Source organism: Amblyomma americanum, chromosome 6 (assembly GCF_052857255.1).
Source record: "Amblyomma americanum isolate KBUSLIRL-KWMA chromosome 6, ASM5285725v1, whole genome shotgun sequence".
Classification (NCBI taxonomy): domain Eukaryota; kingdom Metazoa; phylum Arthropoda; class Arachnida; order Ixodida; family Ixodidae; genus Amblyomma; species Amblyomma americanum.
In genome coordinates, this window is record NC_135502.1 from 186835454 (window position 1) to 186958033 (window position 122580).

The following is a 122580-nucleotide window of genomic DNA, read 5'->3' on the forward strand; positions in this document are numbered from 1 at the left end:
TGCGCAGGCCAGGGCCCCAGGCACAGCATTTAAAATCAGCACGTCAGCGGTCCGCCTGCACTCGCACGCAGCAGCAGAAGAGGACACTGGAGGACACCCTTAAACTGCGTCTACTATCCCTCGCAGGCTGCACCTAGAAGTTCCGAGGTGTTTCCAAGCCAGAAAACATGAGCGCCGGCCTGATCATCTCCCAGGGATTCTGTGCATCGAGTGGTCGCGGCAGGCCAGGCCCCTAGGCGCAGCAATTAAAAGATGCACGTCAGCGATCCTCCGGCACTCGCACGCAGCAGCAGTAGACGACACTAGAGAACACGCCTAAACTGTGTCTACTATCCTTCTCAGGCTGCACCTAGAAGTTCCGAAGTATGTCCAAGCCGAAAAACAAGTGCGACGGCCTGATCATCTCCAAGGGATTCTGCGCATCGAGTGGTCGCGGCAGGCCAGGCTCCCAGCCGCAGCAATTAAAAGCAGCACGTCAGCGATCCTCCGGCACTCGCACGCAGCAGCAGTTGACGACACCGGAGAACACGCTTACACTGCGTCTACTATCCTTCTCAGGCTGCACCTAGAAGTTCCGAAGTATTTCCAAGCCAAAAACAAGTGCGCCGGCCTGATCATCTCTAAGGAATTCTGCGCATCGAATGGTCTGCGCAGGCCAGGCCCCCAGGCGCAGCATTTAAAGGCAGCACGTAGCTATCCGCCGGGACTCGCACGCAGCAGCAGTGGCCGACTCTGGAGAACACGCTTAAATTGTGTCTACTACCCTTTGCAGGCTGCACCTAGAAGTTCCGAAGTATTTCGAAGCCGAAAAACAAGTGCGCCGGGATGATCATCTCCCAAGGATTCTGTGCATAGAGTGGTCGCGGCAGGCCAGGCCCCCAGGCGCAGCATTTAAAATCAGCACGTCAGCGATCCGCCGGCACTTGCACGCAGCAGCAGTGGACGACACTGGAGAACACCCTTAAACTGCGTCTACTATCCTTCGCAGGCTGCACCTAGAAGTTCCGAAGTATTTTTAAGCCAAAAACAAGTGCTCAGGCCTGATCATCTCCAGGTATTCTGCGCATAGATTGGTCTGCACAGGCCAAGCCCCCAGGCGCAGCATTTAAAAGCACCACTTCAGCGATCCGTCGGCACTCGCACGCAGCAGTGGACGACACTGGAGAACACGCTTAAAACGCATCTACTATCCTTCGCAGGCTGCACCTAGAAGTTCCGAAGTATTACCAAGTCGAAAAACAAGTACGACAGCTTTATCATCTCCCAGGAATTGTGCGCATCGAGTGGTCTGCGCAGGCCATGCCCCCAGGCGCAGCATTTAAAATCAGCACGTCAGCGATCCGCCGGCGCTCGCAAGCAGCAGCAGCAGTGGTCGACACTGGAGAACGCGCTCAAACTGCGTCTACTATCCTTCGCAGGCTGCACCTAGAAGTTCCGAAGTGTTTCCAAGCCGGAAAACATGTGCGCCGGCCTGATCATCTCCAAAAGATTCTGCGCATCGAGTGGTCTGCGCAGGCCAGGCCCCCAGGCGCAGCATTTAAAAGCAGCACGTTAGCGATCCGCCGGCACTCGCACGCAGCAGCAGTGGACGACACTAGAGAACACGGTTAAACTGCGTCTACTATCCTTCGCAGGCTGCACCTAGAACTTCCGAAGTATTTCCAAACCGTAAAACAAGTGCGCCGGCCTGATCATCTAACAAGGATACTGTGCATCGAGTGGTCGCGGCAGGCCAGGCCCCCAGGCGCAGCAATTAAAAGCAGCACGTCAGCGATCCGCCGGCACTCTCACGCAGCAGCAGTGAACGACACTAGAGAACACGGTTAAACTGCGTCTACAATACTTCGTATGCTGCACCTAGAAGTTCCCAATTATTTCCAAACCGAAAAACAAGTGCGCCGGCCTGATCATCACCAAAGGGATTCTGCGCATCCAGTGGTCTGCGCAGGCCAGGCCCCCAGGCGCAGCATTTAAAATCAGCACGTATGCGGTCGGCCGGCACTCGCACGCAGCAGCAGTGGACGACACTGGAGGACACGCTTAAACTGCGTCTACTATCCCTCACAGGCTGCACCTAGAAGTTCCGAGGTGTTTCCAATCCGGAAAACATGTGCGCCGGCCTGATCATCTCCAAGGGATTCTGTGCATCGAGTGGTCGCGGCAGGCCAGGCCCCAAGGCGCAGCAATTAAAAGCAGCACCTCAGCGATCCGCCGGCACTCGCACGCAGCAGCAGTGGACGACTCTGTTGAACACGCTTAAACTGCGTCTACTATCCTTCGCATGCTGCACCTAGAAGTTCCGAATTATTTCCAAACCGAAAAACAAGTGCGCCGGCCTGATCATCTCCAAAGGATTCTGCGCATCGAGTGGTCCGCCGAGGCCAGGCCCCCAGGCGGAGCATTTAAAAGTAACACGTCAGCGATCCGCCGGCACTCGCACTCAGCAGCAGTGGACGACTCTTGAGAACACGCTTTAACTGCGTCTACTATCCTTCGCAGGCTGCGCCTAGAAGTTCCGAAGTATTTCCAAGCCGAAAAACAAGAGCGACGGCCTGATCATCTCCCAGGGATTCTGCGCATCGAGTGGTGGTCTGCGCAGGCCAGGCCCCCAGGCGCAGCATTTAAAATCAGCACGTCAGCGATCCGCTGGCTCTCGCAAGTAGCAGCAGTGGACGACACAGGAGAACACGCTTAAACTGCGCCTACTATCCTTCGCAGGCTGCCCCTAGAAGTTCCGAAGTATTTCCAAATCGAAAAACATGTGCGACGGCCTGATCATCTCCCAGGGATTCTCCGCATTGAGTGGACTGCGCAGGCCAGGGCCCCAGGCACAGCATTTAAAATCAGCACGTCTGCGGTCCGCCGGCACTCGCACGCAGCAGCAGAAGAGGACACTGGAGGACACCCTTAAACTGCGTCTACTATCCCTCGCAGGCCGCACCTAGAAGTTCCGAGGTGTTTCCAAGCCAGAAAACATGTGCGCGGGCCTGTTCATCTCCCAGGGATTCTGTGCATCGAGTGGTCGCGGCAGGCCAGGCCCCTAGGCACAGCAATTAAAAGCAGCACGTCAGCAATCCTCCGGCACTCGCACGCAGCAGCAGTAGACGACACTGGAGAACACGCCTAAACTGTGCCTACTATCCTTCTCAGGCTGCACCTAGAAGTTCCGAAGTATGTCCAAGCCGAAAAACAAGTGCGACGGCCTGATCATCTCCAAGGGATTCTGCGCATCGAGTGGTCGCGGCAGGCCAGGCCCCCAGGCGCAGCAATTAAAAGCAGCACGTCAGCGATCCTACGGCACTCGCACGCAGCAGCAGTAGACGACACCGGAGAACACGCTTACACTGCGTCTACTATCCTTCTCAGGCTGCACATAGAAGTTCCGAAGTATTTCCAAGCCAAAAACAAGTGCCCGGCCTGATCATCTCCAAGGAATTCTGCGCATCGAGGAGTGGTCTGCGCAGGCCAGGCCCCAGGCGCAGCATTTAATAGCAGCACGTCAACGATCTGCGGCACTCGCACGCAGCAGCAGTGGACGACACTAGAGAACATGGTTAAACTGCGTCTACTATCCTTCGCAGGCTGCACCTAGAAGTTCCGAAGTATTTCCAAGCCGAAAAACAAGTGCGCCGGCCTGATCATCTCCCAGGGATTCTGTGCATCGAGTGGTCGCGGCAGGCCAGGCTCCCAGGCGCAGCAATTAAAAGCAGCACCTCAGCGATCCGCCGGCAATCGCACGCAGCAGCAGTGGACGACTCTGTAGAACGCGCTTAAACTGCGTCTACTATCCATCACATGCTGCACCTAGAAGTTCCGAATAATTTCCAAACCGAAAAACAAGTGCGCCGGTCTGATCATCTCTAAGTAATTCTGCGCATCGAATGGTCTGCGCAGGCCAGGCCCCCAGGCGCAGCATTTAAAGGCAGCACGTAGCTATCCGCCGGGACTCGCACGCAGCAGCAGTGGACGACACTAGAGAACACGGTTAAACTGCGTCTACTATCCTTCGCAGGCTGCACCTAGAACTTCCGAAGTATTTCCAAACCGTAAAACAAGTGCGCCGGCCTGATCATCTAACAAGGATACTGTGCATCGAGTGGTCGCGGCAGGCCAGGCCCCCAGGCGCAGCAATTAAAAGCAGCACGTCAGCGATCCGCCGGCACTCTCACGCAGCAGCAGTGAACGACACTAGAGAACACGGTTAAACTGCGTCTACAATACTTCGTATGCTGCACCTAGAAGTTCCCAATTATTTCCAAACCGAAAAACAAGTGCGCCGGCCTGATCATCACCAAAGGGATTCTGCGCATCCAGTGGTCTGCGCAGGCCAGGCCCCCAGGCGCAGCATTTAAAATCAGCACGTATGCGGTCGGCCGGCACTCGCACGCAGCAGCAGTGGACGACACTGGAGGACACGCTTAAACTGCGTCTACTATCCCTCACAGGCTGCACCTAGAAGTTCCGAGGTGTTTCCAATCCGGAAAACATGTGCGCCGGCCTGATCATCTCCAAGGGATTCTGTGCATCGAGTGGTCGCGGCAGGCCAGGCCCCAAGGCGCAGCAATTAAAAGCAGCACCTCAGCGATCCGCCGGCACTCGCACGCAGCAGCAGTGGACGACTCTGTTGAACACGCTTAAACTGCGTCTACTATCCTTCGCATGCTGCACCTAGAAGTTCCGAATTATTTCCAAACCGAAAAACAAGTGCGCCGGCCTGATCATCTCCAAAGGATTCTGCGCATCGAGTGGTCCGCCGAGGCCAGGCCCCTAGGCGGAGCATTTAAAAGTAACACGTCAGCGATCCGCCGGCACTCGCACTCAGCAGCAGTGGACGACTCTTGAGAACACGCTTTAACTGCGTCTACTATCCTTCGCAGGCTGCGCCTAGAAGTTCCGAAGTATTTCCAAGCCGAAAAACAAGAGCGACGGCCTGATCATCTCCCAGGGATTCTGCGCATCGAGTGGTGGTCTGCGCAGGCCAGGCCCCCAGGCGCAGCATTTAAAATCAGCACGTCAGCGATCCGCTGGCTCTCGCAAGTAGCAGCAGTGGACGACACAGGAGAACACGCTTAAACTGCGCCTACTATCCTTCGCAGGCTGCCCCTAGAAGTTCCGAAGTATTTCCAAATCGAAAAACATGTGCGACGGCCTGATCATCTCCCAGGGATTCTCCGCATTGAGTGGACTGCGCAGGCCAGGGCCCCAGGCACAGCATTTAAAATCAGCACGTCTGCGGTCCGCCGGCACTCGCACGCAGCAGCAGAAGAGGACACTGGAGGACACCCTTAAACTGCGTCTACTATCCCTCGCAGGCCGCACCTAGAAGTTCCGAGGTGTTTCCAAGCCAGAAAACATGTGCGCGGGCCTGTTCATCTCCCAGGGATTCTGTGCATCGAGTGGTCGCGGCAGGCCAGGCCCCTAGGCACAGCAATTAAAAGCAGCACGTCAGCAATCCTCCGGCACTCGCACGCAGCAGCAGTAGACGACACTGGAGAACACGCCTAAACTGTGCCTACTATCCTTCTCAGGCTGCACCTAGAAGTTCCGAAGTATGTCCAAGCCGAAAAACAAGTGCGACGGCCTGATCATCTCCAAGGGATTCTGCGCATCGAGTGGTCGCGGCAGGCCAGGCCCCCAGGCGCAGCAATTAAAAGCAGCACGTCAGCGATCCTACGGCACTCGCACGCAGCAGCAGTAGACGACACCGGAGAACACGCTTACACTGCGTCTACTATCCTTCTCAGGCTGCACATAGAAGTTCCGAAGTATTTCCAAGCCAAAAACAAGTGCCCGGCCTGATCATCTCCAAGGAATTCTGCGCATCGAGGAGTGGTCTGCGCAGGCCAGGCCCCAGGCGCAGCATTTAATAGCAGCACGTCAACGATCTGCGGCACTCGCACGCAGCAGCAGTGGACGACACTAGAGAACATGGTTAAACTGCGTCTACTATCCTTCGCAGGCTGCACCTAGAAGTTCCGAAGTATTTCCAAGCCGAAAAACAAGTGCGCCGGCCTGATCATCTCCCAGGGATTCTGTGCATCGAGTGGTCGCGGCAGGCCAGGCTCCCAGGCGCAGCAATTAAAAGCAGCACCTCAGCGATCCGCCGGCAATCGCACGCAGCAGCATGGACGACTCTGTAGAACACGCTTAAACTGCGTCTACTATCCATCACATGCTGCACCTAGAAGTTCCGAATAATTTCCAAACCGAAAAACAAGTGCGCCGGTCTGATCATCTCTAAGGAATTCTGCGCATCGAATGGTCTGCGCAGGCCAGGCCCCCAGGCGCAGCATTTAAAGGCAGCACGTAGCTATCCGCCGGGACTCGCACGCAGCAGCAGTGGCCGACTCTGGAGAACACGCTTAAATTGCGTCTACTACCCTCCGCAGGCTGCACCTAGAAGTTCCGAAGTATTTCCAAGCCGAAAAACAAGTGCGCCGGGATGATCATCTCCCAAGGATTCTGTGCATAAAGTGGTCGCGGCAGGCCAGGCCCCCAGGCGCAGCATTTAAAATCAGAACGTCAGCGATCCGCCGGCACTTGCACGCAGCAGCAGTGGACGACACTGGAGAACACGCTTAAACTGCGTCTACTATCCTTCGCAGGCTGCACCTAGAAGTTGCGAAGTATTTCCAAGCCAAAAACAAGTGCTCAGGCCTGATCATCTCCAGGTATTCTGCGCATAGATTGGTCTGCGCAGGCCAGGCCCCCAGGCGCAGCATTTAAAATCAGAACGTCAGCGATCCGCCGGCACTTGCACGCAGCAGCAGTGGACGACACTGGAGAACACGCTTAAACTGCGTCTACTATCCTTCGCAGGCTGCACCTAGAAGTTCCGAAGTATTTCCAAGCCAAAAACAAGTGCTCAGGCCTGATCATCTCCAGGTATTCTGCGCATAGATTGGTCTGCGCAGGCCAGGCCCCCAGGCGCAGCATTTAAAAGCACCACTTCAGCAATCCGCCGGCACTCGCACGCAGCAGTGGACGACACTGGAGAACACGCTTAAAACGCATCTACTATCCTTCGCAGGCTGCACCTAGAATTTCCGAAGTATTACCAAGTCGAAAAACAAGTACGACGGCTTTATCATCTCCCAGGAATTGTGCGCATCGAGTGGTCTGCGCAGGACATGCCCCCAGGCGCAGCATTTAAAATCAGCACGTCAGCGATCCGCCGGCGCTCGCAAGCAGCAGCAGCAGTGGTCGACACTGGAGAACACGCTCAAACTGCGCCTACTATCCTTCGCAGGCTGCACCTAGAAGTTCCGAAGTGTTTCCAAGCCGGCAAACAAGTACGCCGGCCTGATCATCTAACAAGGATTCTGTGCATCGAGTGGTCGCGGCAGGCCAGGCCCCCAGGCGCAGCAATTAAAAGCAGCACGTCAGCGATCCGCCGGCACTCTCACGCAGCAGCAGTGGACGACACTAGAGAACACGGTTAAACTGCGTCTACTATCCTTCGTATGCTGCACCTAGAAGTTCCGAATTATTTCCAAACCGAAAAACAAGTGCGCCGGCCTGATCATCACCAAAGGGATTCTGCGCATCCAGTGGTCTGCGCAGGCCAGGCCCCCAGGCGCAGCATTTAAAATCAGCACGTATGCGGTCGGCCGGCACTCGCACGCAGCAGCAGTGGACGACACTGGAGGACACGCTTAAACTGCGTGTACTATCCCTCACAAGCTGCACCTAGAAGTTCCGAGGTGTTTCCAATCCGGAAAACATGTGCGCCGGCCTGATCATCTCCCAGGGATTCTGTGCATCGAGTGGTCGCGGCAGGCCAGGCCCCCAGGCGCAGCAATTAAAAGCAGCACCTCAGCGATCCGCCGGCACTCGCACGCAGCTGCAGTGGACGACTCTGTTGAACACGCTTAAACTGCGTCTACTATCCTTCGCAGGCTGAACCTAGAAGTTCCGAAGTATTTCGAAGCCGAAAAACAAGTGCGCAGGGATGATCATCTCCCAAGGATTCTGTTCATCCAGTGGTCTGCGCAGGCCAGGCCCCCAGGCGCAGCATTAAAAAGTAGCACGTTAGCGATCCGCGGGCACTCGCACGCAGCAGCAGTGGACGACGCTGGAGAACACTCTTAAACTGCGTCTACTATCCTTCGCAGGTTGCACCTAGAGGTTCTGAAGTATTTCCACACCGAAAAACAAGTGCGCCGGCGTGCAACCACTGTTGTAGATAGATAAAAGGACAAGATTTCTAAAAACTGCCAACCGAGACACCGCATCTATCGATAGAAGCATTTTCATTATTGTCCTGTGTTATGTACATCTTCACAGCTTCCATGAGGGAAAGGCTGTTGTACAAGCGTCGAGGGTTTGCATAGGCTCCAGGGTGGCACATGCGTTAGCCGACATCTTTTTAAGCAGGGTTGATAGGGAAATTGAAAAGGAATTGGATGGGGTAGTTGCGAGAATTTTTCGGTATGTCAACGATTACTTGGTGTTCACCCGAACAGGCAGTTTGTCTAGATGTCTGGTCGACGTACTGAAGACTTTTAAGGAATGCGGTTGTGGGCTGGAGTTCAGAACTGAGGTTCCCAGCAACAAAGAACTGCAGTGTTTGGATTTGGCACTGTGTGGGGGGAAAAACACTTGTGTTGTTGGTATCACGCGAGGACTGCCAAACCATTGCTAAACTTCCGGTCTGACCATTTTAAGCTCATAAAGGAGGGCATTGCCGTATATTGCCTGCAATCAGCTCTCAGGAAATCTTGCCATGAAAGGACGCGAGAGAGCATTTTAGCGCAAACAGGCAGGTTACGTGTGAACGGGTACCCAGATCAACTCATTTCCAGGGCAGCGGATTGGATTGTATTGGAGCATACTTTATTTGTGCCTGCAGTGGAGAAACTCCTTAGGCAGCTCAAGAATGGGGCTCTACCGAAAGAAGCCAAAAAGAAGAAAAAGTCGGCTGTGGTCCCGTATGCACACGGCTCGTCACATGGGCTGAAAAAAGTTGCGGGCAGATACGACGTTGATGTCTTTTCTGCACCTAGAAAACTTAGCGCAATGTCCAAACAGGTCAATCAGAGGCACTACTGCAAGAGCAAGAGGGATGCTTGTTAGGTGCGTCATGTTTCGCCATCTCTACCTTGCGAGGTAGGGGTGGTATACCAGGTCCACTTCTGCGGTGCCATGTACATAGGCCAGACTGGCAGGTACGTTTACAAACGCTTGATGGAGCATAAAAACACCAGGAAAAATGACCCCCTGTCTCACACAGGCGCCCACAGCAGGCAATGCCAATGCAGGCATGAAACAGATCACGCAGAAAGGAGAACTAAAGGGGACCCTCTTGCCCAGGCGTCTTTCCAGTGCAAAAAGTGCCAATGTGTTCCCGATTGCAAGAAAACGTGCACCCTGTTCCGACATAATAATAAATTAACACGCGAGGTAATGGAAGCTTTTTATATTCACCACAACGGCACAAAATGTATCAGCAGCCCTTCAGTAACGTTATCTGAGAAGAAATTGAGCTATATGACCTCCCACGTGCCTTCCAGATAACATTTGTTGATTGATAAGTAGTTCACTCTTTGTATTTATACGCTTTTCGTTCTTCAATAAAAAAAACCAGTTGATAGTCAGCGCCTGTTTGTGCTAGTCCTTCATCTTGTGTCCCGTTCCTGTTACGCTGAGAGCGAAAATGAACACTTACCAACTCGCCCAAATTTCCGCCTTGTTTAACTGGCAAATCCCATACCTTTTGATCTCCCATTCCGAGTTAGTTGATATTATGGATAAATCTTCCTCTCTCTGCTTTTCGTAAGCAGGCGAAATGTAACCTGCCGGAAAATGTACTGTAATTTTTTTTCTGCTTACACCTTTCTATTGATCGCACATTTGTTTTATTTTCTATGTACACAGTTAGTTTTTATACATATGTCCGATGTGTGTCTGCTCTTGCACTGCTCTGTTCTGTGCTTTTTTATTTTGTTTTTTCTAGGTATACAATTAGTTTGTATAGATATGTTTGGTCTGTCTTTTCTATCGTTGTCCTTTTCTGTGATTTTTTTTACTTGTTTTTTAATCAATAAGAATAGAATGAATGTTTAATAAGGAAGTTTCGTTTTACAAACATTTACATTGGAATTATTATATTGTTTATGTATGTGTATATAAGTGCTCCTTGCTGTTGCGTTCGAGTGGTGTTTAGGACTCAGTCAGGCTGATTGATTTTCGCCTTTTGCCCTCTGCACCAAGACACTGTGTTGTCTGAGCTTCTTGAATAATGAAAAACAAAAATACAAAGCTCGCGTTTTTGTCATTATGCAGCACCGAGGAGAACACGAGGCTCCTCGAGCCGTACATGCGAGACCTCCTCGTGAACCGGAAAGAGTGTCTTGTGCTCTGATTCCGCTGCTGCAATGGATGTGGTTCACCCCTCTTGCGTACAACCCGAAATATTCACGGGCGAGTGCGCGTGAATAAAGAAAGCCGTAGAAGCTCATAGCGTGTTTCTGCCCGTATTAAAAGTGCTTACTGAAGGGCACTTGAGACGGAGGCCACGGTTCCATCTATGGTCCCCGCTCAGTACCTGTCCCTATTTTCAAACAGGTCCGATCACCCCCTGCCGCGAAAAGGAAATTGTGTTTCGTGATGGTAGCGTTCAAGCCTTAACTAGATCGTTAGCTCGGGAGCTTGCTGCGAAGTAGGAGTTGCGGAGGCGACGTTGTCAAGCAGCGAGAAAGGGTCGGAGGCGCAGCATGCCGATTTTCGAAACAGGTCCGCACTGGGTAGAAGTGAGCCTAAAACGCTGAATGCACCAGAAACGGTAGAGAAAATTCCCGACACGGGAAAATAGGAGGAGCTATCTGCAGATTTGCTCATCGCGCCTACGTCACATGGACTTAATACCCAAGCAGCCCAGGTTATTGACCCAATAATGAAATTTGATAGTTTTGCACTGGTCCTGTATAGAACCAGGCTTTTGCGAATACATTTCCGAAATTGGGCCAATTACTTGTGCGGCTTGGGTAGGTTGCTAAAAGCCAGTAGTTCTGATTTGATAGCCAGTCAAAAAAAGGATCGCAGCCTAAAAATTCCGCTTTAATGTAAGAGAAGGGATCGCACTGAAACATATCCGTTTTGTAGAAAGAAGTGGGGCCCTTTACCGGAAATATTAAAACCGTAAGGGAGCGGGGTTCCATCTTTTGCGCATGTCACATGGAGGTTAGTGGTCCGGATACCTAGGAGTTAAAAAGATTAATGACCGTCTGTTGCAAGAGTGGTGTTTAAAAGGGTATATTCACGACGCAGAACAATTTTCAAGGACATGTTATACCTGTCAGCTTGTGGGCAAACCTGGGGACAAATCGAGAGTGCCGTTCAAGTTGGTGCTGTTACGGCTGGCCGTGCTAGCAGCGTGTTTCACCAGGCATTGGGACAGGAACCCCGCCGCTGTGCCGATAGATAAAGGAACATGGGCAGGAGGCGGGAATAGGAGAAGCAAGAGAAAACTATATTCACATATTTACAACATGGGTTACGAACAAATACAAACAAATTAAAATTTTAGAAGATGTCACAAGGAATCGCTGTCCGATGAATGTGTGGAGCGTTTTAAATAGCCTCTCCCGTTATCTTCCCGCCTTTTTCTTGTCCAATCCCAGGGACTTCTTGTGCGCCGCGTTCTGGGTGGAGTCAATGAACGCCCCATGTTTTAAACACATATCAACATGCAACGGGATATACAAAAGCTGAGCTGCAGAAATATTTTGTTCAAATGCCATTCTAAGTCTCCACTTGTTGATTGTTGAACGTTTTCTTCAGTGATAGTGTATTTTTCTTTCAACATATGTATGACCATTTCAGTGTTTTCAGTTTTAAACATTATTAGAGTCATTGTATATATGTGTCGAGTGTTTTCTTTATTTAATCTACTAGTGTACGTTTGACTGGTTTTGCAAAATATCCTGTACCACTCATGTGCAACTGCATTTAGGGGTTTCCTGGACCCAGTCAAGCTACCCACGCAGCTTTTAGCCAGGAAACCCTCCAGTTCAACCTATAAAGTAAACTTATTGACTTATTACAGCTCAATGAATGGCTTTCACACAGTCACATGCTCATTAACGGCGCCTCTCTCTCCATCTTCTTCCTCGGACGACTAACAGGGATAAATCTCCCGAAAGTATCCTTTCTGCAGGTCACCTCCTCACCGACAAATGGGCGCGCCGATAACCAAACGCATCTGGCCTTTAGTTAATAAAGAGCACATAGCACAGCTGTACAGGAAGCCGGCCAGGGGGCTCCCGTGCCTTGGTCCAAGGGCCGCCTGAAGGTGAACACTTGCAACCGCGGCACCCGCGCCGTCAAAAAAAGAGCGAAGCACGGATGATTGACGGCCTCTTGTCTCCGAGCGCAGCGCCACCTGTTGAGCTGTGCCTCCCTTAAGGTGGTGCACGGTCGCACGGTCGTTAGTGCTGCTCTAGGCGCTCGCTGCATAAAGGAAACCACGTAAGTCGGGAACACATTTGGTGGGAGTCACGCCGCAGTGAAGGCGCGAGGGAGAAAGGACTCGACTAGACTCAGTGTCTGCGCTCGTCTTGTCGGACGCCGCTTTTCTTTACAGGTGGTCGCACGGGATGTGTATTCGGAAAAGCGCCACTGCAGCAGGACCGCGCACTGCCCTTGGGTCGGGTTTAATTGAAGACTGCCGCGGCGGAAACACACAAGGAGGGGGCGTGGCGTAGAGTAACTACAGTGCCTATAATTGCGGAGCCCTTAGGGCGGCGTATTAGCGACACAGTGGGACCACTGCCGATAACAGCCTCAGGGTACGCTCATCTTAGACAGTTTTTTTTTATTCGAGAAGTGTGCCATGAGGCATAAGTTGAAAAAGGAAGGGGGAGGGGAGGAATGCATGGGATTGAAAGTTAAAAGAAGGAGTGAAGAACCGTTGCGCTGAGGTAGTCGCACAGGTTGCTAATGAAACGGTTGTCCATTGTCCACTTCACGTAATCACTTTCGCGGTTCCACCGCAGGTCCACCTCCCTGAGGAACCGTTTTCTAATAGCAGCCGTCGCTGGGCACGTCCATAACAAATGCCGCGCATCACAAATGTCCGGTGCAGCGCTACAGTGAGGGCCCCTGCAGCAGTGACTCCGACAGCCAGGACAGCTTCCCACACCTTCAGAATACCCATGGCCTCCATTAATATATCTCCTCCTACTTCGCACCACCTTGAAACCCCCACCCTAAATCAAGACAGCTTCTACTACATTGTCAGGTGCTGGCAGATCTTTGGAGCGCCACCGATGGCAGGCAGATGGCGTCAGAGCCGCCCCTGCCCGAATCCGGCGCACGGATACCTCCTCCTGCCGAGTAAGACTACGGGGGAGAGGGTGCGAACACGGAGGAATTAGAGCGCGTGTTCGCTGGCGCAGAGCTTCGGAATCAGAAACATGGGACAGGAACGGATCTGGGGGAAGAGGGGAAGGTGGTAGATCATCTAATGTATGAAGATGAGTCATAGCATCCGCTTGAATGTTATGTGGATCCTGGGCATGGCCGCCAATCCAGTGTATGCGCACAGGACATGGATACTTTTCGCATGAGCACATGAATTGTTTGTGAAATCTGGAACGTTCGTCGAACAGCCTAAAGCTGTTTAATGGCGGCGCGGGAGTCGGTGTAAATATGAACTGTATTGAATGTTGGAACGAGCGGAAGGAAAGCAATGGCATTATAAATGACTTGAAGTTCCAATGCCAGGGGAGTGCACGTATCCGCAGTATACGTCGCGCGAGAGTTGAGATGCGGATGAGATGGACTGTACACAGCAGTAACTCCCCTCTCTGTAGAATGTGATGCATCCGTGTATAATATGCACCCTTCAGGCAGATACGCTGCTGATACCGACGGGGAAACAGTGGGGCGATTGTCAGTACGCTGGCAATAGGACCACGGTGGAATGAAGTGAAGTTTAAACAATGAAGTTGTAGAGACTGTTTTCGAGCTCTATTTGCCAAATGTTGGTCGATGATTTCACTGAGTGTATTATGTTGTGCGAACTCCTGTAGCACAGGTATGGGTGTTAAACGAGGCAGATATGTTATGATGCGCATAGCCTCACGATTGATAGCTTCAATGGAGTCCCACTGTCTGCGGGTTAGACGTTGAAATTGTGCCTGATATACTATCCGTGGCTGAAGGATAGACCGCACGAGCTGGCGGGCCGTATGAGCACGTGCGCCACCAGAGCGCATAGCTATGCGACGAATAAGACCTAAAGTAGCGTGAGCCGATTTACGGGTGGCTGTCAGCCACGGGGTGCCAGTCCCAGATGTATGGAGGAGAAGACCAAGAATACGAACAGTTTCTACCTGAGGAATCTGACAATTATGTACCGTAAAATTTAAAGGGGGAGCTTTCCGTAAGCCGGCTTTATTTTCAATTCGAATGAAACATGATTTAGTAGGAGAGAGTGTTAGACCCAGAGGTGGGAGGCGAGATGTCAATACATCCAGCGCGTGTGGAAGGACCGACTGATGAAGAGACGCATCTGGATGACAGCACCACAAGGTTATATCATCGACATACGCAAGCACGCGGATAGAAGGAATGGATTCTAGGCCTCGAACAAGAGGAATTAAAGCCACAATAAATAATGTGGGGGCGAGAACGGAGCCCAGCGGCACTCCTCTGTTGGAAGTGAAGTTACCAAAGGGCTTTCCGTGAACACGCACGCTGAAGGTTCGATTTGCTAAAAAGGCGTGAATAGAGAGGATGAACCGGTGAGGGAGACCAAGAGTTTGACGGGAGGCAAGAATGGCAGAGTGAAGGATGTTATCATATGCCTTTGTGATGTCTGTAGCGATTAAGGTTCGTACAAGGTGACTCTGCGGAGAGTGTTCAAGCACGTCAGCAGCCAAAGTAGCAAGGCCATCCTCCGTTCCAATTTGTGGGCGGAAACCAATTTGGGAATCTGGGTAACAATCAAGGGATTCCAGCCACCACGACAAGCGTGCGGCTAGAATGTTTTCATAAAGCTTGCAGATGGTAGGCGTAAGGAAAATTGGACGAAGGGCCGAGAGAAATACTGGAGGCTGACCTGACTTGGGTATTGGAACCACAACAGAATGCTTCCAGTCTCTCGGCATGACGCCAGAAAGCCACACGTCGTTAAAAGTATCAAGTAGTGTTTTCAACGCCCTCTCTTCCAACTTCCGGAATAAGGAGTTAGTTATGCCGTCGTGCCCGGGAGTAGTAGTAGTTTTTAAACGTTCAATGGAGGCAAGCAGCTCTGCCATGGTGAGGCCAGAAGTAATCCCATCGGAGGGCTCTGTAACCGATAAATCAGGTGGAGACGTAGCGTTGCAGTCATGGTTTGCAAAAAATTGACGGGCCGCTTATTGTGCAAATATGTCCACATTTAGCGCGAGGCCAATGCTCTCTGTGTAAACTGCAACCTCTGAAGGGCGCTCCATGGCGTGAAACACTCCAAAGATGTCGACTGCCCTGCGTAGAGGACAGGCGGGCACACCAAGCAGCCCAGTGTTGCCTGCCTAGCCGCTTTGCATAGCGCCGCGCCCGTGCGGTTGCGCGGTGAAGAGTAGGAAGAGCAGAAGGGTCATCGGGGTGACGAGTAGCGTAAAGATCCGCCTGGCGACGAAGAGCCCACAGATTTAAGAGATGTATGTCCGGGTTTGGGTCGTCTTCATTTACAGTAGTGGTAATAGTGTGAGTAGCGAGAACAGCAGGGAGAGTAGACAGTGCTGAAGAAGGGTTGAATGTAAATAAATGATTGTCTGCGCGTACAGAGTCCCATGACGTTATTCGTACAGTGCGGCGTATTTTCCGTAGACGCGTAGGCATGAGGGAGATAAAAATAGGGATGTGATCTCTACCTCAAGCATCAGAATCAACAGCCCAACGAGGGTTACCGGGTCGTAACCACCAAGTCAAATCAGGTGAATACGGGCCACCTCGTGGGCGGGTAGAAGTATTCGGGTGGTTTAAAAGTTGAAAGGAATGATCCTAAAAGCTCCCTTGGATGTGTGCACCCCTTGAGGAATACGATGGATAACCCCACGCAGTTTGTGCGCCGTTGAAGTCAACACCAACTAGAATAGGGATACACGAGTTGGTAGAAAGTAGAAAACGAGCCCATTCCAGATTGGAAGATGCGGTGCGAGGACGGCTATAAAAGGAAACTAGGACAAGGGGTGTGCGTGCAGGTTTTACGAGAAGGGCGACAACATCTTTACGTGTGTTGCACCACCGTGAAAGGTCGAGCGGTGTGTGCGGAACTGAACTACGAATATAAATTGCAGATTTACATGGGCTGAGGGAGGAGACGGTGCAACGGCGATCAGGGATAGAGGGTTAATGGTATGCGCAGAAACCTGAAAGGCGTGGCAGTGCATTATGCTCTTGCAGTAGGAACGCCCATGCCATCGGCTTTCCGTCGCGAAGGAGGATGTTCACTTCAGAGGCCTTAATAGCGAATCCTCGACAGTTCCACTGCACCACCACCGATGATGATGCGCTATCCATGACGAGGCAGAAGAGCTTCCACGATGAGGGATGTCACCTGCTTCATCAGCGCTAATATCTTATCCACTGTCGGGGTAGTCACGGCTAACAGGTGGTCGGCACCTTATTGTGGCCCATTGCTTACTCGTGGTGATACCTCTGATGATTGCTCCCGAGTTATTAGGATTATTCGAGAGGATTGAGAACGACGCTGTTCCCGGCGCTGGGTGAGTCCGTCTAGACGGCGGCGAGCCTCCGCGATTGCCTTGTCTAAAGCTTTGTCTTCATCTGTGGTATCCACATGTGATGGATGCACTAGACGTTTTGGCGTACCATTTGATCCGGAAAGTTGAGCCGCTTGTGCATACGTACGCTGGTGAGGAGACATATGATGAGCAGCGGGCTGAGATAAAGGAAGTTCAGGGAAGTCGTTGTCGTCACATGCGAGTGCTGCAAAGCGATTACTTGTAGGAACATCCATTTTTGCAGGCGACTTGTAAAACTTCTTCGCTTGCTTCTTCTTTGGACAAGCGGGGGAGCGAATGTCATTGTCCGGCGATTTGCACAGGGCACAAGGAACTGTTAATTCATTCATGTCGGCCACAGCTGCTGGATTAGGGCAGGTATTTTGCATATGTCCTTCTTTGTGGCAGTGATAACAAAAATACGACGAGGTCGGAAGGGCTGTGGTTTGACGATCGCACCGTAGAAGGTAGGGTACTCATCTTAGACAGGTAATATACTACTGTCTATATTTCCAAGGGTTGGATTTCTCGCGGAAATCCAGTCAGGTCAGGGCACATTGTTTACTAGCGCATTGACCCAGGCCTATCCGAAGAGGTGTGGGACAAAACTTTTACATACCTCCGTTTACCATATACAGTCAAACTTCATTGATGGAGCGTGTGTTGAGAGCATTCAGAAGAGCGTGTTGTCGGGCAAGTTGGCTTTACATGATATAGAAAAAGTTAGCGCAAAACTTAGACGAAGACAGAGAAGAAACACACGAGACGACAGACGAGCACTACTACCAACTGTTTATTGGGTCTTAACACCCGGAATATATATCCGAAAAAACAAGCATGCGCAGACAATTGGAGGCGCACACGTCATACACCAGCACCGTGACGAGGCGAAAGGGAATCCAGAAAATCACATTCAGAAGTATAAATCTGTATGGAAGGATCACTCGCGCAGCGATCAGATAGCCTTTTAATGTGGAAGGCCTCCAGCACAAGCCCCGCTGTGACATTGGCGCTCCTGCCCAGAAGCTTTGTTTTCTCAAATAGTGCCCTACACGTGCTGTCACAGGAAGAAATATGCCGCACAATATTAGCGGTTCTGTCGTTGTTTTTTAAATTTCTATCATGCTCCCGTAGCCGGTCATTAATGCAACGGCCAGTTTGACCTACATAAGAAGACCCACAAGAAAATGGTATGCTGTACACCACCCCTGTAGCGCATTTGACATAAGAAATGCCATGTTTCTTTTTGCAGCCACTCTCACAAGGGCCAGAAATGCGTCGGCAAAGCTTTGAAAGCTTGTTGGGGGCTGAGAAGACTAAGGGCACGTGGTGCCTGCCGGCCACCTTCTTGAGGTTGTGTGACACTCGGTGCACATATGGAACAACCACCGGCTTTGATGTCGAGAAATCCGGTCTTCTTTTTTGAGCGCCTTTTTGTTTTTGCAGGTGGGTTTCAGCAATAGCAGAAATAACCGGACCAGGGAAGCCTACCGCCAAGAGGCGGGAAACCTGATTATTGACACTCTCCTGAATGCTATGAGGGCACGATTTAAGAAGGGCAGACTCCAGGCAGAGTGACGCAATAGCTCTTTTCACAACTTTTGAGTGGGAAGAGTCGTATCTCAACAACTCTTTGTTGGCACGGGGGGAGTACATCCAGCACACGTGGCCATTACAGAACCTAAGCTTTAAGTCCAGGAACCGTAACTGTTGATTATCAGGCAATTCATGCGTAAAAACCAACCCTCGTCCTAATTGATTAAAAAGAGCTAAAATCTGAGAAACAACCGGGTCAAGGGATGTAAAGGTCCCAGCCCTTGGCCGAAAAAAGTCAGCTGATGCCGATTTTTTTAATAACAGCGATCAGGTATGCTCTGCCTTTTCTATCGACATTGAAGATTTGTTTTATTCGATACCACATGCTGAGTTGTTGGCCTCTGTTAGACAGTGTATCGAAAGCTCGGGGGCGGTGGCGTTCCAGAACAATGCCGGCATTTCAACTGATAATTTTCTAAAGCTTTTAGAGTATTACTTGAATGTTACCTTTATCTTACATGACAATCAGTTTTATCTGCAGCGCAAAGGTATTTGCATTGGTTCTTGTGTAGCGCCAATTTTATGTGATATTTTTTAGCTTTTATCGACCGCTCTTTGGAAATTGCCTTACGTGATGGTTCGGTTTTAAAAGTTTTTAGATATGTAGATGATTTTTTAATCATTTTAAGGGCTGGGACCTTTACATCCCTTGACCCGGTTGTTTCTCAGATCTTAGCTGTTTTTAATCAATTAGGACGAGGGTTGGTTTTTACGCATGAATTGCCTGATAATCAACAGTTACGGTTCCTGGACTTAAAGCTTAGGTTCTGTAATGGCCACGTGTGCTGGATGTACTCCCCCCGTGCCAACAAAGAGTTGTTGAGATACGACTCTTCCCACTCAAAAGTTGTGAAAAGAGCTATTGCGTCACTCTGCCTGGAGTCTGCCCTTCTTAAATCGTGCCCTCATAGCATTCAGGAGAGTGTCAATAATCAGGTTTCCCGCCTCTTGGCGGTAGGCTTCCCTGGTCCGGTTATTTCTGCTATTGCTAAAACCCTCCTGCAAAAACAAAAAGGCGATCAAAAAAGAAGACCGGATTTCTCGACATCAAAGCCGGTGGTTGTTCCATTTGTGCACCGAGTGTCACACAACCTCAAGAAGGTGGCCGGCAGGCACCACGTGCCCTTAGTCTTCTCAGCCCCCATCAAGCTTTCAAAGCTTTGCCGACGCATTTCTGGCCCTTGTGAGAGTGGCTGCAAAAAGAAACATGGCATTTCTTATGTCAAATGCGCTACAGGGGTGGTGTACAGCATACCATTTTCTTGTGGGTCTTCTTATGTAGGTCAAACTGGCCGTTGCATTAATGACCGGCTACGGGAGCATGATAGAAATTTAAAAAACAACGACAGAACCGCTAATATTGTGCGGCATATTTCTTCCTGTGACAGCACGTGTAGGGCACTATTTGAGAAAACAAAGCTTCTGGGCAGGAGCGCCAATGTCACAGCGAGGCTTGTGCTGGAGGCCTTCCACATTAAAAGGCTATCTGATCGCTGCGCGAGTGATCCTTCCTTACAGATTTATACTTCTGAATGTGATTTTCTGGATTCCCTTTCGCCTCGTAACGGCGCTGGTGTATAACATGTGTGCCTCCAACTGTCTGCGCATGCTTGTTTTTTCAGATATATATTCCGGGTGTTAAGACCCAATAAACAGTTGGTAGTAGCGCTCGTCTGTCGTCTCGTGTGTTTCTTCTCTGTCTTCGTCTATGTTTTGCGCTAACATTTTCCATATCATTGAGAGCATTGCTTATTCTGAGCGGAAAACAAACTGGGTGCTATGTCTGCTTACAGAAATATTGGTATTAAGAACCGTGCCCCATGAGGCTACGGGGTGTTCGCCAGCTGAGCTAGTGTACAGTCGCACGCAGCGGTCTCCGCTTCGCATGCTTCGAGAATCGTGGGAAAGGCGGGGCTACAACCTAGTCGTCGTAGAGTACGTGCTAAGGATACTCAAACGTTTGAAATGGGCACAAGAGTTGTCGTGTGAAGGAGTAATTAAAGCCCAGTAGAGGGCAAGTTTATTATGATCGGACAGCCAAGGCCGATCGCTTTGAGGTGGGCGATGAGGTCATGATTTTATGGTATTCGCTGGAAACCACGCCGGATGTGCAGTGGGAGGGTCCGGCACAGATTGTGCAAAAACGATAGGGCGTCAACTATGTTGTGAATCTACCAGTAAAACGGGAAGTACAGCACCTTTACCACTGTAACCTTCTCAAGCCCTACAGACAACGAGAACCAGTGGAATCTATGATATGGTAAACGCCACCGAAGAGCTTTCGGTCGAGCTTCCGGAACTGGGTTCAGTCACGAAGAAGGAAAGCAGCTGTGTGAATTTCGGAATACCGTATCCTTCCCTGGCAGGCGAGGTGCGCTGTGGACAGGCAGGTAAGCGGACACTTTCCTCCATACCCACGGGCGACCAACCAGAAGGTCAGCTCGAGAGCGCTGCACTGGCCCTCCTTCCTCAAATCGGTCGCAAGCGCACACCGCCAATCGCCGCCGAAGCGGTCGCTGATTGGCCTAAAGTGGCAATAGGTAAGTGCGCAGAGATCGGCGGATACCGGCCATGGCCGAGGGAGACGACAGCGAGCCGCGAAAACGAGAGGACGCCAGGTAAGTTCCTCCCATCTTCCCTCTTTGTTGTCGCCATCTTTCCCCGTCAGCCGCACGACCAAGCCAAGGGTTGCACATGCAGCATGCAGCAGCCAGCTATTTGGAGAGAACCCAATAAACATTTGGCCTCGGGCAAGGCGTCCTGTTCCATGTTGTGTTCTTGGCACGCGGATTAGCTGTGCCTTGGTGTCTAGCTTCCAGTCTACGAGGTCCGCGCACGGTTCGCGGACCGAATCACGCGAGAAATGCGAGAACATTTTTTTTTTCTGGCGGCAGACCACATACTTTTTAGCCTACTCGCACACACAAATCTCTGATCTACACTACATCGATTTTTTCCGGGAATATTATCACCACTGCTATCATTTTGGGCCCTAAGGCGACATCAACGGAAGTAGTCTGTGTTTACGGTCAACATGTCAACGTGGTCGGGCGACACTATTTTTTACTTTTTAGCTTTAGCGCAGCAGTTCCCGACGTTGTGGTACAGAAGCCGGGTTGATTACCAGCGACACTCCAGGAAAGATTTATTGTGGCAAAATATTTGCAAGCGAATGTCGCGGTAGCATCCGGAGCATGCGACATACAACGTGGGTACGTGTACAATTTGTTTGTAGCTCTTTGTACATATCTAGGCTGGTTATAACACGCTTATTGTCCACTTTATTCAAGGAATGGGAACATATTGTCACCGAAAAAGGTAGCAGGACGCGGGAAGCACAGCCGTTTACTGGGGCGAGGCTTGCCGAACAGCCGCGCTCATTCGAGACAAAAGACGATGTTCGGCCACGCTCTGGGAGACAGATTCGGCCACCAGGTGGCGCCGTCAGAATATCAGCAGCGTGGCAATATTTAATCTTGAACTTTTGTCATTCAAGATGAGCGTTTTTGAAGAGTTAAGTTTACCACCGATGTTGCATCCTTCACGTGGAGGATCTTCTCATAAACCGAGTTTGGCCGTTTGCAAAATTGGAAGTCATCTATGCACTGATAAAATGCCTTCACAATGGCGGCCAAACCAGTTTGTGTGCAGAAATTGGGTGCAGCGCTGGAGGTGTCTATAATGAGAATAATTCCGTGAACACTTCCTGCGCGCCTACGCCTGGTGTTGCTGTAGCGATTTTAAGGGATTAAGACGAGCTCTGCCAAGCCACTGCTAGGGAAGTACCTTTCAATCTCCCCACGTTTTAATCGCGAAGGAATCCTAACTGCCGGATGCGTAGATAAGAGACTCGAAACCGAAGTTCTGAGCTCTACACTGAACTTCCACCCGATGAATAGCTGCGCAGGCCATGGTAGTGTTTTTTGCTATGCAGAAAAGTTGAATTTCAGAGTTTTGCAACGGGTCCACGGAAATGCACGTGGCATGTACTATATGTATTTTGTTGGGTTCTAAGGCAACTAAGGCCATCGTGCGCCAAACGCAAGGTTGGCATGTGCCAGAGTCTTTTACTTTGATCACAGAAATGCTGAAAACAACTTTCGCCAACAAACGGCGGACGTACCGCAAAGAAAAAAAAGAAGTCAGAGGATCGCAAAATTGTACAAGCTCAGGAAGACGGGTACAACGCAAAGTGGAAATTCTTTCGGTGTATGCAATTCCTTGACGCAGTGCAGCGCCCGACGCAGCGATACGCCACGGAAGCATAAGTGGAATACGATGGCACGGGAAGTTTGATTTATTAATCTATTTACTTGCGAGGGTATTACATAATTGGAGAGATGACAAAAAGACAATTGAAAAGCACAACATGAGCTTTTGAAATACAAGCAATAATGCATTACCAATCAAGCATAATGCATAACTAAATCAGAACTGAACCCATGCCAGCCCCACTTTTGTTCTACTGAATTAGGGGTGATAAACTTTGGTATGCTATTCATCACGTAACCTTAATAAAAAGGAGAGTTCAGCTAGTTGGTACATACTGTTGTCCTGTTGTCTTCTTTATTTGTCCCTCGTCGCAGCGATGTTATTCCAAGCAATTTGAAACACGTTTTGCAATTGGTAAAGGCTGGATTGAAGCTGAAGGACAAATGCATTTTCAGTGTACAAGAAATTGACTTCATTATGCACAGGATATCTCACAAGGAAATACGACGTTCACAAAGCACCATATACGCCATCAAAGCTGTACCAGCATCAACAGGTGTCGGACCTCTGCGCTCATTCTTGGGCATGGTAAGCTACTACGCCAAGTTTGTACCTGACTGTGCGGTGGCTGTCGAGCCCCTTGTTGAGTTGCTACGTCAGAATGCCACATTCACTTGAAAACCTGCAAGACAGGCTTGTTTCGAGCAACTGAAAAGTTTCCTGGCCATAAGATGTTTACAGCTATTTGATCCAGCGGTGACAATATTCTCACCACCGATGCCTCATCCATTGGCTTTGAAGCAGTGTTGCAACAGACAAGGAATGATGAAATAGTGACGATTCCTTTAGCTTTTTGCAGGCTTACCCCACAGGGACAGAAGTACTCAACTTGGGTACTGGAAGCCCTTGCTTCAACCGGTGCGAGTCAAGTTGCCAGGTCATGTGCCTAAGGGTGCTTTGAGCGATCCAAGTCCGGTCAACATTGTTGACCAATCTGGTCAAGGCACCTACAAACTTAATGATGGCCACACATGAAATTAGAATCGGCTGTATCCTTCCCTCTACCAGTTATACCACCTGCAGTTGCGATAAGTTGTTCGCCTGAAGCAGTAACACCACATGGCGAACCACAGCAGGAAAACCACGACCCACCTCAGCAGCCATCTGTTTGAACACCAGTTGGAAGGGACGTTCCAGAACTGAGGCGTTCGACAAGGCAAAGAACACCATTGTGGTTTAAAAATTATCAAAGTCATTGAGTGTTTGTAGTGTTTTCCAGTTGTTAGTTACTGAGTGACTCGTTTTGAGGGGGGGGGGGGGGGATGATGTGGAATTCAGCAGTTCTGTTTATCTAACCGAGATGGCGCTGTGCACGCGCGATCATGCCAGCTGACATATGCATTTGTCTATGGACCTCCTTCACCCCGCGACGTCACGAAGATGCGGTGGCGCTGATGTTAGCAGCGACTTTCGCATGGTAGGCAAAACAGGTTCCGCTTGCCCGTGCCTACCGCAGCATATATTGACCAGCTGCGTCACTGCTGGATCCGCGTAGTAGCATAAAAAATATTAAATTAGCCTCGATAGGTTTCTCGCGCATAAATGCCGCATTCGGAAACTGGCTAACAGGCATTTGGGCCACGGTAGTAAAGCGCGAAGTCTGGGAGTCGATAGGCACTGCCACTCAATGCACTTAATGCATGCAAGCTACTGCGTTCATTCACCTGAACTTCAGGATAGTAGGCTGATAATTGCTCAAGGAAAAAAAAGACATATGTAGCTGCACACGTACTTATCACCTTGAGCCGGAGTGCACGGGGCGCCGACAGGTTCACTCGTCCCCAAGGAATGCGTTTTTTTGTTAATAGCACACCATGTTTAAATGGCGCGTGTTGTGACATTTAATATTTACTTGAAACTGTTTCTTGATATGACGACGTAATTATTTCATTCGAGTAGAAAGAAGTCTGGTAAGTTGTGTCAATCTTGCGCGGTCGCGTTGGTGTGCTTAGAATAGCGTACCTTAAGTGTGCTAAACGCCATATGCTTTTTCATTGCATCATGCATGTGTCATGTTTCATGAGGTAATACATGATCGCGAAGCTTGTTTGGAAAGAAGCAGCCGCAGGCGTGCTACTAACAGACACGTGGCGAGATTGAGAGGGGACGCGGCATGAAAAGTGTTTTCGTTGTAACTAAACTTGGTGCAAATATGAAATTCCTACGCTAGTTTCAGTCATTCCTTTTATTTATAGCTATACCTGGCGCAGTTCTGGGTAATTATAATTAACACCGTCGTCAAGTCCCCCCAAGCTAGGTCTCTAATTGAGTAGATAGTGCGCAGTTTTTTTTTTATGCCAGCATGTGCATAAAGCCCTGTTCTGTATGATGACGTACGCGGTTAGTTGTTTTTCTATATGATCAGTACTTATGCATGCATAGTTACATGAAAACGTTTCTTACAAAAAATAACTAACACAATATTGCACGTGTAGGGAAAAAAATCGAGAGATTTATTACGCTCCTCAATGTCTCAGGAATAGTGTGCGATAAATGGAATCATTTGATTTTCATGCGAATTACGAAGGTGAGTGATCCAGTCGCAGAAAATGTGAGAGGTCACAGAACGAACCTTAAAGTTTATTCCCTCGTTTATGGCATCTTCGCTTTCGCTTTGGTCAAAGAAATGCGGCACTGAAATCAAACAAATTACCTCACAATTTTTGACGACCACACTTCTAAAAAGCGTAATTTATAAACTTGTACTCAATATTTTGCTATAATTTTTCGTCACGAAACTAGACTTCAGGGCTAGGAAAGGAAATAATTCTAGAAATCAAAAATTTTCACCAAATCGACCAGCTTAACAAGAGGACAAGTCGGCCTGGCTGGTGCGTGGTCATGCGGCTAAAAACAGCGCTAAGCGAGACAGGAGATCGGGGACACGACTCTGTCCCCACTTTTCGCGCAGCGCGACACGTACGTATGTCAGCAGACGATGATCGCATGTCTGCTCCGGCGAAACAACGCCAGCACTTCCCCTCACTAGTGTCCCGAAGTAAAATCATTCCGGCTAGTGCAGAGTGTCAAAAATTGTTTTATTCAATGTCTAGCGCATAAATAAACGGCAGGAACGCTTTCTACATGTTTACTACTAACCATATATACAATACACAGTGGCAAACTATTTCTCTTTATAGGCCGCACGTGGACAACGCGAGCTCGTGTACTTCGACAAATTACTAAGTTGGAAGCATCGACCATTGCTGTGATTCGCAGAAACTGGAAACGCGCCTACAAGCCTTGAAAACCCGCGCACAACACATATCCGCGACGCCACTCCCCGACCTTTTGCCTACCACGAGCTCGCTAGCGACTGCAGCGCCACCTCGTTTGTTTACAAACATGCAGGAGGTCCATATACCCATTACGAACTGGGAATAAAAAGGAGAGTTTATCGAAGAACGTGGCGGGAGCTTCACTTCGCTGCTCTCCAGCTGCTCCGGCGTAGTCGGGCAGAACATATCGGAGAATGCAACAAAATTAAGCCATTTTATTTATCCCAAACGGACGCCGAACAAATCTTTATATACGCCAATAATAAATTCAAGTACTGGACGCATCTGAAAAAGCAGTTACGAGTCAGAAAAGTCGGTCCTGCGCGGCGTGTGGCTATTAAGCGTTCCCAGACTGGCGCTCGCATTTTTCAGCGATTATTCCAAAGTTACCACACTGCGCACACAAGCAAACGGACAACCGGCGCAAAAGTTTACAGCATGTTTAACAGAAGTAGAACGCAGATTGTAATTCATGCCGAAAGCGCAATTCATGACTGTATACAGATGCAGATATGTGTAATCAAATGTAGCGCCGAGGTGCAGTAGTCGTCATGGCCGCTTTTCTAGGGGAGTTCCGTGCCCATGCGGTAAATATTTATTTCTGTCCAATGATCTGGAAGCATTCATTTATCGAATGCATGGACTAATTGCTAAACAAGCAGCAGATATCGTCATCAGCAGCCACGGGACAACGAGCAGCATCGCAGCGCGGCTGCGTGGGCGGAGCGAAGTGAAGCCCCCTGTGTTTGCTTTACCGCGAGGCACCGTGCAGCGGCAGTCTCACCTCGAGAATGAGCGCATTCCCTTGTCAGTTACATTAACTGGCAAGAGAGGGCGCCAGCATCGCTGCGCGGGATACTGCCAAAGCCCACGCGAGGGAGAGTGGGCATGGTCTTCGGCTGGGATCGTCGGCGCGAGCGGACGTGTCGCTCGCGGCTCCGCTCTTCCCCGGCGGGTCGAGGAGGCGGCGGGGAGACTGGCTCCCGTACTCGTCCAGCCCAGGGGCGCGGAGGATCCCTTGCCCTAGCGCGGGCGAACTTTCGCTCGGAACCTTGCTGGTGAGTCGGGCGACCTCGATTCATTAGCATACCTTGTCGCTAGCTGGCGTTATTGTTTCTGTAGCAATAAATGCCTGTTTGTGTCATCCAGTGTGTCGTTCCTTTGTTCCCTCAGAGCAAGGCCCGCCGTGGTCGGCGAGCGCTCGGTAAGCGTACGCGATCACGGGGTGGAGTCCGGGCGCCTTTGAACCGTGTCAGCCGCGATTGAGTGGGGAGAACGGATATATCTCCCCAAGTCAAACCCCACAAGAGAGAGACAGGTATTGCTCGGTAGGGAAAAGTGAGGTATCGTGTCGCTGTAATCTGAGCAGGGTTAGCTACGGGCCACCGACACAGCCGTCCGCCGAGCATCGGCTTCGCCGTGGCAAGACGAAATAGAACGCAGAAACCTTGTTTAAATACGCGGTATGCCGACGGAACTCGGCTGAAGCGAGCGCTTGGTATCATAACTAGGTGTCCATCGCTCGCTTGGCTTTTCTCAGCATATCGCAGTATCTGCCGAGTTTTCCGGCACAGTATTTCGGAAGGAGCTACTATGCACAGTAGGTGTACAAGAGCTGACGATGCAGCCATCCATGCGTCACAACTTTTGGAGCCCATGTGACCAGGATTGCCGCTCTTCCCCAAAAGTGACGTCGCAGCACACCCCGGCGCTCAAAAATCGAAACCGGAATCGCTCAGTAGAAAGAATGCAATAACAAATTATTTACCGCACATATATGAATTGAGCAGCATGTATCCCGCGTCCTGTGGCAATTCGCAATGCTTGAAAAAAAGAGCACGAAAACCAAAAGTTTGGTCTCTCCACCCTTTTAAAAACAAAACGCAAAGTGCCAGGCCACTGCTCTTGCGTTTTGAAGCGAATTTCCAAAATTTCGGCGTACTAGACACACTGCCATGCGTTGCAGGAAGACGAGATCGACTGCCGCCATGGTAGAATTTTTCTGAAATCTGTGATTTCACTCTTACACATTTCAGCAAAAACAAACTCCACAACAGCTTATAATACCAGAATATTTTGCACTCGAGGAAAAATATGGCACTTGCACACCTTTTTATACAGATGGCTCAAAAACAGATGCTTACGTTGGAAGTGCAGTGGTACAAGAGAAATGCAATGTAATAGTAAGGCTCCCACAGTGCGCATCAATCTTCATTCCTGAACCTTACGCCGTCTGTATAGCATTGAGCAAATAGTAAAAGAAAACCTCGAAACCAGTATTATTTACACCGACTCGATAAGTTTACTTACAGCTCTCCACTATAGTAAAAATGCAGTAACTCCTTTACTTGGTTATATCATACACAACATAGTAATAGCCACAGCTAAAGGACAAAACCTAAAACTCTGCTGGGTACCAAGTCATTACGGAATTAATGGCAACGAGAGAGCACACTTATGCCCTTCTCAAGCATGTGACAAGCATATGAACAAAGAAAATAATTTGTTAAAATATTGTATTATCTTAACACATTATAACAAAGGACAGAAATGGCAGTACGCGTGGAACAACGAAGTAAAAAACAAACTGCACAATGCAAAACCAGCTATAAATGAATAGAAGGCCTGCACTTACCAGGAATGTGTTATGGAAGTGATTATCTGCCGTCTTCGTACAGGACACACGCACCTCACACGCAATATCCTACTGAGAAAATGAGCTGAACCTGATTGCGAATAATGCGGAGATGAAGTTACGGTTAACCACTTTTTATTCTATAGTGCGAAACTGGAAAAATACCCGCCTACGAGACCACAATCCTTCTTTGAAATGGGCTCCGTCCTCAAATCTTGCTTTACATTACAGGAACTGTCCCAGTAATGGCCAACCTGATTCTTCTGAAAAATCATGTACACCCATTTTTAACAGAACTAGAATCCTGTACAAACACAAAGTTAAACTAACAAGGAAAATCAGTGAAGAGTTTTATATTCATTAAAACATTGACTCATGCGTGAACGCCACCTCTGTAACAGTTCATGACTGTGAACTAATATATCTGGATTCAAGTGCTTGATTTATCACTGTGGCTTTTGGTGTTGCGCACGCGCCCGTGGTTGTCAAAGGAGTATATTTTGCATGTTTTTCTACTAAACGTTCAGTTGTTAGTCAGCGCCGGTCCTGTTGTCTTCTTCTTTCTTTGTCCCTCGTCTCAGCGCTGTTATTCCCAGCAGTATGTACCAACTCGCTCAACTCACCGTTTTATAGAAATAGTAAGGAATAAGTACTTTAATCAATTTTATAACGAATACAATCCTTTTCATCCTGCACTGCTTTTAGGAGATGATCAAGTTATTGATATATCATGTGCTATCTTTCTTAAGCAAACCGGAGTTCTCAAGAGACTAAATTTTTTTACCAAATGGTCTGTTTGAGTTTTAGTACACCTCAACCACTTTCTTATTCCTGAGAAAAGGTCTGAGGTTTAATATTTGATTGGTTAGTGGCCTCCAGGCCTTGCCCATCCAAAGACGTCTGATGAGGCTACCCGACCTCTTTTGAAACTTTTAATGTTAGCCACTCATAAATCTTGTTTTTTGCTCTGAATACTATGTAGAAGAAAATAACTGTTTAAGCTTCCTACACTGCAGTATTTTTTTATCTTTGTAAAAATCTGCAAACACAATTTCTTATCCATTGAGCTTGGCACACGATAGCCTTAAACGCTTATGCACCATTAAACCCAACACAACACAACAAGATTGGTTTATAAGCTGCATGTCCCGCCTTCCAGTATCTGCAAGGTTCAAGCCTTTCTTCCTAAAATACAGAGCACGTTAAGGACATCAAAATTGCTTCTAAAAAATGGCATTCCTGGAATGGACACTTGAATTGATTGGGCCGCTAAGTTTACTCGCCACGCCCCTTACTTCCAGGGTATTACTCAAACTCTCTCACGAAGTAATAAGAGAAACACGAAAATACATCAAAAACACTCTCACCTGTCGCCGGCTTTCTGAGTTCCTGCGACCCTGGCTTCTTCCAGCATTATGGCAATTATCGATCTCACACGAGCCGCTACCACCGCGAGTAACAAACTACTCTTCTTGGTGACAATTGTTGACAGGCGTCCCCAAAAATCTGGAAAGTGGCGCCGACCTGTCGTTGCTGCCTCGGAACGTTCTTCAGCATCCCTTTGTACATCTACATTTCGTTAAGCTGGCCCTCTTCTAGAGAGCCGCTGGCATGCACCGTCCTCGGGCGTCTGGTAGGCGCATCCGCGCTGACCGTACGCTGCGCTTCATTGTTCTCGGTCAAGCGCGAGCGTCCACACCGGTTTCGCCCAGCGGTGATGACCCCTGAAACCTAGACGGACCAGGGGGGTGGTGGGCGCATGGCGGCTTCCACAGAGTCACTGCTCGTGTCTCCCCACTCAGCCGCATTGTCGCCGCAAAACGGGGACGTCGGCGGGTGTTCTGAGAAAAGCGTCCCTCCTTCCCTCTAGCACTGTCGCGGCCTCGGGTGGCGAACGTCCGTAACCTGCCTGCGTGTTTAAGTTTGCTAGCCACTGCAGACAAGCCCAATGTTGCCCATGCCCGTTCCTGACAAGTGCAATGTTGTCAGAACAGACGCTACAGCCAAGTTCAGTGTTGCCCACGCCCGTTCCCGACAAATGCAATGTTTTCCAGCTGTTACCTGCTGTTGGAAACATGCGCTGCAGACGCCCCGCGTTTCGCAGGCCCAATTTGTAGTGTAGTAACGCTAGCCTGGCCTGCATTTGTGCGAATAGGTGAGAGTCACCGGCAGTGTAAAAAATTCCTGGCCTTTCACAATAAGCAAGCCAACATTCCTACTGGAACTTTTGTTTCATTGTCGGTGATTTTTCTGCGGCACTGTCTCTTTGTTGAGTCTTCTCTTAGCGGGGCTGCTGTAAAGTCCTTGCCGGAGTGGTTTTTGTATGCTGTATGTTTTCAGCGTATATTTTCGTGGTTTATTGCACAATTGTTGCGACAGTCCGTACTCAATTTTCCCATTCTTTGTCTTGGTTTGTGGCACATTTTTTTTTTCAAATTGCTGAATCGTCAAACGTTAATATCTATCTCACACCTCTCATGAAAGCTGCGGTTACGGGTGACGTTATCGCATGATTGATTAGGCGAAACTGATATAAAGGAGCTGAAGTGACAGTTGTGTCAGGTAATCTAGAACAGTGCATTGGGTTGTAAGATCATTTCTTTTAGACACTGTTGCGAACAGTTTCATGATGGCATATACTTGCTCTCTTATCTTAACATTGGATACAGGAATAGAAAAATCCCATTAAGCACAACTTCCCCTATCTAAACTGTTCAGAGTGCAAACAGTAGTCATTATTAATATTGCATCCACTGCTCTGTGTCTAATCTGAGATCGATGTAGCATCCACATATCTTCTGCAATATGTGATCTAGTAGGTCCTAAGCATAGGTGATAGTGCTTCTGAAAGTGAAAGCTTCTCTCACTTAGAGACCTGCATTTCATGCTTCGCTTATGTGCTTGCTCCTTTTCTCCAATGCATAACGTCTCTTTTGATGTTGTGTAGTGAGCCCCCTTTGATGGCTTGGAGCTTATCTAGTGTCCTGAGAATAAAAAGAAAGGTGGCTACTTCTCTGAACATCAATTTTTATTTTTTATTTAACAGTTGTTTGCACCACCTCATAGTTCATTACTGCAAAGAGTCAAAAATGTAAAAAAGGAAACAGACTACTCATTGAAATCATGGAAGAAAACACCATTGGATAATGTATGAACAGTACATGACACTAAGTTGTTCCACTCTAGGATAGGTAAAAAAAAGAATGGAAAACATCACCCTTTAAGGAACGCTCTTTTACCTTGAAATGATTCAGTATGTAATTAAGTGGTTGGCTGAGTATATTTCCCACAGTTCACAGCAGTTCTAGCAAGTAAATATTGTAGAAAGATTTTAATCCAAGATTTTTCCGTTGGTCGTTCTGCTGTTTCTATTTCAGTTTGCGGTTGCTCTGGCATTCTGAGTTACTGTCTTTAATTTCCCTGTAGAAATCAAGCAGCGCTGTTGTGAATTTTTTCAATTTACTTATAAGTGGCCATGTATGCAAGCGCCAAGAAACACATCCATATTCAAGTATTGATCAGATATGACTATCAGCTGTATTCTGAAATCATTAGCAAATGACGAAATCTCTACTGTAATAAACGCTGAACCGATGGCGGCCTTGTTACAAATGTAATTCACATGCTTATTCTAAGGCCTGCGATAAAAAGCACTCCCAAACTAAATGTCTTGCTTGTTCCTAAAGTAATATGGTTAACTCTGTACCTATCGAAATGATTACACAATTTGTGAATTACACTGGAGGAATATCATCAGGACCAAATACCTTGGCCTGATTAACATCTTCGAATAATATACCAATCGCGTTAACTCAAAATCTGACCTCCAGAATGCGGTCTAGCTTAGCAGGCGGTGTGAATCTAAGAGGATGTGAGCAAGACGGCATGCAGATGACGAATAACCACTGCAAAATTTTGTTTGACATACACTATTGTTCAAAAACTAGTGCAGGAATGCGGTAAATGAATTAGTAGAGGAGGAGCACCAAGTAGAAACTGTCGGGGGGACCTCCTGTTATTAATTGTATATATGACGCATAGTAGCAACTACATGTCGGAAAAGAGGTGCAGCACGAATTAACAGTCACAAAGAATTTGATTAAGCATGCTCAATTTTACAAACTCATGAAGGAACACAGCAAAAAGAGAACAAAATACTTTAGAAAAGCACTCAAGCAATTAAAGTCATACACAATATATACCGGGTTCACTGGCATGGCAAAAGGAGGTAATTAAAAAGTACACACTTTTTCATCTTTTTATGGAATGATGCTTCTGTACTAGATGATGCGATGGTTGTTAGTAGAGAGTTGCAGACAGTGATTGCGGAGAATAATGACTAAAGACGAAACTCAAGAATATCATCACTTTTCATGCCAGGTATAGAGCTGTTGTCCGCAAAAAAAGAGAAAGATTTTGAGGCGTAGTGTACAGTATACTGTGCAGAGACTGTAAAAATCATGTGTATGTGGGTGAAAGTGGAAACTGTTGAAAGGTTGAAACAACACCAGTTCGATGTTGCAAACAAGAAACCTTCTTCAAATGCAGTCGCCAAACATTTTGAAAGCAAGCAGCATGATATAGATTGAAACAATGCGCTCATTTTAATAACAGAAAAGAACATCTGGAGCTGTCTATTTCTAGACTCCTTAATCATTAAGACAACCGAACACTCCTAATCGCACTGACGGGGCACTTTCTAGTGCATACGCCTGCTGCCTAGGGCACATTTTCAAGATTGAATAGCTAGTCTTACACATCTGCACCTGTTTGTGAACAAGCCTCCCGTGTGGGGCTGAAACGTCATTTAGAAGTTCATTTTATTTTGCCCTGTGTTCTGCCTTCTCCATGTACAGCCCCGACGAGACAGGTTTCCGTCCAACCCTCGAATTCATGCAGCAAGCATATACTTTCTAGAAAGCTCCCTACAGGGAACCTAAACTGAAACGTCAGCATGTGTTCATGCTCTAGGTCATCCTGCTAGGATTGCAGCCACTGCAAAAAAGTGTGAAGTTGCTTCCATGCATGTTGCATAAAGCATTATCTAACATTTTCTCTAACCATAAGTATCAGTGTACTCCAAAAATGCAGAAAAATTACCCTGAGAAACTGCCAGAAAGCACATGTTAGGTGCAACAGGTTTGCAGCATAAGAATGCAGTTATCTAAAAGCTTGCTACATTTTATTCCATTGCAAGGAAAGTAACTTTAAACACTCTGTGCGCTGCAGCTACTAGCTTGCTAGATATACCTATTAACTGAAACAGGTGCAATCAGACTCCACAGCCTTGGCAAAAGAATAGAACATTGGAAAGGGATAAGTAGTGCAGGCAGCACTGAAGCAAAAACCCTCTTATAATCAAAGAGTAAACATGAACTTTCATAGTGAGAGGCACTCAATGGGAACTGTATAGTGAGAGTGCGATTGATTTGTGTCCTAAGTCTGTGTCCGCAATGCTGTATCAAAAGTATCGTTACAATAGCATGCATATATTCTTAAAGACTGAATAGAAAATTCGTGTTGACAGTGGCAGCATGGAGCCTCTTATTTTGTTTTGAGTTTCAGATTGCTAACTGTTCTGGGGCAAGGGTAATATTGGGGAATAGAAGATGATCTTAGAATGCACATTCACAATATAGTCCAAAGTGTTTAAAGGAAACACTACAGGCGAAGTGCATTTCAATTAGGCAGTAATTACTCATGAGTTTCTACTTTATCGCAGTTATACGGTTGCAGAGCAAAGCTAGACAGCTTTCTCAGAAGCTTTGCAGCTGAAGGAAAATTCTTCTTAGTCTGGGGATAGAACCAGGGACCACTGCCTGCCAGGGCAGTCACTCAATATTCAAGCTAAGCAGAATGCCTAGCATATGCAATGGTGAGGTCGAATTGATCAACAACCTGAAGCAAGAACGGTGTTAGTCTCGCTCTGAGCTGTTGATCAATTAGCTTTCTTTACATAAATGCTTTGAAGCTTCTGACACTATGAGACACTACGCTGGAAATAGTTCGGGATAGCCCTTGGCCTTTTGCTTCTGACAGCTTATGCAAAGTTCTCGAAGCAGCATGGTCACATCACATAAAATGTAATCTTCAGTCTTCTTTACGTGCTTTAAATTAATCCGGAGCAATCCTCTAAGGCGGCCCTTGTAGCCGGCGGGTTGTTTTTGGAAGTTAAACCCTACAATTTACAAATTTTTCATGAGCAGTACGCTGGCACCATAGATGGGGCTGAGAGAAAGTCAAGAAAAGAGGCAATCCAGTGGTCTTTACGCTGCTCAGAAGGCATGTCGCAGGTGTTGAGCGAAGGCGCAGCGGATTCGAGTGCAGTGAGGCTGGCCAGCTCGGCCAATAGCGGGGAGCAGAACAAGGCATCAGCATCATGGTGCTTGCGGCCCGACCTATATAAGACATGTGTGTTATATTCTTGTAGATGTAGAGCTCATCGAGCCAGGCGACCGAATGGATCTTTTAACAAATAAAGCCAACATCGAGCATGGTGGTTGACGACCACGTCAAAAGGACGGCTATTATGATGAAGTCAAGAGTTGCCAAGGGCCCAGACAATGGCCAAGGTAGGCCAACATAGTCAAGCACTCTTCAGTATACTTCATACATATCTGGCGACTGACTAGCGAGGTGGAGTTGCAAGAAACGCTTTTCCAAGAACTCTCGTCCCGCTAACTTTTGTCCCCGATAGTATATATGTGAATAGTGGCGTGTCACGTCCGCGAAATCTGCGGTGCGGCACTGCTGTATTCTTGTAAACGCGGCTTATCTCAGCCTGCAATCTTTGCCCGTCCTTGTGAAATGAGATATGACGCCTCGATAAAAGGGGTCGAGACTGCGCAATTCATTTCTTCGCCATATCTTCCATGTCCCTCCATGAATGCCAGCACCTCAGTTCAGCCGCTGCTGTGGTTATTGTGCTCGGTTTCTCACCCGAAAGAAGCCGGTTCGATCGCGCGGCGGCTGTCGGTTTTCGATGGAGGCGTTAATGCTACAGGCCCGTGTACTGTCTGATGGTAGTGCACGCTATGGAACCGAAACCAATCTTGTTCGGTTAGGAGAGAGCATATGATTCGAGAAAGAATAGCTAGACCTACAGTGTACATAAGAAGCTTGTAAATTTCTGCTTGAAATATTTCTCATGCCTGGCAGATCCGCCGCTGCCGTGACGCAGGTGCTGTCGCGACTCGGACCGGAAAAAAGTGGTGCCGGTTTCAGGAATAACATTTTCATGCTTCAAATTTCAGACTCAAGTTGGTGCAGTTGTAGGTCAACGCAGTTCGATGACAAAAAAAATGGTAAAGTCGTCTGCCGGGTGCTTTCTTTGCAGAGTTTCGGTTTTGATTTTATGGTTGGCAGTTTTGTATAAAATCTGTACTATCGATATTTTTGCTGTCAGCTTTCGTTGTTTTTATGGTGCTTCTGTGATGTCCTTTCTTAATGATTCTCAGCAATGCTTCCAGCGCATTTCGTATCAGTTGCAGAAAAAGTTCATTTCGTAGGCAGCATTGTAGCGCCATCTGCTTCGGAAGGCCTGCCCATCGACATCAGCTTCATCATTCTGCGTGCCACGCATTGTTTTTATTTGTGGCTGGATTGGTGCTGTCCTTGTGTTTGTTGTAACAATAAGTGCATTTTTAAGCGCAAGCAAAAAGTTATGCTGCAGTGTTCAAGTATGACATGTTGGAGCCAGTTCAAGTGGGCTCTCCGTACTGCGCTGCTATCTACACGGCCTTCGTTAGCACTGTACTAACCTTTGGGAAAACAGCAGTTGAGGTACCTTATGGCCACTTTTCTTTTCGCAGGCTTTCACTGCTGCGTAATCCGTTCGGACAGAGTGGAGTTCATACTGCGTAAATGTATGTACCACCAGCACCAAAATAATGGGGTGCGTGTTCTCGGGGAAGAAAAGTTTTCGTGGGGCTTCCTCGCGAACTAGTGTTTTAAAAATGCTAACAGGGTGTGACGAATGCAAGTCCCCTCGTTCAGACACTTCGATCGATTGGCTCACGTGGCGCTTGGCAACTGTGCCGGAGTTCCCGGGTTCGAACCCGACCGCGGCCGCGTTATCGATGGAGGCGAAACGCGAAGGCGCCCGTGTGCTGTGCGATGTGAGTGCAGGCTAAACATTCCCAGGTGGTCTAAATTATTCTGAAGACCCCACTACGGCACATATTTCTGCCTTTCTTCTTTCAGTCCCTCCGATATCCCTTCTCTTACGGCATGGTTCAGTTGTCCGCCAAGATGCGAGACAGATACCGCACCATTGTTCTTGTTGTCCTCATACTATGGCACCTGCCCACATAGGGGGATTGGCCGAGAATTGGAGGGCACAGAGATTTTTTGAGGCAAATAATTCCTGGTTGAAATTAAAATGAATGGTAAGGACCGAAGAAGCGAACAAAAAGAACAACGAAATGAAACGGGAAATGCGGAACGCACGCAGGAGATCTAGACTGATGTTTATAGCCGATTAGTTAAATGATAACTATAATTGTAAGAATAAAAATATTATTAAAAAATTAAAAAATAACAAGGTAGCCGTCTTGATTCTATTAAAGAAATTTGCACGGCAGTAAAAACAGACTTGTGGCTGTACCCAAGTATGGTGCTTCCAAAGAGATCCAGTTGTCATTCTTAACAAACTTTGTCTCCGGCAACAAAACAACAAAAAATGGTCTATTGTTTCGTGCTCACCACAAAATACGCAGACGGGAATAAGCGCCAACCCAGACCTGTGCAAATAAAAATTTAAGGGTGGGATTTGGCAGCGGAGCCTTGACAGAGATACCTCAGCCTGCCGTGAACGGCATGATTGCCTGCTCCACGAATACCTCAGGTGCAGGTAATCATCAATTTTAAAAGAGATCCAGTTGTCATTCTTAACAAATTTTGTTTCCGGAACCTCGCTGCTGTAATGTATGCTGTAGCCGGAACGGTAGGTAGCACGGGGCCATTGAGGGAGGCCTTTGCCAGGCAGTCCGCAACTTCATTGGCTGTCACACCGCTATGACCTGGCATCCATATTGACACGTGTCATTTATCTTTATCGGGCGACCACGTTTCACCGCCTAACAAGTGTTATCGCAAGACGCGGGACGCGCCTGCATCTATCCGAAGTTTCTTTCAAGTCATCGATGCTTCTGTTCGCTGTCTGTTGTAGACGAACCATATGTTATCTGATTTCATCGCCTGACGCGAATGGTGTAGAACTTCGTGGAAGGCACGCGGGTCCCAACGATTAGTCTGGAACATTCGACGAATGCTATATAGCAGCCGACGCGCTTGACCCGCGGATCAGGTTTTCGGCGATCGCCGACCGTGCTCGCCGCTACCGTTGTATTTTGCTTCTTGTTGAAATTACATTATGTACTGTTCGTGACTGCCAGTGTTCTTATGTAAATGTGGTCTGGTGTACCAATAAATTCTCTTTATACCGTTGTGCTGTAAGTGTAGCCTCTTTTGTGGGCACCGGTTCGCCCAATAAAAGTTAGTTTTGTCTTTCACAGTATTGCTACTGTGATCTTCAACGTCACCACCACGTGGCATCTGGTGGAGGTGCTTCTTTTTTGTTTTGTTCATGTACCGGACGCCCCCGACAAGCCGTGATCCAAGCCCGGACCGCAAAGAGAACACCAACGTAGACCTGGACAATCGAGCAAGCCGCCGTCTTCAACAGCTGCCCCCGGAGCACGGACTTCTGCCTAAGAAGACCAAGACGATTGTGGCCGAGGCAACCCCCATGGCAGCCCCAGCGTCCCTCATCGCGCTGCAGCAGCCCAGGGAACCACCGACGTTCCGCGGTTCCACACTTGAGGACCCGGAAAGCTGGCTGCAAACGTATAAGAGGGTCGCTACGTTTAACAGCTGGGCAAGCGACAAGCTGCGACATGTCTATTTCGCATTGGAGGACGCCGCCAGGACGTGGTTCGAGAATCGAGAAGCCACCTTGACGACGTGGGACCTGTTCCGAAGCAGCTTCCTGCAAACATTTACAAGCGTCCTGCGTAAAGAGCGAGCCCAAGTTCTACTGGAGACCAGAGCGCAGCTGCCGTATGAGAAGATCGCAATCTTCACTGAGGAAATGAGCCGTCTGTTCCGGCACGCCGACACGGAAATGTCTGAAGAGAAGAAAGTCCGCCTACTGATGCGTGGTGTAAAGGAAGCCCACCGACGACCATAGAAGAGTTCCTTCGCGAGGCCACCAGCATTGAGAAGACACTCAAACTGCGGAACCGACAATACAACCGCCGCACGAACTCGACAAACTACGCCAGAGTTCAGTCACTGGCCACCGACGACCTGCGCGAGACCATCAGGGCAGTCGTACGAGAGGAGCTTCAAAGGATCTTCCCTTCATCGCAACCTCAAGTGGCCTCAGTCGCCGAAATTGTCAAAGAAGAAGTCCAGCGATCGCTGGGAGTTCGCGAGGTGCAACCACAATCATCGCAGCCCCAGCCAGAAGCGATGACCTACGCCGCCGTCGCCCGCCGTCAAGGTCCCCCTCCACGACTGCGCCAGGACCCTGTAACGCCGCAATTCCGTCGACCACCGCCGCTGCCACCAACACGCCCACCCGTCGACCAGCGCAGCTACCCGAGGAAGACAGACGTTTGGCGCGCTCCTGACCACCGCCCGCTCTGCTACCACTGCGGGGAAGCCGGCCATGTGTACCACCGATGCCCATACCGCGACCTGGGATTGCGAGGGTTCGCCGTCGATGCACCGCGCCCTCGGGGAGGCGAACGCCCTCGTGACATCGCCGACTACCTCGCCGCTACTCAGTGGAGCCCTCGACGGCCATCCCGGTCGCCTTCACCAGGCCGCTACCTGTCGCCGCAGCGCCGTCCATACACTGGCCCAGCACGGGGCCGCTCTGCGAGCCCATATCCGGAAAACTAAAAGCAGCAACCGATGGAGGTGCGTTTGCTGTTCTTCGAACTGACGAAGATCCTCCGCCGCCGACGAAGACGGCGCAGAGACCACCTCGACGACATAATAACGACACGCCGCCGTCCCGACGAAGTCAGGAAGCCACGAATACACCGACGAAAGACGACTTCACGACGCGACGTTCCAACTTCAGTTCAACACGACGCAGCCGTGATCCGGCGCGAAGACCTAACTGCAACACCAGACAAAGAACCACCGACCTCGATGTGCTTCTCGACGGCCACGCAGTTACCGCCTTAGTGGACACAGGGGCTGATTACTCCGTAATGAGTGGACACATAGCCGCCCAGTTGAAGAAAGTTAAGACCGCATGGAAAGGCCCTAAAATTCGGACCGCTGGAAGACACCTCATCACGCCGACTGGAATCTGCACGGCAAGAATAACCTTTCATGACCGCACTTACCCTGCCACCTTCGTTATCTTCCAACAGTGTTCACAAGACGTCATTCTCGGTATGGACTTCCTGAACCCACACGGCGCAATCATCGACCTGAAGTCGAAGTCAATAACGCTGTCGGGAAGATAAAGCAATACCGCCGGAGAGCCCTCGTAGTCACCACGCCTTGAGCGTGCTCGAAGATCAAGTGAGCATCCCGCCTCGCTCCAGCATTGTTATTTCGGTCGGCACCGAAATACCCGCTGACGTAGAAGGTGTCATCGAAGGCGACCAACGTCTACTGCTAGACCGTGAAATTTGCGTCGCAAGAGGGATCGCTCGACTGCATGGAGGGAAAACTGAAGTGTTGCTGACAAACTTCAGCCAGGCGTTCAAGCACATCAACAAGGGCACGACGATCGCATACATCGAGAAAATTCTGGAAACCAGTAATGCGTTTGTCCTCTCGGATTCCGCCGCATCTACCACGACGACCATGGTTCCCGAACCAGACTACAACATTAATCCAAGTCTCCCCGTGATTAAGCAACAGCAGCTCAGAAGTCTGCTCCGACGATACAAAGGCTGCTTTTCGACGTCGTCGAGGATTCGACAAACACCAGTCGCCAACCATCGCATAATCGCCGTGGAGTGCGCTCGACCACTCCGACAGAGCCCTTACCGAAATTCGCCGCGAGAACGTGAAGCGATAAGAGAGCGAGTCAACGAAATGCTGCGCGACGACATCATCCAGCCGTCGAAAAGCCCGTAGGCATCCCCTGTTGTCCTGGTTAAGAAAAAGGACGGAACCCTCCGTTTCTGCATCGATTATCGTCGTCTGAACAAGATCACGAAGAAGGACGTATACCCCTTCCCACGGATAGAAGACGCATTGGATCGGCTCTGCAACGCAAAATACTTCTCGTCGATGGACCTCAAGTCTGGCTATTGTCAAATAGAAGTCGACGAAAAAGATCGCGAAAAGACCGCCTTCATCACCCCAGACGGCCTCTACGAGTTCGAGGTTATGCCATTTGGACTGTGCTCGGTGCCTGCAACGTTCCAGCGCGTGATGGACACGGTTTTAGCAGGATTGAAGAGGCAGACCTGTCTCGTTTACTTGGATGACGTCGTTGTCTTCGCCGCAAATTTCGACGATCACCTTAGGCGACTTGCCACAGTTCTAGAGGTCATCAAGTCATCAGGGCTCACTCTGAAGCCAGAAAAGTGCCGCTTCGCTTACGATGAGCTTCTGTTCCTAGGCCACATCATCAGCAAGTCTGGAGTCCACCCTGACCCACAGAAGACAGCTGCCATCGCACAGTTCCCGCAGCCCATCTACAAGAAGGCAGTGCGTAGATTTCTTGGCATGTGTGCCTACTACAGGCGATTTGTCAAAGACTTTTCACGCATCGCTGAGCCGCTGACACAGCTCACTAAATGTGACGTCGAGTTCAAGTGGGAAACGCCGCAGGCCGACGCATTTCAAGCACTCAAACGATGCATGCAGTCGCCGCCCGTACTTGCGCACTTCGACAAGCACGCCGATACCGAAATCCACACTGACGCCGGTAGCCTAGGCCTCGGTGCCGTCCTAGTCCAGAGAAAAGATGGGCATGAACACGTGATAGCTTACGCTAGCCGGTCGTTATCAAAAGCGGAAGGCAATTTTTGTACAACCGAAAAGGAATGCCTCGCCTTCGTTTGGGCAACAGCGAAATTTCGCCCTTACCTATATGGCAGGCCATTCAAAGTGGTCAGCGACCATCACGCATTGTGTTGGCTAGCTAACTTAAAGGACCCTTGAGGACGGCTGGCACGGTGAAGCCTCAGACTACAAGAATACGACATCACTGTAACCTACAAGTCCGGACGAAAACACTCAGATGCCGATTGCCTATCACGCGCCCCCATTGACCCGCCGCCGCAAGATGACGAGGATGACGACGCCTACCTTGGAATAATAAGTGCGGAAGACTTCGCCGAACAGCAACCAGGAGACCCGTAGCTAAAAGCCCTAGTCGATTATATGGAAGGGCACACCGATATTGTCCCTAGGGCATTTAAGCGTGGATTGTCTTCGTTCACGCTTCGAAACAACCTACTCGTGATGAAGAACTTCTCACCAGTCCGCGCCAACTATCTTCTTGTTGTTCCGTCGGCGCTGCGTCCAAAAGTACTGCACGCCCTACATGACGATCCGACCGCTGGGCACCTCGGTTTCTCCCGTACGCTATCAAGGGTACAAGAAAGATATTACTGGCCGCACCTAACCGCCTATGTCGCCCGTTACGTCAAGACATGCCGAGACTGTCAGCGACGCAAGACACTACCGACAAGGCCAGCGGGATTACTACAGCCGATCAAGCCTCCTTACCGACCTTTTCAGCCGATCGGGATGGACTTGTTGCGACCGTTTCCGACATCAACTTCCGGAAATAAGTGGATCGTCGTGGCGACGGACTATCTCACCCGCTTCGCTGAAACTAAAGCTCTGCCGAAAGGCAGCGCAGCCCAAGTGGCGAAATTTTTCGTCGAGAACATCCTTCTGCGACATTGTGCTCCAGAAGTCCTCATCACCGACAGAGGAACGGCTTTTACAGCAGAGCTCACGCAAGCCATTCTGCAATACAGCCAGACAAGTCACAGGAGGACAACTGCCTACCATCTGCAGACGAATGGTCTTTACGGAACGCCTGAACAAGACCCTCGCCGACATGCTAGCAATGTACGTCGACGTCGAGCACAAGACATGGGATGCGGTCCTGCCGTACGTAACATTCGCTTACAACACGGCGGTGCAACAAAGAACACAGATCACGCCATTTAAGTTAGTCTACGGCAGGAACCCGACGGCGACGCTCCACGCCATGCTGCCGCACGTCTCTTCTCCAGCGCGCCGAAGAAGCTCGACAGCTCGCCCGCCTACGGATCCAGAACCAGCAACGTACCGACAGCCGACACTACAACCTGCGATGACGCTTCGTCGAGTACCAGCCCGGCGACCGTGTTTGGGTATGGACCCCGATACGCCGACGAGGACTCAGTGAGAAACTATTGCGACGCTATTTCGGACCTTACAAGGTCATTCGACGTATTGGCTCACTGGACTATGAGGTCGTGCCAGAGGGCACTTCGCATTCACAGCGGCGCCGCGCACGATCTGAAGTGATACACGTGGTGCGCCTTAAACCCTTTTACGGACGCTGACGAACTTCCTTATTTTTGTTGTTTTCCTTGCTACGAGTGCTTTTCTTTATTTCGTTTGATTGCAGCATCGGGTCGATGCTTTTCAAGAGGGGGGTAATGACACGTGTCATTTATCTTTATCGGGCGGCCACGTTTCGCCGCCTAACAAGTGTTATCGCACAGCCCGGGACGCGCCTGCATCTATCCGAAGTTTCTGGCAAGTCATCGATGCTTCTGTTCGCTGTCTGTTGTAGACGATCCTTATGTTATCTGATTTCATCGCCTGACGCGAATGGTGTAGAACTTTGTGGAAGGCACGCGGGTCCCAACGATTAGTCTGGAACATTCGACGACTGCTATATAACAGCCGACGCGCTTGACCCGCGCGATCACATTTTCGACGATCGCCGACCGTGCTCGCCGCTACCGTTGTGCTGTAAGTGTAGCCTCTTTTGTGGGCACAGGTTCGCCCAATAAAAGTTAGTTTTGTCTTTCACAGTATTGCTACTGTGTTCTTCAACGTCACCACCACGTGACAATATTATGCTAGTTAGGTAGGTGTATTGATTTTAATGGCGCAAAAGCAACTGAGGCTATGATGCGCCAAACACACGGTTAGAGCTTTAGTTAAAGGTTACGCTTTTTATATCTAAAGTTTGTTTAAATCATTGGCTTCTCTGAGACACTAAAAAATACTTGTAAAATCATCCAGTGCTTGATCACCCAAAAGTAACATGGGGTGTAGTGGGAGGTATTCATTGTAGAATGTAGTGAAATATTTTTCCTCAGTTACAGTTTTGTGCATAAAATCAAAATATGGTTTACCGTGAGTTCATCGCCACACATTTCACAGAGAGGCTTGTCTTTTTTGTCACTAAGAAGTTGTGTGTAAGGTTTGTGTGTTCAATGCGTAGTCGATACAAAATAACCCTTGAAAAACGTTCCTGATGTTTACATGATCTCTATACTCCCAAAACGGGCTTTATAGAATGTAGTTTGTTGTCTGTCTGTTCGTCCTATGCAACCTTCCACTTATTTCTGAGTTTCCTGTGCAGTAATTTAGAAAAATCTCTGTGGTATGCTAACTTGTTTTATATCACCAATTCGAGCTTGTGCAGCGAAAGCACCTGCTCTCTCATTACCTAAAATTCTAACATCGCTAGGGATCCAGCAGAATATATTGTTATGTTTTTGCTTTGTGATTTTAACAATGTTATGTAAGATTTTTCCGATTATGGGCTCAGAAGCATTTGTAGAGTGCAGCGCTTTGAGCATACTCAGTGAATGGGTTAAATGATGCTATTTTTTATGTTTTGTTTTACTATTTGTTTTACGGCTACAAAGATGGCATGACACTCCGCAGTACATACCGATGCATACTGTGGCAATCGTATCATTTTTTTCGTTTTTTCCTTGAATTACTGCACTTCCGACATGACTTTCTCTTCTTGAGTCATCAGTGTAAAATTCAGTGCAGGTGGCATATTTTTCTTGTAGTGCAAAGAACTCTTGCAGTATGCGCTCGTGTGGCATTTTATCTCTGTTTACCTGTGTCAGTGTGAAGTCACACACCGAAGGGAGGCTGTACCATGGTGGCAGATATTCATGTATTTGTGCAATATTCGGTAGGGCGTCCAGCACTGATAACTCTTCACATTTATCTTCAAAGCGCATTATTAGTGGCCTAATAAAATGTGGTTTATTATTGAATAACCTTCTAGATGGGCACCTGGTAACAATCGGATAGCAGAGATGTTTAGGAAGAGAACGGGTTTTTAGGCTGTACGTGCATGTAAGCGTGACTCTTCTATCCTCTAGTGTGGGCTCATTTGCTTCAACATAAAGACTATTTACCGGGGATGCTCTATATGCGCCAGTTGATAGGCGCAGACCAAGATTATGAACGGGGTCCAGTCGTTTTAAGTAGGATGCTCTTGCTGAACCATATACTATGCACCCGTAGTCCAGATTGGAGCGCACCAAAGAGCGGTATATATGTAATAGGCATGCTCTGTCGGACCCCCACCGTTTTCGCGAGAGTACTTTTAATACATTGAGGGCTTGGGCAGCAGCGGCAGCGCCGTGTACACATCGTAATCGTACCGCTACGTATTTGCAGTTGCTGCTCAGCCGCACGGCTGCCCCCCCGCTCGGATTCCCGTTCCTGCTCGTGGCGAACGTCTGCAACTGCCGAACTACAGCCGTGTTGCTATCAAGCGCCTCCAAGATTCATCGTCCTTCTTCGCCCGACCCAGCGGTGGACTTTGACTGCGCAGGCGCCACAGCAGAACGAACAGCAGATAAACCCCGTCGCTTGTCCAGGAAGCCATTTGGCAACAGCGGCAGCGCCGTGTACACATCGTAACCGTACCGCTACGTATTTGCAGTTGCTGCTCAGCCGCACGGCTGCCCTCCCGCTCGGATTCCCGTTCCTGCTCGTGGCGAACGTCTGCAACTGCCGAACTACAGCCGTGCTGCTATCAAGCGCCTCCAAGATTCATCGTCCTTCTTCGCCCGACCCAGCGGTTGACTGTGACTGCGCAGGCGCCACAGCAGAACGAACAGCAGATAAACCCCGTCGCTTGTCCAGGAAGCCATTTGGCAGCAGCGGCAGCGCCGTGTACACATCGTAACCGTACCGCTACGTATTTGCAGGTAAATGCTCTAATTCATTTCCCTTAATTATTCTTGATTTACATGGTTTCCGCTGCTGCTGCTGCCCCAGATGCAATTGTTCATACTAGTTCCATATGTGCTTTGCGAACCTATAATGTGAAACCAGGACGCTGCTAGTGCAATGTCTGACAAATGCCCTTCGTGTGAAAAGGACATTGCCGCTAAAGAAGCGAATGTGAAATGCGCTGAATGTGAACACAGATACCACTTCGGTAAATGCGCCGGATTAACAGAAAAATCCTACAAAGGCAAAAATGATGCTGCTAGAAAAGCTTGGCGTTGTCAGGCGTGCCGCGCTGAGCAGCGTTCTGGTTCCGGTTCTGAAGAGGGTGCTTCTGACACTGATATGAGGGTTATTCTTATGTCCATCAAACAAAGTCTTGAATGCCTACCTGCCCTGAAAGAAACGGTTCAGAAAATGGAACAAGCCATCACTTTTATGTCTGATAAGTTTGATGAATTTGAAAAGAAAATAGACCAGCAAGACACCGAGATAAAGGCACTGAAATCGAGAGTCGCAGAGCTAGAACAGGTGGATGATAGTAATGGAGTCGTACAAGCGCAACTCCAGCAAGAACTGCGTGAGCTCGAGTTCAGAAGTCGACGTCAAAACCTGGAAGTGCATGGAATTGCAGCGGTACCGAATGAGGATCTAATTGCTTCATTAAATACCGTTGCAGATAAACTTGAGGTCCCACACATCACGCCATGTGATGTTTCCGTCCACCGGCTGCCTTCTAAACCAGATAGTGTTCCCGGTATAATAGCTCGATTTGCAAGGCAGACGACGAGGGACGCGTGGTTGGCAAATAAAAGTAAGCTGAAGGACAGTACACCACGTGTGTACATTCAAAAAACATGACTCGACAAGATAGGGAACTACTTCGATCGATAAAGGCTGCGGCCAAAGAAAAGGACTATCGCTATGTCTGGCATGTGAATGGCAAGATTCTGGTGCGAAAAACTGATGGTGCCGGAGCGATACATGTCAAGAGTACCGAGGACTTTGATCGGCTGAAATGACCATGCAATTTTACTTGCCACATGAGCTAAACACGGTTGTGTCACGGTTATTACCTACTTCTGTAAAATGCATACATCTGAATGCCAGGTCGGTTAAGAACAAGGTGTTTTCCTTAGAAGAGATGTTTGATGAGTTTAATTTCTAATTTTCGACAATCATGCTGACCGAAACCTGGTGCACAAATGATCAAGGTGTTTTCAGGCTGCAACATTACAACACATTTTACCTGAATAGAATTGATGCCCGAGGGGGCGGTGTTTCTATACTGGTTCAGGACAGTTTTGAATGCCAGCTTGTTGATCGTTATTGTGTGATGACTGTAGACTTTGAAGTGCTTACACTGTATACGGACAAAACATTACTTTCTGTCTGGTACCGCCCACCGAACGGCAGCTTTTCTAAGTTCTTAGAATTCTATGACTCTTTTATAGCTTTTGCCATTGAAAATAATTTTGTTCTAATTGCTGGTGGAGACTTCAATATTGATATGGGCTCTAATACCCAACATGCAAGAGATTTTAGTACAGTTATCACTTCAAATGGTTTCGTAAATGTAATCACTGAACCGACTAGAGTCACTACTGAATCAAGTTCTGTTTTGGATCTTTTTATTACAAACGCGCAAGTACACGCTGCAAAAGCTGGTGTAATATCGTATGACATCAGCGACCACCTGACTGTTTTCCTCTGTGTCAACGGTAGTCGACTAGAGAGGAAAAAAAAATGAGGAAATATACCACCAGATAATAACAGACGCTACGCTTGAGGGGTTCCGCGAGGAGGTGCAAAAATTTGACTGGACAAATGAATGCCAATTAAGTGATGCAAATGAAGCGTACAATTTATTTCTTGATCAATTTAAGAACTTGTATTCAGCTCATTTTCCGTTGAAGTCTCGTCGAAGAAGTCGTAAAATACGGAAGCCATGGATAACACAAGAATTAAAACATGAAATGAAAATTAGGGACCAACTGTATCAACGGTTTCTAAGTACACGAGCCCAAGTTGACTTGGTCACTTTTAAACAACACAGAAATAAATTGACCAAAAAACTGAGGTTCGCAAGAAAGGAATACCTCCTTTCTTATCTGAACGTTGATCGTGACAGACATGATTTACTTTGGTCTCGGCTAAACACGCTTCTACACCGTCGCAAGATTCATGCCGCACCCTCGGAACTACAAGTCAATGGTCAAGAGTTATCTGGAAACGAGTTAGCCGATGCATTTAATGCTTTCTTTTGTAGGACTGCCACGAGCAGCGGCTCGTCCGACGCTTTAGAGTACATGAGTACTCCGAACAGTGACTCTATATTTATGCAACGTGCAACTGACCAGGAAATAATATCTGTAATCCAGAACCTAAAAAATAGTACATCCCGAGATATCGATGACCTTCAGGTGCGGCCTGTGAAACACGTAGCCGACATCATTGCTCCAGGTCTTGCCAACATATTTAATACATGTTTAACAACAGCAGTCTTTCCGGCCAAAATGCAGATAGGGAAAGTAACTGTAATATATAAAAAAGGTGACCAAAATGATCTGAGCAACTATAGACCGGTGTCCATATTACCTGTGTTTTCGAAGGTCTTTGAAAAACTTTTTCACATACGCTTATCCAAATTCATTGACAAATACAATCTTCTTACTTCACATCAGTATGGCTTTACTAAAAGCAAATCAACCGAACTGGCACTTCTTCCACAAAAAGAATTTATTCTTGAACAGTTTGAACAAAACTTTCTGGCACTTGGTGTATTTGTAGATTTTTCAAAGGCCTTCGATTTGGTGGATTACAATATTCTGTTGCTAAAACTAGAGCGATAGCGCATCCGCGGAACTGCCTTACAACTAATAAGGTCGTATTTATCTCAGAGAAAGCAAGTGGTTCATCTAAATAAGGCCCGTTCTGCAATTAAATTTATCCACGCTGGTGTACCACAAGGTAGTATACTAGGACCACTGCTGTTTAATGTATACCTTAATGATATTATAAACATAAACTCTGAAGTAACATTTATTATGTACGCGGATGATGCGAGCATCTTTTTCTCCGGAAAAAATATCTCAGAAATAATATCCGCATGTAACGACACAATGATAGCGTTGGGAAAATGGGCAACAAATAATTCCATGCGTATAAATGAACAGAAAACCAAAGCAATCTTTTTTCGGCCAATAAACAAAATCATCCCGCCACATTATGCCATAGTACTAAACTTCAGTAACGTAGAAATTGTGGAGAGTTTCAAGTGTCTTGGAGTAATTTTCTCCTCCCATATGTCTTGGAATGATCACATAAACTATCTCATAACAAAGTTAGCTCAAATCACCGGCTTGGTAGGCAGTTTAAAATATCAGCTATCAACGAGAACCAAATTGCTTTTATATAACTCACTTTTTTGCTCGCACCTTAACTATTGTCAACTCGTATGGGGAACCGCAGCACCGTCTATTTTACAGCGCATACAACTTTTACAGAAAAAATACATACGTCATGTTTATAATACATCACAACGATCCCACACTGCAGACCTTTTTCACAATGCCAAGGTAATTAGAATATACAACTTATATAAATACCGACTCAGCGTGAAGATCAAAACAGAATTAAGACACAATCTGAATAGCTTACAGGGTCTTGCAAACTTGCAAACCAATTTGCCACGATACCCCACTAGATATGCAGAACGGTGGTTAGTTCCTACTCCTCGTCTGAACACCGGGAAACAGCGCCTATCCTACACGTTACCCTCTCTTTTGAACACCTACAAATTAGATGGGTTTGATTTATTTTCATGTCCTTACAGAAATCTCCGCCTTATGTATAGTTCATGATTTCGGATACTTTCATTTTCTGTGATTTCATGTTATTCTGTTGTTTGTACTGTGACTACTGTGCCAAATTGTGTACAGATTTTATGTATTGTTGTGCTTCTTCTGCCAAAAAAAAAAGAGGGGCTGTGGGCTGGTCAAGCTGCCTGCGAGCAGCTTTTTTCCCGCCGTCCTCCCATCCAAATGTACGATGGCAAAATAAAGATTATTATTATTATTCTTTTTAGGGTTGCTAATGTGCGGTAGAAATGTGAGTTTTTGTCAAAAGTGACGCCTAAAATTTATGTTCTTGTTTTACTGGCAGTGTGGATTGATTCAAGCACAGGTGGGGATCGACCTGCAGGCCTCGTCGTAATGAGAACCGAAGAGCTACTGTTTTTTGAGGAGAGAACCTGAATCAATTTTTCTCTGCCCAAGCAGCCAGTTTATTTAGTGTCATTTGTATTTTTCTCTCGCAGGACACTGTGCTGGAAGAAGTGCATGCTATCTGTAGGTCATCGACATAAACTGAATACATTACGGACTTGGGTATTACTTTGGCTAAAGAATTCATTTTTACTATGAAGAGTGTCGTACTTAAAATTCATCACTGGGGTACGCCCTTCTCTTGTGTGAATGTCATTGACAGAGTTGCTCCTAGACGGACTCTGAATGTGAAGTTAGGAAGTCGTTCGAGCAGTTCAGCATCCTGCCGCTGATCCCTAGTTCTGCAAGGTCATGGAGGATGCCGAACTTCCACGTAATATCATAGGCCTCTAAATCGAAGAAGACACTGATACAGTGCTGTTTGTGGATGAACGCCTCCCGGACTGTGTTTTCTAGGCGTACAAGGTGATCAGTGGTCGAGCATGCTTTCTTAAATCCACATTGATGTACATCTAAGAGTCGACGAGATTCAAGTGTGAAGGTCAGTCTAATGTTTATTATGCTTTCGAAAGATTTAGCAATGCAGCTGGTGAGGGCTATCGGTCTGTAATTGTTAGGACTTGTCGGTGCTGTTCCGGGTTTCAGAAAAGGTACAATTATTGCTTTCTTCCACTCCTGAGGTATATTCCAAGTTATCCATATTTTGTTAAAGAATTTCAACAATGCCTGCACGGCAGCCTCAGAGAGATGGGCAAGCATAGTGTAATGCACAATATCTGAGCCTGGTGCTGTCTTTTTACCGGAAGATAAAACCCTATTCAATTCCTGGAGTGTGATGGGTTGATTGGTAGTCCTCGTGCATACCTGCTTCAAATGGAAGTTTTTGTTTTTCTACTATTGCTTTTTACTTCTGGAACGTGTTTGTGTAATTGGACGAACTGGAAACTTCAGCAAAATGCTCACCCAGTATGTTAGCCTGTTCTTCCAATGACGTTTGTGTCCAGGCTGTAGTCAATAGAGGAAGTCTGAAAAGGGTGTGGTCACTACTGAATCTACGAACCTTTTCCCACGTTTTTTTAGGTTATTGAGCTGTTTATTGAGGACACATAATTCTGCCACGAGGATTTCTCGAGATTTCTTCGGACGAATCGCGCTCTGGGCTTGGCCCTCTTAAAGGCAATCAAGTTCTCCGCTGTGGGATACCGACAAAGAGAGCCCCAAGCTTAATTTTGTTGTTTTTTTGCCAATTTGCATTCTTTTGTCCGCCATACTTTGTTTTCTGTCCTGTTGTTTGTGGTATGGCTAGTGTAGAGGCCGATATCATGCATGTAGTAAACTTCATTATTTCGTCTATGCTGAGATCTTCACAAAATTCTTTTTCTAGTGTGGCACTTGCTGTAAAAAGTGACCAGTCGGCGAAGTGAAGTTTCCAGCGCCGTGGTCTTGTGGGTATGACTGGAGTGGACGATGAGAGACTGATGATAGTAGGTAGGTGATCACTTCCCAGAGGGTCATTTAAAACATCCCATTTAAAATCGTTAAAAAGCGATGGTGATGCGAAAGCTAAATCGAGGAAGCTCATTTTTGCCGAGCTTGGGCAACAATAAGTGGCTTTTCGCGTATTTAAAAGACACATAATATTTGATAGAATAAAAGCTTCAATTATTTGTCCCCTTGAGTCACATCGTTCGCTACCCCAAAATGGGGAGTGAGCATTAAAATCGCCATCTACCAGATATGGCTCCGGCAGTTGATCAATCAGGCCTTCTAAATATTCGATTGTTAATGTGATGTGTGGGGGATGATATAGAGAAAATACTGTTATTGTTTTGTACTAACGACGCTAACTGCAACTGCCTCAAGTTTTGTGTTAAGTGTGATTTCTTGAGCAGGAACCCCGCTTTGAACGACAATCGCGACGCCTCCCGAGAGTCGATTTGCCTGCTCGCGATCGCGTCTAAAAGTTTTGTACTGTTTCAGGATATTCATATGTTGTGGATCTAGATAAGTTTCCTGGAGACATAAGGCTACGGGCAACATTGACCCTAAAATATCTGTTATGTCACTGTAATTCCTCAACAGGCCTCTACAGTTACACTGAACTAAAAGAGCCATGTTTAAGATTTTGAGAGGAAATAAAGCGAGGTCTACTTATGTGGTGGGGCCGTTATGAGGGGCCGGTGATTTTTTCCTCTCAAGAGAGCTCTTCCGCCTCTGTAATGGAGGCGGAGTGGGTGTTGTATCCATCACCTCAACAGAGGTGCTGGAGGACAGCGGAGGGGCCGCGGTTGTGTTAGTTTCAGGCCTCTCCCGATGGGGGGAGGTCCTGCGGGACGCCGACCCATGGACCGGCTCTCCCTGCTTTGAGGGTGGCAGAGCAGCCTTCGTTGTCCCTGCATGGGGCGTAGATGGCCCTGCCATCGGCCCGGTAGAAGCCGAGAAGAATGGGGGTCCTTCGAAGCACATTTCGCGCAGGTTTTTCGGCCGCGGGAACTTTGTGAGCCGTGGCCAAACTTCTGGCAATTGAAACATTGGCGGGGATTTGGTATGCAGTGTGTGACGTTGACCTTCATATATCCAACTTCGATAGCTTCGGGCAAGGTGCTGGTGTTAAATGTAAGGACCATGTGCTTAGTATCTATTTCCTTGTTGTCCTTGCGGATTTTGATTCTGTGAACGTCAATTACATTTTGGTGAGATAGTCCTTGAAGCATTTCAGATTCTGTCAGATGGATAAAGTCAGTTTCAGAGATTACGCCTCGGAGTGTGTTGAGAGATCGGTAGGGAGTCACGGAGACAGAGATGTTCCCTATAGATGCAATGCTTGAGAGTTTGGAACATTGTGTGCTGTCACGTAATTCAAGCAGTAAGTCACCACTGGCCATTTTTGAGATCCTGTACCCGGGTCCCAAGGGGTCGGTTAAGCATTTGGACACGAGAAATGGGGATAATATACGGGCTTGCTTTTCTTCACATTTAGTGTGTATGACATGGAACTTCGTGAAAGTCGGTTTCTTTTTGGCAAAAAAAATCTGCTGCTTCGTTCCGCCCTCTCTTGAGAGAGCGATCTGGTTTCGAAAGGGGATGGGGGGGAGCCATAAAAATGTAGTTATTCGGTCATAGTGCCAGCCACCAACCATGGAGTCCAACAAGGGGACGGGACAGGAACTTTATAGCAAGTCCTGCCCACGCCAGCTGTACACCTCAACTATAACCAAATATGATGCAACTCAGCGTAGTTGGTCACACAAGGTTAACACTCGACGCCAGGAAAGAAGGAAAAACCAAGAAGTGAGTAGGAGATAGGAGAGTTTTGAGAAAGAGATAGGAAAGTGAAATATGGAGGGGAGAATAGGAAAAGGCGACTGCCGATTTCCCCCGGTCGGGTCAGGCTGGAGGTGCCGTCTACAGGAAGCTGGGGCCAAAGTGGTGTGTTGCCTCCGCCGAGCGGCCTTAAAGGTCCAAACGCACGGCATCGGCTCAACCACCAGGATCCCCTTTTCCCCGGACACGGCCATGCCACGCACGGCTAGGCACGGGTGCTCGGGTCCTTAGTGATGCACTGTTCACCATCACTCCCCTGCGGGGATCTCCCTGCGGATGCTCGGGAACCCGTGGTGTTGCCACTCACCAACGCCTGCAAGCTGCAGGCGCCCCCCCTGCGGGGTCATATCATGTGAACAAGGCTCAAATGCGCAGGGAGTAATGAATGGAAGGTGTTCTGGATTGGCGAATCTACAGTCGAAGCAAGGGACGAACACAAAGAGAGTCTATAATGACAGCCACTGAAGAGAAAGCTGGCTCTAGTTTGCGAAGAGCAAGCACCACCGCCAGAAACTCTACTTGAAAATTGGGGTGTAGTCGAGAAGCCGCACAGAAAAAGAGCAATCTAGAAGCGGGCAATATATTCCCGCCCCTGCCTTTTCATCACATTTGGAGGCGTCTGTAGCTATCGTTAAGCTAATAGGTAGGCTTTGTAAATGGTCTTCTAATAATCCATTTAAATGCGGGGTGGTAATTGCTTAGCGTTTTTCGAGAAAATGTCATCACAGACAATTTCTACAGAGTACCCACTGTTTTTTTGTCGGAAGGATGTTGTACAAAAAAAACATTTAAAGGTTCAAGCAAATTTTGTACCATAACTTCCTGCGGGGTATGAAATCTAGGCCAGTGGACTCCGAAAAAGGATGTCAGCTGGCAACAAAAAACACACAAGGAACGGTGTAAATCTGATTCTATATTCTTAGGTACGTCTGAACAGTTAGGAATTGAGATCTAGATAATAAAAGAGGAATACGGGCTTCAAGATAAATCACGTTATTGTCCACACATTTGGGGAGGCCAAGGCACAACCGATGCGCTTCCCGCTCTAAAAAAACGAGCGGGCGAATTTTGTAAGCAGCCGTACCGAAAAACAGCACAGCTCCAAATTCTAAAATTGGTCGGACATACAAAACATATATCAGCAAAAGTGCATCTCTCCGCATTCCAGACCGAGAATTACTTAATCTATGAAACATGCCCAAACACGAGCCCCTTTCGCTGCGACATGGTCAATGTGGGAGCGCCATGTCAGGCTGTCATCGTAAATGACATCAAGATATTTTAATGACTTGAGGAATATTTTGTCGCTGGTAACTGATACAGATGAACAGGATCTTTCATTTGGAAAACAAGTACAGCGCACTTGTTTATATTTAGGTTGAGACGTAAGTCAAACAACCAACTTTTAAGCACATTAAGGTACCGTTGCTGTCGCACGTAGAGAGATTAAATGTCAGCTACAGCAGTGAAAAATGCAGTGTCGTCCGCAGAGATGAACATACGAATGTTTCGATGACTGGGAATAGAGCTCCTTAGAATTTTAAAGAGCACAGGCGACAAGACTACCCGTTGTGGAACACCTCTAGATTGTTTATATCTTCCAGAATTGACACCATTTAGAATACAAAAAAACTGTCTGTTTTCAAGGAACGCAGATATTTACACAAGTAAGTAATTCGGAAACTGCAGAGTATATAATCTTTGCAATATTATGCAGTTTTCTACGCTCTCATAAGCTTTGGCTAAATCTAAGTTCACCAACGCAGCATGCATTTTCTGGTGCGGCTCAAGACGAATGCGACTCTCAAGATGAGTGTGAGCATTTCATATGGAACATTTGTGACAGAAACGAATTTGACAGGCACTAAGGATGTTATTACGGTCCACAAGCTCCGAAACATGTAAGAGTATGACCTTTTCAATTAACTTACCCACGTTTGATGTCAATGAAATGGGTCTAATATTTTCCAGAGAATAGTCACCACCATTGTTTTTTAGGTAAGGATCACTTTTGCGATTTTTCCACTCAGGAGAAATTCATGCATGCTCGATTGAAAAATTTACCAGCTGCGATAAGGATGTAGGGGACTCCTCAAAGAGGATCCTTAACGTTTTTGATGTTACTGTTACGTTCTACTTGTCGAAGGCCAGCAGCTACGCGATGAAATCTAGGCCGATTCGCAGAGCAAAAAGACGACTCTCTGTTTCCAGCTCAGAAATATATATAGAAGCGAAAAGAGAGAAAGAAGGAAAGAGGGACCATCGACGCATGCGCGGAGAGGCGCACGTTGCCCCGATTAGGTTATCTGCACCATTCCTTTCCCCTAGTAGCCGTAGCGCTCCACTGGCTTTCCGGTTCTTGTGGACCGACGTAGGTCAGGAACAGGTCCTTCGGAAAGGTCTTGAGCCTCATATTTTGGTGCCCCTAAGGTCGTCGGAGGCGATTCCTCGGGACTTGATATGTGTATGCTTCCGTGTGTGTCTAATGGACGTTTCCGGATCTGGTCGACATGGCGTCGAACGACATCGTCCTCAGTAGCCACAGTGACTAAACGGGCACCACTCATCGATTTTACTTTGCCTAGTGACCACTTTTCTCCTATGCCGTAGTTGCGCACATAGACGGCCTCTCCAGGGGCGAAGTACCAAATGGCGGAATCATCCGCTTTATTCTTGGGCTTTTCGTGGCTCCTGGGAGGAAGACACACATCTAGTCTTGTACGCAAACAGCACCCAAGAAGAAGTTCGGACGGTGAAAACCCTGAATCCTGTTGCGAATTTCTGTAGTTAAGAAGAATTCTAGTCAAAGCAGTTTCCAACTCCACATCAGGCATTCTCTAACCTTGAAGTCCCCGCAAATGCGCACTATTCCGTACTTCTTCGAAATTGGCACGATGGGAGTTGCCCATTCGGAATGAGGAACTCGATATATTATACCAGCTGAGACAAATCTGTCAAGCTTCTTAGACACTTTATCACGAAGTGCAAAAGGAATTTTTCTAGCCTTGAACTTGAGGTTTGCTCCGGCATTGATGTGCAGTCGGGCTGGCGGGCCTTTTATGAGACCAGCGCCTTCAGTGAAAAGGTCTGGGTGTTGTTGGAGCAGCGTCGGCCAGTTTTCCAAGGCTTGTTTTGGCACACCTAGGAGCCGTCAAATACACGCTCAGCACCTGAATGCGTTCATCCGTTAATTTTTTCAGCAGGTCCCGACCGCATAGACTGGGGCCATTGCAGTCTAAAACTGTCAGACTGCACTGCACTGTGGTACCTTCATAAGAAAGTAGCATTGTCAGTGCACCTAGAAGCGGCAACTTTCCGAGATAGCATGAAAGCTGTACTTCCGCCTTTTGTAGCTGCGGCCATCGGTGAGAGTGCAATTTCTAAATGCTCTTGGGAATGACACAAACAGGGGAGCCAGAATCGATGTCTATCATTTTTTTAATGCATTCCACAAAAACGATTTTCTGATGAGCGGTATGAGAGAGCGCGTGGTGGTCAAGGACCAAATTTGTGACGTGCTCCTATCACTCTCATTGGTTTCCGTAGCCTGAGCAGTTACTGCTAGCATTTTGCTTGTTTCATTTGCCGCACACATTCTCGCTAAATGCCCCGGCCGTGCACACTGTAACATTTGCGCTTGATTAGTCGACAAGCATTGGTCTTGTGACCGCGCTTACCGCAACATTTGCATTGTTACACGCCTTGCGACTTCGCGCGCGATTCGTATTGACCAGAGAGTTTTATCAATCTTGCTTGTTCTTGGTCCGTAACAATACCTTGCGAATCGCGTTCAGACCTCTCTCCGGCAACGGCTAGAGCCTCGGCTTCTTCAAGATTCAGATCTTTCTTCGCTAGCAGCTGCTTCTGCATGTTCTTTGATCTGACGCCGCACACAATACGTTCCTTTATCATTCTGTCCAGCATAGTTCCAAAATTGCAGTTGTGTGCCATCTGCCGTATTGCCACTATGAATGCACGTACAGTATCCCCTTTTTGCTGGCAGCGATGGAAGAACTTGAAACATTCTGAAATTTCATTCGGTACCAGGTCGTAGTAGTAGCTGACTAACGTCTGGACAACTTCATTATAGGTCAGGGCGTTAGGCTTTCGCGGGGCTACCTTTCCGTTCAAAATTTCTATTGTCCTTGTTCCAAGCGCAGCTACCAGCAGGGCTCTTGCTAACAAAAAAAGTTAATAGAGTTCTCCTCACTGTCCTTTTAAAATACATGACAAATGCGCACGTAGACTCATTGACTGTACAGAAAGAGGTCCCACAGCAATATGCTGTAATGGGACCTCTTAATTGCACACTTTAAGACAACACAATGCAGATGTTCTCATATGTCTGTCTTGTAGTGTAGAGCAGCACATCCGCTGCTCCAGTGGACTGCATGCCAAATGCAGAAGTGCGTAGCGCTGACTATGAATGCAATACCCACCCTCTTATTCCCGCCACAGGACAAAAAAACTTAAGTAATACACTCCTAGCAAAGTGTGCAAACGCTCCTCGAAGTGGTCACAAGATGCGACAACTTGTGTGTGTAGAATTATGGAGTACAAATGCAACTCAATGGCACACATACAAAGGCAGCACATACCCTAGGGCACTGACCGCAGCCTTGCGTTTTAAGCCACGTTTCTGCAAAGAAAGTAAAAAGATAAATGCTGAAGCAGAGAGTCTGTTTGACCATATCTTTTAATTCCTCCCCCTTTTTCCTAAGGGCAATTACCTTAGAAGAAAAAAAGGCTGGTTACTTGTAATACCAGACTGATTCGGCACAATCTGCACAGAGATGACTATTATGTTTCATTTCTCAAGAAAAGTGGGTTGCCAGAAAAAGCTTTTTGCTCGTAAACAAATACTAGACATCGAGCAGTTAGGGAGACAACATGCTGTTTCGGATCACTTTTATAACAGTGTAAATGAAACTTGTATGCTCACTACTATCCGTGTCAGCATCACAGACTGGATTGCATTAAAACTACTCTTATAGGCACATGCATAAAAAAACGACCATTTTCAAAGTAATTATGTACCCACCAAGTTTATTGAAGTGGATATCTTCAATTCTATCAAGGTGCACCTGCTGGTCAGCAGTTTTTTCTTTAATGTTTGGTTCTTCTTTCGAACACTCATTTTTTTATTGCTCATCGAGGGGCATTTTTTTTTGGCACTACATCATCGTCGCCATCAGAACTGCTTTCTTCTCTTGTGAGAAAGTCTGCCATTTTGCGCTTCTGCGCAGTTCTCCGGTTCCGTGAGGCATCTTTTTTTGAAGGGGCCTAGATTAAGGAAAAACTTCGGTAATATCACATATCATAGGATAAAGAGAATATTAAACATAGAAGAGGGTGTCACTGCACAGAATTATCAGCCTGAGAATGTACATTCACAAAGAAATGCATTTTCTGAGCGGAATACAGGGCTGGAATCAAAGACATGCGAGTGTGCGAGTGCCACTCGGGTACTGGCATGAGCAAGTGGATAAACCAAAAGAACTGTGGCAGGACTGCTTTTCAGCACTATCTGATGGCACGTGCCGGCTGTCAAGATGTCCGCAGTGAGCCCTTCCCAAAAGTATGCTAGCCTGCTCGCATGCCCATAAGCAATCGTGTTGAAATTACGCGGTTGTGCAAAAAAAAACTAAAAGCCACGCAAGTAGCTCCAGAGGCATGCCCACCAGTGGAGCCGCTCTTTGAGCTTGTTTATAATTTCAAAGGCTCCTGCTCTCAGAAAAAATATGCCCACTAACAGGCTCTGGTCGAGTACACCTTTTTTGGCTATGCAGGGAACGCTATGAGCGTGAGAAGTCGCCTTCTGCGCTGTTATTCTGCGCTCACAAGCCTAATAGACAGATCTGTTAGCTGGCGGTTCGCACTTGTAGCTTCCACTACATACAGAAAGCTGTCCTTGATTACAGCATCCTTTGAATCATCATCATCAGCCTGACTACACCCACTGCAGGGCAAAGGCCTCTCCCATGTCTCTCCAAATAACCCCGTCCTTTGCCAGCTACGCACACGTTATACCTACGAACTCCTTAATCTCATCCGCCCACCTAACCATCTGCCGCCCACCGCTATGCTTTTCTTCTCTTGAAATCTACTCCGTAACCCTTAAGGACCAGCGGTTATCTTGCCTTCGCATCACATGCCCTGCCCAAGCCCATTTCTTCCTCTTGATTTCGACTAGGATGCCATTAACCCGCGTTTGTTCCCTCACCCACTCTGCCCGCTTCCGGTCTCTTAACGCTACTCCTATCATTTTACTTTCCATGGCTCGTTCCGTTGTCCTTAAGCTGAACCCATTTAGTTCGCCTCCACATTTCTGCCCCGTAGGTGAGTACTGGCAAGATGCAGCTGTTGTACGCTTTTCTCTTGAGGGATATTCGTAAACTGCCATTCATGATCTGAGAGAACCTGCCATATATGTGCTCCACTCCATCCTTATCCGCCTAGGTATTTCTCTCTCATGATCCGGATCGCTGTTACTACCTGCCCTGAGAAGATATTTACCACTTCCATCACCTCGCTTCCAATTCTGAATTGCTGTTTCCTTGCTTGGCTGTTAAAAATTACTTTGGTTTTGTGCATGTTAATTTTTCGACCCACCATTCTGCTCTGCCTGTCTAAATCAACAATCATGCTGTGCAATTCACCTCCTGAGTGACTCAGCAAGACAATGTCATCAGCGAATCGCAGATTATTTAGGGAATCTCCATTAACTATTATCCCCAACTATTTCCAATTCAGGCCTCGGAATACCTCCTGTAAACAGGAGTGAATAGCACTGGTGAAATTGTGTCTCCTTCCCTGGCGCCTTTAAATATATACATATTGTCGCGTAGTGGTGACGGCAATCGAAGCAGCGATGAAGACGGACAAAACGGTTTTCTAAAAGAAAACTTTATTCGGCTGACTTGCACCCAAATGGACTGAATCACTCGGCGGCGGCGAAGCGACAAGCGTGCTCGGCGGTAATCGAATAGAATGCCCGCCGCTGTCGGCCGTGCTCAATTTAAAGCTGATAGCGAACTTTCTAGATAAAGAGCGCAAAGTTACTAGAACATTTCGAAACAACGTAGAATCAGCTCTGCCTGACTGCGATCAATGGAGATAAATCTAGTCGCGTCTTGCGTCGCAAACAAAGCGATAAAGGGGTGTGGCGGCAGATTTGAAAAACGAACAAGCACTGCAAATATTCGCGGCATTTCTCCCTCTCAAATAAGCTCGACCCGATGCATTAAAACAAATAATGCAACTAGTATTAGAAAAAAAACGGATTTTGCGAAAATAGAGCATGGAAATGCAGCGGCATTTAGCGCAGATAATACGGCTTCAGACGGACTACATGGACAACTTCTGGTCGTACGCGGCGTCGCCGGGATGCAGTCATTGCGTCAGGGATGACTTCATAATCCAGTTCACCTAGCCGACGAAGAACCTTGTACGGGCCGAAATAGCGACGCAAAAGCTTTTCACTCAATCCACGGCAGCGAATGGGCGTCCACACGCAGACTTGGTCTCCTGGATTGTATTCCGCGTTGCGTCTTCGTAGGTTGTAGCGTCTGGCGTCGCATCGCTGCTGATCTTTGATCCGTGATCGGGCAAGCCTTCGAGCTTCTTCTGCGTGTTGAAGGTAGGCGGCAACGTCGACGTTCTCTTCTTCAGTAACGTTGGGCAGCATGGCGTCTAGCGTGGTGGTGGGCTCCCTGCCATGGACGAGCCTAAAAGGCGTCATCTGGGTGGTCTGCTGCACTGCGGTGTTGTAGGCGAAGACGACGTAAGGCAGGATGACATCTCAGGTATTGTGTTCGGCATCGACATACATGGCAAGCATATCGGCAATGGTTTTGTTCAGGCGCTCGGTCAGTCCGTTGGTCTGCGGATGGTATGCAGTTGTCCTCCGGGGGCTGGTTTGGCTATAACGCAGGATGGCTTGCGTTAGTTCCGCCGTGAATGCTGTTCCTCTGTCCGTAATGAGCACATCGGGGGCGTCGTGTCGAAGAATGCATTCCACGAAAAATTTGGCGACTTCTGTTGCTGTTTTGTTCGGTAGGGCTTTCGCCTCGGCATAGCGGGTCAGGTAGTCGGTCGCTATGATGATCCACTAATTTCTAGATGTTGATGTTGGAAAAGGGCCAAGCAAGTCCATGCCGATCTGCTAAAATGGCCTTGAGGGAGGTTCAATGGGGTTCAGAAATCCTGCTGGTCGTGTGGAAGGGGTCTTTCGTCGCTGACAATCTCGGCAGGATTTCACATAGTGTGCGACGTCGGCAGAAAGTCGGGGCCAGTAATACTGGTCTTGAATGCGGCGGAGAGCGCGAGTAAAGCCGAGATGTCCAGCCGTCGGCTCGTCGTGTGTAGCCTGTAGAACTTCTGCACGAAGACTAGCAGGTAAACAAGGAGGTAGGCTGTTTTGCTCGCTGCAGAGTTCTTCACGAGGACCTCATCCTGCACACAGAAAGAAGACAGTCCTCGCTTGAATGAAGCGGGGGGTGAAGAAACCTTGCCTTCCAGGTACTCGATGAGGCGTTTTAGGTCGGGGTCGGAGGGTTGCTGCTCTGCAAACGAGCTGGGGCTGATGGGTCCCAGGAAGGCATCCTCATCGTCGTCCGGCGGCGGTGTATCTACAGGGGCTCGTGAGAGGCAATCGGCGTCAGAGTGCTTGCGTCCGGACTTGTAAACGACGGTGACGTCAAACTCCTGGAGACGCAGACTCCATCGAGCGAGTCGGCCAGAGGGGTCCTTCAAAGTGGCGAGCCAGCACAGCGCGTGCTGATCGCTGACCACCTTGAATGGTCGTCAGTACAAGTAGGGGCGGAATTTTGACGTGGCCCAGATGATGGCAAGGCACTCCTTCTCAGTTGTCGAATAGCTAGCCTCGGCCTTGGAAAGGGAACGGCTAGCGTATGCGATGACCTTCTCCAGCCCGTCGCTTTTTTGAACGAGAACGGCACCTTGGCCCACGCTGCTTGCGTCGGTATGAACCTCAGTATCGGCGTTTTCATCAAAATGCGCGAGGATCAGTGGGGAATGTAAACGACGCTGAACTTACTCGAAGGCTTCTGCTTGCGGCGCTTCCCGTTTAAACGGCACGTCAGTTTTCGTCAGTTGGGTCAGAGGCTCGGCAATGCGCGAAAAGTTTTTCACAAATTGTCGGTAATATGCACACAGTCCGAGATATCTGCGCACTGCATTCTTATCTTCCGGAGGTGGAAACTGTTCAATAGCAGCTGTTTTCTGCGGGTCCGTGCGTACTCCCTCCTTGCTAACGATGTGGCCTAGAAACAGTAGCTCTTCGTAGGCAAAGTGGCACTTCTCTGCCTTCAAGGTTAGACCAGACGACATGATGGAGTCTAGTACTGTTCGAAGTCTTTTGAGGTGCTCTTCAAAGTTCGAGGCGAAGACAGCGACGTCATCTAAATATACCAGACAAATTTTCCACTTCAGGCCTGCCCGCACTGTATCCATTACTCGCTGAAACGTCGCTGGTGCGGAACAGAGACAAAATGGCATCACCTTGAACTCAAACAGCCCATCTGGAGTTTGTGGAAATACGGGGGGACAAACCTTTCGCCCCGCTCGCACTCCCACTCCACGGATGCAGCGTTCCCGCTCGCGAACCGCGGAGGGGTTCGTGCTCGAGGGACAAAGGGAAGGGACGACACAGCGTAAACACTCATATGCTATTTATTACAGTTGCAATCAATACACAGAGCGGGCCAGCTAGCTACAAAACATCAACGAGGCATTCCTCGGAAATAGAAGGCTACGTAAGAAGGACTTCCGACTTACCGGCTGGGGCAGGGGCGCGACTTCGGAGGTATCGGCGGCGAACATTTGTATGCGCCGATAATGGCGGCCGGGTTTTCCCGTGCGCGCTGCATTCTTGGGGCAAAGCCATTCCCTAGCATTTGCTGGGGAAGGCGGTCAGAGCGCGCGTTTGCTGCGCTCGCTTCTCTGCCTGGAACCAGAAGTCCAGCGGCAAGGCACAACGGATCCCCGTGCGCCTGCCGCGGAAGGTGGCGGGAGCGTGCGGCTCCAACCGCTCGCGACGCTGGCCGGATCCCGAAGAGCCTCTCTCCGGTTCCGCAGAATTCCGCGTAACCTACGAGGTGGCGCTCCCGTCGCCGTTCCCTTTCCCCCAGTGAGGGAGACTTCCCTCCTCGCCCAGCCGGGGGCTGTCCGTCCCGACGGCCGACGATGAAGATGGGCCGCATCGAAACGGAGGGGGGAAACAGGTTCTCCACAAGTTATGAGTGCTGTCTTCTCGCGATCTCTTTCGTCGACTTCAATTTGCCAGTAGCCGCTCTTGAGGTCCATCGACGAGAAATATTTGGCGTTGCAGAGGCGGTCCAGTGTGTCGTCGATGCGGGGGAGGGGTAGAAGTCCTTCTTTGTTATGTTGTTCGAGCGGCGGTTATCCATGCAGAATCGCGGTGCGCCGTCTATCTTTCTCACTAGAACAACCGGTGCAGCCCATGGGCTGTTTGAAGGCTGGATGACGTCGTCGCGAAGCATTTCTTCGACTTGGTCCCGGATGGCTTGTCGTTCTTGCGGTGACTCACGGTGGGGGCTTTGACGGAGAGGTCGGACGTGTTGATTCGTTATAACGCGATGCTTGGCAATTGGCGTCTTCGCACCTTCGGCGATGTCGAAAAACACTCACTGTAGCTTTGAAGCAGATTGCGGATCTGGTCTTGTCTGTTCCGGTGCAGGTCTGGGTTGATGTCGAAAGTGGGCGAGTTCTCTTGGTTAGGCGAATCTTCTGCGGAGGGGTTGGAGAGGGCAAATGAGTCTCGTACGTCGGATATTTCGTCGAAGAAAGCAATCGTCTTTCCTCTGTTAATATGTCGGTATTCTTCGCTGATGTTAGCCAGCAGTACTTCGGCCTGGCCATTGCGCAAATGTGCGATGCCTCTTGCGATGCTGATTCCTCAGTCTAGGAGCAACTGCATGTTGCCCTCGGTGATGGCTTCAGCGTTAATGGCTTTAGTGGCGTCTACGGTCATGATAACGCTTGATCGCTTCTTCCTCCAGGACCCTCAGGGCAACGTGATTTTCCCGAGTTTCCATCGAAGCGATGGCTTCGTCCGTCGAAAGCGTGATCAGCTTGGATCGTAGGTCGATGATCGCCTGATGCTCATTAAGGAAATCCATACCCAAGATCACTTCGTGGGAGCATTGCGGTAGCACAACAAAGGTCACAGGATAGGTATGTCCTTTGACAGTCACTCGCGCTTGCCATCGTCCTGATGGAGTAATGAGGTGGCCCCCTGCGGTGCGAATTTGTGGGCCGTCCCAAGTCGTTGTTACTTTTCTCAGCTGCGAAGCGAATGCTCCATTCATCACCGAGTAATCGGCTCCTGTTTCGACTAGAGCGGTAACTTTCCGGCCGTCGATAGTCACTTCTAAGTCATGGGTCCTGGTTCTTGCATTGCATGTCGCTCTCGGCGTCGGGTCACGGCTTCGTCGCGTATGCGAATCGCGGGTGGGGCGTGTGGTCGAAGCTCTTCTTGGTGGCGGCGTCGTTTTCAAGGCAGCCTGCGTCATGGTCGGGGTTCTCATTGTGTGCGGCGTCGGTGCACCGAGTGCCGGTTCATCATGCGGCATCGCGGGTGCAGCGTCTTCATGGGGCGTGGTCTGTGGAGGATCTTCGGCGTTTCGCTCTTGAGCAACCGCACCTCCAGAGGCTGCTGCCTTTAGTTTCCCCTACGGGGGCTGGGAGACCTTCCTCGTACCGCGGCTGCGTAGCTGCGGCGTGGCGACGCAAAGCGCGAGGTTGACGGCGATGGTGAGCGCGAAAAGCGGTTCGGCGTATACTCTTCTCGACGCAGGTACTCGTCGATTTCCTGCGGAGGTTGTACGAAGCGTGGTCGTGGGGCGTTAACGGCAAATCCTCGAAGGCCGATACGTCGGTACGGGCAGTGACGAAGAATGTGGCCGGCCTCATCGCAATGGAAGCACAACGGCCGGTTGTCGGATGTCTTCCACGCGTCGCATTTCCTAGGGCTTGAGCGTCGGTCGTAGGCTGGGCGGGCGGGGGCTGGGAGGCGGCGTTGTGGAACAAGTGGCTCATCTCGGGGAGGACGTGGTAGTTGTCGTTGGGGCTGCGCAGTCCTTACTGCAGCGGCGTAGGTCATTGCCTGGGGTTCTGCGGCCGTCGGGGTGCCAAGTGCCTGTTGCACTTCCTCCCGTACCACATCCATCAGAGTCGCTGCTTGTGGGTGTGAGGAGGATGGCAGTAATCGGCGTAGCTCCTCTCGGACGATTTCTCGGATAACTTCCAGCAAGCTGTCACTGGTGGTGGCCGGCGTGTCTGAACGGATTGCACAGGCAGAGGAAGGGCGATTGTACTGCCGATGTCGCCTACTATGTGAAATCCTGCCGAGATCTGCGAGAGGTACTTGGGATCGATACCCCGAACCTCCACCAGATGTCACGTAGTGGTGACGGCAGTCGAAGCAGCGATGAAGACGGACAAAAGGGTCTTCTAAAAGAAAACTGTTTATTGGGCTGACTTGCACCTAAAATGGACTGAATCACTCGGCGGCGGCGAAGCGACAAGCGTGCTCGGCGGTCGTCGAACAGGATATCCTACCGCTGTCGGCCGTACTCAATTTAAAGCTGATAGCTAACTTTTGAGACAAAGAGCGCAAAGTTACTATAACATTCCGGAACAACTTAGAATCAGCTCTGCCTGGCTGCGATCAATCGAGATAAATCTAGTCGCATCTTGCGTCGCGAACAAAGCGATAAAGTGGTGTGGCGGCAGATTTGAAAAACGAACACTGCAAACACTGCAAACTCCAACTATTTCCAATTCAGGCCTCGGAATACCTCCAGTAAACAGGCGGTGAATAGCACTGGTGAAATTGTGTTTGCTTTCCTGGCGCCTTTAAATATATACATATAACCTCCTTGCGGTGGCAACAAGGCATCCCAAAAAGTGCCGCAATTTATCAACTCGACCTGCAAAGCCGCGTACCAGCTCAAGCTTAAGGTGGGCATTGCCGAGATGAGGGTGAATGTTGGTGCCACCTGTTGTGGTGCGCCGTCCCTCCTGAGGAATCGCATTATACTTCCGCAGACACACACCGTCATAGGATGAGGCTTTGTGAACACGTCTCGAAATAATAAAGCCGGCCGTGGTTTAAAGAGAAAAATCACTATGGACTGTTCTTCGCTTCCTAGGGGGCAGACTGCCTGGCCGAGATTTACAGCTCACGAATCGTTTTATTATTCAACCACCACAAGCCACTTCCGCAGCACAATTCTTTGCATCAGTTCTGCAACGCACAGCTTCTACATGATGGCGGTAAATCCTATGTCGTGATGCTGCTGAGTGAAAGCTTCCCGAGCTATGTCTCCTGTGAAACTTGCCAACTTTCCCGTTCAACAAAAGATGAAGGAATGTTGGCACAATTCATAAGACAATACACAGCACGAAATTTTTGCCACACTGCCTGATCATGGATTACTTGCACAGAGCCGGCAGAGCTTATGCGCAAAATTCTGCCATACAAGTGGCATACGACAAAGAAATTATAAAATGAATCACACACGTTATCTCACTATGTGCGATAACCTGCCACCACGGAAGTGACAGAGCTTTTCTGTCAAAAAAAGACACGTCCAATTGAACTGTGTTTGCAAGCAGGCCAGCAGTTTAGGGCCACGTCTCGACAATGGGCATGCACCACCAGATAGCGCTGACAAACAGTTCTGCCACCATTCCAGTAGTCTCTCCACCTGTGCTCTTGTCTAATCATCGGTTTCCATGTGACATACATAATGGAGTCAAGCAAAGAGCTATGATGATGTAAAGGACAGCAGCAGTCTTCAAGATGACGACCACGCAGGTGATAGCAAGGTGGTGAACTGTGACTGCAATAATGCACTGCACTCAGTACATTTGGGAATGCCAATATAGTTGGCTTGCACATGACGTAAGGGGTGCCATGATGGCAATCCTAAGCTTCGGCGGTGTAGAACAAAGCAGGTGGCCATAAAAAGATTATAAAATATGCATGCCATCGCTGCACTCCTGTTTTTCTAACATGGCAGCTGCTGTGACATCAGTGCAAGCCACCTATAAATCTTTTTGTGATCCTTCCTAAAATCATTTCTTGCAAAGGGCATGGTCAACACTCCGGGACAAACGTACACTCATCTTTTGGCCATCTCCTCCAAGTGCATGTTCTTCAAAAATGAACCGTGGTACAGGGATCTTGTGCTTCGCTAGCATCTGGATCAGGTCCACCTTTGCAACTGTGCCATGGTGCAAACAAAAATGTGAATTAGTGCATGTACGATGTACAGCCTGTGTCAAAAACACACAGCCAAAGTGCAAAGTGCACCATGCAGTTCGTATCCTTCTGCATCACCAGGATTCAAAATCTCTAAAAGGAAAGGTACTTTTGTCCTCACACCTCCAACGTCAGCTGCTGAGCTAGGACGTCTTGCTATTCAGAATAGAAGCAAACCCATTGGGTTGCATACATTTAGCAAAAGCTGTACGCTAGAAAAGCACTGCTTGGAAAGTTTTAAGAACACTTTCCAAATCCCGTAAGTTAACTTCTCTTAAAAGCAAAATCCTGTATCACAGAGGCGCGTCCTGTCCGCCAGTAAGACAGTGCAGCGGTCGAGAGCCCTGAAGGCAGAATAATACAACGCGCCCATCCTGTACCTTTCTTCCGTGAGTTCAATGTGGCAATGTGGGGAGTCGCATGACTGGAAAGCAACAGCTGTGCTGGTGCATGCAGGAACACGCTCAGGGAAGCCTTGCTTGCAGTAAATTTACAGTACTGCACTTAACTTATATCGCGCTGCTATGGTTGAGGGGCTTTTACTGTACACAGAAGGAAGCAGATTTCGCTAGTTGTGCAAAGGACTGCTTGTTTGCACTCACTGCTAAGCACAATTTCCAGCACAGGCAGCGATGACGGTACTGAGTGCCGTTCTCTTCGTTATCAGAAGGCAGCATGCAAATGATAAGGCGTTAATAGCCTTGCAAGTTCAAGGAACAAGTATCAGGGCACTAACACGCCGCTTATATTTGACAACACTGCGTCGCTCATTACTGGGGTAGATTTTCGTCACCTAGCTGCTCCAAATGGTCAGTACACGCACACCGGTAAGCAGCAGTGCTTTTTACTATAGAGTCCCTCATGGAGTCCAAACAAAGGTTAGATTAGGCTAAAGAAAAAACAATTGCCCTGCCCGCACTAGAAGGAAGCGACCGCTGCTACGCGCTATATAGGCAGTTGAATCATTGTGAAGGCCATGTTACCACTCACCGCCAAGCTCCACAACGTACGCTTCATAGAAGCCTTCATCATTGGTCCCCTTCTCTGTGCTGCTGCACCAGTAAACGCTTCTGGCTTTAGCAAGGTCGTTGACTGACGACCGGGCGTAGTTCTTAATGAGATGTGTACAACTGCCTTGAACCCGTCCTTATACTTCACGTACGCGAGTGCAGGTGATGACGCGAAGTAATTGCTTGTCAAGTACAGTACTTTCTTGCTCGCGACGCTCGCAACACACGCTGCTAGTCTGCTACGAGGGCTAAAGCTGACATGCGGCCAATGCGGCTGACTCAAAACAAAACAAGCCTCACTTCCCTTGGCTTGTCCCAGGCCGCACCTAAAACGCAGCTCGCTGTAGGATTGCGCAGCGCGTTCTGCGATAGCACACGACGTAGGTAGACCAGTAGACGGGACAACGCGGTGTGACTGGTGTGGCTTTATGTCAGGCGCTGGCTTTCACGAAAGTATCTTCTTGGGATTCAGTAATCTTAGCCGCGTCGCAGGGCTCATTCTAAGCACACTGCGCGAATAGAGAGAAGAATCAGATGAAAGCGTAAGCAAAATTGAAAAAAAAAACTAAGAAATTGCCATCGTTCTTGAGGTAACAACAACAACATGCCAGGTCTCCGCAATATCGCTCTACTACTCTGCTGAACACGAAAAAAAATTCACCACATGTTGTCTATGAATTTCCATATTCCAATTAAGTCGGCCAACATGCTGGTATTGGTGTGTATAGCTGCCCATAAAAAATGGTACGTGATCTGCAAAGTGTATATAAGCACGCACAATATAGGCAGAAACTAAAGAGCACAAGGATTATTTTATGGGCTGTAATAATTGTGCTATGCTTGTTTGTGGAAGCCCCAATGCGCTATATCTGATATGCGTTTTTTTTGTGCGCTGATGTTGCGGCGTTCGAAGCTAACAGTGCGGAAGATGGAAGAGATATGCGACTATAGACACGGTTCGGTATACGTTTGCCCCGCTATATATTCCACGTACAAGCTTCATCTTTTGAGCTATCTAGACAGTCTTCCATGCTAGCTACATTCACACCGAGATAGGCTGCCGCAGTGCTTAATAATAATTGTTTTTTTGGTGAAAGGAAATGCAGCAGTATCTGTCTCATATATCTTTGGACACCTGAACCGCGCCGTAAGGGAAGGGATAAAGGAGGGAGTGAAAGAATGGAAGAGTAGGTGCCGTACTGGAGGGCTCCGGAATACTTTCGACCGCCTGGGGATCTTTAACGTGCACTGACATCGCACAGCACACGGGCGCCTTACCGTTTTTCCTCCATAAAGACGCAGCCGCCGCGGTCGGGATCGAACCCGGGAACTCCGGATCAGTAGTCAAGCGCCCTAACCACTGAGCCACCGCGGCGGGGCCCGCAGTGCTTGAGAAACGCGAAATATACGCGTAGCGTGAAGCAATTATATTAACTCTTGCCATGCACAGGTGTTAGGTGCGAAAAATCTTATCATGATCGAGTTGTACGGACGCCTTCCGCAAATGAAAAGGCACACGCTAATTTCAGCTGTATGTGCGCGGATTCCTGCTGGAGCGCAGGCGTTTGAGCGGAAATTTCTAGATGGCTCCAACTGCGGAGTAAAATTTTCCAGTGCAGTAAACACTTCCAACATGGGCGCGATTTCGGGTTGGCTGGAAACTGACGTAAATTTACGTGGATGGTTTCGAGCTTGAAAAGAGTGACCTGTTAATTTAATCCAGAGCTAGAAATGGGTTTTTATCATTGAGCCAGCGCCCCCACTATAATTCGCTCTTCAGTTTTTTATTTCAATCCTTTTTAATGCATGCTTTCTGTGCATTAACATCTTCTCTTCTCGGTTATGTTTGTCGTACGCATGCGTTAACCCATTACAACGTCCATGTGGAATCTAATGCAGCGCAAGAAAACCAAATGTATGTATAGGGCAAATTATCTATCGACGCACGCGTCGTCAACCAAAATGGAACAGTCCAACCAATTTTTGCCACTTCGATTCGAATTGGTTCCATCGTTTCTAATTGGACATTTTACTCCAAATTTGTACAAGGTCAAACTATTTTTAGAACTATTATAAGTTCAGAACTGATATCCAGCTCAATTGGTTCCCAACTTCGTCCATTCGGAATCAAGTTGGAACAATTCTTCGGTGATCCAATTTGTTATTTATGAGTTCCACTGTAACGTGGTAACAGCACGAAAACGACTTCACGACAGAGAACAGGGCACACACAGCGCTGTTGTCTGTAAATGTTGACCATTTTTTTGAATAAACTCATGAGTTGATAGTCATAAAGAAAAGATAGGAGGCAGCTCTTTGCGTTCCCCTGTAGTAATTCGTTTCCGCGCTGTGACCACGTTACCTTGAATAACCGACTCGCCTGTACTTCCTCCCTCGTTAGGGTTTCCACCTGTTCCGTTTGATTTAAAGCAGCCCCAACAGGATTATTCAGCCTGTTGATAACTCTGTCGTTCCAGTTGCAGTTTAATTCGGCACTTTACTCGCGTTTTATAGTGCACTGATGTCCAAAAAGACTTTAAATAGGGCCGATTAGCTGGTTATGAGAATAGCTCCCGAGGCACCTGTGCACACGCAAAGAACAATAACGCTCCTAGAGATAAGTATCTTGCACATTCACTGGTGCCCCGCTTTTCACTTATCCTTCTAATCGATGGGTCCCCCTATTTTAAAACTCCTTGCTATTTATTATTCAATCAAGACTAAAGAAAGCTTCAGATAAGCGAATCAGTAGACGTTTTTCGAGCTCCTCGATCGTCCTCGCTTTTGAGTAAAATGTCATTGCTATCATTCTTTTTTTTGTCCATATTGTTTACGCTGCAATATCGCCCTCGTCACATGGCCTATGAGGGACGCCGTAGTGGAGAGCTCCGAAATAATTTCGACCACCTGGTTCTTTCAACGCACACTGATATTACAAAGGAAACAGGCGCATTGCCTCTCGCCTCCACCAACACGCTGGCGGGATCGAACCCCTGTCCTCGGGCTCAACAATCAAGCGCCTTGATCATAGCGGCAGAGCAATCACTCTCAGTTCAGGTCATGGTTCAAGTTTAAGCGAGGTGGACCTCATGTCTCGCACCTCTCAAAGCAATACGTACGCGACCAAAACACGAGACCAGAGGAAGCCTTTTCCTGTAAACAGACACAGGGCCGAACGGTCAATTATTAACAAATACGTGCCATATCCTAGCGCAAAAGCAACAATTACTTCTTTCAGAAGAGAGAGAGAAAACCTTCATTTCCACCAGAAATGGTGGGGAGTCACACCTCGCGGAACGCACGCAAGCGACCGGAGGGTGTCCCCCACCGCACTCTAAGGACTAGAGGACAAATTTTGCCACAGCCTTGGTCGCCACATGGATTATGGAGAGCTTAATTTAGATCCGGGCATCGCCACGTGGTTTCCCACTCCGTTTTATTTCTGAATTTGCCGTACCCTCAGTATTGCGTGCACTCCCATATTATATGGTCTTACGTGGCTACGGCACCGCAGAATTGGCATTTAGCGTCCCGCTCGTCTCTCGTCTGAGTCATGCTTCTCCATAAGCGAGACATGGCGTTCCCTGCCTGCAAGCGCCGACAAGCGCCGCCAAGCGCGGGCCTCCGAAGGGCCGAGTGCACTGTCGGGGGGAGCGTATACCCTCCTTCCCAGCTTGAAATGTTCGGTTATTTCGTGGAATCAATACACGGTGCCTTTTGAATCGCTAACGTCTGGCGGCGACGGAAGAGAGCGTTGGTATATGGGGATTTAAGGACACCTAACTTTCAGGTGCTTGTTTTCTTCTTTGTAATGATCCGTAAGGCATTATCATACACGTATGACTGCCTGGTATTCTCCTATGACAGCTGAATAATTTATAATCGGATTTCTTTCTCGTGCTGTATCAGTTTTGGTTTCAACAGCCGCATGAGGACTCACGTCAACGTCTGCTTACAGGTCACGTGAGACATAAAAAAAGCTGCTTTATAATCGCTGCTTCAACAATCGTTGTCATTCAGGCTCTTGAGGAAGGCTGGATTCAGCACTGCAGTAAATTAAAACGATGAAGCAGCGATTGTATGGACGTTTTTCATGCCCACGTGACACAGAAAAAAAAACACTGACGTCACAGCCATCGTTCGGCTGTTAAAACCGAAACCAAAACAGCATGTCAGAAACAAATTGATTAAAAATTATTTAACAACCTTAGGCGAATATCAACGGTGATTCACGCGTAGCACTGTCTCCCGCATCATTGCAGAGAAGAAAACATGCTACCAAAAATTTTCTGCGGTTTTAACTACTGCTGAAACTGGTTAGGGAGCGAAATCTGGAGTGTATCGGGCAAGTAGACGCAGCTTGACGTCTGTAACGTTGAATGCGTTCCGCACACTGAACAGGTACCCGCCGCGGTAGCCCAGTGGTTAAGAGGCTTGACTTCAGAGCCGGAGTACCCGGGTTCGAATCCAACCGCGGCGGCCGCGTGTCGATGGAGGCGAAACGCACCTGAGGGCACTTAAATATGCTTACGTGGAGGAATGCGAAAGCATTATGTGTTTTGAGGAAAGGAAACGTTTTGACGAAGGGAAAGGATGCAGTAGCTCTCAGATTTCGATATCTCGATGGACACCACAACCCTGCGAAAGCGTGACCTGGCTCTAGGAAGGTCGAATTTCGCGACACACGAAGAGCGGCTTTAGCTAGCTTATAAGTAGTGGTAGAGGACTGCGGATGATTTCGAACACCTTTGTTTAATTCTTTAACGTGCACTGACAACGCGCAGTACAGGGTCCTCCAGCATTTCAATTTTTTTAATATTTATCGGTGGACACCAGAACCGCGTCGTAAGGGAATGGAGGAAGCAGGAAGTGAAAGAAGAAATAGGTACCGTAGTGGAAGTCTCCTGAATAATTTCGCCCGCGTGAAGATCTTTGACGCACTGATACCACACAGCACACGGCCCCTTTTGTGTTACGCCTCCATCGAAACGCGGCCGCCGCGGTAGGGTTCGAACCCAGGAACTCCGGCACAGTAGTCGAGCGCGCTAACCACAGTGGTGGGTACCAGCATCGGTACACAAGCATTTTGCCTCCACCTAAATGCGACCACCGGGCCGAGGTCAATGAAAGTTAGCCGGCGCGGCTACTGCGGCGGCAATGCATAGCCAGTCAATCCAATCCGCTCTTTGTGTACTTTCGCGCGCTAGTCGTCTGCGCCTGTTTGCGAAATCCGCTGTCACATTTCAACGGGCATTGGGATGCGTGGCGTTCTTTCATTTTCTGCTGTGTTAGTGTTGGATTATCGACGTACGCATGTTTTCATTTGGCATTTCTTACTGTTGAATTGAAGTGAGTACGTCAGCACCATTTTCCGCAAGCTCCACTGCTCCACGAACGAAGGAGTACGCCCGCAAGTTCGTAACCGCAGCCCCTGCTAGGGACCCACTGCTTCGCCGATCATGAGCCAGGAGGCACCATCAAACCGTCGTAAGCTCTACTTAATCGATGCAACACAGCCATTTGTTGTCCGGCGCACAATGCTGTGGGCCAATAAGCAGCTGCCTGTTGCGCCGGCCAGCGCGAAAGTATCATCCCTTCAACTTGTCGCCACACCGCAAGCTGAACCTTGTGATGAACAACTGAAGAACAGTGCGCCTGGCCTGCCTTCCGAGGCCAGCACATCAACGCAGCCAACAGTTTGCGATGTGACCAGCAGGGACCCCGTTGTGTCTCAGCTCAGAGCCTCTGGGCTGGCAGAGCTGGCAGCAGACACTGAAAGTGACTTTAGCTGCACCACTGAAGAAAGTGAGCAGGCAGAGGACTGCGAACACGATGCTACTAGTGAGCCCCACGTCCAGGATGACACTGTACCGCAGTTTGTCTATGTTATGCCTGTCATGCCTTCCAGCCCAAATGCATAAAGACGCGGACTCCCAGACCCGGAATTCCCTGAAAACCACCGCGAAGGTGAATGAACCCTCTGGGGAGACGTGACTCCAGGACTGCCAGAGGGAACGACGACAATAGCGTCCCCACGTGTTCTAACAGGAATGCTGGAAGCAGCGACGATAGCGTCCCCATAGTGACGATGGCGTTCAACAGGAATGCCGGAAGCAGCGACGATAGCGTCCCCATAGCGACGATAGCGTTCAACAGGAATGCGAACGACGACCATAAGCGTATTCGTCCCGGTCCTCACCACGACGAAGTGGGGTATCAGTGTGGTCCCTTCAGTCACGCTGGATTTGAACAATTGCCCGAGTGCCGCACCTGCGACAGAGCTTCCACGTTCCGGTCACCAGTGCAAGCTCTTTTCGACACCTGCGGGGAGACAGCCTGCATTCCTGTGTCATGCAGGTGCCCTCCGGACGCACGAGCGCGGCCACCTGGAAGCCGCGGGGACGAAAACGTGACCGGGTCCTGTTCCCTTTCCCTCGACCGAGCTGCGAAGAAACATCAGGACCGCCCTGCCGTGGGTGGTACCATCAGTGCCATCGTGTGATTGGACGTCATTCTTTTCAATTCAATTCAATTCTTTTATTTTTCCAGAAATAAAGGATCCTGGAAAGGGTCAAGAGCTAAAAGCTGTCTCGACAGCTTGACTAGGCCCATGACCTCTTCTACAAGGCAGTAGTGGTTTACAGCAACAGGTAGTGTCCATGTTAATTAACATCAATTAAGAAATGCAACGAACAATGAGTTATACAATAGCAGGAATGCAATTTAATTATTAACTAAACAGCATATGATTTCAAAATGTGTCTACAAACACTGTACTTATATTTTTGAACACAGCACAATACCAACAAGAGAAGTTAATCAGACAGAAATACAAAGAAAAATAGAATACATACATGTTCTTAAAAAACAGCACTTGCAAATGAAAAGGTAAACACGCATAGCCATTCATTCTTTGAATCGAAAAAACATTCTCAGTTCTTTTACGCCGCAACTCATCACACATTTATGCTCAATTAGAATAAATGGCAGATTATGCTGTAGTGACTGAAATTTATAATTATTCTAAATTTCGGGCGCACCCAGACATCATCATTACGCGTGGATAGTGTAACATGTCTTCTTTTTAGAGATCCTAGATTCATTAAAAAATCCTGAAAAGCTACAGTGGAAAAGTAAAAAGACCGGAGCAGGCGATATGGATACATACATTCAGCACTAATGATGTTGTAGCTTATAAAAGCACTTCGCGTGGGAGACAGGTAATCAAAGTTTGCAATATGTCGCATGATTCTCTTTTGAAGTACAACTATCTTTGTAACGTTTCTTTTTGTCGTTGTAGCCCATACTAGACCACAGCAGTCGATACGTGAAGCAAACAGTGCGTGATAAATTTGGATTTTGGCCTGTGTTGGAAGAAGATGTCGGCAGCGAGATAAGATTCCCGTCACTGCGGCCAGTTTTCTACAAACATCTTCTACGTGTTTATCCCAACTTAAGTTCGAAAAAAACGTAACCCCGAGAATTCTATGTTCATTCACTACTTGAACTTCTTGGCCGTGGCATCGGACAACATGGCCTGTCTTGACTATCTTATTTTTAGCTCTAAATATTACTACATTCGTCTTCATAGGATTTATCCTAATGCAATTTAAATTGGACCAGAGGTGTAATTTGTCAAGTATTTGATTACATTTGATAATTAAATCATCTACATTAGGACCCGAAATTATTATGCTGCTGTCGTCTGCATATATGATAAATTTTGCGTTTGAATCAATGTTCACGATATCATTTATATATATATTAAACAGCAAAGGCCCTAATACACTGCCTTGTGGTACACCATTTTGCACTGGTAAAAAGCGGGATTTCTGATTATCTATGTACACTGCCTGCTTCCTGTTTTCCAAGTACGACTTTATTAAAGCAAGAGGTGTTCCGCGGATTCCACTGAGTGAAAGCTTGTAAATTAAAATATTATGGTTTAGGCAGTGAAACGCCTAACTAAAATCAATAAACAGGCCGAGAGTGAAAAGGTTTTCTTGAATATTTTGCACAATAATTTCCTTAAGCGTTAGTAGGGCGGTTTTTGTTGATCGCCCATTCCGGAAGCCGAATTGGGCGTCACATATAATATTCTTACAAAGGAAAAATTTAGACATGCGAGTGAATATCACCTTCTCTAATCGTTTAGAAAAGACAGGAATGACAGAGGCTGGCCTATAATTGCTTGTGTCGTTTCTGTCACCGCCCTTGAATATGACTCTCACCCTACTTTTCTTCATTTCAACACGATAGACGCCCGTTTCTAGAATCAGGTTAAAAATATGAGCAATCACAGGAGCTATGAATTCTATGACATACTTAACTGGTTTTATTTGAAGGTTATCTGCGTCTAGGTCTTTGCTATTGTTTAAGTTCATGAATGTCCTGTAAACCTCTAATTCGTCGGTAGGCTCAAAAAAAAAAGACTGTAGGCGCATGTCTTTATCGGCGTTTCTGAATTGGGTATCTGATTCACAAGCATTCCAACATTCGTGAAATGACTATAGAAATGGTCAGCAAGTGCGCTCCCTGACAGCTCACTTCCTTTATGGTTTATTCTTCCGACCGACGCATTCTTTCTGCCGCGGCCTATAACGTCATTTTTCAGCTTCCAAAGTACGTTGGACTGTTTCCTCGTAAGTTCAGAAAATAGTTGCTGATAATATGTTCGCTTGGCGTGTCTAAGCTCAGCGTTTAGTTTGTTTCGTGCGCTTTTGAATGTAATCAAAATTTCTGTCGACCGAGTACGTAGAAAAGCGTGGTAAAGCTTATTCTCGTTCTTTATCATTTTAATATGTGCGGGTGCGACCCACGGTTTCCTTATTTTTTTTAGTGCTTCATTTTGTTGAGAGGGAAATGTGAGGTGTATATTGTTATAAATTCGGAAATAAACTTTGTGTACGCAGCATCTGCGTCTTTTATCTTGTATAAATGAGACCAATCGTGAATACTAATGTCATGCTTGAATGTTTCCAGAGCACTATGTGATGTGTATTGGATGTAAATTGGCGTTTCAGGACGACTGCAACTTTTCGGATCTGTGTAAAAGAACATAAGCACAGGACAGTGATCACTGACATCTGAGGTAATGGTACCAGCTTGGTTGACGATAGTTTCAACATTTATTTATTTATTTATTTATTTAACCATACTGCAGGCCAATGCTTTGGCCCTAGCAGGAGGGGCATTTTACAAAGAATGCAAAGTAAAAAGGCTACACAAGCAAAAGAAAAATGTCCAGAAATTCAACACCAGTAAGTCTGGCAACAAATGAATACTTGTCCACAATAAAATTTGGAACAAAACTATACAAGAAAAAGGACATCAGTCCAAGATACAAAAGTACAACGTAAAGAGGCATTAATATAGAAAGAGTGAGAAAATGACATGGTACAGTACAAGAATACAGTGCAATCAAGGCGCCTTTACCTGGGGAAAAAAAAAGACTTTCCAGTTCTGATAGAAAGTTATTCGATTCAAAAATGCTCGGTGGTAGTTTGTTCCATTCATTCACTGTTTTGGGGAAAAAACTGTTCTGGTAAGAATTGGTTTTTGCAAAAATCGGAGCAGATCAATACAGGAGGAAGTAGTCTGCGTAACACGTGTAGGTGTGTTGATTAAATTCATGAAACCAGTCGACTGAAGGGTAATCAGAAAACGTTGGGTTAAGGTGCTATCCCCTGCGATATCTACATTGAAATCACCTCCGCAGATGAGGCGAAAATTGTTTGCACTAACGTAGTCTAAAAATGTTTCAAAGAAGTCTATGAAGCTTGAAATAATGCCGTTCGGAGGCCGGTATACTACCGTATTAATTTACAAGTTGCATTTCAAGGTTAACATCTCATAATCACTCGTTGAAATGCAGAACTCCGGAACAGGAACGCAACGGCGCTGTGTTTCAATGTATGCGGCAACAACGCCACCACGTCTGTTTGGCCGATTTATGAAATAATTGCTGTACCCATTTAGGCCTAGTGCGCTGCTATCGCTATTGAACCATGTTTCGGTTAGCATAATAATACTAAAATGAAAACTGAATTGGCTCAGCAGTTCTGTTATATGGACTTCTTTATTATTAGCTGAGCTAGCGTTGATATGTAAAACTGAACTAAGAGGCTGGTTTGGAAGCTGAACGCAAGAGGGTAAAATGAAATCGTGATATTCCATTTTGACCGTTTATGAAGACCTATCGATACCGGAACTTGGTTCAGGGCCCGCCTTGGCCGAGTCCGCTTCACTAGATAAAGGAGCACCTGTAGCTTCAGGGAAGGGGCCTATCTTTGCAAGGTCCGCTTCACAAGATATATGTATAACTTCAGAGCAATCAGCCCGCCTTGCAAAGATCTTACCATTGTTTGTCTAAACTGATTTCCATTTATAGTCATGCTTCCTTTTCACTGCCATTCCTAGTAGTTTTTTCTGCGCCGGACAAAGGTGTTCGTTCACATATACCGGTGTTTCGTCCACTAGTCCTATGTCGTTGTTAGTGAGCCGTGTCTTCTTTGCTTTCCTGAGGGCAGTGTCACGCTTTGTTCTTGACTTAAATTTAACCACTATGTTATGTCAGGCTTGTGGGTGGGCACTCGATGACATGTTTCGATGTCAGATTCAGTGATAGGTTCTTTGATGGCGCTACCAATTTTGGACAAAAAGGCCACAACGTCTTTGCTTTCCTTCTCGATGACCCGAAAAATCTCAAGATTTGCTTTCCGCGAGTATTGCTCTGAATGAACAACTCGTTTTTCTAGCTCTGAGGCAGTCATTTCAAGAGTAGAGCATTTATCCTTAAGCACATCATTTTCACTTGCCTGCTTTGCGCTTTTTGATCTTTCGTCCTTCAGTTCTTTCTTCAAATCACGGATTTCAGCATAAGCAAGACTCTAAGTAAGATTATGTTGTTCAAGGGGTAAGTCCCTGACTACATTCCGAAGTTCCCTTTCCATCGATTCTTTGAACGTCTTTAGCTCTTGTTTGAGCTCTTCTTTTAGCCTAACAAAATCTTCTTTCAATTTAGTCAAATCTTTCGACATGCTTCGCGACGCAACAAACAAAGAAAGCACGACAACTTGACAACTTAGCAGTAGCGGCGACTGACGCAAAGAAAAGAAAGTTACGTGTACCGTACTAACCTGCAGCAAAAAAAGGCAGCAGGCGCTTAAATGATGCTCTGTTGTCGCCACCACTGCCAAGTGAGCCGGACAGTGAACGATGTCTTCTTTTATAGCCAGCTGCTTGCCGAGATGCCGCAGAATGCGTACACAGCTGACAGATACGCCTCCTGGTGATGACGCCTCCTGGTGATGACAGTGCTCGGCTATGGCGCGTGGGAGCCCAACCGGTAAAGGGCGTCGGATGCAGCTGCACTGATCGGCGATCTGCAGCAAAAATGGCAGCAGGCGCTTAAATGATGCTCTGTTGTCGCCACCACTCCCAAGTGAGCCGGACAGTGAACGATGTCTTCTTTTATAGCCAGCTGCTTGCCGAGATGCCGCAGAGTGCGTACACAGCTGACAGATACGCCTCCTGGTGATGACAGTGCTCGGCTATAGCGCGTGGGAGCCCAACCGGTAAAGGGCGTCGGATGCAGCTGCGCTGATCGGCGATCTGCAGCAAAAAAAGGCAGCAGGCGCTTAAATGATGCTCTGCTGTCGCCACCACTGCCAAGTGCCGAACTGTATTCCCCAGTTATGGATCTGGGGAATACGAAGAGTATTTAAGGAGCTGCTGGTTTGTTACCAGAGAGAGCCCCCTTTTGAGAGATACCCTTTGCTGGGAGAGACTCCCGACTTCTAACAAGCTCTTTTTACTGAGAAGCATTCTCAGTTGCCCTACTTGTACATTATGTAACTAGTTTTTGTATAAAGTTTTCCTTTCCTTGTTTTCCCTTCGTAATCACGTCTCCGATGCTCCTCGTTCCTTCTCCGGCCCGACCACGCTACCCCATCCCAACAACTGGTGATCAGCGGTGTGATCCGAAGCCTGGGCGCGCCACTGAAGACAGAGATGCCCACGTCAAGTCACCAGCTCCAATGGACCCCGGCAGCTGCGTGATTGACTGATGGCATCAGCTACGCTTCTGAAGACCGAGAGATGAACGCGTCAGGTCACCGGCTCCAACGGACTCCGGCAGCTACGGGACTGACGGCGTCAGCTGTACCTCGGCAGGGTGAGTGCCGGATGTTTTCCATTCATATCGCTAGACGGCACTAGCACAGGAAGATGTTAGTAGTGGGATTTTGGATTTCTGGGGAATGAAATTTTGGCTTTTTGCGTTTTGTTCGCTTCAAGTTGAGGCTTGTATTGTAGTGGGGGATCAGCGGCACGAGGTGTGATCCGCGATGGACAAGTTCAAGGTAAAGGACCTCCTTGAAATTCTAGAAGAATTGGGGATTTTAGTAGACCCCACTGAAACGAGAGAAGCGATCATGGATGTTATACGGGCGGAGGAGGTGACGGTCGAGGAGGCAGACGAGACGTGGGAGACGATTTTGGAACGAAGATCTGAGCTAGAAAAACAAAGGCTCCGTGAGGAGAAATAGAAGCGAGAGCTTCTTGATCAACAAGAAAGGCGAAGGCTTCGTGAAGGAACAGAAAAGCAGAGGAAGGCGGAGCATCTCGAGAGACAGGCAGAGATAGAAAAGCAACACGAACGAGAACTGGAAGACCTCAGGCGTAAAGTTAAATTGCTCAGATGGCAAAGAGCGAGAGCGCGTTTGAGAATTTTTAGGAGAGGAGAAAATTTCCTAAATTTTCTCGCAAATTTTGAATGCTTTTGCGCAGATGATCAGGTAGACCAGGGCGACTGGCCATGGATGTTGACGGCCATCCTCCCTAGTGATGTCGGCGCCGTATTAGCGCGGCTGTCCGAAGAGGATGCCGACAACTACGAAATGGCAAAAAAGAGCCCTCTTCCACTTTTTCGGCATACGTACAGAGGCGCAATGACGTAGCGATGGCGTAGAGGTAGAACATCCACCTCGCGTGCAAGAGTACCGGGGTTCAAATCCTGGTGCCGCGCAATTCTCCACCAGGTTTAAAAAAAAAACCCGCGTGTCAATGGAATTGCATAACCAGGCCTGGAGTGCGGCCTGATCTCGGTAATCAGAATCGACAACGCACTCTCTCAACAGAGCAGGATTTGGCCATCCTGGTGTAGTACTTTGCCACAACCTTCTATGATCAAACCAATTAAGCCTCGGCCCTCAGTCCCCAGCGGCTGCAGAGCAACTGACCACGGCGGCGGTCAGACCTGTGACGCAGCGGAGCTTGCTAAGAATCTCTGGCGGAATCTGAACCTGGCAACGTTTAACGCTAGAACTTTAGCTAGTGAGGCTAGCCTAGCAGTGCTGTTTGAGGAACTAGCGGGAATTGATTGGGATGTGATAGGGCTTAGCGAAGTTAGGAGGACAGGTGAGGCGTATACAGTATTAAACGACGGACACATACTGTGCTATTGCGGGTTAGAGGATAGACGAGAACTAGGTGTGGGATTCCTCATCAATAAGTATATAGCTGGCAACGTAGAGGAGCTCTACAGTATTAAAGAGAGGATAGCATCTATAGTAATTAGGCTGAATAGTGTGACATTCCGTGTGTGCTACGAGAATCCACGTTCGACGGCGCGGCGTAGACGGAGACCCGTGACAGCGGCATCATCAATTACCCAGCCATGCTCTTTGAGTGACGACCAGAACAACCGGACCCGCCGCCGCCCCGGGGAAACAGGCTTTATCCTCCCCAATTTCCGGGCACATTATGCCATGCTCTTTGAGTGACGACCAGAACAACCGGACCCGCCGCCGCCCCGGGGAAACAGGCTTTATCCTCCCCAATTTCCGGGCACATTCCAGGACAAGGGAGCTGTCAGCGGACCAGAGCGCGCCGTACCACAGCCGACGCTATGCGCTACCGCGAAGACAACATTCTTTCCCTCCCCCCCCCCCTTTGTCGTGGGCTATCGCCGGGAAGGCACCCACAGCTTCCCAGAAGGGCCGTGACGGACACCTGTCATGGCGGACAGGCAGTACTCGCCAAGAATGTGGAAAGACAGGCGCTAGTGAATTAGCTCCGAAGAGAGAGCCTGTGTATACTCTCACTTGAGAGAGAGTGGTGGCGTTTTTGTTGTTTATTTAGTTTGTATTGTTAACAGACTCTGGGTTCGAGGCTAAGCCCAACCCAAGGGGTGGTCCCCATCTCGCATGTTATTTTGGATTGGAGAATTGATGCTTTGGGCGGGCCACTGGAAATGACCGCCCTTAGTCCTTTGTTAATCAAGTGCTTAAAAGCACATGTAAACGGATGCAGTCCAGTCTGAGCTGGGGCTCCATGCTTAGCATGTAATGTGATGCTACTTAGGCACTAACCTGCCCGGTCGATGAGTAAAGTAGTGCAAAGTTTGTTCTGTTGTAAAATTATGCTCTGCTGTCATCATCTACAAGCTCGCCTCCTGTTCATCTTCCAAGCCGAACGACACTAGAGGAAGGGTTTGTGAACCATCCTCGAAGAAACGGACGACTATTGAAATTCTACTGCATACACGCTCAGGACGACATCGTTAGCGAAGAGGGCCTTCAGCGCCGAAGCCCGACGGCGTGCAGCTTCTGCCAGCAACCGCTCGAGCCCAACTCCGGAGCCACTCCATCGCCCCCATGAAGTCGTCGGCACGTAAGCTCGGACGCCCCAGCCTCTGATGTATAACCTTAATCATGTGTAATTATTGAATATACCTGTTTGTTTAAACTGAGCCATACGGTGTCTCTTTGCCTCTCCGTCCCGTGTGGACCTGCGCATTATGGGGGTCATCACACTGGTGTCAGAAGTGGGGTCTCAAAAGCAAATGTCCTCTGAATGCTGTGACATTCATGACTTCAAAATTGTAATCAAAAGGGAATCACGGGACTGATTGTGGGACTTTTACCCCCATTTGAGAGGCTTGAGGCACTGGAGGGCTTGAAAAAAAAAATGACTGTATCTGAGGGAGCTCCCACTCCACAGCCGTCGCTCGGAGCAAGCATGCTGGCATTAGGAAGCGTCATTCCGACGTTTACGGGAGATAAGACAGGGGTTCCAATCTGCGATTTCTTTTCCATGCTAGAAGAGATTGGGAAAATGGGGGGATGGTCCGATGCTCAAATGCTGGGAATGGCGAGGTGTAAGATGGCAGGAGCTGCTCATGATTTTGCATGGCGAGACGAAAAAGTAAAATCCACAAAATCATTTGCGGAATTTAAGAAGCTCGCGTTTGAGCATTTCGACACGGAACCACGTCACGTGCGGGTACAGAGGTTCCGTGACGCCGGACAGATGGTAGGGGAGGACGTGCGAACATTTGCGTCGCGGCTTCAGCGCCTAGCGCACGATACGTTAAGCAGGGAGGAGGAAGGAGACCAGCTTAAGAAGAAATACGCGGAGGATATACTTAATGAGGAAATGACCGCTTTGTTCGTGGCTGGTCTGCAAGACCCTGTGCGCCGGTTCGTGATCTCGCGCAAGCCGAGCAATTTCGACCAAGCCGTGGAGGCCGCATTGGATGAGGAACAAAATGAGGCGTTAACGACAGCCGCAGCGAGAGTACGCGTCATAGAGAGAGCGGTGCTCAACCCTGAGGTTGCTCTCTTGACAGAGCGGTTAGATCGCTTAGAACAGCTGCTATCTCAGCAGGTAGAATGCCAGGTTGAAGCGCGCGCTCAACAGCGCCCATTCGCTGGAAACCGGAGACCGCCACAAAGCTACAGGCGCGGTATGCGAGATTTTGAAGAAATCGTATGCTTCGCTTGCCAGGGTCGCGGACACATCGCCAGGTTCTGCCAAAACGTGCGCCGTGGGGAGCCACAAAGAGAAGCAGGCGAGACACGCCCTAAGCAAGCCTACAGCGGGGCTCCAGATACCGAGTCAAAAAACTAGTTAGTCCTCCCCAGCCTGAGGAGCGTGGGGAGGGAGCAGTAGATGATGAGGTGGTGGTAGTTTGTGTGGCCGACGAGGCATGCCCTGTTGTGCGTTGCAAGTTAAATGGTTGTTCTATGGAATTGTTGATAGATACGGGGTCAAAGGTGACATTGCTTAAGGAGAGCAGTTTTAACACGCTTCGAAGGAAGGGGGACCGCGAGGTGTTGGAAGCGTCTGGTGGTATGGCAACCAAATTTGTAGGCATAACGGGGGATCCTCTTGGCATAAGTGGACTCTACCGGTTACACTTCTCTCTCGGCGGGATTGCATTGGAGCACCCCTGCTACGTATGCCCGGACACGGTGTCTCTGCCAAACGGAGTGTCAGGTATATTAGGGCAGGATTTTTTGAGAAAAGGGAAGGTAGTAGTCTCATTCTCTGAGGAAGAGGTTAATGCGGGCGGCTCAAAAGTTCCGTTTTTGAACAGGAGAGGGGCTGAGATTCGCATTACCGATATTGACACCCGTCAAACAGTGGGATCATTGGAGAAGGTATATTCGCGGGTTGCCGTCCGGCTGGTCGAGGAGGCGGTCGTCCTTCCTTGGTCGGAGCACATTTTGTACGCGTTTGTGCCTTCAGATGTAGAGAGCGGCGCCGTGGGAGTGCTTGAGCCGGTCGACTCTCTCAGCAATGGCCTGAAGGCAGCCGCGTGCCTCGTGACGGTTAATGACGCCCACAGAGTGCCCCTACGGGTGGTTAACTGTAGCCAGCAGCCACTGAGCCTTCCCAAGAACAAAACATTGGCTTTCTTCACCTCTGCGATAGAGCAACGTGAGCCCACCGATACGGTACTCGCAACTGTAGAGCATGCTAGTCCTTCGGCTGCTCCAAAGGTGTCGTTCGATCTTTCTCACGTAAAATCCAGGGAGAGGGAGGCTCTGGCTGGTTTGCTGAACGACTACTCGGAGGTATTCGCCGCGTCCAACCTGGATTTGGGCTGCTGTGGCGTTATAAAGCACAGGATAGAAACCGGCACTTCATCGCCCGTTTACCAGCGTGCGTACAGGATTCCTTACTCCCAACGTGAGGAGATGGAGCGGCAGGTGCAGGACCTGATTGATCGCGGCATTGTCGAACATTCAAAGTCACCCTGGGGAGCACCAGCACTATTGGTGGAAAAGCCAGATGGCTCGTATCGATTGGTAGTGGACTACCGCAAACTAAATGCCGTAACTCGCATCGATCCATACCCCATCCCCAATATACAGGAGACGCTTTCTCAGCTGGGCTCTGCCAGGTACATCACGGTAGTGGACATGGCGGCGGGATTCTGGCAGATAGCAATGGATCCGGCAGATGCCGAGAAAACGGCATTCAACACGCCCTCAGGGCACTATGAATGGAAAAGAATGCCGATGGGTCTGGCCAACAGCCCTGCTGTCCTGGCAGAGAACCGCTGATGTTATCTTGGCAGGTCTTCTGGGGAGGCTGTGCTTCGTGTATATGGATGACATTATCATATACAGTGACAGTTTTGATAACCATTTGCGCAATATTGAGCAGGTTTTGGTGCGACTAAGAGCAGCGGGTCTCAAGCTGAAGCCCTCTAAGTGCCAATTCCTCAAAAACGAGGTGAAATACCTCGGGCACGTTGTTTCAGCTGACGGCGTGCGACCGGACCCTGAGAAACTAAGGTGTGTCTCGGATTTTCCATCCCCGACTAGCGTCCGCCAGGTCCGGCAGTTTCTCGGCCTGATCGGTTACTACCGAAGGCACATAGAGGAGTTCGCCAAGCTCGCTAAGCCGCTCACCGCCTTAACAGCCAAAAATGTCGCCTTTCGCTGGGACGAAAACGCGGAGAATGCTTTTGGGGCCCTGAAAAGGAAGCTAATGAGTGCACCGCTGTTGCGCCACCCGAATTTTAGTTTGCCCTTCGTTATGGCCACAGATGCGTCAAAGTTCGCAGTTGGTGCCGTGCTATCTCAGGTTATCGAGGGCGAAGAACATCCCGTTGCTTTTGCTAGCCGACAGCTGAGCCCCACAGAGCAAAAGTACGGAGCTACGGAAAGGGAGTGCCTCGCCGTTGTCTGGGCAGTAAAGCACTTCAGATGCTACCTTTACGGCCGCAAATTCAAGCTAGTCAAAGACTGCCATCCTCTGAAATGGGTGATGAGTGTCAGGGACCCTAGCTCGCGACTCGCTAGATGGAATCTACACCTGCAGGAATACTGCTTTGAAGTTGAGCACAAGTCAGGAAAGACACATCTGAATGCTGATGCACTCAGCCGCACAGCTGCCGTGGCAGCTATAGATGAGTTTGTCCCCGTAGTCGACCCCGCCGAATTACGCACAGAGCAGTGCAAAGATCCTGACCTGAAGCGAATAATCGAAAGCTTAGAGGGCGCACGGTCTCACCCCGAACAGCTAGGTTATTTCATTGACAAGGACGGCACCCTGTGTCGGCGCACGAGGCCAACCAGGAAAGGGAGACCCAGAGAAAACCGCTTGGGAGAGAGTCGTCATACCTCGGTCGTGGACAGAAAGGGTTCTTCGCGAGTTTAACGATGCGCCATGCGCCGGTCATTTTGGCGTAGCAAAGACACGCAGGCGTGTGGAGCGTTGTACTTTTGGAGTGGCATGCGACAGGATGTTAGAGACTACTGTGCGAAGTGTCATTCCTGTCTCGAAAGAAAAACACCCAAGGGACGAAGACCAGCTCAATTCAGCCGTTCTCTGAGGTTTCGGCTCCCTTCGAGCGGACAGGTATGGACATAATGGGCCCATTGCCCACGACCACTTCCGGAAACAAGTACATTTTATTATTTGTCGATCACCTTTCAAAATACGCGGAAGCGGTAGCACTCCCAGATCAGAAGGCAGACACGGTTGCAAGAGCATTTGTCGAACAGATCGTGCTCCGACATGGACCCCCGAGGCAACTCTTGACAGATCGGGGAACGAACTTCGTGTCGCAGCTAATGAGGAGAGTTTGCGAGCTGCTTAAGATCGCTAAGAAGCAGACAACACCGTACCATCCGGCTTGCAACGGCGCGGTGGAGCGACTGAACCAAACCGTGGCCGGGTTCCTGTCGCATTTTGTTTCGCGCGACCAGCGGGACTGGGACTTGTGGCTCCCGTATGCAATGTTTGCCTACAATTCCGCAGCACACGAGAGCACGGGCGAATCGCCATTCTTTCTTCTCTACGGCCGAGACCCGGACCAGCCTAGTGAAGTGCCAGAGGGCCCCCGTCGTGTCCCATACGCTTCACTGGACGACTATAAGGTTGAGCTAGAATCGCGCTTGCAAGTGGCGAGGGACATCGCAAAGGAGTCCTTAAAGAAAGCGGCGAAGCGCAGGAAGGAGGTGCACGATCGCAGTGCTAGAGACGCGCCGTTTGATGTGGGGGACAGCGTGTACATTGAAAACTGCCAAAGGCGGATTGGGCTAGCTCGTAAGTTCCAGACGAAGTGGAGAGGACCATGCGAGGTTGTCGAGAAGCTTTCTCCGGTAAACTTCAGAGTCCGAGACGTGAACCGGCGTTTGATAAGGATACACGCAAATCGCCTCAAGTCGGCACCGGTTCAGTATTCACGAAATGAGGAAAGGGAAAGCGCGGATTTTGATGGGGACAGAAGTGAAGCGGAGCGCGCAGATAGTTCGCAAGAAACGCCCTCTACTGCATTTGTTCGGCAGGCGCCCGAGGTGACGGCCGGAATGCCACCGGATTTACTTCATGCATTGCTAGAAGAAGAAGCGCGCGAGGTTGCCGCGCAGATAACGCCAGGAGAGGCTCCTGCCACGAGCCCTCGCGAGTCCCAAAGCAGACAAAGGGGCACAGACTTACTTAGTAATGACTCATGAAGGCCGATATCCGCTGCGAAATCGGAAAGCTAAGTCGGACTAATGGCGTAAACAGAGCGGAGTTGTGAACTGGTTAGAATTGTGTAATGCCGCAGCTCATAACATTGCTATGTGCTTATGTGTTAAGTTATCGGAGTTGGTAGTTAAACCTTTCTGTCATTAAGTAACACCTTCACAGGAGAGCATGCGGAGCGCATGCAGAACCTGCCCTACTTCCTTTCGTTATCTATATTTTTGTCTGTGCCGTGATCGTGCTAGAAGTGGGAGCTCCTTTGTAACTGTGGTAAATTTATTTCGTCCAGTTTGGACTAGAAAGGAGAGGCTTGGGTGCTGAGTTTCATGTTTATCTGTAAAAGAAGATCAGTGCTGCCCCTGGAGACGCAGTTATGACAGCGGAGGCATATGGTGTTGTGCAGTGGTGTTGAGTGCAGCGAAAAGTGTTTTGTCGGACGCACTGTGCGAGGCGATTCAGAAAGACAAGGGGAGCTGCGTGGACTCAAATGTTCGGAGAACATTCTTCTGGAGGGTGAGCGAGTGTGACATTCCGTGTGTGCTACGAGAATCCACGTTCGACGGCGCGGCGTAGACGGAGACCCGTGACAGCGGCATCATCAATTACCCAGCCATGCTCTTTGAGTGACGACCAGAACAACCGGACCCGCCGCCGCCCCGGGGAAACAGGCTTTATCCTCCCCCAATTTCCGGGCACATTATGCCATGCTCTTTGAGTGACGACCAGAACAACCGGACCCGCCGCCGCCCCGGGGAAACAGGCTTTATCCTCCCCAATTTCCGGGCACATTCCAGGACAAGGGAGCTGTCAGCGGGCCAGAGCGCGCCGTACCACAGCCGACGCTATGCGCTACCGCGAAGACAACATTCTTTCCCTCCCCCCCCCTTTGTCGTGGGCTATCGCCGGGAAGGCACCCACAGCTTCCCAGAAGGGCCGTGACGGACACCTGTCATGGCGGACAGGCAGTACTCGCCAAGAATGTGGAAAGACAGGCGCTAGTGAATTAGCTCCGAAGAGAGAGCCTGTGTATACTCTCACATGAGAGAGAGTGGTGGCGTTTTTGTTGTTTATTTAGTTTGTATTGTTAACAGACTCTGGGTTCGAGGCTAAGCCCAACCCAAGGGGTGGTCCCCATCTCGCATGTTATTTTGGATTGGAGAATTGATGCTTTGGGCGGGCCACTGGAAATGACCGCCCTTAGTCCTTTGTTAATCAAGTGCTTAAAAGCGCATGTAAACGGATGCAGTCCAGTCTGAGCTGGGGCTCCATGCTTAGCATGTAATGTGATGCTACTTAGGCACTAACCTGCCCGGTCGATGAGTAAAGTAGTGCAAAGTTTGTTCTGTTGTAAAATTATGCTCTGCTGTCATCATCTACAAGCTCGCCTCCTGTTCATCTTCCAAGCCGAACGACACTAGAGGAAGGGTTTGTGAACCATCCTCGAAGAAACGGACGACTATTGAAATTCTACTGCATACACGCTCAGGACGACATCGTTAGCGAAGAGGGCCTTCAGCGCCGAAGCCCGACGGCGTGCAGCTTCTGCCAGCAACCGCTCGAGCCCAACTCCGGAGCCACTCCATCGCCCCCATGAAGTCGTCGGCACGTAAGCTCGGACGCCCCAGCCTCTGATGTATAACCTTAATCATGTGTAATTATTGAATATACCTGTTTGTTTAAACAGAGCCATACGGTTTCTCTTTGCCTCTCCGTCCCGTGTGGACCTGCGCATTATGGGGGTCATCACAATAGGAGGTACAAGCTGAATGTGGTGCAGGCCTACGCACACACATCCAGCCATGATGACCAGACCGTTGAAAGTTTCTATGAGGACGTAGAATCGGCAATGAATAAAGTAAAATCGCAGTACACTGTACTGATGGGCGACTTCAATGCGAAGGTGGGCAAGAAGCAGGCTGACGACCACGCAGTAGGTGACTATTGGATTGGCTCTAGAAATAGCAGGGGAGAGTTATTAGTCGAATTCGCGGATAGAAATAATTTACGGATCATGAATACCTTCTTCCGCAAACCAGAAAACAGGAAGTGGACCTGGAAGAGCCCCAATATTGAGATTAAAAAGGAAATCGACTTCATAATATGCGCTAAACCTGGCATCATTCAGGATTTGGCCGTCCTCGGAAAGGTGCGTTGTAGCGACCACAGAATGGTAAGGTCTAGAATTAGCTTAGATTTGAAGAGGGAACGGAAGAAGCTAGTGAAGAAGACCATTAACGAGATAGCCGTAAGAGGGAAATCACAGGAGTTTAGGATAGCGCTGCAAAACAGTTATTCGGCTTAAACTGAGGAAGATGTACTTGATGTTCATTCAATGCACGATTATCTAAAATCGATAATTACGCAGTGCGCAGTAGAAGTAGGCGGTAGGACAGTTCGAAAAGATACCGGAAAGCTATCTCAGGTGACGAAAGATCTGATTAAGAAGCGCCAAAACATGAGGGCATCTAACCCTACCGATAGAAGAGAACCAACGGAGCTATCAAAGTTAATAAATAAACGCAAGGTAGCCGACATAAGGAAGTTTAATATGGAGAGAATCGAGCATGCTGTAAAGAACGGAGGTAGCCTAAAAACAGTGAAGAGGAAACTAGGCATAGGTAAAAACCAGATGTATGCATTAAGAGACAAGCAGAGCAATGTCATTAGCAATATGGATAAGATAGTTAACGTAGCCGAATAGTTCTACACAGACCTGTACAGTAGCCAATCTAATCAGAGCGTTAATGAGAAAGACAGCAGTGCACAGCAATGCGTCATCCCACCAGTAACGAAAGATGAAGTAAAGAAAGCCTTAGAAGCAATGAAAAGGGGAAAAGCAGCTGGGGAGGATCAGGTAACTGCAGATCTGTTGAAGGATGGAGTGGACATCGTGCTAGAAAAACTAGCCACCCTGTATACGCAATGCCTTATGACCTCGACTGTACCAGAAGCTTGGAAGAATGCAAACATTATCTTAATTCTTAAGAAGGGAGACGCCAAGGAGTTGAAAAATTACAGGCCGATCAGCTTACTATTCGTTGCCTACAAAGTATTTACTAAGGTAATCGCTAATAGAGTCAGGGCAACGTTAGACTTTGATCAACCAAATGATCAGGCAGGCTTTCGTAAAGGATATTCCACAATAGATCATATTCACACTATCAATCAGGTGATAGTGAAATGCGCAGAATATAACCAACCTCTATATATAGCTTTCATTGATTACAAGAAAGCATTCGACTCAGTGGAAACCTCAGCAGTCATACAGGCATTGCGTAATCAGGGGGTAGAAGAGCCTTATGTCAAAATACTGGAAGATATATATAGCAACTGCACAGCTAATATAGTCCTCCATAAAGTCAGCAATAAAATTCTAATAAAAAAGGGCGTCAGGCAAGGAGACACGATCTCGCCAATGCTGTTCACCGCATGTTTACAGGGGGTATTTCGAGGCCTGAATTGGGAACAGTTGGGAATAAGAATCAATGGAGAATACCTAAATAATCTGTGATTTGCTGATAACATTGCCTTGCTGAGCCACTCAGGAGGTGAACTGCAAATCATGATCAATGAGTTAGACCGGCAGAGCAGTTCAATGGGTCTAAAAATTAACATGCAGAAAACCAAGGTAATGTTCAACAGCCTAGCAAGGGAACAACAGTTCACAATTGGCAGCGAGAGCCAAGAAATTGTGACGGAATACGTCTACTTAGGGCAGGTAGTGACAGCTGATCCGGATCATGAGAGGGAGATAACTGGAAGGATAAGAATGGGTGGAGCGCATACGGAAAACGCTCGCAGATCATGAGTGGCAGTTTACCAATTTCCCTCAAGAGGAAAGTGTACAACAGCATAATCTTACCGGTACTCACCTACGGGGCAGAAACGTGGAGGCTAACGAAAATAGTTCAGCTTAAGGTAAGGACAACGCAGCGAGCCATGGAAAGAAAAATGATAGGTGTAACGTTAAGAGATCGGAAGCGGGCAGAGTGGGTGACGGAACAAACACGGGTTAATGACATCCTAGTAGAAATCAAGAGAAAGAAATGGGCTTGGGCAGGGCATGTAATTCGAAGGCAAGATAACCGCTGGTCCTTAAGGGTAACGGAGTGGATTTCAAGAGAAAGTAAGCGGAGCAGGGGGCGGCCGAAGGTTAGGTGGGCAAATGAGATTAAGAAGTTTGCAGCAAAGGGTGGATGCAGCTAGTAAAGGATAGGGTTAATTGGAGAGAGATGGGAGAGGCCTTTGCCCTGCAGGGGGTGTAGTAAGGCTGATGATGATGATGAAAGAGGCGCACTCTAAAGATCGTAGTGATGGCAGCGGGCCGCGCTCCCATCAGAGTGTCAGCGACCAGCCCATGAACCCCGCTTGGTCAGATAGGGACACAATTGTTGCTCGGAAGAGTAGAGAAAGGGGACGGTTCTAGCCATGATACAGATGCCGCTATGGCAAATGAGGCAGAGATTGCGCGCCATAAAGACTGCGGCGAACTTGTATGTCACACACACGGAAAGAGAGCTTTCCGTTGAAGAGCGTAACGCAGAGTCATTTGACAGCAGCGTTGAAGCGCCAAGACAGAGCGCAGCGTTAGTTGAAAAGTGCGATGTCACAGTAACCCGGAATGGCAATGACGCTGCTCCGATATCCAGAATTCAGGACAGCGAAATGTTACGCTCTGCGGAGATGCAATTGCGGGCAGACTGTTTTGAGTTGCCGACGGGTAGTGGCCCACGGATAGCGACCGCTGACAGTTCAATTGTAAGCGCAGAATGCGGCTCAGCGCTGCATCGAAACAAATAGAAGCTCAGTGATGAGGAAATCACAGCGGCTAGTGACCGACCATAAGAAAATGAGCTACCTTGTTTAGAAGAAAGAACAGCAACCGGCTCGTCAGGGGAACCGTCACCTGGCACTGAGAGCAAAGCGCGAGTGGCTTCGCTGCGCGAGAAAAACAGAGAACGCGACAAGCATTTGCCAAATGCTACGTCGGCTGCTGGTGTTGAGGCGAAGGCCGGCAGCTTAACAACTCGCGACGGCACCGCAAGAACTGATCACAGAACGGGAAAATTAACAATGGTAGTTTCCCGAATACGGCTGCAGGCGAAGAAAGATGTGCGGTCAAAAGCACCGGAAGTGTGAAAACTAATCAGCAGTTTAACGGCCCGACATCTTCACCGCGGCACAGGAAATCAGAAAGGCGTCGCGTGCAATACCAACCAACTAAGCGTGCAGGGCGAAAGCCACCTGTTCTATTGTGAGACCACGACAGGAGCTGTCGCGAGACAGGTTACGTGTGCGGCGTGCTGCGCAGAAGGGCGCGAAGCTGCCACACAAAAGGGCGTCACAGAACGCGCGGGTGTCGGAGGGGGACACAACATGCAAGAAAGGGAGAGTGGAGGAAGCGGCCCTGTCCAACACCCTTGCACTGTAAAGTTCCCAGGAGCCACCCGAGATTTCGACGCATGCCGCATAAAGGAAAGTCTCTGGAGGGTATTTACAGAGGCGTAGCTAATCAGCCTTTCAACTTTTGGGAAGCCTTGGCCTTAGGAGGCTATGCCTTGGCTGGTACAGCGGCCGTCCGAACGCATCCGCGCAGGGCGCGGCTGAAGAAACAGTTGATTCCTTGAGTCGCAAAATGGTTTTAGGCGTATTCCAGGAATAGGTCCTCTTTGTATATACTGTTTGCTTTTCTATTCATTAGAACCAAGATTTGAGTTTTATGCTTGAGTAGGATTTTGTACTCCTCAGGAATTTTGTGCAGTAGTGATGTAGCTTTGATCTTAGTTTTTATGTAACTACTTAGTGTTGTTCAGTTAAATGTAGCGCAATATACCACTGTAGAAACAACCATTTGCTTTGTGAGCTGTAATCTCACCCGCGCAGTTATCTCATGTTTTGCTCTTTTCTTTCACGGCATTACTTATGCTTATCGGTTTGATGCGAATCGCATTGCGGCATATTTAGCTGCGCACTGCGAGAGTGTCCGCTGATGAGCGGAAATAGTGACGTCATTGATGGGCTTATGTGGCGTAGTCCCTCGCGTGGGCACTACAAGATTACTTCTAGGCTTAATTTTGTGAGGATTGCTATATGGTCTTGCAAGAAAAATTACTTGCAGTTTTGGTTACATGCTAGTGTCCGCACTTGGACATTTGTAGATTAGGTAGCTCGCGAAAGCTCCTAGAGATGCTACTTGGTTTTGCCGCATGAAATTGTGCAGCATGTTGTTTCTGCACTTTTTGTTGTGCAAGATTTGCACATTTAGGTCGTGTCTGCTGCCATGCACAACGAAAGGAAGACCGTATGGTCAATTGCGCTAGTTAGGAATAAAGAATAGCTTTGGGCAAAATTGAAAGCCTCTTTTTAACCTCTCGGTTGATTCCTCCCTGCCCGGGTGACATCCGAGATCGTTTCAAACTTTCCGACCGATTGTACACCAATTCTAAATTTCCTTCTTTCTTGAGTGTCACGTATGACAACACTTTGAAGAGGTCCGAACACCAGAACTTTGCTTCCGGTATGCACCTCGTGTTCATTGAGGAAAATTTTGGTTCAGTTTAAAGTTTAGCATAGAGGGATTTTTCTAGTGTAATCTGTTTGTTTTGGTGTTGGTCTGGCGGGACGAATGGGTTTCAAACGGCCCTTGCTTTTGTCGTGTGCGGCTTGGCGTTTGTTGTCCCGTTTCGCTCGCCTCGCAGAGATCATGGAGCGGGACTTCCCCGGTGGAGGAGGAGAATCCTGGATTACTGCTGAACGAGAGGCCATTCTCGCACGTTCTGTCAGCCTAGCTGCGTAGGAGCAGCTCATCTTCCCGACACATTTTCTGGTGGCGGGGGTGCCGTTACGCCTGGCATGCCTTCCAGCCCAAATGCATAAAGACGCGGACTCCCCGACCTGGAATTCTCTGAAAACCACCGCGAAGGTTAATGAGCCCTATGGGGGAGACGTGACTGCAGGACTGCCAGAAGGAGCGACGACAATAGCGTCCCCACGTTTTCGAACAGGAATGACGGAAGCAGCGATGATAGCGTCCCCATAGCGACGATAGCGTTCAACAGGAATGCGAGCGACGACCATAGGCGTATTCGTTCCGGTCATCGCCACGACGAAGTGCGGTATCAGTGTGGTCCCCTTCAGTCACGCTGGATTTGAACAATTGCCCGAGTGCCGCACCTACGACAGAGCTTCCGCGTTCCGGTCACCAGTGCAAGCTCTTTCGACACCTGCGGGGAAACAGCCTGCATTCATGTGTCATGCAGGTGCCCTCCGGACGCACGTGCGCGGCCTCCTAAAAGCCGCGGGGAAGACAACGTGACCGGGTCCTGTTCCCTTTCCCTCGACCGAGCTGCGAAGAAACATCAGGACCGCCCTGCCGTTGGTGGTACCATCAGTGCCATCATGTGATTGGACGTCTTTCTTCGAACTGCATTCCCCAGCTAGGGATCTGGGGAATACTAAGAGTATTTAAGGAGCTGCTGGTTTGATACCAGAGAGAGCCCCCTCTTGAGAGATACCCCTTGCTGGGAGAGATTCCCGACTGCTAGCAAGCTCTCTTTACTGAGGAGCATTCTCAGTTGCCCTGCTGGTACATTATGTAAAAGGTTTTTGTATAAAGTATTCCTTTCCTTGTTTTCCTTTCGTAACCACGTCTCCGATGCTCCTCGTCCCTTCTCTGGCCCGACCACGCTACCCCATCCCAACAACGACTGTGAGCTGTTTGCACAGTGTGTTCAGGACTTTCGGCAGAAAACGTTGCCAAACTCTACAACTCTGGCAGAGGCCATTGTTTTGATTGTCATTTGTGGTGGCACATGAACTGACTTGGACAGCTGTTAACGACATGCTGAAGTTGATTGATGCACTCTTCGGTTACCAGCGGTCAGGCTTGCCTCACACTAAATACCTGTTCTGAAAGATGTGGGCACCAAAGTGTGCAACAATGATGAACACCCATTACATTTGTGAAGTATGTATCTCCCTCCTTGACCCTGATGATCGAAAACTTGCATGCGACATCTGCAAGTCAACTATTTCCATCCGTGACGCCAGGAAGAAGGCCAGCTTCTTCATTACCATGGGCATAAAAAAACAGCTTTGCCAAGTCATGGCACGAGTGAAAGATGTGTTATTCACCAGCCTTTCGAAGCTAAGAAACGAAATGAATGCAAGAGGCACACTGGTGACAGACCTTGGCAACGCTGCAAAGTGTCTTAGGCTTCGTAAAGGGGGACGTCCAAAATGGAGCAACCTAACGCTGACTGTAAACACTGATGGATGCCCGCTGTAGAATTCCACGAAAGCTTCCATCTGGCATATCCAACTGTGCATCAATGAACTTCCTCAGCCTAGTCGTAATGATAACTGTTTTCTTGCTGGCCTGTGGTTTGGGCGAAAACACCCAGACATGCTACTTTTCATGGATAAATCTGCGCAAGCGCTCACAAGTGTTGGAGACTTTCTGTGGCAGCATGGCTCTTTGTCACTATCATCAAAAGTGTACCTGACATGCGTCTGCGTTGATGCCCCTGCTAGGGCGTCTGTTGGGAACCATGTCCAGTTCAACGGACGTTTTGGCTGGCCGTCGTGCCTCAGTTGTGGACTGTTTGAAAATGGTAAGGAAGTCATTGTACTAACATTCACTCAAGGCATTGTTTCCCTGCATGCAGAAATTGATACTACATTAATAGTCAAAGAAATAACAAGGGATGTGTTTCACGTGCATGCATGAGAAACCTCGATGGTAAATCTCACATTTCTGTTGCAAGTATTCCTAATCAATTTTATGTACTCTACGCGATATGAGATGTCCATGTGATGTTTATGTTATATCCAATAAATCATACAATCTTCACGTTTACGACAGTGGATGCCACATAACACTCACATTACCACACCTGAATCTAAGACATTTAGAGCCAATGCAGTCGTGCCTTCTTAGTATGGACACTTTGGTTGCCGAGCAAAAGTATCCATAAAGCGAGTTGTCTGTAATAACAAATCATTAAAGAAAAATAAATAAATATTTTGAAAACATGTTTTATGTTTACAGAGAGCTCCTGTGCGTATTTCCGACAGTAAAGTGGGAATCACGCAATTATAACAGCTGAAGGCGCATTATTCTGGCTTCAATTACATTGAAAATTATGCAAGCTAGGTTGAAGCGTGTTTGAAGCACCTAGTGGCCTATGAGAGACATGACAGTCCCTCTTGGCATGACAAAATAGCTCCTACTACAACTGTTCACATCCGAACAACTGGGTACTCGCTCGGCGCACAGCTGCTCACTGTAGTTTTCAACAGAGAGTACAGATCTTTTTTTTTTCGCATCCATTCATGCAATGCGGCCAATGGCAAGGCGTCTTGACCACTGCAAAACACGAAATCACGCACACGCAAAAAGGTCATTCCTATGCAATTTTCTCATTCTCGCTGCCTTTCACTGGTGTTCTGCACTCAAAATATAAGCGACGGGGGCTTCTGGTAGGGGCAGTCGGTATTTCGCTTTCATCTGATCTCATATTAACAAGACAAAAATGCATGGCTCCCAATGGGCTCCGTGCATTTTCACTCTGTCCATTGTCCGCACAGTGAGTTTTCTCTTTAACGAGGCATAAATACATTGAAAAAGTATGGTCCTTAGCAAAACTGTCCATAATTCGAATCATCTATATTAACAAGGGTCGTATTAACAGGACATGACTGCATGCTGAGTTTTGCACTGATAAACTTGCACTATATTTTGGGTCGCGAATGGTGCAGGTGATTATAATTAACTGTGATAAAATCAGGAATGGACTATCGCGATGGAAAGAAATGCGAACAAAGCGGCACCTACGTGCTCCTCTATAAGAATGTCTTTTGATCATGCTTTTACCTTGGTGATAAGCAAATGACGTTGCAGTCGTCCTAGAATGTATCATGGATGACTCTAGCATCTTTTTGCTATCATCAAAGTAAAGGCACGATGAAAAGAAATTCGAATAGTACTGTGCATAGACTCCGCTCTGTTCGCATTTCTTTCCATCGCCCCTGTACATCATCCAAATTTGGTATTGAAAAACCAAGAATGTCGTATGCCCTCGCTATCAAATTGCACCGCAAATAAGTGAGCGGTTTAACTGATAGACGCATCATACGGTGCGCGTTTAGCATTGCATCAGTCTATATTTCCAAGTTCGGGGCGGCATCTCTGTTAAATATGTTGTTTATTTTTCTATTATAGACTTTCTGAAATATAATCCTGACTCAACTTTGTCTTTTAGTGCGCCGGCTCTACGTCGAGACAACCTCCTGCTGCAGAGAGGATAGCAGAGGGCGCACGTAGAGACATGGAGCGTGCCACACAGCTGGAGACATCAATAAATTGCTTCGAAGAACCATCGCCTTTTGCTGCTCTTGCATACCTGGACGTCGTGTTGTGCTATACTGTCGAGTATATGCACTGCGTATTCTTCGGTGTTACAAGGCAGTTTAGCGACTACTGGTTTGAATCATCCAATTGTCGAGAGCGGTACTACATAGGTGAGCAGTAGCAGTCTTTCTGCATGTTACGTGTATTTCAAATACCATTGCCTTGAGCTAGCTTCCAAATGTAGTTGTGCGTCTACTTAAAAAAAACTTTCAACTTTGCAGGGCGACCGGCTACTATGAATGTCGTCAACAAGCGCCTCCTCAGCATTAGGCCACATCACATAACACCCTTGCCTCGCCCACTGCTGGAAAGACATTACTGGAAGGCACATGAATGGCGAAATTGGTTATTTTACTGCATACCTTGCTGCCGTGATGTGGTGCCATCCAAATACCTGAGGCACTTTTCTCTGCTCTCTGAGGCCATTTTCATTCTTCTGCGTGACCAAACTTTCGACTGCTTCTGTCAACTATGCAGGTAAGCCTAAGCTTCCCTGCCTGGAGTGAAATCGATTGTAATTTTTTTTATCATGCCTATTGTATACAGAGCGCATGTCACTTGAGCCTAGGCTTAAAAAAATTGTTGTATGCTGCAGGTGCTTGAACACCATGAAATATCTGTCAACATTCTATGTAGCTGGCTTTAAATTCTAATTATGTAATCAGCCGAGATTCATTATGTAAATTTTTAAATATTGATATCAGGCCCATCAACAACAGCTTCAACTGAATGTGTTTTATTTGCATAAATCAAATGCTATTTATGTGAGGCCGCATTAGCATGTAAAGCTGGATGCTGCTTCATTTCAGATCACCTCCTACGTCGTTTCGTCAGCCACGCTAAAGAACTGTATGGCAAACGCTGCATGAGTTTTAATGTGCATAAACTCACACCTTGTCACAGGCTGCCCGCAACTTTGGTCCACTGTGGGCCCACCCAGCTTTCGTATTTGAGAGTAGGAATGGCGGTATTGTGAAGCTGGTAACAGCTGCAAATGGTGTGCCTGACGAGATCATTGAGCGGGTGATTATGGCTCAAGAAGTGCAGCTGTTGCTTTCTCTACCAGAAATCTCTGCCCAGTGCAAAATGCTGTGTGAAGAATTTATTACTTATAAGAGGATAGACAATGTCCATCATGTAGGTGGTGCATACATGTTTGGCACACCCAATCAGGTGCCTGCCGTTCTAGCTACTGAAAGAGCATGTTTGGAATCCTTATCAGGTAGTGTGCCTGAGATGCAAGAGCTCTTCAGGTTTTCCTATCGAGGAACCATCTTCCGTAGTAAGGTGTATAAACGGAGCTGCAGAGGAAACAGTACGTGTTTCGAATCAAGCAATGGTTACTCTTTCTTTATAAAGCGCATCTTTGAGGTTACTTATGAGAGGTCGGAACACAATGGTGATGTAATTTTGCTTTCCGGCAAAATTGTCCCTGAAGAATCGGAAGTTGTATTGCCGCCTCACATTACAGAGTGTTTTTTTTTCTCGACAGTGCTCGCTTGTTGCCGTGAATATTCTTGACTTGTCTAAGCCTTGTATTTTCTTGTCTTTTTGTGGTGAGGAAACCTTCCTCTGCAAAATTCTAAATATTTTTGGGCGAGAGTAGCCTGCATCTGATGTGGACTGTTATCAGAAACTGCATGCAAATACAAGAACGAATAGACAAGAAAAGATAAACACGCCGCCCAGTGTAAACTGCATTGTCTTTAGTTGGTATGTTTCCCGGAGTTTTTGAAAACGAGCTATTTACACCAACTAGCCCACCAGAAAAGATTGCTGGGCGTGGGCGTGGGGACAGCGTCGTCATGCGGCTGCTTCACGGAATGCGTTTCTTCATGCAGATAACGGCAATGCTTCATCTCAGCGCGGGACCTTTGGCACCGGCTGATGCCATTCCGGCTACGCCTGTGACTGTCGACGTTCAAGTTGGCAGCGTGGAAATTGGAGAACTCTGGCAACCCTGCTACACTATGGCTCCATCGTACAAGTCCTGCGCATCGTCCACGACATCACCTTTCCATCTGGATAAAAACAGGCTGCAGTGGCCTGCGCCTTTCAGTGGGCGTGGGGACAGCGTCGTCATGCGGCTGCTTCACGGAATGCGTTTCTTCATGCAGATAACGGCAATGCTTCATCTCAGCGCGGGACCTATGGCACCGGCTGATGTCATTCCGGCTACGCCTGTGACTGTCGACGTTCAAGTTGGCAGCGTAGAAATTGGAGAACTCTGGCAACCCTGCTACACTATGGCTCCATCGTACAAGTCCTGCGCATCGTCCACGACATCACCTTTCCATCTGGATAAAAACAGGCTGCAGTGGCCTGCGCCTTTCAGTGGGCGTGGGGACAGCGTCGTCATGCGGCTGCTTCACGGAATGCGTTTCTTCATGCAGATAACGGCAATGCTTCATCTCAGCGCGGGACCTTTGGCACCGGCTGATGCCATTCCGGCTACGCCTGTGACTGTCGACGTTCAAGTTGGCAGCGTGGAAATTGGAGAACTCTGGCAACCCTGCTACACTATGGCTCCATCGTACAAGTCCTGCGCATCGTCCACGACATCACCTTTCCATCTGGATAAAAACAGGCTGCAGTGGCCTGCGCCTTTCAGTGGGCGTGGGGACAGCGTCGTCATGCGGCTGCTTCACGGAATGCGTTTCTTCATGCAGATAACGGCAATGCTTCATCTCAGCGCGGGACCTATGGCACCGGCTGATGTCATTCCGGCTACGCCTGTGACTGTCGACGTTCAAGTTGGCAGCGTAGAAATTGGAGAACTCTGGCAACCCTGCTACACTATGGCTCCATCGTACAAGTCCTGCGCATCGTCCACGACATCACCTTTCCATCTGGATAAAAACAGGCTGCAGTGGCCTGCGCCTTTCAGTGGGCGTGGGGACAGCGTCGTCATGCGGCTGCTTCACGGAATGCGTTTCTTCATGCAGGTTGGTAATAAGGAATCCATGTTTGCTAAGAAATCGAGCAATATGTGCCTGCTTCTGTTCCCACGCCCGGGAGTGCTGCTGATTTTGCTCGCCCAGTGCTTCGATGTTTCTCGTCAACTACTTTTGGTGTCGGGGGATGTTGAGCTTAATCCTGGCCCCGGGGCGGGCTCTGGCGCTGCTACGCGGTCCAAAGACAGCGCTGTTGATATTTCTCTGCAGAAACAACTTAACGACATGTTGACTCTGTCAGAAGGCGTTAATTCAAGGACTGCTAAAATGGAGTTAGAGCAGTCACACTTAATAGCCTATATAAGTGAACTGAAACTGAATCAGGAATCTATGATTAGAAACATTGCCGATATTGACGCGAGGTTGTCGACAGTCGAATCTAAATCATCCGCCAGCGATTCGGCGCATGGGGAATTGCGGATTTTGCGTGAGCTAACCGATCAGCTTGTCAATGAACATAACAAGTTACGTCTTGGACAGGCTGAGCTGGAAGACCGGCAGCGCAGGGATAATCTTCCGTTCTTCGGCGTACCCGACAGTTTGTCCGCAACGTGGGATGAAACGGAAGAAAAATTATTGAACCTTGTTTCAGGCTGCTTTGATCCTGTTCTTACGAATGACATGTTTGAACGAACACACAGGATTGGTGTGTTCTCGGATAAAGAGTGTCGTCCGATTGTTGTGAAGTTCCGGTCTTTCAAAACAAAACAACAAATCCTAGTGCAGTCTACCAAACTTATAAATAAAAAGGTCACTGTAAGTGAAGAGTATTCTTTGCAGACACGTGTCGCTCGAAAGAAGCTTGTGCAGTTCGCAAAGGACGCTGACTTTAAGTATAAGCTGAGGTATACCAAACTGCAATGTAACAACAAATGCTACGCCTTTGACCCTATTCGCGATAGCATTTTCGAGCTAACTGGCCCACCGGGATCTTTAGTGGCCCCTTATCGCACTGCTTCTGCTTCTGGCTCGCCTCACGCTTCGCCAAAGAGATACGGGAGGGGCAGTGGACGGGCGACTGGAGATCAGGCAGCGCTTTCAATTCTTTTCACAAACATCAGAAGCATAATACCAGAGCGGGAAGATCTAAGCTCTGTCATCGACTCATGTGATGCCGATGTTGTATTGCTGACCGAAACGTGGCTCTCTGCAAAGATAGAGAGCAAGGAACTGTTCGATTGCAAGAAGCGCTACAATGTTTATCGTTCTGATAGAGGTCACAGAAGTGGAGGAGGTGTTTTAATAGCCATCGCCGATAATATTGTGTCTTCGCCCATTAGTCTTTCTAACACCTTAGAGTTGGTTTGGGTTGAACTTCATGTTCATTTCAGGAAACTGATTCTGGGCATATGCTACCGTTCCCCGTCTTCGTGTGCAACTTTCGTTGAAGATTTGCATGATGCTCTTAACATAATCTCAGTACGTTTTCCGGGTGCGGCAATCCTTCTTGCTGGTGACTTCAATTATACCAGCATCGTGTGGGCTAATACATCGCCGTATCCTCGCCCTTTTTCTACCGAATGCAATAACTTTTTGCGAACCTGTTTGGATTTCAACCTTTCGCAGCTAGTTACTAAGCCAACTCGAGTCACGCCATCATGTTCGTGTATTATACCTTGTGTTAACCAACGCGCCAGATCTTATCCCTTCAATCTCGTACTTACCTGGTCTTAGTGATCACTCCTTGCTTCATTTCGATGTAAAAATTAAAATTCCTAATCACCGGAGCATTTTCAAGTCTATTAGAGATTACAAACGGGCGGACTATGATGCCATTAATCGTGAATTAGCTCTTTTCTTAAACAGTTATTTACCAGAATTTTCACAGCGTTCTGTCCATACTAATTGGGAATTGTTTAGAGACACTGTTGAACGTCTCACTAATACATTTGTGCCACTAAGACTTTTGCGGTGTAATAGCCAATCACCGTGGTTCAATAACATTTTAAAAAGGCTATCCAATAAGAAAAAACGTTTGTTTCGCTCGGCCAAATCATCGAATTCGCAACAACGATGGGACGGTTACCTTTCTGCGGCCGCTGAGTACAAATTAGCTCTGAAAAATGCTAAGGACTCCTTCTTTAACAGTACTTTGCCTGCTCTGCTGATTAATAACCCTAGACAGTTTTGGAACACTGTGAACCAGAAAGATAGTTCGTCAATACTACTTACATCTTCTGACGGCGTTGCATATTCACCTAATGAATGCGCTAGTGTTCTTAATAGTGTTTTTGTTGCTGCTTTTTCTGGCAATGTTTGCCTTACCAATCAGGAGTGTCCGGTCTTGGATGCTTTTCCCATGGATCCAATTCTTTTTGACACAACTGGCATCCTGAGAGTAATTGAGAACCTTAAGATTTCTTCCTCCTGTGGCGTCGATAACATTAATTCGAAATTTCTGGTTAATACAAAGATGTACAGTTCAATGATCCTTACCAAACTTTTTGACCAGTCTCTGGAAACAGGCTGTATTCCCAATGACTGGAAGGTTGGGAGGGTGATTCCGCTGCACAAGTCTGGCGATAAACATTGCCCTGATAACTTTCGCCCTGTGTCGCTCACCAGCATTCCATGTAAAATCATGGAACATGTCATCTACTCTCATCTTGCTACCTTTTAAAAATCCAATTGCTTTTTTCAGTAATGCCCAACACGGCTTCCGTAAATCATTTTCATGCGAAACGCAACTCATATGCTTCACAAATGACTTGCATAGCATTCTAGATCGCGGGTCCCGTGCTGATTCTATATTTATGGATTTTTCTAAAGCATTTGACAAGGTTTCACATGAGCTTCTTTTTCTTAAACTAAACAGCCTTAACATCGATTCCACATTACTTGCATGGTTGTATTGCTTTCTTTCAAACCGAAGTCAGTTCGTAACAGCAAATAACGTCAATTCAGATTCCTCGCCTGTTGGCTCTGGTGTGCCTCAGGGGTCCGTTCTTGGGCCCCTCCTCTTTCTCATTTATATAAACGACTTACCCACTACTATATCGTCTTCCGTTTGTCTTTTTGCCGATGACTCTGTTATTTACCGCGAAATTAATGACGATAATGATGCATCTGTTCTTCAGTCAGATATTAACAAGGTACTGGATTGGTGTAACCTGTGGAATATGAAGCTAAACATTACTAAATGGAAGCATTTGCCCATTTCTCGTCTGTCTACTACACACTCTACCTACTACATTAATGGCATCACTCTTGAAACTGTGTCGTCTTATAAATATCTGGGTGTTCATGTCTCTTCTAACCTGTCTTGGAAACCTCATGTTGACTACATTATAAATAACACTAACCGCATCCTTGGATACCTTCGCAGAAATTTTTCATGTGCACCGAGTTCATTAAAGGGAGACTGAGGCGGTTTTCAAATCTGCTACCCTACTAGGCTTTTGAAGTATACTCATTGTTGACCATGTCTGTGAAGTTATTTTTTCAATTGTTGCAAAAGCACCGGCGCAATCACAGATTGAAATCACGCCGTTCAAATCTCCCGCGTCCCTAGAGAGCGCAGGAGAGGGAAACAGCGGAGAGGAGAACCGCCTCCTTGTCGGCCCGTGTGACGTCATTATGAGGAGTCAGAGACTCTCCCTAGTCGCCGGACTGTGCTTTCAGTGCGCGTTGTTCCTCGTGTTGGCTGCGCTGTGGACGTACTCACAAAGTGTTCCAGCCAAGTTTTGAGCACCCGACCCCGTGCAGGCGATCGAACATGAGGTACTGCTGTGCATTCGGGTGTACGAGCACCTACGGCCGCGACGATGTCGTCTTCCACACTTTCCCGAAAGATCAAAAGCTCGCAGCGCAGTGGGTCGTGGCTGTGAAGAGGAAGAATTTCAAGCCGACCAAAGCAAGCGTACTTTGCTCGAAGCACTTTCGTGACAACGACTACGCGCAGAGCTTGTCCCTAATGCGATCGCTAGGGATTTCTGTCAGAGGGGCAAGGCTGAACCATGACGCGGTTCCTTCAGTATTTTCGCACAAAAAAAGCATGTCGCCACCGCCAAGAAGTGCATTTGCTAAAAGAAGGAAACAAGAGGTGAGTGCTTCTACTTCCGATTTTAAATTCATTACTTCGCGGAAATTCAGGTCTCATTTTTGTGTGGAGCGTGGCATGAAGCGTTGACTGTGATTCGCCCACGTGGAGAGCGATCCCGCGATGGTAGGGCACAGCTGCATGCGCCGCGCGCGGCTGTACTGGCGAGTTTCCTTTTCTTGCGCAAGGGGATATGCTATAGAGACCCCTGTGCTAAACGTTAATTAATCAACGAAACACCGCTGGTGATTCTTCGCGTGCAGACGGGACAGGCAATTGAAGAAAGCCCACTGATGTGCCTGACATGCTCGGGAAGCCCCTGCGGAGCAGTGGCACTGCCAGGTTGGCCAGGTCTTGGGGCGCGCTGAGCGAGGTTTGGTCCGACGCGTCGAAGCAAACAAATGTCGAAGCTGTTCACATGCGGCGTCGTGATTTCCCACCCGTTGCTGCTTCGCCTTGAATCATTAGCTACGCAATCGGAAACGGAAATACTCGACAGAGCCTGGGCGAGTTGAAGCTTGGCTTTGAAACACAGGTGCGCGGCGTCGGACTTATTCTGGCAGCGGCGGGACGCAGAACGGACTAGAAGTTAATAGAGACATTTAGAATAGGGTGAAGCTGCCGATTAGGGTCACAGGGGAATAGCGAGGAGCCACAGCGCAGGCGCAGGACAATAGCACCACTCTGGTAACTGCCCTGCGAATGCGCACTGGCGCCTCGCTATTCCCCTATGACCCTAACCGCTAGCTTCACACTTTTTTAAATCTGTCCAATTCCGATGTGGTTATGCAAATGCGATAAGTCGGCAGGCGTCATGCTATTCTTACGAGGTAAACATCCATTTCGATGATCACCTAACAGCCGAGAACGACATCATATACGCGGCTTTCTTGCTTTCATAGAAAAATTTTCAGTGAAGAGCAATTCAGTGGTCCAGTACACTTTTTATCCTTTCAGGTCCTTGCAGAACTGCTTGGAGAAGGATCAAGCGTGCAAACACTTGATCCAAAATTGGGCAGTTCCTCTGATAACTCAACAAGTAATGACGCTACATTCAGTCTGAACATTTAGTTATGCATGGATCTCGTGTGCATCAAATCATGTCTCAGCCTCTGTTGCAGATGTCACAACAGAAGCTGCAGCAGATCTCTGTGCAATGCCACAAGAAAACTGTGCAATGCAACTAAGTATCCTCGCTCTTACTGGTAATGACCAATCTTGACCAAGCAGAGTAATACAAGGCATTACATGATAACCTGCTCATTATTTCAGATGCAGCACAGGATGTGCCGCCGGAGGTCAAACTGACAGAGTCTTGTGAGGGGGGAAGACACAAGTCTGTCCAAGCAACAGTGTGGCCATCAACACAAAGCAAAGCTGTACAGGCATGTGTGAAAAGAAGCACAGCATCACGCCACTCTCAGACAAAACCGCATACTGTATCTATTGGTATGTGCCTCCACAATCAGCATACATTTTCGATTCATGCATTTGTATAATATTGATGGGGAAGGGGGCAAAGCGCTATAGAGGTTTTCAATTGTACAAAAATTTCCGCATATTCTACATTGAATCCAGTGGTAACAACTACTAAATGCAGGTGCACATGTCGCATGACTTTTAGGCATTCAGGTTGGTAGTCCCATGATAGACGCAGCTACTCAAACGACCACGCCAATCCAGAGCGAGGCGATTGAAAATGAGAACACCACAGAAGACGAAGGTGGAGATGAGAACTACGATGATGAGGACTACAGCCCATGTGAAGAATTTGAAGAGAAGTATGTGATTTGTAAATAGTATGATAAACACCTGTTTACCCTTCTTTTACTCTGGTGCCATAAACATTCACTCCTAATTTTTTTCATGCGAGGTAGCGTGTTTAGGCCGTCCAGTGCAATTGAAAATTTGCCCATTCTCTTCCAGGCAGGGATGTGTTGGAAACTCCACAGATGACTCCGGCAACAAAATTTTTTTGGTACAGGAGAAGTACCTTTGGAAACTTTTCCAGCTGTGCACAGAATGCCTCGCTCCTCGGGCAGTCAGATTTGAGTGTGAAGGCACACTTCTAAAAGTCTATGGGGAGTGCGCATCGGGCCACTTGTTGTACTGGTGTAATCAGGACATCAAAAAACAGCAGCCGATGCTCAACGTGCAGCTTTGCGCAGCAGTTCTCTTCTCTGGAAGCAATCCAACAGCTACACTGAGAATGCTGGCTTCAATTGGTGTACCAGTTGTGAGCAACAGGACGTTTTTTACAATCCAGCGTTCATATCTGTGGCCTGCAATTGACAGGGTAAGGAGTCATGAAGAAGTTTCCAGCTTTTTTTGCATGATCAAGGTTCAATGCACACTGATTTTTTTTTTCAGGTTTGGAAAGAAGAGCAGAAAAGTCTGCTCCAAGAGCTGCAAGGCCAACAGGTGAACCTTGCTGGAGATGGACGATCTGATTCGCCAGGATTTAGTGCCAAATATGGCACGTATACTCTGATGGACGTTGAACGCCACAAAGTCTTGCATTTTGAAGTCGTGCAGGTGCGTTTCCACTGTGCTACAGCAACATTCTGTAAATGTTTATAGCTCACTAATGCTGCCAAATGAACTAACGAAACACTTAAATATGGTGACTTCTTTCTACAGCACATGCATTGCCATGGGTTTATCCTTGAATCCCCATCAGCATAGCACTACCATTGTTAGAAATACAAAGATGTATTCTCGTAAAAATACTTAAACACCTGGGAAGGAGAGACCTCAACACATGCAGTCTTTTTTTTAACTGATAGACACGCAGCGCATCAAACTCAATATCCTTTGCCATTATCATTCCACAGTCCAATGATGCTGGCGGCAGCTGTCGCATGGAGTTGGAAGGCCTGAAACAAGGCCTTGCTTTTCTGGAGAGTGCGAACATCAAAGTAGCAGTGCTGGTGACTGACCGTCATACACAGATCAAGTGCTTTCTCCGCAACAACAAAGCTGCAATCACCCACGAGTTTGACGTGTGGCACATGGCAAAAGGTATCTAGCAGCTGCTGCTTTACAGTGGCTGATAAAATGTTATTTTTAGCGTATTTATGGAATATATTACATTAGTTCTATTTTTTCTAATATGCATTTTAGGTATCACCAAGAAGCTGCACACAGCTGCAAAACAAAATAGCTGCAAGGAACTTGCACCCTGGATCAAGTCTGTGTGCAACCATCTGTATTGGGCGGCAGCATCCAGCGAAGGCAAAGCACAACTCATTGTGCCTAAATGGTTGTCACTTCTCAACCACATAAGGGACATCCACACACACGACCAGGCATTGTTCCCCATGTGCTTGCATGGTGACATCGAACCAAAGCAGTGGCTCAGAGAAGGTATATTATTACATTTTGTAATGAAAATATGTGAAAGGCCCTAGCAAAGCATAATAAGGCACATCTAACTATGATATATAAAGTAATAATTTCCAATAAGAGAGGGTTTCAGGTAGGGAGACACAATCTCTAGAGTACTATTCACTGTATGTTTACAGAAGGTAATCACTGACCTCAAATGAGAAGAACTGGCGATAAGAGTTAATGCAATTTGGTGATGACGTTGCCTTGCTAAAGAACTCGAAACTCCAGAAGAGTGGCGGATCGGGCTAGCTGGTGCACGTTTGTCATTTTTCGAAAGTGCTAAAACAACATGGACAAAAAGGAACAGACGGGGATGAGTGCTTGTCCATGTCTGTTCCTTCTTTGTCCGTTTTGTTTTAGCGCTTTCGAAAAATGATTTCTGAACAAACTGCAAAGCATGATCGATGACCTTGACGGGCAAAGCAGAACAGTGGGTCTAAAAACTTTATGCAGAGAACTTAAGCAATGTCCAAGTCTCTGAAGCGAGCAGTGGTTTGTGATAGGCAGTGAAACTTTAAAAGCGCGAAGGGAAGAGATCTTATTAGTGTGTAATGACCGCACATCCAGACCATGAGAGTGAAAGAAATAGGATAATAAGAATAAGGAGCAGTGCATTTGGCAGGTATGCTGAAATCATGAATGGTAATTTACCAGTATCCCTCAAGAGCAAATTGTACAAAAGCTGTATCTTACCAGTACTCACTATTATGGTGCAGAAACAAAATTAGCAAAAAAGGTTGAACTTAGATTGAGTACAATGCTGCAAGCTGTGGAAAGTGAAAAGTGCAACGTTACGATATGAACCAGTTAATGACATCCTAGCAGAAATCAAGAGGAAATGGCAGGGAATGGAATGGAGGGCTGGACAACCTATCGTTGTCGAGTGTAATAGACGGGATTCCAAAATTTTGAGCAACCTGTGCGGTGCAGCAGGATTTACATGAAAAGCTTCATGAGCTAGTTAAATAATGGCTGTTTAAATTTCTTCCATACCATTTATTACAGTGCACCTCAAATGCCAATGTTTATTAAAACTATCGAAACTTATAAGTGGCTCATTACTGAACAGAAGTTTATTTACAGGTGCACTGAAATATTTTTTAACTGGTTGATGCAGGAGCATACAGCAAGCCGCACGCTTAGAGCTATACAAAGAGATGATAATAGCCGTTTCCTTTTAGAATCAGAAGCTTTCCAGAAGCTAGAAGACATTGCAAAGTCTAAGGCCCTTCTGCAAGACATGCCACGGCTATCCACCAGACATCAAACATATGGATTAGAGGCTTTTCATAGCCTTCTAGTCCATTTTACACCGAAGACCTACCATTATTCGTATTCAGGAATGAGGGCCAGGTAAGCTGTTGTCTTCTATACTCTATTTTCACAGTGAGAAACCATCGATATGACAAAACAATTGTGTTAAACAAAACAAATGGTAAACGCATCTATAGAAAAGTGAAAGGCATGTAGGCACGTGCCAGAACTATATGAAAAGGTGCCCATCTTAAATTACACTTACTGAAATTGTCAATAGCTGCATCATTTCTTACGTCGTCTAAACAGAAATTAAAAACAGAGTCGAGCGAATCGGAAGGGATTTTACGTGCCGACACTTTGTGAGCATTTAGTTTTGGCTGTGTTTACCATACAAGAACTGCATTTTCATTTTCAATTTGCCCAGCAACTGAGGCGATGCATTGTTCTGTTCGCTCTTCAAAAGTAGTTCTTTGCTTCTTCAGTATTTTCATCATGCGTGCTCATGGTGCTTTTAAGCACTAATTGCTAACATGGTGCTGTGCTTAACATCCATCAGTGACCTTCTTTTGTTGCATGATCTTTACGGTTGGACTTTTTATATATGTTACACGTTTACACGTTTTCACACGGTCCTGTGCAACTTTTTCAGGACCCAACTTGCTGCACTTCATTACAATGAAAACAGTGGACGTGGTCAGGCACGCACAAAGGATGGCACACTTCGATGGTGCGTGCGTTACCCAAAGGCAGCAGATGGTGACCCAACAGCTTGTCCAGTAAAGGAGCCACCCACTCATGGTAAGCTTGCACCACCTAGTTTATTTGGTCATGAAGAAAGTGAATATTGCACAATCTACAAAATGAAATGCTCACACAGGCTACGTCAAATGCCTCCTCGACAAGGTTGTGGCCATGGCTGAGAGCACGCAGCCCCAGGAAAGGAAAACTGCCCCAGAATCTCGCCCACCACTCAGCAGCAGTTTTCCAAAGGTCCCAAAGGAGAAGCTGGTCGAGAAAAGAAAGTCAAGATTCAATAGGCAATGATCAGCCTCTCATGATCTGCAGAGAAAATGCTGGTAAGTAGTATGGGGGTTTACCACATGTCCCAAATCTGAACGTGGGTTGAGCAGCCAAAGCCCTTGATAGCCATTGTGACAGGTAGAAATGTACAGCAAAGGATGTGATGACATGCACCGTGTAGTTTAATTAGGGAGTACTAGTTACTAAAATGTTTAGTTTGTAAAAAAAATGAAAAACAGATATCACTAAACACAAGAAGGCAGAGTAGGCGAAATCATGCAGCCACTAAAAAGTACGTATACCACTTTGCACTATATGCTGGGGATTGCATAGATTACAAGGAAAAAGAATGCAACCTTGACAACCACTTTAAGGCCTCTATTCTTTCCTTCGTGGCATTTTTTTGCTCCCTTAGCTGTTTTTCTTTTATTGTTTTATTGCCGTTGTTCATTTAGATTCTGTTGCATTTTTTTTTTGAAAAAGGGGGGTCTGTTCTTGCATTCTTTTCAACTCAGTATGGTTACTAACCCGCTTCTCTCCTACCTGTAGGTGACAGCCTCCATGGCTAGACAAGAGCTGTTTGAAGACTAAGCGCGCCACCTTCCCACCCTCCTCACTCCACTCCCCACCGTAACCCCAGTCCATCCTCCTTAGAGTGAAGGGCCTATATAACCCCTGCCAATGATGACCGCACTTGACCTGACAAAGACAAGTCCTCTTGTTGGAACGCTGGTCGCTGGACTGAGGCTCTCTCTTCACTTTATTTTTTAAGATTTCAATCTGCTGTACTTCATATCTGCCATTATGAAAGAGGAACCAATGCACTACTGCCACATATTTAGCAGCCATTGCTGTCTTCCAAAAAATATTAGTAGCGACAGACTGTGGTGAACACACCATAAACTATAAGACAGTATCTGCATGATCCTAAAAGCTTTATCCTTCTGCATTTCTCGACAATTTGTAGGTTAGCATAAATAGACTTGAAGTCCAACGGTCTCACCGAACGGTTTAACCGGACATTTGTTGACATGCTCACCATGTATATCAGTCCTGACCATTCCAACTGGGACCTTGTCCTTCCTTTCGTCACCTACGCATATAATACTGCCGTCCAGTCCACCACCAGATATTCTCCATTCTTCTTTTCTTTTATTACTATTTCAAATGGAGTGAAATTGTAATTTCATTCCCATGCTCCTCATTCTGTAGCATGGTCTCTACCGCCCACTTGATTCACATTCTTACTGGCGAGATGTATGCTGACTTGCAGAAGCTTCGCAAATAAATTCCTTTTTTGAAAGCATCTGTGTGTTTTTATCTCTGGTTTTGCCAACCATGAATGAAAATTTATTTCATGAATGTTCTAGGCATTTGCACAAACTCTGGAAGGAGGTAAAAATAACTGCAAATTAGAGGAATGACTTGTGTGCTTAGCTATTTAGGCTTTATAATGTGTACTTACCTCAGCAAGTATAAGGGTGCTTGAATCCTGTATAACTGCCATCAGCAGAAGGATATTTTTTTCTTACAGCACTGAGCACGCAGCTCGGCAGGATTTCTCTCTTGTGCCTGCCCAGTCTTTTCCACACAAGGTAGACAAATTGTCGATATGCAGCATACCTCATCCTCCTAAAATAAAGAATGCATGTCAATAAAACTGACCCAGCTACCACATGTGCTCCTCACTTGTTCACAGAGCCCCTGTCGTTTCTTGATGCCCTGGATTCCTGCCGTGCCAGTGCAACTTCAAGGACTGCTTTGTTGAGGCATACATCTTTGAATTTTTTTGTTGTTGTGATGCACCGCGCCCGCTTCTGCTTTCCAGTAATTTCGGGGACCTCTTGACAACATAGGCAGTCTTCTTTTTCAGTCATTACTGCGCAGTGTTTGCAGGAACACCTGAAGAGGAAGGTAAAACGCTTCGGTAATGCTTCAGTGCCAAGCCTGTAGGCAAGAAGTCTAAAATCGTACTATGCATTAGTAAAGTTTGCCGGTGGTTTTCAAAACTGAATGCACCGCTTGAAAGCACCTCGATGAATGCGACTTGCAGGCGAAGCGATTTAGTGAGAAACGAAGAACTTTTATACAGGCTATTTACAAATGGGTACAAGAGTCAGTATACGGCCAAAACTGCCCGCGGCCGACTTAGTCTATCGCCTGCACAGAGGCGAGGGACACCGCGTCCCAACAGTCGAACTGGCGCGCCTTGCACCAGCTCTCAAGCGGTCGCTGCCTCCGCGCTCGGCCAGACCGAGCGCCTGCCTGCTAGGAGTAGCTAGAGACAACCTGCCACGAGCGCAGCCCCCTTCGCCGGTCCACCCTCAAGATGTCCGCGCCCCTTTTCACGCGTAAAAATAAATTGCTAACTGCAGCTCGTCAGTTTGAACGAGTCGGAAAGCTCAAAACTGATGTCAACGTCTTTCCCTTATACCAGAATTCCTCCCCAGGCGGCTGCACCGTCCCTCGCCCAGGGGACGGGCCCAAGGTCGAGGCCGGCAGAGAGCCCCGCCGTCTGGGGTGGCGAGGGAAGCCGCAAGCGCGAACGGGGAGATAGACCTAAGTGCATGGAAGCTCAAACTGGTCCTCCCCTTCTAACGACGTGCAGCAAAGCAAAATAAAACAGGACGCGCAGCATAGGTCACTGCCCCGTCGCGGAGTGTTCGCAACAGATGTGCCAAAAAGATGCGCCAGCGCGCCGAAACCTACAGCATTACTCTGAAGATATGAAAAACAAACGTGCACATGCTGAATAATTTGCGTATACTGGAAGAATGCATGTTAAAAACGGACTGTCGCACGCCGATCAGGCTATCGTACAGCACGCGCAAATACTGCGGTAGCAGCCTGTTCCTTGAATTTATTTGTCGATAAATTGCATTTACAACCGGGATAATGTGTTCTGCCAGCGCGCTCAAACACTGACCGTGTTCTATACCTACACTACAGCTGCGTATTCCTCGCGACCAAATGCAATAAAGAAATGCCGCACTGAGCCACTCGCGCTGTAGGGCCTCGTCAGCAGCAACGCCGCATCAACAAACAGCATCTATATGCGCGGGAACCGATTAGCAATCGAGATACTTACCAGTTCACATTTCCCACGCGTAAAAATGCCTCGTCGCTTTCGCTGGCGGCCAACGACGAACTGTCGCTCGACGGGGGCGCAGTAGAACTCCCTTGCGGGGATGCGTCAGGCTCAAAAAGGTAAGGAGAAGTACCGAGCTGAACCGTGGAATGAAAGCCTTCCATAAGGATAACCCCGATGTTCACGTGAGAGCCAAAAGTGTCTTGTAATCGCTTATACAACACCGCGAAGAGCTGCAATCGGCACGCAACGCAGCCTACGCAGCACTGCAGCCATATCGGCCGCTTCGCCGGTCCTCGAAGTGTCGTCACGTCTTCTTGGCCAATCAGAGGCGGCGGCGCGACTCGCGATGTGCCCCGAGGCGCCGGCTGCGTATTTCTGCTAAAAACGACAACTAGCGCTTGTTTTTACCAAATTTCAGTTCTCTATTCGAGTTCGCAGCATCAAAAACTGTAAGGTGCCGCCGCAAGCCCGATTTTTGCAAAAAGTGCTTCAGTCTCCCTTTAAAGCTACTACTTTACAAAACTTTGGACCGCTCGAAATTGGAATATGCTTCATCGGTGTGAAACCCTGGGGTCGAATCTCTCATTTCTGACTTAGAATCAGTTCAAAACCGCGGTTGTCGTTTCATACTTTCCAACTATCATCGTACTAGTAGTGTAACTGCCATGAAAGCTAACCTTTCCCTACCGCTTCTTTCCCATCGCAGGTCAATAGCTTCATTATGTACTTTTCACAAAATTTATCATAATCCTTATCTTAAAGAGAGGTTGTTAAAGAGACCATCATATATTTCAGCACGCATGGATCACCGCCACAAAGTTTGGATCCCTCCTTGTCGCACGAGATGTTTTCACGTTTCATTCATACCCAGAACTTGTGTCAGCTGGAATCACCTTCCCCACGATATTGTTGAAATTACCGATACTGTTGCCTTTCGAAACGCTGTTACTAATTTTATATAAGTCTCTGTCTATATCTATGTTTTATTTTATTTGCTGCTGTTTTCTTTTGTGGTTTGTTTTGTGTAATGCTGCCTTTTGCTAGTGCTGTTACTAATCTTAAATCAGTGTGTGCTGTAACTATATTCAAATTTTTTAGCTGCTGTTTTTGTTTTATGTACTTATATGTTATTCCCACTCCCCTCTGTAACGCCTAATGGCCCTGAGGGTAAATAAATGAAATAATTGAAATGAAATTTCCAAGCCGAAAAACAAGTGCGCCGGAATAATCATCTCCCAAGGAGTCTGTGCATCGAGTGGTCTGCGCAGGCCAGGCCCCCAGGCGCACCATTTAAAAGCAGCACTTCAGAGATCCGCGTTGGTGGTGATTCTCTCTGATGAGGCATGTGAAACTTTTGATCTGTTGCTGTGTTTTAAGTGCTTTCAAGTGTAAAATACCATATGATAGTCTTCTGCAATGTCCAGTCTCTGTCTTGCCTAATGCTATGTAGCATCTCCACTTCAGCAACCTCTTTTCTAATCTTGAGTAAGAATAAAACAAATATATGGCATGTAAAGTTGCTCTTCATTTAAGAGGTAGTGTTTATAAAGGTCACAATTTACTGCTGTGTATATCTACATTTCAAACAGCAATTTGCTTTAAAAATATGAGATTACACGTTATTGGTGCCAAAAATTGCATCAGTTGCGTGACACTTATACACGTCATTACCAGAAGCTAAATTTTGTTGTTCAGCCTGTCAAATTACGGTGCACTCTTGTAGGTCAAATAGGGGCTTACACTTTGATATCATTATATGCTTTCAAGCTCTTAAATATCTTGTAGTACTGTTAAGTAGTACACTCAAATAAATTTTTACTTTACTGCATCTCATGGGCACTGAGTAGTCACCATTGTTGAATTATACACAATTTAGACACATAATCCATACTTCGAATTCCATGATTCTTTTTATGAATATGTGTATTTATGTATTCCAGCTGTACAGCTTTAGCTGTTGCACAATAGTTTGATCCTGGTGGTCATTGTAGCCAGGATGCAAATGTGGCTCCCTCTCCCTATATATATCGCATTCTCAAGCCTTTTTTTTGTGAGATAAAATGGGATACTGTAAAGTAGGCGTGGGCACAGGATATGAGAGTAAGGCATGAAGCATCATGTGATTGAACATTGCGCATATTACAGTTACGTGACCCGTGGTATGCTGCAGAACACTGTATTTCACAGTCCATTGTTTTAGAACATTACAGCTTCTTTTCGAAAAAAAATTGTGCATAGATAGTCAAAGACGAAAGTTAGCGGGTTGGCAGAAAAAAAATTACTATGTATATCAGCGAAGAGCAAAGCATTCCGACCGAGGGGGAATGTGTGTTCCATCTGCTGGAACTCTACATGACTGGTTAGAAGGCCACACAGAGATAGTACTTTTGCGAATCGCATCCTGTAAATTTTTGCCCATGACTACAACATCGCGAGTGTGGCACTTCCGGCTGATAACAAATACAACACATGAATGCCAATTTAAATGTTTCGTACTAGGGGGATGCGAGTTGAAAAAGAAAACTGCAAACCTGTATTTTATTTTGCGAGTGCCACATGGACTGTGAGGGCACGATTAATTTATAACAGATTTCTGTTTTTTAACATGCGTTACATCTAGCACACTGATGTTTTTGTATTTCCTACGTCTGCATTGAAACACGACCATCATGGCAGGGGTTAAACCCCAAATTTGGATAATCAGCATCCGAACACAAACCTGTGCTCTGGCCATCATGCCGGGAAGACGCGCGTTGATGCAAGACATACACAAGCTGATGCGAGCTCGCGTCGATCTGCAGAAGTGGGCCACACGAATTCATACGAGAAGTTTGGCACACGAGCTTGTATGCAGCACATGCACACATACGACTTGTATGCAGCGGGACTGCACACATATGGGACACATATGACTTGTAAGCAGAACATATGAAGTCATACGAAAGAGTCTTGCGACACATATGCACACATATCACCTCGTATGCAACACATACGCATCTCTTATGCGACACATATGCACACGCATCACCCTGTATGTAAAACATATGAATCTCTTATCCCACACGTATGCACACGTATCACCTCGTATGCAGCAGATACGCATCTCTTATGCCACACATATTCACACGTATGACTTCCTAAGCAACACGTATGAATTTATACGAGACACGTATGAAATAATATGAGATTTTTCGATGGGGTTATTGTCAGCATTTTATGCCCTATTTTATGTTTGTGATTATCTATCGAAGTGTTCTGCTCATGGGCTAGAATTCACAGTTGGAGCTCCGACGAGAGTGGAAACAGTAAATAACCGACTAGTGCAGTGATGCCTAGATCAAATATCGGTTACAACTCCTGACTGCTCATTTCGGAAGTTTACGATTTTAGAAACGTTGGCTGACCACGATTGTGTAGCATGCCGTTTTGTTTACCTCAACGCGTCTGGAACACCTAATATGGTTACTGCTTCTAGTCAGTGCAAATCCCTTGTCCCCATTGCCAACCAGCCAAAGCTTGATACTATTATCGCTTCGTTTGATTGGGCATCGGTAACTAAGCAAATTTCAGCGGGCGAGGTCTATGAAAAATTGCGTATGCAGCTGAAAAACTTTGAATTACAGTGCACTCGGTTGGTAACTAAAACAGTAAGAAAGGGTTACTGCTAGATGAGGCCGGACATTCTTACAGCAGTTTCGCATAGAGATAATTTGTAGAAACGGTGCAAAATAAGTAAAAAAACCACAGCTCTACGTTTAGAATACAAGTCAGCAAGAAACAGGGTTGTCGACCTTTTGTGCTGCGGCAAGCACCGTTTCTTCTTTTATAAATTTCGGCAATCTTCAAATAATGTGAGCAAAACTTGGTCTCTGGCAAATTATTACAGAGGTATGAATTCTAATAAATGGTTTGTTCTGGATTCTTTTCGTCAGCCTCCGCCAGCAGTAGCTGACGGTTTCAACAGGCACTTAAGCGTCGCAGAGGGCTGTTACTCCAACTACTAGCTCTACTTCGTTAATGCAATCCATATCTGCATCAGCTTTTCTTCCTAGGATCTTGAGACGTAATCTGGAAGAGATGCTTTTCAACTTAAGCCCAAATAAGCGTACCGGGTATGATGGAATACCATCACACATTCTTCACACGAACTTTAATGCTCTGTCAGATATTCTCCTTTGCATACTAATTGCTTTTTCGAAGGTGACGAAATTCCTGAACGCCTGACACCTGCAGTTGTTTTACCGCTACACAAGGCAAGAAAGATATATAAGATTGAAAACTACCGGCCAGTTTGTTTTACCTGTAATTTCCCAGGTCTTGAAAATTTATTTTCTTCACTGTGTCTTCTTTTCTTAACAAATTTTTTGTTAATTTCTTGAGGAATTTTCGGATGAACTGTTTCCAGCATTTGATGCTCTCTTCCCTTCTTGAGGAATTTTCGGATGAACTGTTTCCAGCATTTGATGCTCTCTTCTTAGATGTAGAGAAAGCATTTCATCATCAAACCTGAACTATCAAATCTTTCTAAGCAAGCTGTATTTGTCGGGATCCCGTAGGCCTTTATACCACATTCTCAGAAACTACCTAATCAGTCGTTATCAAGTGGTAGATACCGATGATAATGGCGTTTTCAGTTCTAAGTTGCCGCTGAATGCGGGTGTACCGCAGGGGTCAATTTTACCTCCATTGTTGTTCAATATTTTTTCAGTGACTTCCCTTTGGCCATTTCCAAATGCTTAGTGTTCCAATATGCTGATTACAGTCTTACTGGCAAAGCATCTTTCCAAATAAATGGCCTCTCGTTTGCTATAAAGTAACATTTACAATTCAACGCGCTGTTTGCTGACAATGTAATTGCTGTCAATGCCCAAAAATACAGCTCGTCTGTTTTGCGTCTCCACTAAAGGCAACTGTTAATAACTTTCCTATTTACTCACATATTTCAAACTGTGTTTATTGTAACTGCTCACCTGTTGAATATGTGCAATATGTTAAGTATCTAGGAGTGTTCTAGTAATGTCTTCCGAGAGTAGCTTAACCTGGCATCATCACTTATCTCATATGTGTTCTAAACTGAGGTCAGTGGCATGGTTATTTATTCACAAAAGGTTTGTGCCTTCATCTGTAAAAAAAAACGATTGTACATGCTTTGGCGTACACTGTGTTAAGATACGGTATTACCATCTTCGCCCTTTGCTCGGATTTTTGGATATGCACGATCGACAGCATCTTAAAGAATATTCATAAAAAGGTTGCTTATAACAAATCCATTTTCTCAGCTCAAAATATCTTCCGTGTACCAAGACTCCCAAACTTCAAATCGTTGTTCCTTGATACAGTTCTCCTTAAGCATTATTGGTTCTATCAATTTAAACAGGAACCTACACCGACAAGACAACTCAAAAAACTAACCGTCACATTGTTCCTCGTTCAAACACGAGGTGTGGTGCGGCCAGGCGTTGCACTTATGTTCCGGCTACTCTTAACTGCCGCATGAAATCTTTACGGTTAGTTGTAGAAGCAAGCTGAGAGAATTATTGAAGAATGAATTGCGAATATATTTAGGATTAGTGCAATCTGTTTCGCATGGTTCGATTTTGCGCCTTTATGATCTTTTCAGTTTCCTTTTGAATATGGTTACTAATTATAGTGTGATCTTTTGATTTTATTGTTTTGTTTTTGTCTATATACGCAAAATTCATGCTTTTCAGTACAATGTATTTTTTAGGCACGATCCTACAAGAAATCTAAAGGATAAACCGCCTGTCCGGGATATTGACGGTGACAAAATGAATATTATTATAGTCACATATCTGAACAGAGTGGTACCAAAGTGCTCACGCCGTTATATGCTGCAAAACGCACAAATCTTACTCCTTTTATTTAATTCCCTTTTTTTCGCCTCCACCTTTATCCCTTACTTACGGCGCGGTTCGGTTGTCCACGCCGATGCGTGAGACAGTTACTGCGCCATTTCCTTCCCTTAAAACCAATTTCCGCCCGGCAAGCTCATTGGTTTCCGAGTAATACCTTGTTGCGAGCTTGTGCTGCGTGGAACATGAACGTAGTATGTCGTCGACGACTCTGGACAGAAGAGTGCGACCACTGTCGATGAGCAGTTGACGAGGAGAACCATTCTGAAGAATGAGATTTTGTAAGACAAATTCCTTGTCACCTGTAGCGCAACTTCTCGACAAGGCACACATGACGGCGTGTAGAATCGCATTGTCAGCTGCCACAGCGATCGAACTGCTGCCGGAGAAGAATGTGGAAAAAGGTCGAGGCCAACGTGGTTAAAGGATTCCAGCGGGATATCAGTGGGTTTGTGGACTGTGGAAGGCCTCTTCCTACATTGACATGGGTCACACCCGGTGACGTACTCTTTACGGTACGATATAAACCAGGACAAAAAAAAACACGCAAGACCAGCGGTAGATGCGGGGCACACCAAGCTATACGGCTGTCGGTATATCGTGGAGTTCAGGGACTAAGAAGCGCAGCTGTTGAGGAATTACAAGCAGTAGCGTAGGCTCATCAGGATGTAGGCTGCGGTAGTAGAGAATTCCAGTCTGAAGAACACAATTTTGAAGGATGGATTCGGGTTTTTTGAGCTTAGGTCATCAATGAGGGGTCGTAAGGAGGAATCTTGGCGTTGTTTTCCGGTGATATGTAGAGATCACAGATATAAAAAAAGCAAGACACGGTATCAGTTTTGCAAAGACTATGCAGCTCCACAGGACAGCGAGGCAAGCAGTAAGCGTCTTAGTGGAGGGCCCTGACTTGTACGCGACTATACACTAATACTTCTTGGAGTCGCAGCCCCCAACGACTAAGGCGGTCGATGGGGTCTTTTAGTGAAGACACACAACAAAGGACGCGGTGTCCCGTCACGACTGAGAAAGAACGGCCGAAGAGGTTGGGCCTAAATTTGGTGACTGCCTAGACAAGGACGAGACACTCGCGCTGAGCAATTTAGTAATTTTTCTCGGAGTTTAAAAGAAAGCGGCTGGTATAAGCAACGACGTAGTCGTGACCGCCATCACGCTGGGCAAGCACGGCGCCACCCTCGTATCCGGAGGCCTCGGTGCAAGCTTCAATGGGAGACTGTGGATCGAAATGGGCTAAAATGGGCGCAGTAGTGAGCATGTGGACAAGCAAAGAAAATCTGGTATCCTTAGCAGGGCCTCAGGCAAAGGCGGTGTTGGTTTTAAGATTGCTGAGGGGACAAGCAATGCCGGTGAAATCTGATGAAACGGCAGACTTATGAGCAAAGTCCAGCAAAACTGCGCTCGTCCTTGAACGACCGTGTTAGAGGAAAATATTTAACGGCTTGAATTTTAGTGGTTTCCGGGCGTACACCAGAGGTGTTAATCATGTGCCCTAGATGGTTAGTTGTCAGCGGACGAATTTGCATTTCGAGGAGTTGAGCCGGAGCCCTATTATGCGGAACACTGCCAGAATACTCGTGAGGCCATCTTAGTGCGTTGCAAATGTAGGCGAAGAAACCACAACATCATTTAGGTAAAATGACAGATAAACCACGATCCGCGAAGAAGGGAGTCCTTCATTCGTCCGAACATAGCCGGCGTGTTGCAAAACCCGAAAGGCATAACTTTTAAACTGATATAAGCTGTCAGTCGTCACGAAGGCGGTCATTCTGCGGTCCTTGTAATCGACAGTGTTTTGCCATAACTTATACTGACGATCAACCGAATAAAAGTACACGGCTCCCTGAAGGTAATCCAATGGGTCACCGATTCCAGGCAGAGGATAGACGTCCTTCGTGATGCGGTTGACCCCGAAGCGCCAGCTCCCGTCTTTTTTAGGCAAAGAGGACAGAATGTCTGCATGGTTGTCTGAGGAGGGCTGATGAATATAAGAACAGCCTTTCTTTTGTAAGCTGTGTACCGTCGTCTGTCATTATAATCACACTTCTGGATAAAGTGGCACCAAAGTGCCTACGCTCTTACATGCTGCTAAACGCACAAATCACTCCCCTTTTATTGCATAGAAGTGGAGGCCAAGAACGCCCACTAAAACAAGAAATACACAGAAGTATTC

At 47.6% G+C, this 122580-nt stretch overlaps 2 protein-coding genes, 1 long non-coding RNA gene and 1 pseudogene across 6 annotated transcripts; 3 read left to right on the top strand and 1 right to left on the bottom strand.

The window, feature by feature from the left end:
* The first annotated feature begins 38100 nt into the window (after window positions 1-38100).
* LOC144095069 (uncharacterized) lies at window positions 38101-39422 on the top strand (annotated as a pseudogene).
* A 5965-nt stretch (window positions 39423-45387) lies between these two features.
* LOC144094208 (uncharacterized) lies at window positions 45388-105223 on the top strand. Of its 2 annotated transcripts, XM_077628135.1 has the most exons (4): window positions 45388-45694; window positions 98620-98878; window positions 98990-99245; window positions 100610-105223. In XM_077628135.1, the coding sequence occupies exons 3-4, from the start codon at window positions 99240-99242 to the stop codon at window positions 103394-103396; spliced, it is 2793 nt and encodes a 930-aa protein (XP_077484261.1). In that variant the 5' UTR covers window positions 45388-45694; window positions 98620-98878; window positions 98990-99239; the 3' UTR covers window positions 103397-105223. The 2 variants fall into 2 exon arrangements, with proteins under 2 accessions (XP_077484261.1, XP_077484262.1); XM_077628136.1 differs by lacking the exons at window positions 98620-98878; window positions 98990-99245; window positions 100610-105223 and adding exons at window positions 80560-80762; window positions 95056-96257.
* On the top strand, window positions 101598-112794 carry LOC144094209 (uncharacterized). 3 transcript variants are annotated; one of them, XM_077628137.1, is made up of 13 exons: window positions 101598-101713; window positions 105234-106800; window positions 106883-106966; window positions 107034-107210; window positions 107386-107542; window positions 107688-108057; window positions 108132-108296; window positions 108596-108782; window positions 108885-109127; window positions 110333-110504; window positions 111058-111206; window positions 111286-111484; window positions 111978-112794. In XM_077628137.1, exons 3-12 carry the CDS (start codon window positions 106918-106920, stop codon window positions 111450-111452), a joined length of 1836 nt encoding a protein of 611 aa, XP_077484263.1. In that variant the 5' UTR covers window positions 101598-101713; window positions 105234-106800; window positions 106883-106917; the 3' UTR covers window positions 111453-111484; window positions 111978-112794. The 3 variants fall into 3 exon arrangements, with proteins under 3 accessions (XP_077484263.1, XP_077484264.1, XP_077484265.1); XM_077628138.1 differs by lacking the exons at window positions 101598-101713; window positions 105234-106800; window positions 107386-107542 and having other exon boundaries at window positions 106846-106966; XM_077628139.1 differs by lacking the exons at window positions 101598-101713; window positions 105234-106800; window positions 106883-106966; window positions 107386-107542 and having other exon boundaries at window positions 106976-107210.
* A 156-nt stretch (window positions 112795-112950) lies between these two features.
* LOC144094211 (uncharacterized) lies at window positions 112951-114651 on the bottom strand. Its single transcript, XR_013306482.1, has 3 exons — window positions 114517-114651; window positions 113118-113330; window positions 112951-113060 (listed from the first exon to the last, which is right to left on the bottom strand). It is a non-coding gene; the product is annotated as an uncharacterized LOC144094211 (long non-coding RNA).
* Between the last annotated feature and the right edge of the window lie 7929 nt (window positions 114652-122580).

Excerpts from the sequence above, each read along its gene's own strand:
- LOC144094209 (XM_077628137.1), top strand. The coding sequence starts at position 106,918 with ATGCCACAAGAAAACTGTGCAATGCAACTAAGTATCCTCGCTCTTACT. Across the intron at positions 108,058-108,131 it reads TGTGGCCTGCAATTGACAGG|GTTTGGAAAGAAGAGCAGAA; the intron begins GTAAGGAGTCAT and ends TTTTTTTTTCAG. Across the intron at positions 109,128-110,332 it reads AAAGCAGTGGCTCAGAGAAG|AATCAGAAGCTTTCCAGAAG; the intron begins GTATATTATTAC and ends GTTTCCTTTTAG.